The following is a 144179-nucleotide window of genomic DNA, read 5'->3' on the forward strand; positions in this document are numbered from 1 at the left end:
CACTTTAGTGGCGCGCCATCATCCGCCTTTGTTATTATTCATTGTGGAGGTAACAGTTTAGGCCATGTTACCAGAATTTCACTGCAATTTGCGATGTTGCAATGAAGGAGGCACTTGGGAAAGTCATGGACGTGTTTCCAAATGCCTGAGTAATTTTTTCTCGCATTTCCCAGAGACAGATGTGGCTGCCCTCTTCTTCATTTGGTCCGCAAATGGAGAAAGCCAGGCACAATGTCAACAAGGCTGTTTGCCCCTTTTTGAGAGATGTTGCCATGTCCTGGCGATCAGCTTTTTTTGTGAAATATCCAAAATGCTTTGCAGTCCTTTCTGAATTTTTGCAGTAGGTGTTGCCCACTTCAAACCTTCCAAAAACAAAAAAAAACAACACAAAAAGGCTCTTTTCAGAGCCACCACTTTCACCCACAAAAGAGTGCAATGTTTTTGATGGCGTCACCACCTACATTTTTTAGAAGTCCCCAGACTACCGCACTGTCTGTGGACTTTGCGGACTGCGCAGGTGTCTGCACCTTATTTTTTGGTATTTCTATTTTTGAACTGCGAAAGGTGGCTCTGAAAAGAGAAAATATTTGGTGTTTTTGTTGTTTTATCGTTTCTTTGGTGTTTTTGTACACAACACACAAGGAAGGAAAGGGAGGGTAGGGAAGGCACACCAACCACAGGGGCTAAGGGGCAGGTGGAGAGAGGAAGATGTTGGGTGGGCTTCATGGAGGTAAGAGGCAGTGCCCCTCATGCCCCTGGACTGTAGCCTACAAAGTGCTCCGGAATTGCTCTTTCCTGCAGAGTACCGCATCACAGAACATACACAGTACAGTGACCCTCAAAAGGCAAGGGTCAACTGCATCATATATGGTCTGTGAGGCCTGGTGAAGGATCTGTTGCCCCAGAGGAGTATCTCTTGTGGTGACAGGAGCAGATGCAGAGGATGTGTTAGAACTCAACCTACTACAGCCTTCAAAGGGGACAACCCTCTGAACTGCTGCCTTATGGTTTGACCTAAGATGTCGCCACATGGAAGTGGTCCCGTAGCTGTACAGCCCAGGCTTGCCGTGACTGCACTAAATGTAGCAAACCTAGGCTGAACGAGCCTTGCGTATGCCCCTAAATGTGGTAAAGAGCCTCCACACCCAACACTCATGTTGGCAGCTGATAGTGGAGACTTCTACTACCGCATTCTCTTCCTCTTCTTGATCCCCCTCTACATCACAGCACCTGTTCCCCTCTCCAGGCCCTCCAAAAGGCGGTGGTGGTGTGATGGTTTGGATTAGCACAGCAGAAAAGAAATTCCAGCAAACCAGCAATCTGGAGCAGTGCTCTGTCCTGGGTATCTAAAAACAGACTGAGGAGCAGCAGTGGGGTGTGGTCTTTTATAGGGGTGCAGTGGAGCATCCCGTGAACATTTGCACACTCTGCAGACACTTAGAACTCGAAGCTGGGCTCAAAAAGTTGCAAAACGTCTCTAGATCGACAAGGTCATAGTCTAGGACCTCTGTAAGGGTGATGTTTCACCTTAAAACACCTTGGAGTTGTCCAAACAGCACTTTTTATGTATCATGTGGTCCAAACAGTGTCCGTGAATACAGACCGACTTTCAGCGTGGGTGCGGTCACATGGTGATGTTACGAACGTTCGCGAATGGGACCGCTATCCGTAGGACATCTATTGCACGGGATGCAATGTGCGCATGTGCCTAGGTTTCCGGAAGGACAGGGCAGGATCCCCAAACCAATTAAAAGTGTGACATGTGCAGCAGACAGATCAGGACAGGCACAGTCTTCAGAGGACACAGGTGATCAGGTACGCATGTGCCCAGGTGTCTGTAGGACAGGGGCAGGATCCCTAAACTAATTAAAAGTATGGCACAACTTTACAGACCTTGCGGACAGGCGCAGTGTTCGGAGGGCACAGGGGAACAAATGTGCATGCGCCCATGTGTCCGTAGGACAGGGGCAAGGTTCCCCAAACTAATCAAACTATGTCACGTTTCTGCAGACGTCTGCAGACAGGGGCGGTGTTCGAAGGGCACAGGGGATTAGATGCTCATGTGTCCAGGTGTCCATAGGATAGGAGTGGGACTCCCAAACTAATTAAAAGTGTGACACAACTTTACACAACTTAACAGACTTTGCAGGCAGGCACAGTGTTCGGCGGTAACAGGGGATCGGATGCGCATGCGCCCAGGTGTTCGCAGGACAAGGTCTGGGCCCCTGAATCATTTTGATTATGAACAGCCCAGACAGGCACTTTCTTAGTGTCTGTAGGACACCTTCATTTTGAATACGGGCAACCCGGACAGTCGTGCTGTCCGTGGACTCCAAACTGGGCTTAAAAAAACAAACACACACAGCAACAGTAAACACATACAAATGTATTAACAGAGATCAAAAACATTCAATTAGGAAAGGGAAGGGGTTGCGGAATGGGAAACATAGACAGGGGAATTTGGGTTTTGCACAGGCTGGTCATCAGGAGAGGAAGGGATTGAGGTCTCATCATAGCGTCTTTGACTACATGGAATTTGTGGGGATGGTTGGCTGGGACAGAGGGAAGAGGTACAAGTACAAGTGGAACAGAATTACTTAATATTGTCCATTATGTGCGATTCTACAAATACTTTCCAGTCTGTAAAACTGTTGTTCCGCTGGCCCATTTCTGCACACAGGCTCATCAGTTCATTTTCCACATTTGCATGTTGGGTCTGTCTTTGCTCATCCCCTTAGCTGGTGCTTCCGCCCCATTGCCTTCATTGCAGTATATACTGTTAAAAAAGATGCATGTTTCAGTTACATGTGAAGCAATGCGCATTCATTTTCCTACTTCAAAATTGGAACTGTGTACCATTAAAGGTGTTATCATCACTCATTTCACCATGAGGGAAATTTTCCTCAAGCCACTCCAGGGTGCTTGCCATTTCTGTGTCATAAAAAATATGATTTTTACCAGTCATTTGCACTGAACAAACTCCACAGTTACAGGAAGAAATACAGAAATATAGTGTACTTGCCACTTTCTTGAATGGTTCTCTTCTTAGTACGTTGCACTTCCTTGTGACAGTTGCTTCTTACTGTGTATGCAAAGCATCACTGAGGTAATATTTTTGGATGCACAGGTTATTTTTCTGTTTGGTGCATTCCATTATGTTGCACAACCTATGCAATTGCAGTTCTGCTTTTCTAAGTACAAAGTTTGTAGACCAACTTAATTTTCCCTTGTAATACACTTATTTGTTGATCGTTAAACATCTTCAGTTTGTTTGCTGCACACTACAACAATGTAAGACAACCCCTGAGCTTTTGTGATGTCATCTCTGATGTCATGGGTGTTAGTCTTACCAGTGCGCGGTGGAAGCGCAAGTTATGGTTGCTTAGCTTACCACAACTGGCGATTTTCTGTTTTGTTTTCGATTTTACCTGTAGCCATAATAACCTTTTAACACACTTTTTCCACTGGTTGTGATAGGGTTGTATTAGAGCAAAGTAACCATAATGTCCCTTTAACAACGTTTTTTCACTGAATTTGATAGGTTTTTATGAGCGCAACTTAAGCATAATGTCACTTTTGGAACCACAAATCTTCCATAGAGAAGCAGGATGTTGTCAGGATTTCAGCAGGTGACCCGGGATTTTCAAAGAGCTACGTGCTCATGCTCCGGTCACTAATTACGCCCCCATGATGAATTGAGCAACTTAACCATAACTACACAGCCACTATCGCAGGCCATGTAGTATATATATATATATATATAGTCAGTGAAATGACATTTGTGATGTCATCTTTGATGTCCTGGGTGTTAGTCTTAGCAGTGCACGGTGGTGGCGCGAGTTATGGTTGCTTAGCTTACCATAACTGGCGAATTTCAAGGGTTTTTCGGTTTTACTTGGAACCATAACGTCCCTTTAACAAAGTTTTTTCACTGAATTTGAAAGGTTTTTAGCAGCGGAACTTAACCATAACGTCACTTTAACAACGTTTTTTCACTGAATTTCTTAGGTTTTTAGTAGTGCAACTTAACCATAACGTCCATTTAACAAAGTTTTTTCACTGAATTTCATAGGTTTTTAGTAGTGCAACTTAACAATAATGACTTTGACTTTATATACATATCATATGGAACTGACTGAATCTCTTCTACTGTACTTGATGTCCACAAACTCATTTAATGTTCGCGGACATGTTCGAAGAACAGTACCACTACCTAAAATCTCTGGGGGGGTATGATTGTTATATCATAACATAGGAACATTTAACAAATTCAAAAAGGAGCACACAAACACATTATATGTACTTATACATAAGAAATCTAACCCATATATACAACACACTAACCATTCATTTAAATGCACTATGTTATAAAATGGAATATACCACAAGAAGATAAATTGGCTTCCAACATAATTACCTCACAAACACGACAGAACTGAGAACAAGAGCAGACCCACTGAGTACATAGGACATATCTTACCTGAAATAGTAAGTGTACTTCATTTATTCATATATTTATGAACTTTCTGTATTAGATAAAAAAATATATTAGCTTTTTTTTTTCTCTCACAGAAATGTCTAGTACTCTGGAATAGCTAGAGGTGCATTTCCCACATGAAGAAATGTCACAAGATAGTGAAACTAATGGTAAACACTTTATAATATAAACCATTTAATTATTATTATTTTGTATACATTTAACATATCTATATATATATTATTTTTGTACAGAGCATACCAAAATAGAAAATACTTCAGAAAAACCTGTTATGGATAACACTTTTCACAGTATAGAAGAAAAAAATTGATTTATTATTGACTAATTTTAATAATTTGAAAACTTTTGTGGAAGATCATTTTACACCAAAAACCTCGTACCATTGCCCCACATGTACTTGTCCCTCCTCACCATATCCCAGTCAATTATCCCCAAACTCTCTCCATAACCCAAAACATTTTGATGAGACTTCCATCCCTTCTTCACCTAATAACAATCATGTTGAAACCCCTAATTCTCCTGTTTGTGTTTCTGTTTATGCCTCACCTTCTCTGTCATAAATTATTAATATATGTTAAATAAAGTTTCATTTTTATATTGTGTTGTAAATAGTTTCATTTTTTTTTTTTTAAAACAATGTAGGTGTCCGCGGACAGTGCAGGTGTTCTGAAATGTTTGTAAATAAATGAAAATGGAGGTGTCCTGAAGAACACTATACCTGTTCGTACTGTTCGCTAGCAAGATGAAACTATTCTAAGAACACACACGGTGTCCTGAAATGTTCGTAAAAAAAAATAATGAAAGTGTCCTAAAGAACACTCTATCTGTCCGTAGTGTTCGCTATCAAGTTTAAACTGTTCTAAGAACACAATTGGTGTCCTGAAATGTTTGTACGTAAACGAAAATGGAGGTGTCCTGAAGAACACTATACCTGTTCGTAGTGTTCGCTAGCAAGTTCAAACTGTTCTAAGAACACACACGGTGTCCTGAATTGTTCGTAATTAAACGAAAATGGAGATGTCTTAAAGAACACCATACCTGTCCGTACTGTTCGCTAGCAAGTTGAAACTGTTCTAAGAACACAATTGGTGTCCTGAAATGTTCGTACATAAACGAAATTGGACGTGTCCTGAAGAACACTATATCTGTCCTTACTGTTCTCTAGCAAGTTTAAACTGTTCTAAGAACACACGCAGTGTCCTGAAATGTTCGTTTCACGTGTGACGCAATTTTAATTAGTTCAGGACCCGAACAGTGTCCGTAGAACATCAACGTGCATGCGCTAGCCAATCTCCGTGCATTTGGTGTCCTGCGGACATGCGCTTCCTTCGCAGACCTGCTCGCGAACGGATCATATGACCGCTCCCACGCTGATCGCGTGTTCTGAATGCGGACACTGTTCGTGTCCCCGAACAAATTAAAAGTACATTTTCAATTAATCCATAATATTTTTCAATAAAATCTCACCATGGCACAAGTCCCAATAGTAATCCTGAGTTTCTACATACCTTTTGAAACTTTTTGAACTTTTTTTTGTGTTCCATCTGTCCGCGGACAGCGCGCATGTCTGCGACCGCGCACAAGCACCCCTATAAAAGACCACACCCTAGAGCTTATTCTCATTGTGTTTCTGGCTATTCTTCAGAACACAGCGATTTTTGCTGCCACCTGCAGATTACACCAACATCGAGATGGCATCCCTTGCTGCTGAAATGCCACCTGGTGCTGCACCAGCTTCAGCACCACCTCCCTCCACCACCACCTCCCCAAGGGCCTGAAGAGGGGAACAGGAGTGAGGATGCAGAGGAGGAGGAAGAGGATGATGAGAATGAGGTAGAGGAAATCCCTACTACCCGCACTAGGCGTGAGTCTTGGGTGTGGCGGTTATTTACCATTCATGGGAATGTTCCTAAGGCTTGTGTGAACCGTGTTACCTGCAATGAGTGCAAAATGATACTCAGTCGTGGGAAGCATGGTAAGTACAGCTTTGGGGCCACTACTATGAAGCGATACTTGAGGTCGTTTCACTCTGGGGCTATTCGCAGGGTTGTACCTTGCGAAGAACGTAGCAGGCTGATTTCCTCTACTTCATCCTCTGTTTCTGATCCTGTCACCACAAGGACCACCTCTATGGGACAGCGTCTTCCTCAAGCTGCCTCACAGGCCCTACAGAATGCTGATGACCCTTACCTTTCGAGAGTCACAGTTGTATGTATGTACTGTGACACAGTACTCTGCAGGGGGGAGCACTTCGTAGTGCTTTTGAGACTATCGTCTCAGAGCACGAGAAGATCTGCTCACTACCCAAATAAAACCCACTTTACATCTTCCTCTCTCAGCTCGCCCTTTCTTATCCCTGTGGTTGGTGTCCCCCCCTTTACCTTCCTTTCCCCTCCTCTCCTAGTGTGTCGTGTATAAAAAACCAAAAAAAATACAAAATATCAAAAATCAACAAACAAATAAGGCTCTTTTCAGAGCCGCCTTTCACAGTTAAAAAATAGAAGTGAAAATAAATGAAGCAGGGCCCTTTGTATTTTTTAGTAGTCCGCGGACAGTTTGTGAACATTTAAAAAATTGGGTTGCTACCCTATCACAAACATTGCAATTTTCTCTGGGAGGAAGTGGTGGCTCTGAAAAGAGCCTTTGGGAGGTGTTTGTAAGTCAAAAATTATAAATGCTTAACACCTACTGCAAAATGGTTGTTGTAATTCCAAAAAAGGTCGCAATGCATTTTGTACATTTCTCGTAAAATCTGATTGCCACCATAAGTAAGATGGACTCCATCTCTGCGAAAAATGTATGTACTACGAAAAATAATATTTTCATTGTGAAAAGAGGACATGCCAAAATCTCTTAGAAAGGCACAAACAGCCTTATTAACATTGCGCCTTGCTTTTTCCATTTGTGGACCAAATGAAGAAGAACAAAGCCACATTTGTCTCTGCGCAATCCGTGAAAATATCACTTGAGAATTAGGAAACATGTCCATAACCTTCCCAAGTCCTTCTTTCATAGCAAATTGCAAACAAATTCCAGTCACATGTCCTAAACTGTCCCTCCACAATGAATTACAATTATGTCTGGATGTTGCTCTGTCTCCAAAGTAGCACAGAGATGTAGCAAGTCCAACCACTTCATTCCACGTACTCCATGCCAGTGTACTTCCACATGTGGGAATACAAGATCTAAAGCTACTCCACAGATTTCTGCATGCACCTTCAACCAATATATCCATGAATCTCCCAAAATCCATACAATCTTTTTCCTAAAACACACAGACATAGCTATCTGTTGTTCTCTCAGCAAAAACAGTAAATAAGAAACTCTCTTCTGGTACAACACACCCACTAAGCTTTCCTGACCAATCCCTTTCAGTACTCATTCTCATTTGCATGACCTCTGAACCCAAGAATCCCCGGATGTAACTCCCGATGTCCGCGAACTACCTCCATGTCCGCGGACATATCGTAACATGAACAGCCCTTCTACCATTTCCACTTCACTCTCTCTGCCATTCCCTCATTGGATATAGCTAAGAAGTCACATGACCATGCACCAATCACATTCAAGACCTCTACATCTAACTGCATCATCATAGATCAGCATAGATAGTGTCATATCATTGGCAAGCACCATCTACCAGAAATACTGTACAAGTCTCCAAGATTTCTACTTGCAGCTCCATGCATATCCATATGCATGAACACAAACTTCAGGTATGCATATTTTCTGTACAGTAGATGAACACATTTTCAAACAGACTTTTAGTTTGTGTAATCTGTAAAATGAATTTACTGTATTTTTTTCAATTTCCTAAAATCAACTATCACTTATAAACCTTTATACTATTTACTTTCTTTATACACACACACTCAAATCATGTTAAACTAACATTTTTTAAATGAAATATATAGACTACATATATTCAAACACAATTGCATGCAAGCACAAACTATGTTTAAATCTTAAAAAAATACTTATACAATTTCATATTTTTTTGTTTTTATTTATTTATTTACTTAATTACTTTAATTTAGACATGACATTGAGGCGCTATTACCTAGAACAGCTTAGTTACAGAAATAGTGATATTCACTGGTATATTATAAATTTCACAAGACATAGTAAAGATATTTTTTTTGCTACAGTTAGTCATTCAATACAATTTGTTCATTACAAACATATCATATGTACTGAACTGATGCAATGTATCTTATTTAAATAAATTAGTTTAATGGTTTTAAAGAAGGCACTGAGGATTTCAATTAAAAAAATCAATATCTAAATTAAAAACAGCGCTATATACAAACAAAGTTACTAATTTGAAGCTTTTACAATTGCAGTTAAGACCAGTCTCCTGAAAAGAAGCAGCCGAATTCGAAGAACAAAGAAGAACTAAGAAGTTACCTGTTCATTTGAGAAAAAAAGTAAGTAGAATATCACCATAATATTTGTATTATTACTCAAACATACTGTAAAGTTAATACAAGCTATTTCTGTGCCTAAAAATAGAGATTGTGTACCATTTTGTCCAAAAATCTCCATGTCTTAAACAGCGCTTTATAGCCAGAATGGCCCACAAATTCCTATTTTTGGACACACAAATTACCCAACTGAACCGCTACAATTTTCATATTATAGAACAAACAAATGTTTTAATTGTATACATTAGATTTACTATTTGTACTTTTCCACACCACTAGCTTACTTTTTTTGTCATGTGAACTCCAGTTTAGTAACACATAAATTCAAGAATACCTATCCCCACCAGTTGTAGTTCCCAATGCACAATCACACACCATTACATACATCTTTATCATCTTACTCAAACACTCATGCACACAGCACACATACATTGCAGAACACCCCAACCCATACCTTCTTTATTTTTTTCAACAGACCCTAAAGAATGCCTACCAAAAGTCAAGTCTGTAGAAAGCAACGCAAAAGTAGAGCAAATGAAAATAAAAGAGTCCAACATAAGCATCCATCTCTAGCAGAATTTGTAAAAAAAAGTTGAAACAAAACTGCTAATACGGTCATTTAGTGAAACACAAGAAGTTTCAAGTACAAAAATGTTGCCTCCTCTATCAAAATGTAAAACAAACCAAAAAACAATTAACAGAAAATCAGCTATCACTACAGACAAAACTACTTCTTTAAATTTTAATATAGTGCAAAGTAAGCATACCAAGAAAAGTATTTTAGCCAAAATACTGTCACAAAGTCCTTCAAAATGTTATAAAAACAGGAGAGAAATCAGGTTCAATGCTTAAAACCTATGGTAGGAAATTAATCTTAGAAGCATTGATGGACAGTGCAATTCTTCTCAAAAGAAAGTTATTTATTTTACTGTTAAACAAAATGAAACCACTAACAAAACTAATAACTAAATTACAAAAAAGACTTCTCAATAAGCGAAATGTCAACAGAAAGAACTTCTTAAGTATCTGCGGAGGTGAATGGAATCACACTACGAGCACAGTACCATATTTTAATGAAGAAGCATACAAACAAAAGCAAACAAATACAATTGCCATACATAGCAGTGGTCGAGGTTATGAAAAAGTTAATAATACCATAATGGAACAAAAAGTACTCCTTACAAAAATATGCCCAGAAAACTTAGAATTACCCCTCCATTCAACTGAATCAGAACGTCTAGTGTACAAATGGCCATGCACGTCAATGTGTAACATTCCCAAACAATGTTTCAAATCTTTACGCCAATTCCTCAATAAATATGTAAAAAGCAAAGACAAAATCAAAATTAAATTACTGCAAAATATTGATACCTGTCCAGTGAGCAAGTACACAGGACTACAAGGACATTCATTGGCCTGCATTACAGGACCTACTTGTAAAACCACTTTCCATGATATCAAAAGGATATCAACACATCATTCAACTATAAGAAATCTAGTCTATAAACTGTACTATGCTAAAAGTCCTTCTTTAGCACTAGCATTCTACATGGTACAGCGAAAGACCTACTTGAAGAAATTCACTATATCCAGAAAAAATATTTTGGACTTGAAAGCCATTTACAGAATGAAATAGCTTTAAACCAATTAAGCAACAATTCTACACATGGCAACCTTTTGCTAAACACATACAAAAAAGAAAGACTAAAATTTAAAAGTGCATCAGCTGAAGTACCAAACCATGTATGTGTATGTTGTTGTAGAACTTTTTTATAAAAGTAACACAAAAACTGTAGACCTATCATACAAAATAGAAGACAATGAAGATTCTAAATGGTTTGAATTAGCTCTCTACCTTGTAGCAGAAAACAAATACGAAATAACTGAGCCCTTAACACTTTGCAGTTACTGCACTACAAAACTTGACAACAACCAAACTCCTTCACGTGCTATCACAAATAATTTGGAATTATATCCAGTACCAAAACCCCTACAACAACTTAATTTATACGAGAGCATCATAATTCAAACAGTACACCCATGTCAAGCAATAATACGCCTTCAACCAAAAACAGCTAAATTACCTCCTTCTGAATTGGTAAAAGGCATTTGTGGAAAAGTAGTTTATATACCATTAGATCTAAAAGAAAGTGTGCATTCTCTCGGAGTGCAACGTCCAATGCAGCAATCTTTAATTATCTTAGTAAATGGGGTACCTACAAAAGACAAAAAAATATGGCAACAGATGGTAGATTTACATAAAGTTAGACAAGCCTTCCAATATCTTAAAGAGAATAATGAATATTACAATTAAATTAATATTGAAGAAAACTTAAAAGATACAACTGAAATAATTCAAGAAACACAAGGAGCTGGTCAATTTGAGCTACTAGATCCTGCTACAATATCAAATTAGACCATTATACAAGTCATCCTTTGCACTCTAATGACACCGTAGAAGATGTAGTGGAAACGTACCAAATGCGTCAAACAAAAGGATCGCCAATCAGTATATGGGAAAAAGTATAGAAGCACGTGCTTTTCCTCTACTCTTTCCTACTGGAAAAGGAGTAAGGTATGATGATAAACCTATGCAAATATCAGCTTCAGAATACTGCTCATTACGGATGTATTCTGAAGATCCCAGATGTAGACAAAATGTGGAATACATATTCCACCTACTCTTTGAAAGTGAACTAGCAACTTTATGTTACGGAGTTGCGCACATATTAAAATCAGGATCACATTTTCAAAATATGACAGCTACACAATTATTAGAGAAAGTGCAACAAAAGGATGAGGTTTTACAATCAAATATTACAAATCTATTAGCAAATATGCGTGGTACTAAAGTGTACTGGTTTCGACGTCATGGAGATGTACGTTGTATGATCAGAAACCTTGGCCCACCCACTTGGTTTGGTACATTAAGTTGTGCAGAATATGCATGGGAAGATTTACATGATTTCCTACGCATATCAAATAAAAACAAAACAAACATAGATATTCTAACACCTGGAGAACTTTGTTCTTTGGATCCTGTTAATGTTTCAAGATATTTTCACCATCGCTTCATTGCTATGCTACATTTTATTTGTAATAAAACTGTTCCTCCCCTTGGAGAAGTGCAACACTTCTTTTGGAGAAAAGAATACCAAGCCAGAGGAGCACCACATATCCACATGCTTTTATGGATTAAAGATGCTCCTAAATTTGGTCAAGACAGTGATGCCACTGTTTTACAGTTTATTGAAAAATATGTCACTTGTGAAATTCCATCAGAAGCCACAAATAGTGATCTTCGTGCACAAATTTTACAATTTCAAAGACACAAATGTGGAAAATATTGTCGTCGCAAATACAAAAAAAAGGCAAATACTACACCAAATGCCGATTTGGTTTCCCTAGACCAGTTACAAATACAGGTCAAGTAAACAACCTCATTTCTTCAGTTAGACATACTGTTAAAGGAAAGTCACCTAAAAATACATATTACACAAAAAGAAAAGAAGAAGAAAAATATATCAATGATTATAATGCAATCATTGCCCACTTATGGAATGCAAACATTGATGTGCAGTACATTGCAGACAATTCTACTGCAGTTGCACGATATGTCACAGCATACTTAACTAAAGCAGAAAAGACAGAGCTCCAAGACCTCTGGGATGACCTTTCATCAGATTAAACAGTATCTCAGAAATTATACAGCTTGGGCATAAAAATGCTCACCCATAGAGAATGTGGATCTTATGAAGCAGCTGATCGTTTAACTGGTACTTCATTGTATGGTAAATCTGAAAATATAGTATGGCTAAGTCTTGGTCCAGCTAAATCTAGAAAAAGAGTTCTAAAATCATATGAAGATATAGAAACAATAGCCAAACATGATCCCAACAGCCAAGACATTTTAAAAAGCAATGTATTGGACACATACTACCCAAACAGAAGTAATACTTTGGAAAACATGTGTCTATACCAAATAGCCCAAAACTACACATACAAAAATAATATGAAACCCGATGAAAAAAAAGGTAAATACAGAGTGACAGACTGTGAAGGCAGCTTAGTTAAACTCACTAAACCAAATTTAATTAATCATATCAAATTGTCATTGAAGACTCCTCAACATAAAGAAGTATATTACATGTCCCTTCTACAACTCTTCAAACCATGGAGAAAAGAAGAACAATTACTAGATAACTATGACTCATATGAGGATGCTTTCAAAGCAAATGAAAGCACTATAACTGATGTAAACTTTACACTGTACAAAACAATGTTGCTCAATGAACAGCAACATGAATAAGAACTCCAAGCCCTACTAGATACGGATACTCCTGACAGTAGTCAACCTTCTGTAACAGGAAGCCAAGAACCACTGGGAGAACCACTAATAACACATGAGGCAGAATTAGCTATGATAGAAGTAGAAAACACCATGTGTCAGTAAGAAGATAAGGAAGACTTAACTATACTACAATCAAAACTAAACAATGAGCACAGTAGCATTTTTCAAGAAGTAACAAAAAAAATTGCACATGGTGTAAAACATGAAAATAAAGAATGTTCCTGCCATAATTATAAACCTGTACTACTGTACCTCAGTGGTGAAGCTGGTTCTGGCAAAACATTCCTAATCAAAATCATTAGTAAGTTCCTTCAACAATTGACAAACAACAAACTGTCAGCTGTTGTCACTGCCCCCACAGGTTTAGCTGCCTACAACATAGGTGGTGTTACATTACACCGATTACTACTATTACCAGTAGAACACCAGAACAAATTAGACTATTACAAACTTTCTGCAGAAGCTGCAATGGAATTATGCAGAGTATTGAAACAAATGAAAATGCTACTAATAGATGAAGTGATCATGGTCTCCAACCTGATGTTAGCTTTGATTCACCTCAGATTACAAGAAGTACTCAAAACAGACTATGAAGAGCTCTTTGCAGGAAAACACATTATTGTTTTTGGAGATCTGCTTCAATTAACACCAGTAAAAGGTGAACCTATTTTTAAAACATTAGGGCACAAACTCTGCCGTAAAATTGTTGGCAGCATTGGAAATGTCAACCTTTGGCAACATTTCCAATACAGAGAATTAACAGAAAACATGCGCCAATCTGCAGATCTAACTTATGCCAACATTTTAAAAAGTTTGAGAGTTGGTATACTTTCTAAAGAAGCAGAAGCAACATTGAAAACCCGGCACATTAATGCACTTTATGGCGATAATGCATGTGCTACAGATGTTATGGAACAATTAGCCCACAAAAATGTCAATTGTATGGCCTTAATGCCAACTCTTGCAAGCTGTTTAAAATTCAATGAAATCATGCTAAGTAAAGAAATGCAACCAATAATGGAAATTAGCGCCACAGACAAACTAGATGTACATGGTATGACACTACCCATGTGTGACCAAGCCACAACAAGACTAAATAATTTAGAAAAATCAATCTCAAACACAGCAGGCTTATAAAAGATGATAAAATTATACTTAAATTGCAGAGTAATGCTTAAACGTAACCTTGACGTGGACCAAGGACTAGTTAATGGAGCACTGGGTACAGTTGTTGGCTTTCAAACATACCCACGTGACAACAAAATTCAGTTTGTCAATATACTCTTTGACAAACTTTCAGAAGTAAAACGGATAGGACGCTCAAAAGCTAGATTCCTTCTCTTCAAAGATATGTATGTACGCAGAGAACAATTTTCTCTAACTCTTGCATACGCAGTCACGATTCGTAAATCACAAGGTCTTACCCTAGACAAAGCAATGATAGATATTGGTAACACAGTCTTTAAAGAAGGCATGAGCTACGTAGCACTATCACGCTTACGTACACTTGACGGTCTATTTCTAATCAACTTTGATGCAAGTAAAGTAAACGCTGATATTCCTTGCATTTTAGAATATAATAGACTTCGCTCACTATACACTCCCCATCTAAACACATATTCTGTTCCACAAAAACTAAAACGTTGTAAAAGAAAACTAAATCAAACAGAAATGCAACAGGATGTCACTGCAAATCCTCCAAAGAGAGTGAAAGAAACTAATACTTCATCAAGTACCACAAACAAAAAAGAATCAATTAGAGAAAGTAAACCAGGTACTTCTTTAAAGAAGGAAGAGAAACTCCAAAAAGCAGTTAGATACAGAACTACCTGGAACATTTAAATTCTCAAATATAGTTGGTGTAAATTGCTATGCAAACGTAGCAATGAATATTCTATTTCAATTACCACCAATTGTTGACAACATTTACTTACACAGTACAGACCATTTGTGTTTGCAAATGTTAGTACTTCACAGAAATGCAGCAAACAATCCTGACAACACATATAGTGTTTTTGGAATAAGACGACAATTGAACTACTGTGCTGGAATGGTGAAATTCACTATAAACTTACAGGAAGATCCACAAGAATTTCTAATGTACTTACTATTAGTACTGGAAAACAAAAACATACCTATAAATGAAATCTTCCAGATTTCATACATGTGGAAACATACATGCACTCTGTGCAACAATGTGACACAAGAAGAAATTCCCAATTAACGCTTCATATATATATCAATACCAAATTGTGAATCCATTCCATTTCAGCAACTTGTACAAAATGCAAACCATGATAGATTATGCTCTACCTGCAATTCAGATAATCGCTCCACGTTAGTTATAGAAACACATAGTAAATACGTAATACTAATGCTTCTACGTTACAACGCAGATGGTACCAAAAACAACTGCAAGCTGACTGGATTCACACATAGTCAAATATCACTTGGTAAGAAAACCTTCACAACAATAGGTATAATCTACCACGTAGGAGCCACAACCAATTCAGAGCACTATATGGCATATATAAAAAAGAAATGTGTATGGTTTGAATGTAATGATAGTACCATTACTCTAAAGCAGAGATTACCAGCAAATCTTAAAAACGCTTATTTGATGTTCTTAAAACCAAAATTTGATAAATAAACTGTATTTAAACCTTTAAGTAAATTTGTGTTAAAAAAATATAAACTGTTAGAATACTCCAAAAGCTATCTAACTGCTCAAAGATTCTACAACAACTAATCAGATAAATGAATACCTCTAAAGTAGACCAAAAAATACACAGTTAGAATACGCCAATTGGTATCTAACTGTCCCAAAATGATAAATTTGTGTTAAAATAATATAAACTGTTAGAATACTCCAAAAGCTATCTAACAGCTCAAAGATTCTACAACAACTAATCAGATAAATGAATACCACTAAATTAGGCCAAAGAATACACAGTTAGAATACGCCAATTGGTATCTAACTGTCCCAAAATTTAACAATATCCAAATAGATAAATCAAAACCACTAAAATATATTAAGAAAATAGACAATTAGAATACGCCAATTGGTATCTAACTGCTCCAAAATTTTATAATATCAAAACAAATGAAGAATCTGTTACTGCTCCAAAAAATATACAACAAAGCAAAGTATAAAGCAATAGCCAGAAACAACAAGTGAACACTGAAAACAAACAAACAAATAAACTGTAGCATAACAGAAAAAGTTTTTTTTTTAATCCAACATGGATTTTCTTTTCTCCCACAGACCCAATGATTTTAGCAATAAATACAGAAACTGAGCAAATTGCACAGTACTCTGATTTGTACTCTACTAAAAATGAGGGTCGAAAAAAAATAAAAGTATATTGCTTATACAATGTAATAAGTCATTACAAAATACTAATACTAACATGCTATTTTCTTTTATCACATAAATGAAGAAGAAAAACATGGACTCCCATTACTAGACCAAACAGTAAGTATACAATAATAAGGACAACCATAGCAGCATATCACATCCATAGTATCTAATACCTTTGTTCCTTATACATTTGTTTTTCACCCAAAGTTATAAGCAAATATGAATGTGATATGCTGTGGTGGTTGGTGCCAGGGCATACAATCTTGGGTGCATGGCCAAATGGCCATGCACCCAAGACTCTATGCCCTGGCAACAACCACCGCAGCATATCACATCCATAGAGTCAAACATTTCAACTATAATCTATGGGAAACTTTTAATGTCTGCGAACAATGTGAGTGTTCTTAGAACACTTTGAACTTGCCAGCGAACAATACGGACACCGTTTTCAGGACACCCCCTACGAACATTTCAGAACAAAGCGATAGTTCTTACAACACTTTCAACTTAACAACGAACAATACGGACAGCGTCCTAAGAACACCCAATACGAACATTCCAGGACACCGGGAGTGTTCTTAGAAGCGTCTTCAGAACACCACCATCTTGTTTATTTGCGAACATTTCAGGACACCGCGAGTGTTCTTAGGACACATTCAACTTGACAAAGAACAATACGGACAGCGTCCTCAGGACACCCCCTACGAACATTCCCCGGACACCAGGAGTGTTCTTAGAAGCGTCTTCAGAACACCCCCATCTTGTTTATTTGCGAACATTTCAGGACACCGCGAGTGTTCTTAGGACACATTCAACTTGACAAAGAACAATACGGACAGCGTCCTCAGGACACCCCCTACGAACACTCCCCAGACACCGCGAGTGTTCTTATAGCGTCTTCAGAACACCCCCATTTTGTTTATTTGCGCACATTTCAGGACACCGCGAGTGTTCTTAGGACACATTCAACTTGACAGAGAACAATACGGACAGCGTCCTCAGGACACCCCCTACGAACACTCCCCGGACACCGCGAGTGTTCTTAGAAGCCTCTTCAGAACACCACCATCTTGTTTATTTGCGAACATTTCAGTACACCGCGAGTGTTCTTAGGACACATTCAACTTGGCAGAGAACAATACGGACAGCGTCCTCAGGACACCCCCTACGAACACTCCCCGGACACTGCGAGTGTTCTTAGAAGCGTCTTCAGAACACCCCCATTTTGTTTATTTGCGAACATTTCAGGACACCGCGAGTGTTCTTAGGACACATTCAACTTGACAGAGAACAATACGGACAGCGTCCTCAGGACACCCCTAGGAACACTCCCCGGACACCGCGAGTGTTCTTAGAAGCGTCTTCAGAACACCCCCATTTTGTTTATTTGCGAACATTTCAGGACACCGCGAGTGTTCTTAGAACACATTCAACTTGACAGATAACAATATGGACAGCGTCCTCAGAACAACCTCTACAAACATTTCAGGACACCGGGAGTGTTCTCAAAAACGTCTTCAGAACACCCCCATTTTGTTTATTTGCGAACATTTCAGGACACCGCGCGTGTTCTTAGAACACATTCAACTTGACAGAGAAAAATACGGACAGCGTCCTCAGGACACCACCTACGAACACTCCCCGGACACCGCGAGTGTTCTTAGAACAGTTTCACTTTGCTTGCGAACAAAACGGACACATATTGACTCCTTAGAACACCCCCTAGTCAGTTTATTTAGAACATTTCAGAATACCTGTGATGGCCGCAAACAAATCGAACACAAAAAGAATGTCTAACACATAAAAGACACAACTTTCATCCTATCTCATACACTCCCACCCTCCCCAAACACTCCTACACACCAACACACTCTACAAAATACACATTTTGAACAAAGTTTCACCGCGCTGTCCGGGGACGTCCGCGAATCCAAGATGGCGGGCGCTACCGAAAAATCTGACGCGCTTCACGCTCCACGCCGTCCAATCAGCGAACACTTTGTATGTCCGCGAACATCACGCAAGACGATTGGCCAATCAGGACACTTTCCGCGGAGCGAACATGGAAGTGTATCCGCAAACCGAACACAGATATCACTAATTTTTTTTTACCTACTTTTTGGTCATTTTTAAAAAAACTACTGGACAGATTTACACCAAATTTACAAAAGCACGCTTTTGGGACCAGGCCGCCAGTCCTGCCGCAAATTTGGTGTAAATCCATCCAGCGGTTCGGGCTGTAGCCGTGCGCAAAGTTTTTTCCCATTCAGTCTATGGGAAAAAAAAAGTTTTGGGACCCCCCCTATAACTTTTCCCCCCCTGGACGAATCCTCACCAAACTTCAAACTTTGCAAAAAAATTCAGAGTGACCCAACTACTTTTTTCTGCAAAGTTTGGTGAGGATCCGTCCAGGGAGAGCGAAGGTATAAGCCGCCCAAAAAGTGCTCTTCCTATGGAAACAGCAACTTAACCATAACTACATGGCCACTACCTTGGCCATGTAAAATATATATATATATATATATATATATATATATATATATATATATATATATATATATATATATATATATATATATATATATCTCTACATATATACATATATATATATATATATATATATATATATATATATATATATATATATATATATAAAAGTTCTCTTCCTATGGAAACAGCAACTTAACCATAACTACGTGGCCACTACCGTGGCCATGTAATATATATATTATAGTGCAGCACCGCACTAAAGTTAAGGTGAGTATTGAGATACAGAGGAAACCTGACAAATACATTGCTAATAACTTTTGACTCATATAATGGATTTAGCTTTATAATCAAAATTATTGTCACAGTCCCCCCCAGACTGGAATGTTTGAAAATGATTTCTTAGAAAATTAAAATGTTATTAGTAAAGCAAAAAAAAAATCCCCAAACATTTTCCCATAGAGAAAAAGTTATCAGCCCGATTCATGGAATTAATGTGCGCTGAAAATTCCAGTGCAAGCGTGCGAAACCGTGCGAAACCGTGCGAAACCATGCGAATCGCAGTGCAAGTGCGAAAATCGCAGTGCAAGTGCAAAAATCGCAGCAAAACCCGCGCTCATCGATTCATGGAAGTCCGTGCGCAAGTAAAATCTGATATGTGTGCTGAAAATCTGAGTGGCGCACTTCGGCGCACAGGTCATCTAATGGCGTGGGCTACGGCCACAGCGAAAGCGCAAATAGCGCAGCGCACATAACAAAAGTAGGCATAACACTGGGTGTGACACGCGGAATGGGGAACAACGCGTGAAAATGTGGGCGTCACGGTTGAAGTACAGGAGGCAAGTGCGCGGAACGCCCACACGCTCGCCTACAACACGTATTCATGGAATCGAATAGGGCAAAGCAACGCACGGACGATGACGCGCACAGGCCTAAACACGTCCGCCACACGAAGGCAGGTGGTAGCGTCCTTGCGCATGAAAAAAATGTGCGCCAAAATGTGCGCTAACAAAAAGCACGTATATACAGGTCTGATGATTTTCCCATACTGTGGCCCTCTAGGACAAATGACGTGCAAAGGGGTACGTGACAAACACGGACACCCGCTGTGTCAAAAATAGCATGTCCGTATTTTTCAGTGGTGTGCGGGAAGTTTCACACGCGATTGGCCTTGGGCGAGCGGGGTGCGTGTAAATCTGGGGTTTGCAGGAATTTTCACACGCGATAGGCCCTTTGCGAGTGGGGTGCATGAATTCCTGGGGTTCGCGTGAAGTTGCACACGCGATTGGCCTGGGTATGTGTAAATCTGGGGTTCGCGGGAAGTCTCACACGCGATAGGCCCTGTGCGAGTGGGGTGCGTGTATTCCTGGGGTTTGCGTGAAGTTTCACATGTGATTGGCCTGGGTACGTGTATTTCTGGGGTGTGCGATTTCAGCAGGGTACGTGTATTTCTGGGGTTTGCGGGAAGTTTCACACGCGATTCCAGCAGGGTACGTGTATTTCTGGGGTTCGCAGGAAGTTTCACACGCGATAGGCCCTGTGGAGTGGGCTACGTGTATTTCAGGGTGCGCAGGAAGTTTCACACGCAATTTCAGCAGGGTACGTGTATTTCTGGGGTTCGCGGGAAGTTTCACAAGGGATTCCAGCAGGGTACGTGTATTTCTGGGGTTTGCGGGAAGTTTCACACGTGAAAGGCCCTGTGCGAGTGGGGTACGTGTATTTCGGGGTGCGCGGGAAATTTCAAACGCAACAGGCCCTGTGCGATTGGGGTACGTGTATATCTGGGGTGCAGGGGAGTCCTGCAGTTGAATTGGCAGTGTGGGTCCTCCCAGGTGTTCCCTCTACACCCTCCACGGCCCCTGCAGCCAGCCCACACCACAGGGGACTACCCTGCACCCCTGGTCATATCCCACAGGCAGCCCATCCACCATGGGCATGGCTCCCAGGCAAGCCACATGTCAGCTTGCACTACTGATCACCAACGCATGACCCCTCCACCCCCAGCCCCCAGCATTGAGGGGCACCTGCCAGCAGGCCCCCACTCATGTCCCCTTGCACCCCCACCCCCCAGCAGTGCAGGACACCTGCTAGCTGGCCCCCACTCATGTCCCCTTGCACCCCCACCCCCCAGCAGCCAGGGGCACCTGCCAGCAGGCCCCCACTCATGTCCCACTGATGTCCCCTTGCACCCCCACCCCCCAGCAGTGCAGGGCACCTGCCAGCAGGCCCGCACTCATGTCCCCTTGCACCCTCACCCCCCAGCACTGAGGGGTACCTGCCAGCAGGCCCCCACTCATGTCCCCTTGCATTCCCACCCCCCAGCACTGAGGGGCACCTGCCAGCAGGCCCCCACTCATGTCCCCTTGCACCCCCACCCCCCAGCAGTGCAGGGCACCTGCCAGCAGGCCCCCACTCATGTCCCACTCATGTCCTCTTGCACCCCCACCCCCCAGCAGTGCAGGGGACCTGCCAGCAGGCCCCCACTCATATCCCACTCATGTCCCCCAGGACCCCCACCCCCCAGCAGTGCAGGTCACCTGCCAGCAGCCCCCCATTCATGTCCCCCAGCACCCCCACCCCCCAGCAGTGCAGGGCACCTGCCAGCAGGCCCCCACTCATGTCCCCCAGCACCCCCACCCCCCAGCAGTCAGGGGCACCTGCCAGCAGGCCCCCACTCATGTCCCCAGCACCCCCAGCCCCCAGCAGTGCAGGGCACCTGTCAGCAGGCCCCCGGTCATGTCCCCCAGCACCCCCACCCCCCAGCAATGCAGGGCACCTGCCAGCAGGACCCCACTCATGTCCCACTCATGTCCCCTTGCACCCCCACCCCCCAGCAGGGCAGGGCACCTGCCAGCAGGCGCCCACTCATGTCCCCCAGCACCCCCACCCCCCAGCAGTGCAGGGAATCTGCCAGCAGGCCCCCACTCATGTCCCACTCATGTCCCCTTGCACCCCCACCCCTGAGCAGTGCAGGGCACCTGCCAGCAGGCCCCCACTCATGTCTCAGTCTTGTCCCCTTGCACCCCCACCCCCCAGCAGTGCAGGGCACCTGCCAGCAGGCCCCCACTCATGTCCCCTGCACCCCCACACCCCAGCACTGAGGGGCACCTGCCAGCAGGCCCCCAATCATATACCCTTGCACCCCTACCCCCCAGCACTGAGGGGCACCTGCCAGCAGGCCCCCACTCATGTCCCCTTGCACCCCCACCCCCAGCAGTGCAGGGCACCTGCCAGCAGGCCCCCACTCATATCCCCCAGCACCCCCACCCCCCAGCAGTCAGGGGCACCTGCCAGCAGGACCCCACTCATGTTCCACTCATGTCCCCTTGCACCCCCACCCCCCAGCAATCAGGGGCACCTGCCAGCAGGCCCTCACTGATGTCCGCCAGCACCCCCACCCCCCAGCACTGAGAGGTACCTGCCAGCAGGCCCCCACTCATGTCCCACTCATGTCCCCTTGCACCCCCACCCCCCAGCAGTCAGGGGCACCTGCCAGCAGGCACCCACTCATGTCACCCAGCACCCCCACCCTCCAACACTGAGGGGCACCTGCCAGCAGGCCCCCACTAATGTCCCACTCATGTCACCCAGCACCCCGACCCCCCAGGCACTGAGGGGCACCTGCCAGCATGCCCCCACTCATGTCCCCTTGCACCCCCACCCCCCGGCACTGAGGGGCACCTGCCAGCAGGCTCCCACTCATGTCCCCTTGCACCCGCACCCCCCAGCAGTCAGGGGCACCTGCGAGCAGGCCCCCACTCATGTCCCAATCATGTCCCCGTGCACCTCCACCCCCCAGCAGTGCAGGCCACCTGCCAGCAGGCCCCCACTCATGTCACCCAGCACCCCCACCCCCCAGCACTGAGGGGCACCTGCCAGCAGGACCCCACTCATGTCCCACTCATGTCCCCTTGCACCCCCACCCCCCAGCAGGGCAGGGCACCTGCCAGCAGGCGCCCACTCATGTCCCCCAGCACCCCCACTCCCCAGCAGTGCAGGGAACCTGCCAGCAGGCCCCCACTCATGTCCCACTCATGTCCCCTTGCACCCCCACCCCTCAGCAGTGCAGGGCACCTGCCAGCAGGCCCCCACTCATGTCTCAGTCATGTCCCCTTGCACCCCCACCCCCCAGCAGTGCAGGGCACCTGCCAGCAGGCCCCCACTCATGTCCCCTGCACCCCCACACCCCAGCACTGAGGGGCACCTGCCAGCAGGCCCCCACTCATATACCCTTGCACCTCCACCCCCCAGCACTGAGGGGCACCTGCCAGCAGGTTCCCACTCATGTCCCCTTGCACCCGCACCCCCCAGCAGTCAGGGGCACCTGCGAGCAGGCCCCCACTCATGTCCCAATCATGTCCCCGTGCACCTCCACCCCCCAGCAGTGCAGGGCACCTGCCAGCAGGCCCCCACTCATGTCACCCAGCACCCCCACCCCCCAGCACTGAGGGGCACCTGCCAGCAGGCCCCCTCTCATGTCCCACTCATGTCCCCTTGCACCCCGACCCCCCAGCAGTGCAGGGCACCTGCCAGCAGGCCCCCACTCATGTCCCCTTGCACCCCCACCACCCAGCACTGAGGGGCACCTGCCAGCAGGCCCCCACTCATGTCCCCTTGCACCCCCACCCCCAGCAGTCAGGGGCACCTGCCAGCAGGCCCCCACTCATGTCCCACTCATGTCCCCTTGCACCCCCACCCCCCAGCAGTGCAGGCCACCTGCCATCAGGCCCCCATTCATGTCCCACTCATGTCCCCCAGCACCCCCAGCACTGAGGGGCAGCTGCCAGCAGGCCCCCACTCATGTCCCCTTGCACCACCACCGCCCAGCAATGAGTGGCACGTGCCAGCAGGCCCCCACTCATGTCCCCTTGCACCCCCAACCCCCAGCAGTGCAGGGCACCTGCCAGCAGGCCCCCACTCATGTCTTAGTCATGTCCCCTTGCACCACCACCCCCCAGCAGTGCAGGGCACCTTCCAGCAGGCCCCCACTCATGTCCCCTGCACCCCCACACCCCAGCACTGAGGGGCACCTGCCAGCAGGCCCCCACTCATGTCCCCCAGCACCCCCACCCCCAGCAGTCAGGGGCACCTGCCAGCAGGCCCCCACTCATGTCCCCAGCACCCCCAGCCCCCAGCAGTGCAGGGCACCTGTCATCAGGCCCCCGGTCATGTCCCCCAGCACCCTCACCCCCCAGCAATGCAGGGCACCTGCCAGCAGGACCCCACTCATGTCCCACTCATGTCCCCTTGCACCCCCACCCCCCAGCAGGGCAGGGCACCTGCCAGCAGGCGCCCACTCATGTCCCCCAGCACCCCCACCCCCCAGCAGTGCAGGGAACCTGCCAGCAGGCCCCCACTCATGTCTCAGTCATGTCCCCTTGCACCCCCACCCCCCAGCAGTGCAGGGCACCTGCCAGCAGGCCCCCACTCATGTCTCAGTCATGTCCCCTTGCACCCCCACACCCCAGCACTGAGGGGCACCTGCCAGCAGGCCCCCACTCATGTACCCTTGCACCCCCACCCCCCAGCACTGAGGGGCACCTGCCAGCAGGCCCCCACTCATGTCCCCTTGCACCCCCACCCCCCAGCAGTGCAGGGCACCTGCCAGCAGGCCCCCACTCATATCCCCCAGCACCCCCACCCCCCAGCAGTCAGGGGCACCTGCCAGCAGGACCCCACTCATGTTCCACTCATGGCCCCTTGCACCCCCACCCCCCAGCAGTCAGGGGCACCTGCCAGCAGGCCCTCACTGATGTCCGCCAGCACCCCCACCCCCCAGCACTGAGAGGCACCTGCCAGTAGGCCCCCACTCATGTCCCACTCATGTCCCCTTGCACCCCCACCCCCCAGCAGTCAGGGGCACCTGCCAGCAGGCCCCCACTCATGTCACCCAGCACCCCCACCCCCCAGCACTGAGGGGCACCTGCCAGCAGGCCCCCACTCATGTCCCACTCATGTCACCCAGCACCCCCACCCCCCAGGCACTGAGGGGCACCTGCCAGCAGGCCCCCACTCATGTCCCCTTGCACCCCCACCCCCCGGCACTGAGGGGCACCTGCCAGCAGGCTCCCACTCATGTCCCCTTGCACCCGCACCCCCCAGCAGTCAGGGGCACCTGCGAGCAGGCCCCCACTCATGTCCCAATCATGTCCCCGTGCACCTCCACCCCCCAGCAGTTCAGGCCACCTGCCAGCAGGCCCCCACTCATGTCACCCAGCACCCCCACGCCCCAGCACTGAGGGGCACCTGCCAGCAGGGCCCCTCTCATGTCCCCTTGCACCCCGACCCCCCAGCAGTGCAGGGCACCTGCCAGCAAGCCCCCACTCATGTCCCCTTGCACCCCCACCACCCAGCACTGAGGGGCACCTGCCAGCAGGCCCCCACTCATGTCCCCTTGCACCCCCACCCCCCAGCAGTCAGGGGCTCCTGCCAGCAGGCCCCCACTCATGTCCCACTCATGTCCCCTTGCACCCCCACCCCCCAGCAGTGCAGGCCACCTGCCAGCAGGCCCCCACTCATGTCCCACTCATGTCCCTCAGCACCCCCAGCACTGAGGGGCAGCTGCCAGCAGGCCCCCACTCATGTCCCCTTGCACCACCACCGCCCAGCAATGAGGGGCACCTGCCAGCAGACCCCCACTCATGTCCCCTTGCACCCCCAACCCCCAGCAGTGCAGGGCACCTGCCAGCAGGCCCCCACTCATGTCTCAGTCATGTCCCCTTGCACCCCCACCCCCCAGCAGTGCAGGGCACCTTCCAGCAGGCCCCCACTCATGTCCCCTGCACCCCCACACCACAGCACTGAGGGGCACCTGCCAGCAGGCCCCCACTCATGTACCCTGGCACCCCCACCCCCCAGCACTGAGGGGGACCTGCCAGCAGGCCCCCACTCATGTCCCCTTGCACCCCCACCCCCCAGCAGTGCAGGGCACCTGCCAGCAGGCCCCCACTCATATCCCCCAGCACCCCAACCCCCCAGCAGTCAGGGGCACCTGCCAGCAGGACTCCACTCATGTTCCACTCATGTCCCCTTGCACCCCCACCCCCCAGCAGTCAGGGGCACCTGTCAGCAGGCCCTCACTGATGTCCGCCAGCACCCCCACCCCCCAGCACTGAGAGGCACCTGCCAGCAGGCCCCCACTCATGTCCCACTCATGTCCCCTTGCACCCCCACCCTCCAGCAGTCAGGGGCACCTGCCAGCAGGCCCCCACTCATGTCACCCAGCACCCCCACCCCCCAGCACTGAGGAGCACCTGCCAGCAGGCCCCCACTCATGTCCCACTCATGTCACCCAGAACCCTCACCCCCCAGTCACTGAGGGGCACCTGCCAGCAGGTCCCCACTCATGTCCACTTACACCTCCACCCCCCAGCAGTGCAGGGCACCTGCCAGAAGGCCCCCACTCATGTCCCCTTGCACCACACCCCCCGGCACTGAGGGGCACCTGCCAGCAGGCTCGCACTCATGTCCCCTTGCACCCGCACCCCCCAGCAGTCAGGGGCACCTGCGAGCAGGCCCCCACTCATGTCCCAATCATGTCCCTGTGCACCCCCACCCCCCAGCAGTGCAGGCCACCTGCCAGCAGGCCCCCACTCATGTCACCCAGCACCCCCACCCCCCAGCACTGAGGGGCACCTGCCAGCAGGCCCCCTCTCATGTCCCACTCATGTCCCCTTGCACCCCGACCCCCCAGCAGTGCAGGGCACCTGCCAGCAGGCCCCCACTCATGTCCCCTTGCACCCCCACCAACCAGCACTGAGGGGCACCTGCCAGCAGGCCCCCACTCATGTCCCCTTGCACCCCCACCCCCCAGCAGTCAGGGGCACCTGCCAGCAGGCCCCCACTCATGTCCCACTCATGTCCCCTTGCACCCCCACCCCCCAGCAGTGCAGGCCACCTGCCAGCAGGCCCCCACTCATGTCCCACTCATGTCCCCCAGCACCCCCAGCACTGAGGGGCAGCTGCCAGCAGGCCCCCACTCATGTCCCCTTGCACCACCACCGCCCAGCAATGAGGGGCACCTGCCAGCAGGCCCCCACTCATGTCCCCTTGCACCCCCAACCCCCAGCAGTGCAGGGCACCTGCCAGCAGGTCCCCACTCATGTCCCACTCAAGTCCCCTTGCACCCCCACCCCCCAGCAGTCAGGGGCACCTGCCAGCAGGCCCCACTCATGTCCCCCACATCCCCACCCCCCAGCACTGAGGGGCACCTGCCAGCAGGTCCCACTCATGTCCCACTCATGTCCCCTTGCACCCCCACCCCCCAGCAGTGCAGGGCACCTGCCAGCAGGCCCCCACTCATGTCCCCTTGCACCCCCACCCCCCAGCACTGAGGGCCACCTGCCAGCAGGCCCCCACTCATGTCCCCTTACATTGCCGCCCCCCAGCACTGAGGGGCACTTGCCAGCAGGCCCCCACTCATGTCCCCTTGCACCCCCACCCCCCAGCAGTGCAGGGCACCTGCCAGCAGGCCCCCATTCATGTCCCATTCATGTCCTCTTGCACCCCCACCCCCCAGCAGTGCAGGGGACCTGCCAGCAGGCCCTCACTCATGTCCCACTCATGTCCCCCAGGACCCCCACCCCCCAGCAGTGCAGGGCACCTGCCAGCAGGCCCCTATTCATGTCCCCCAGCACCCCCACCCCCCAGCAGTGCAGGGCACCTGCCAGCAGGCCCCCACTCATGTCCCCCAGCACTCCCACCCCCAGCAGTCAGGGGCACCTGCCAGCAGGCCCCCACTCATGTCCCCAGCGCCCCCAGCCCCCAGCAGTGCAGGGCACCTGCCAGCAGGCCCCCGGTCATGTCCCCCAGCACCCCCACCCCCCAGCAATGCAGGGCACCTGCCAGCAGGACCCCACTCATGTCCCACTCATGTCCCCTTGCACACCCACCCCCCAGCAGTGCAGGGCACCTGCCAGCAGGCGCCCACTCATGTCCCCCAGCACCCCCACCCCCCAGCAGTGCAGGGAACCTGCCAGCAGGCCCCCACTCATGTCCTACTCATGTCCCCTTGCACCCCCACCCCCCAGCAGTGCAGGGCACCTGCCAGCAGGCCCCCACTCATGTCTCAGTCATGTCCCCTTGCACCCCCACCCCTCAGCAGTGCAGGGCACCTGCCAGCAGGCCCCCACTCATGTCCCCTGTACCCCTACACCCCAGCACTGAGGGGCACCTGCCAGCAGGCCCCCACTCATGTACCCTTGCACCCCCACCCCCCAGCACTGAGGGGCACCTGCCAGCAGGCCCCCACTCATGTCCCCTTGCACCCCCACCCCCCAGCATTGCAGGGCACCTGCCAGCAGGCCCCCACTCATATACCCCAGCTCCCCCACCCCCCAGCAATCAGGGGCACCTGCCAGCAGGACCCCACTCATGTTCCACTCATGTCCCCTTGCACCCCCACCCCCCAGCAGTCAGGGGCACCTGCCAGCAGGCCCTCACTGATGTCCGCCAGCACCCCCACCCCCCAGCACTGAGAGGCACCTGCCAGCAGGCCCCCACTCATGTCCCACTCATGTCCCCTTGCACCCCCACCCCCCAGCAGTCAGGGGCACCTGCCAGCAGGCCCCCACTCATGTCACCCAGCACCCCCACCCCCCAGCACTGAGGGACACCTGCCAGCAGGCCCCCACTCATGTCCCACTCATGTCACCAAGCACCCCCACCCCCCAGGCACTGAGGGGCACCTGCTAGCAGGCCCCCACTCATGTCCACTTGCACCCCCATCCCCCAGCAGTGCAGGGCACCTGCCAGCAGGCCCTCACTCATGTCCCCTTGCACCCCCACCCCCCGGCACTGAGGGGCACCTGCCAGCAGGCTCCCACTCATGTCCCCTTGCACCCGCACCCCCCAGCAGTCAGGGGCACCTGCGAGCAGGCCCCCACTCATGTCCCAATCATGTCCCTGTGCACCCCCACCCCCCAGCAGTGCAGGCCACCTGCCAGCAGGCCCCCACTCATGTCACCCAGCACCCCCACCCCCCAGCACTGAGGGGCACCTGCCAGCAGGCCCCCTCTCATGTCCCACTCATGTCCCCTTGCACCCCGACCCCCCAGCAGTGCAGGGCACCTGCCAGCAGGCCCCCACTCATGTCCCCTTGCACCCCCACCACCCAGCACTGAGGGGCACCTGCCAGCAGGCCCCCACTCATGTCCCCTTGCACCCCCACCCCCCAGCAGTCAGGGGCACCTGCCAGCAGGCCCCCACTCATGTCCCACTCATGTCCCCTTGCACCCCCACCCCCCAGCAGTGCAGGCCACCTGCCAGCAGGCCCCCACTCATGTCTCAGTCATGTCCCCTTGCACCCCCACCCCCCAGCAGTGCAGGGCACCTGCCAGCAGGCCCCCACTCATGTCTCAGTCATGTCCCCTTGCACCCCCACCCCCCAGCAGTGCAGGGCACCTGCCAGCAGGCCCCCACTCATGTCCCCTGCACCCCCACACCCCAGCACTGAGGGTCACCTGCCAGCAGGCCCCCACTCATGTACCCTTGCACCCCCACCCCCCAGCAGTGCAGGGCACCTGCCAGCAGGCCCCCACTCATGTCTCAGTCATGTCCCCTTGCACCCCCACCCCCCAGCAGTGCAGGGCACCTGCCAGCAGGCCCCCACTCATGTCCCCTGCACCCCTACACCCCAGCACTGAGGGTCACCTGCCAGCAGGCCCCCACTCATGTACCCTTGCACCCCCACCCCCCAGCACTGAGGGGCACCTGCCAGCAGACCCCCACTCATGTCCCCTTGCACCCCCACCCCCCAGCAGTGCAGGGCACCTGCCAGCAGGCCCCCACTCATATCCCCCAGCACCCCCACCCCCCAGCAGTCAGGGGCACCTGCCAGCAGGACTCCACTCATGTTCCACTCATGTCCCCTTGCACCCCCACCCCCCAGCAGTCAGGGGCACCTGTCAGCAGGCCCTCACTGATGTCCGCCCGCACCCCCACCCCCCAGCACTGAGAGGCACCTGCCAGCAGGCCCCCACTCATGTCCCACTCATGTCCCCTTGCACCCCCACCCCCCAGCAGTCAGGGGCACCTGCCAGCAAGCCCCCACTCATGTCACCCAGCACCCCCACCGCCCAGCACTGAGGAGCACCTGCCAGCAGGCCCCCACTCATGTCCCACTCATGTCACCCAGCACCCCAACCCAACCAGGCACTGAGGGGCACCTGCCAGCAGGCCCCCACTCATGTCCCACTCATGTCCACTTGCACCTGCCAGCAGGCCCCCACTCATGTCCCCTTGCACCCCCACCCCCCGGCACTGAGGGGCACCTGCCAGCAGGCTCCCATTCATGTCCCCTTGCACCTGCACCCCCCAGCAGTCAGGGGCACCTGCGAGCAGGCCCCCATTCACGTCCCAATCATGTCCCCGTGCACCCCTACCCCCCAGCAGTGCAGGCCACCTGCCAGCAGGCCCCCACTCATGTCACCCAGCACCCCCACCCCCCAGCACTGAGGGGCAGCTGCCAGCAGGCCCCCTCTCATGTCCCACTCATGTCCCCTTGCACCTCGACCCCCCAGCAGTGCAGGGCACCTGCCAGCAGGCCCCCACTCATGTCCCCTTGCACCCCCACCACCCAGCACTGAGGGGCACCTGCCAGCAGGCCCCCACTCATGTCCCCTTGCACCCCCAACCCCCAGCAGTCAGGGGCACCTGCCAGCAGGCCCCCACTCATGTCCCACTCATGTCCCCTTGCACCCCCACCCCCCAGCAGTGCAGGCCACCTGCCAGCAGGCCCCCATTCATGTCCCACTAATGTCCCCCAGCACCCCCAGCACTGAGGGGCAGCTGCCAGCAGGCCCCCACTCATGTCCCCTTGCACTACCACCGCCCAGCAATGAGGGGCACCTGCCAGCAGGCCCCCACTCATGTCCCCTGCACCCCCAACCCCCAGCAGTGCAGGGCCCCTGCCAGCAGGTCCCCACTCATGTCCCACTCATGTCCCCTTGCACGCCCATCCCCCAGCAGTCAGGGGCACCTGCCAGCAGGCCCCACTCATGTCCCCCACATCCCCACCCCCCAGCACTGAGGGGCACCTGCCAGCAGGTCCCACTCATGTCCCACTCATGTCCCCTTGCACCCCCACCCCCCAGCAGTGCAGGGCACCTGCCAGCAGGCTCCCACTCATGTCCCGTTGCACCCCCACACCCCAGCACTGAGGGGCACCTGCCAGCAAGCCCCCACTCATGTCCCCTTGCACCCCCACCCCCCAGCAGTCAGGTGCACCTGCCAGCAGGCCCCCACTCATGTCCCACTCATGTCCCCTTGCACCCCCACCCCCCAGCAGTGCAGGGCACCTGCCAGCAGGTCCCCACTCATGTCCCCCAGCACAACCCTCCCCCCAGCACTGAGGGGCACCTGCCAGCAGGCCCCCACTCATGTCCCCTTGCACCCCCACCCCCCAGCACTGAGGGGCACCTGCCAGCAGGCCCCCACCCATGTCCCCTTGCACCCCCACCCCCCAGCAGTGCAGGGTACCTGCCAGCAGGCCCCCACTCATGTCCCACTCATGTCCCCCAGCACCCCCACCCCCGAGCAGTTAGGGGCACCTGCCAGCAGGCCCCCACTCATGTCCCAACCATGTCCCCTTGCACCCCCACCCCCCAGCAGTCACGGGCACCTGTCAGCAGGCCCTCACTCATGTCCCCCAGCACCCACACCCCACTGCAGGGCAGGGCACCTTCCAGCAGGCCCCCACTCATGTCCCACTCATGTACCCTTGCACCCACACCCCACTGCAGGGCAGGGCACCTTCCAGCAGGCCCCCACTCATGTCCCACTCATGTACCCTTGCACCCCCACCCCACAGCAGTGCAGGGCACCTGCCAGCAGGCCCCCGCTCATTTCCCCTTGCACCCCCACACCCCAGCACTGAGGGGCACCTGCCAGCAGCCGCCACTCATGTACCCTTGCACCCCCACCCCCCAGCACTGAGGGTCACCTGCCAGCAGGCCCCCACTCATGTCCCCTTGAACCACCACCCCCAGCAGTAAAGGGCACCTGCCAGCAGCCCCCCACTCATGTCCCCCAGCACCCCCACCCCCCAGCAGTCAGGGGCACCTGCCAGCAGGCCCCCACCCATGTCCCACTCATGTCCCCTTGCACCCCCACCCCCCAGCAGTCAGGGGCACCTGCCAGCAGGTCCCCACTGATGTCCCCCAGTACCCCCACCCTCCAGCACTGGGAGGCACCTGCCAGCAGGCGCCCACTTATGTCCCACTCATGTCCCCTTGCACCCCCACCCCCCAGCACTGAGCGGCACCTGTCAGCAGGCCCCCACTCATGTCTCACTCATGTCCCCTTGCACCCTACCCCCCAGCAGTGCAGGGTACCTGCCAGCAGACCCCCACTCATGTCCCCTTGCACCCCCACCCCCCAGCACTGAGGGGCACCTGCCAGCAGGCCCCCACTCATGTCCCCTTGCACCCCCACCCCCAGCAGTCAGGGGCACCTGCCAGCAGGCCCCCACTCATGTCCCACTCATGTCCCCTTGCACCTCCACCCTCCAGCAGTGCAGGGCACCTGCCAGCAGGCCCCCACTCATGTCCCACTCATGTCCCCCAGCATCCCCACACTGAGGGGCACCTGCCAGCAGGCCCCCACTCATGTCTCCTTGAACCCCCACCCCCAGCACTGAGGAGCACCTGCCAGGAGGCCCCCACTCATGTCCCCCTGCACCCCCACCCCCAGCAGTGCAGGGTACCTGCCAGCAGGTGCCCGCTCATGTCCCACTCGTGTCTCCCAGCACCCCTCCTCCCAGCAGTGAGGAGCACCTGCCAGCAGGCCCCCACTCATGTCCCCTTGCACCCCTCCCCCCCAGCACTGAGGGGCACCTGCCAGTAGGCCCCCACTCATGTCCCCTTGCACCCCCACCCCCCAGCAGTGCAGGGCACCTGCCAGCAGGCCCCCACTCATGTCCAACTCATGTCCCCCAGCACCCCCAACCCCCAGCACTCAGGGGCACCTGACAGCAGGCCCCCACTCATGTCCCCCAGGACCCCCACCCCCCAGCACTGAGGGGCACCTGCCAGCAGGCCCCCACTCATGTCCCACTCATGTCCCCTTGCACCCCCACCCCCCAGCAGTCAAGGGCACCTGCCAGCAGGCCCCACTCATGTCCCCCAGCACCCCCACCCACCAGCACTGAGGGGCACCTGCCAGCAGGCCCCCACTCATGTCGCACTCATGTCCCCTTGCACCTCCACCCCCCAGCAGTGCAGGGCACCTGCCAGCCGGCCCCCACTCATGTCCCGTTGCAACCCCACACCCCAGCACTGAGGGGAACCTGCCAGCAGGCCCCCACTCATGTCCCCTTGCACCCCCACCCCCCAGCAGTCAGGTGCACCTGCCAGCAGGCCCCCACTCATGTCCCACTCATGTCCCCTTGCACCCCCACCCCCCAGCACTGAGGGACACCTGCCAGCAGGCCCCCACTCATGTCCCCTTGCATCCCCACCCACCAGCACTGAGGGGCACCTACCAGCAGGCCCCCACTCATGTCCCCTTGCACCCCACCCCCCAGCAGTGCAGGGCACCTGCCAGCAGGCCCCCACTCATGCCCCACTCATGTCCCCAAGCAGCACCACCCCCCAGCAGTGCAGGGCACCTGCCAGCAGGCCCCCACTCATGTCCCCCAGCACCCCAGCACTGAGGGGCACCTGCCAGCAGGCCCCCACTCATGTCTCCTTGCACCCCCACCCCCCAGCACTGAGGGGCACCTGCCAGGAGGCCCCCACTCATGTCCCCTTGCACCCCCACCCCCCAGCAGTGCAGGGTACCTGCCAGCTGGTCCCCGCTCATGTCCCACTCATGTCCCCCAGCACCCCCTCCCCCCAGCAGTGAGGGGCACCTGCCAGCAGGCCCCCACTCATGTCCCCTTGCACCCCCACCCCCTAGCACTGAGGGGGCACCTGCCAGCAGGCCCCCAATCATTGTCCCCTTGCACCCGCACCCCCCAGCAGTGCAGGGTACCTGCCAGCAGGCCCCCACTCATGTCCCACTCATGTCCCCCAGCACCCCCACCCCCCAGCAGTTAGGGGCACCTGCCAGCAGGCCCCCACTCATGTCCCAACCATGTCCCCCAGCACCCCCAATCCCCAGCAGTCAGGGGCACCTGACAGCAGGCCCCCACTCATGTCCCCCAGAATCCCCACCCCCCAGCACTGAGGGGCACCTGCCAGCAGGCCCCCACTCATGTCCCACTCATGTCCCCTTGCACCCCCACCCCCCAGCAGTCAAGGGCACCTGTCAGCAGGCCCCACTCATGTCCCCCAGCACCCCCACCCCCCAGCACTGAGGGGCACCTGCCAGCAGGCCCCCACTCATGTCCCACTCATTGTCCCCTTGCACCCCCACCCCCCAGCAGTGCAGGACATCTGCCAGCAGGCCCCCACTCATGTCTCCTTGCACCCCCACCCCCCAGCACTGAGGGGCACCTGCCAGGAGGCCCCCACTCATGTCCCCTTGCACCCCCACCCCCCAGCAGTGCAGGGTACCTGCCAGCTGGTCCCCGCTCATGTCCCACTCATGTCCCCCAGCACCCCCTCCCCCCAGCAGTGAGGGGCACCTGCCAGCAGGCCCCCACTCATGTCCCCTTGCACCCCCACCCCCTAGCACTGAGGGGGCACCTGCCAGCAGGCCCCCAATCATTGTCCCCTTGCACCCGCACCCCCCAGCAGTGCAGGGTACCTGCCAGCAGGCCCCCACTCATGTCCCACTCATGTCCCCCAGCACCCCCACCCCCCAGCAGTTAGGGGCACCTGCCAGCAGGCCCCCACTCATGTCCCAACCATGTCCCCCAGCACCCCCAATCCCCAGCAGTCAGGGGCACCTGACAGCAGGCCCCCACTCATGTCCCCCAGAATCCCCACCCCCCAGCACTGAGGGGCACCTGCCAGCAGGCCCCCACTCATGTCCCACTCATGTCCCCTTGCACCCCCACCCCCCAGCAGTCAAGGGCACCTGCCAGCAGGCCCCACTCATGTCCCCCAGCACCCCCACCCCCCAGCACTGAGGGGCACCTGCCAGCAGGCCCCCACTCAGGTCCCACTCATTGTCCCCTTGCACCCCCACCCCCCAGCAGTGCAGGACATCTGCCAGCAGGCCCCCACTCATGTCCTGTTGCACCCCCACACCCCTGCACTGAGGGGCACCTGCCAGCTGGCCCCCACTCATGTCCCCTTGCACCCGCACCCCCCAGCAGTCAGGTGCACCTGCCAGCAGGCCCCCACTCATGTCCCACTCATGTCCCCTTGCACCCCCACCCCCCAGCACTGCAGGGCACCTGCCAGCAGGAGCCCACTCATGTCCCACTCATGTCCCCTTGCACCCCCATCCCCCCAGCACTGACGGGCACCTGCCAGCAGGCCCCCACTCATGTCCCCTTGCACCCCCACCCCCCAGCAGTGCAGGGCACCTGCCAGCAAGCCCCCACTCATGTCCCGTTGCAACCCCACACCCCAGCACTGAGGGGCTCCGGCCAGCAGGCCCCCACTCATGTCCCCTTGCACCCCCACCCCCCAGCACTGAGCGGCACCTGCCAGCAGGCCCCCACTCATGTCTCCTTGCACCCCCACCCCCCAGCAGTGCAGGGCACCTGCCAGCAGGCCCCCACTCATGTCCCCCTCATGTCCCCCAGCACCCCCACCCCCCAGCACTGAGGGGCACTTGCCAGCAGGCCCCCACTCATGTCCCCTTGCACCCCCACCCACCAGCAGTGCAGGGCACCTGCCAGCAGGCCCCCACTCATGCCCCACTCATGTCCCCCAGCAGCCCCACCCCCCAGCAGTCAGAGGCACCTGCCAGCAGACCCCCACTCATGTCCCATTTATGTCCCCTTGCACCCCCATGCCCAGCAGTGAAATGGCGATCTCATGACACTAACCAAAAGTCAACTATGTACATCAACACATGTTCACCACACGAAGGCAGGCGGTAGCATCCCTGCGCATTAAAAAAATGTGCGCTAACAAAAAGCATGTATATACAGCTCTGATGAATGTCCCATACTGTGGCCCTCTAGGACAAATGACATGCAAAGGGGTATGCGACAAACACGGACACCCGCTGTGTCAAAAATAGCGTGTATTTCCGGGGTGCGCGGGAAGTTTCACACGCGATTGGGCCTGGGCAAGCGGGGTACGTGTATTTCAGGGGCTCGCGGGAAGTTTTACACATGATTGGGCCTGGACGAGCGGGGTACGTGTATTTCAGGGGCTCGCAGTAAGCTTTACACGTGAGTGGGCCTGGGCGAGCGGGGTACGTGTATTTCAGGGGCTCGTGGGAGGTTTTACATGCGATTGGGCCTGGGCGAGCGGGATACGTGTATTACTGGGGTGGGCAGGGAAGTACAGGAGGCAAATGTGCGGAACGCCCACACGCATGTGCCAAAAAAGACGCGGTAATCCGGAAACATGTATGTCAGCAGGAAGCAGGCGTATGTGGACCCGCGCAGCATAAAAGTGCGTGCAAACAACAAGCAAGCTCAGATGCAAGGATAAACATACCGTTCCTAGCAGCAGTGGTTGTGGGATACCGCAGGAGGAGGAGGAGGATAGTCAGGCCCAGAATTTTCACACCCAGAACCAGCCTTTTTGGGATGCCCGATGACCAGGTGTATGGGAGGTACAGGTTTCCACCTCACATAATACTCGACCTGGTCAGTGAGTGGGAGGATGACCTCACATCACCCACCCTATGCTCCCAAGCACTCAGCCCCCTGGAGAAGGTCCTCAATGTACTGCACTTTTTGGCCACCAGATCATTTCAGCGGACAAGTGCCACAGTCACACTGCCAACACCAGGTCTTGGCCATCATGACTGCACGCCCCTTCAGTCCGCAGGCACATATACCTGCCCAGAACACCTGCAGAAAGGCAGGCTGCCGTCCAGGATTTCTATGGGGTGGCACAATTCCCCAAAGTCCTAGATGCCATTGATTGCACCCATGTGGCTCTACGTCCCCCCAGGGCATCAGAGCACATCAATAGAAACCGCAAGCACTGGCATTCCATCAACGTGCAGGAAGTATGTGATGCCAAGGGAATCATCACCTCAGTATATGCCAACTATCCAGGGTCCACCCACGACAGCTTCATTTACAGAATGTCAACCCTAAACCGGGACCTAGAAGATGGGCGGCATGGCGATACATGGCTGCTTGGTGAGTATAAATGTCACAGCACATGCATGCATGCCAGATACTGAGTAATGTCACAACCCTACTGATGATACCCATCACCACCTCCCCAGGGGACAGTGCCTACCCTCTGAGCACCCACATGATGACGCCAATTCGGAACCCCACCATGCCACCCGAGGTAAGATACAACACAGCCCATATTGCAACCCGGGACAAGTGGAGCGCACATTCGGAGTGATCAAGTCACGCTTTCGCTCCCTTGACCGTTCTGTCGGGCAGCTGTTATACGCTCCCCCAGTAGTGTGCAGGATCATAGTGGCAGCATGTGTCCTGCACAACGTTGCAACACGCCGGGGCCTTCCGGTGGACATGGTGGTGCCCCACTTCCCCAACCACATGCACGCCCACTGCGCATGGGAGGGGAAAGGGCACGGGGTGAGGCAGCCCAAACGCAGCTGGTGGCTAATTACTTCTTTTAGAATCACACCCCTGAAGAGTGCACACAGCCCTGCCACATACCAGCTGACAATCGATGATGACATAAGGGGCAGTCAACTGTCACAACCATATCAGAGATTGGTCACCTGGAAGTGTCACAATGTGTGCATCCCTACCTACAGAAACACCACCAATGCTGTGTCATCAAAAGACACATATGCTGCTAAATGCATTACCCCCTTGCAAAATACAACATGAGAACAGTGCCATGTCACCCAACCCATCCCCAGCACCACCACCCAACACACCATGGCATGTCATGCTACCTGAGAGCAAACAAAGCAATCCCGAAAACCTGACACAAGTGTCACAAAGTACAGTGTCCCTAATGGAAACTGGCCACAATCAATATGCTCCCAGTAATGTTGAACTAACAACACACATGACCAAATACTTACCAACAATAAAATGCAGCTACACAAGCTCAAACATAACTAAAACATGACAGTACTAAGTAGTCTTACAACCTGAATATGCCTGAATATGCCTCCACATCGCCCCCTTCCAAATGTAGTCTTGCGGGCTTCAAAACTTGTCTGTGTACTGTATACAACATGAACTCCATCTCCAAAGTAGACGGAATTGTGAAGACATGAGCAATGAACCTGCAAATTTAGAGGGAGACATGGAAGCAGAAGCAGTGTACAATACAACAACAATATACACAAGGAATGTCTACACAGTATTGACTGCAGACTGCCCACATAGCTCATGGGAGCCCAACATCACTGTGTACATCACTGTCACTTGGTCACACACTTTGCAAGCCCATGGAAACGGGAAGCAGGAGGGGTGTGTGTCTCACGAACCCAAGCATTGAACCCAAACTCACAAACTTAGGACAAGCCTGCATGTGCCCAGCCGGAATACAGTGGATGCCCACGGGAGCCACACAAGGCAACACACTGTCAAAAAAAAGCAACAAAAGAAAAAAATAATAAAAAAAAAATAAAAAATGGCCATGTAGGGGCCGGGGGGAGTGGGAAAACACCTCCATGGGCTCATGGGCTGCACGACTATGCCAATGTGGGAGAACTGCTGCTGTCGCTCTGAACACCCTCTGCTGCTGCCACAGGAGGTGGTGGTGCTATGGGAGGCAGCCCACGCAAAGCCCTGGTATGGTCCTCCATGGCAGCATGCATGCGGGTGTGGAAGGTCTCCTTCTGGAGGATTATAGTGCGGAGATCCCCATGCAGCACCTGACGTGATGCCCGGATCTCCTCCCGAGTTGCCTGCATCTCAGCTGAGAGCGAACGTGTGAGCCACTCCAGCTGCTGTTCTGTCCTCAAGTTAGAGGAAGTCTCAAGGCCAACAAGAGTCTCCCTGAGGTGATGGAGTTCTACCCTCAGGACTTCCCTGTGGCCCTGGGACTCTATTGATATCGATTGGCATACAGTCTCTAGTGCCACCTGTCTGTCCCTGTTGGATGCCAACATGTCCTCCCTGTGTGGCATATGGAGTCTGTTGCCTGCTGTAGTTGCTCCATCTGCCTTACGTTGACCAGGTGTGGTCTTGGACACTGCAGTCACCACCATTTCGTGGCTATGTGCCAACACATAGCTCACAAGTGCATCAAGTTCCGAATCATTGAAGCAAGGCTTCCTTGAGTTACCGGAGTGTGTAACCGTGCCTGTGGTCTCAGCCTGTCGTGCCAGAGCACCCTTCTTCCTCTTTTTAGAAGGTGGAGTGGAGCCAGAGTGGCTAACACCACTCTGGTCAGTAAGGGCAGAATCACCGGTGGACTGGGTTGTTGGAGTGTGCAAATGCACATTGAACATAGGACTTGTTGCAGGCATTGTCTGAAGTGTGATGTTGGCAGGGGGAACATCAGTATGATGGACCAGGACTGACACTGTCCTGGCTGGAAGAGTCAGAGCTGGGGCAGATGGAGCTGCAGCTGCCCCTGCAGCCTCACCACCCTGCATACTTGGGACAGCAGATGACATTGCTGCCCCAGATCCACGTCGCCTGGTGACAACTTGCACCGCCACACGTGGCTTAGACTTGCTGACCTCGAAGTCAGCCAGGGAGTCATCCTGTGCCAGGTCAGGTGCCACAATGGGCTGGCCCAACAAGGGCTGAGCTGGGATGGTCTCAGCACGTTTCCCTCAACCATGGAGGGACATGGGTGTCCCTGATTGGTCCTCCACACATGGTTGTATAGGGGCACCCTGCAAATCCCAACCACGTCCCCTACCGCGCCCACCACGTCCACCTTTTGAAGGTCGGCCACCTTTGCCTCCCTTACCGCTTGGTCGCCTCCCAACCATGGCACTGATGTTGTTGTGCGTATGGTAGGAGCAGTAAATTATTGTCCTGGGCAATTGGGTGTCAAAGGGGTAGGGTACTAGATGGAATTTGTACCCTAGTGCTCTAACAAGGCTGTCTGTGACCCCTGGGGGAAGATGACGGGTCACTCAATGCACAGGCAGCCCAAAAACAAAAATAAACGTGCACGCAACCCCTCGTAGACCACGTAGACCACGTAGACCACGTGCATGGAAAAATGATCCTGCACTACGCTGTGGCACCCAGAAACACAAAAATAAGTGTAAGCATGATTCACGCAGCCTACAATGACCTTGAAGGCAGCGGATGCTAAGGGGCGCCGGGGCCACCTGTCGGAAGACCAAATGAGGGTCCTGGAATGGGTATGCCCAGCTCTCCACGTCCAGGTCCTTGAGAGGACTGGACGTGGAGAGCTGGAGTCGAGCAGTAAGTGTGCATGCATACTGATTGGAAGCTGTGCGTGTGGTGGTGTGCCAGTAGTGTGCAGGTTGCACATGTGGTTTTGTAGGGTGTTAGGGAGAATTCTCTGTTTAGGCTGAATTTCCTAACCTAGTGAGTCCCCCAGCAGCTTTGCTGGATTTCTGGAGTTTGTTTTTTTCCATCCTGCCAAGAGTGAGACTCTTTTTCTCCCACTCTTGGACATGAATGTGTGTAATTCCGTTGAATGTCAATGTGTTTTATGGGCTATGGGGTCTTTTACTCCATAGGGTCTCATATGTTTTTCTATGTGTGTTACACCGCACCCTTCGTGTCGTAACACTGGGGCGTCCTAGCGGACCTCCATCATAGACTCCATACCCGGGGACTGACTACTGTCTCCCCGGGCATGTAAAGTCACCATTGGCTTTACTAGACCTAAATTTACTAACAGAACTAGTACAAACCATCCTATTGTGGACGTACTAGTAGGGGTAATTCGATTACTTCTGGGTCTGTTATTCGAGGGGGCACTGTCCCGTCCCCCCTCGTCGAGTTTTGGCTGGTGGCAGTGGAAACTACTTGTTATGGTCGACCCCGAACATAACCCTGTGGGATTCTTCCCATTGTTGGAGATTGATACTTTTCCTCGTTAATCTCTAACATACCACCGGTTTACTTATCTTAAATAAGTCTATCGGATGGTATTTTCTGCCAGAACTCGGTTTTTAAAATGGCGTCTGTGTTCGTCTCTGTGACTCCTAAACCAAAGGTTGAGCCTTTGTTCCACTTTTGGTGGGCTTCTGTACAAAGACCCTCCAAAGTGGTGCCATTCTGTCTGGGTTACCACAGGGGTGTGGGAGGGGGTTTAGGCACCCTGGACCGAGTTGCCTTGCCAACTCCGGTCGCACTCTGGTGTGATTGGCCCAAATGGTGAGCCTCCACGCTCACCACTTAGCGTATTGTGATTGACAGCTAGGCTGAATGAATGGGGGTTTTCTGCATTAAAGCAGGGCTTTTGGGACTGGATCTTAAGAAGTCGCCACAGGACCTAAGAATCCGACGAGGGTAAAGCTGAGCCGACCTGCAATGACGACACCTCCGGTGGAGCCCTGCAGAACCGACTCACCACTTCCCAACGACAGAGGAGATCTCCCTGCTGGAGAGTCTCTTCCCCTGACTGGTGGGAACAACCAGTCCCCTTTGCTTTTTCTTCGCTCCAGGACGCAGTGGTCGAATTGCCCGTGCAGAGCACCTCGGCAACCGGATAGCCACTACCCATGTACCGTGACCAAAAGGTGGTGCCTTGTGACGGAGCACTCTGCGGCTGGTCTCTTCCCTGGTGGTGCACCGGACTTCACTTTTCTTCGACAACAAGATCATCTCTACTCTTGGCAAAGACCCGACGTGCATCTACCACCAGGAACAACTGCCCCCACCGGAGCTGTCTCTCCACAAACAAGGTACTGTGTCCGCCTGGCTTCCCTTTCTGCTGGATCGAGTGACGTGTCTTAATCCTTGCCTTTCCATTGGGTCGCCTCCAAGCTTTCTTTAACGTGTTGTTCTGAACTGGTCCAATCTTTCCATAACAATTTTGCGATTAAGACTCGAAGCGCATTTCCACTGAGACACTTCTTGGGACATATCGCCTTGCCTCTCTCCGAGTGGGCCTGGCCTCTGAACTTTGTGATCTGCAGTAGACTTTGCCTTGCTTGCCTTGCATTTGTCCGAGAAGTATTGGTAGCGAGTTGACTTCATAACCTGCCTTTTTTTCTCTCCCGTCCTAACGAATACTAGAATACCATCTCGGTTAAAGCATACACCTCTGTCTGCAAATAAGTGATGCCGGTGAACATAGACTTGTTAAACTATTGTTAGGGGGATTGATCTTTTTCTGCGTATAGTAATTGTGATTGAAGTTGTTTGCCGTATTAGTGCCAGAGTGTTTTCCATAGATGTGTTGTTATACATAAATACCTTTATATCTTTACACCGAAGCCTTGTTGCGTGTTTGCTTGTCTTACTGTGTAGAATTGCCCTATGTTGTATACTCCACATACTGCCTAACTCTTCTTGAGGGAAGTCTGGCTGCTCAGCCACAGCTACCAAGTGAATCTGTGTGGTACAGACTGCTACCAAGTGGGTATACTGCCAAACACCTGTAGTCCTAAATCTTTTGCAGTGGTCCCAGAGAGAACTGCACAGGTTTCCGCCTAACACTGGTGTACAGCGGTGGGATTTGTATCGAGTATACAGTTTAGAGTGCTTTTCGACAATTTAGGATAACTAACCACAAAGCTTAGCACTAAAAAGCAACTTTCAAAAACATGTCTACTATGGAAGCTTAAGTCAAGAATCCTTGTCAGGTGAAAATACTGAGAGTTTACAAGCTCTCTGTAGGCAAGAGAATCTTTCTGTAAGGGGCAAGAAGTTAGAACTAATAGAGAGATTGCTGGCGAACCAAAGTCTGGGTACTGGTTCAGAGGAACCAACTTCTCCAGCAAATGTAGATAACAGTGATGGTGTTGATCTAAATAATTCTGATGATAGTGATGAAGAGGCTGAAGAGGAAGGAGAGGCTAACGAAACTGTCTCCCCTGCTCCTCTACCTGCCTTACCAGCTGTACCCACGGGGCCCATACCAGGTCCCACATGTAACCCTGCTTATTTTGAACTTGAAAAAATGAAGCTCTAATTAGAATACAAACGGTTCTTGGCTCAATCTGAAAGAAACCAAGAGCTCGAGTTCAGTCGGATGAATGCCCAGGCTGAGCAGAAGCAAACTGAGTTAAGGCTCAGGGAAATAGAACTTAATCACGAGTTAGAGATGAAAAAGTTGTCTGTGGAAAATGCTTCACTCTCCTCTTCTTCCTCTAGGAGCTCCAGTCCCAAAAGACCCCGGATGCCGAAGGAATTAGTGGGTATGTATGAACCGAAATTGGATGTGTTGGATTGGTTAAAGCTGTTTGAGTACAATCATGGGCTCCAGGACATCACCGGGAATGATTTACTTCCCTGGTTGTTCTCTATGCTCCCCCTTGTTGCGACTGATGTGGTAATGGAGTTGGGTGAGGCGGATAAGACGGATTACGAAAGTGTGAAACTAGCTTTGAAAGCTAGATTCGGGAAGACCCCTTCCCACTATCTTAAGAGGTTTAGAACCCTCAAAAAGCATGATAGTACCCCTTGGGCTACCTGGGTGAGTGAAGGGTTGAAAAACTTAGAGGGATGGATTAAGGGTTACAAAGTGAACACTTATGAGGGTATGAAGAATCTTTTTATGTTGGAGTCTATTTATGATGCCTGTTCTCCTGAGCTCAGACAGCACTTGGCTGATTCGAAGGAATTGGATTTCCGGAGGCTAGCTAAGGCTGCTGACTTATGGGTTGCCAACAGGGCTACTCATAAGGATTCTGGGGCAACTCAGAAAAGGGATGAGGGAAAACAGCCTAAAAAAGACTCAAAAGAGAATTTCGAATAACTCAAATTCCAAAGAGGTCCCCAAACAAAACCAGAAGGGTAAGCCACAAGGAAAACCGCAGCAGAATAGTGTGTCTTCTGGTGCCAAACCGGAAGGAGGCCAGAACAAGCCACCATTCCAGAAAGCATTCGGTAAATGCTTTGTTTGTGGCTCGACTGACCACGTGAAAGGAGATCCCAGATGTAAGGGTAAACCTTCAGGGGTCCAGCTTGTCTCCTTAGCCTTCGCTCCAGAGGACGAAGTCCAAATGGCAAGTGGAAACTTTCTATTGCTAGCTGATGAACCTATTGGAGTCTCAGCCAGCGTTTCTTTAGTATCTCTGGGATTGTGGGAACAACAGAATTTAGATGTCTATAATTCTATCCCGATAATACTAAAGAGTATTATAAGGACAGTGTCCAGGTGAATGTCAGGAGACTCCTTCCATTAGGGACACTGGGGCCAGCATAACTGTGGTGGGTAAATCGTTTTTTCAGGCTGAGTATGTTGCTAAGGCACCCAAACGCCTCACCAAGTTAGCTGGAGGGCCTGTGCAGATGCTTACCCAATTACCAGTTCTCATCCAGTGTAACGACATGACTGTGAAGATACCTGTCAGCATACAGAGTGAGGTACGAGGATGCGTTCTGTTGGGTAACGATTTGAAAACTCTCTGAGTTGTATCACACACCCCAGACCTCCTAGTAAACGGTTACAGGAGCTAACCAGACCCGCAAGAGAGAGGACCATGCGCGGTACTCTCCAGGAGATGATGAAGGAAGAAATCACTCCTGCTCCACTGGAATTGTCAGTAGCTTTCTCGAAGAAATCAGAAGCGAAAGGGAAACCTAAAACTTCTACCCCGAAACCAGCAGCCAGCATTTCAGTGCAGCCAACAAGGACTTCCCCGCGGTTGTACAAAGTTACACCCGTAACTCCACCTCCAGCCGAGGCTGAGAGGGAGGTACAACCCTGTGTGGTAGAATTAGACTCTGAAGAAGAGCTAATGGAAGGCCAGGAACTAATTGGAGATCTGGATCCTGTTGACCATCCTGAGCTGCAGTCTTTACTGGCAGAAGGTGGACCCAGCAGGGCAGACTTCAGTAAGGGACAGAGAGAATGTCCAACTCTGGAATGTCTTCGCCACCAGGCAGAAGCTCAGGCTGAAGGGCAAGAGCCTGGGAAATACAGGTTGCACGGGGAAGATGGCCTCTTCTACAGTGAACCGACCGAGTCTGCACCTGGAGACTACAAGCAGCTTGTAGTACCCCAAGAGAACAGACCACAGTTCTTGCAGTCAGCCCACGAGATTCTTTTGGCTGGTCACTTGAGTTTCAAGAAGACTAAGGAAAGGCTATCTCTCTACTTCTATTGGCCAAAGATGGGGGCCGAAGTAGAAAAACACTGCAGGAGCTGCCACACCTGCCAGACCTCTGGTAAGGTTGGTTCCAAGAATGTGGCACCTTTAGTGCCTCTCCCAGTTGTGGGAGTCCCGTTTGAGAGAGTAGGAATTGACATTGTTGCTCCCCTTGATCCTCCAACCTCCTCAGGCAACAGGTTTATACTTGTTGTAGTAGACCATGCTACTAGGTATCCTGAGGCAATTCCTATGAGGACTATTACAGCTCCGGCTGTGGCTAAGGCCCTCCTTGGTATTTTTACTAGGGTCGGGTTTCCTAAGGAAGTAATCTCTGACAGGGGGTCAAACTTTATGTCCCAATACATGAAAGCCATGTGGAAAACCTGTGGAGTTACTTACAAGTTCTCAACAGCTTACCACCCACAAACCAATGGGTTGGTAGAATGGTTCAACCGAACCATGAAGAGCATGATAGGTGCTTTAGAGGAACCCCTTAAGCATAAGTGGGACCTTCTACTGCCATGCCTTCTCTTTGCTTATAGAGAAGTCCCTCAGGAGGGAGTAGGTTATTTTCCCTTCGAACTTCTCTATGGTCGTCCCATCAGAGGTCCATTGGTCCTGATTAAGGAGGGGTTGGAGGGTGCTCCTTCCCCCAAGCCAGTCAGAGTGACTGTCTACGTGATAGGTCTCCGGAGGAGAATGTCACACATGATGACAGAAGCAAGCGATAACTTGAAAGCTGGACAAGCATTGGTCAAGCACTGGCACGATCAAAAGGCTAACATGGTTGAGTTCGCTCAAGACCAGCTCCTTCTCGTTATGATCCCAACAAGGCAGAGGGCCTTGCAAGTCAAATGGATGGGACCCTTCAGAGTTGTGGGTAAACTCGGAGAGGTTAACTATCTGGTGGACTTGGGCAATCCCAAGGAGGCTCCGACAGTCTTCCACACCAACCGACTCGAAGCGTATGTCTCACGACCTGATGTAGGAGCGTTGCTTCTAGCATCATCCGAGGAAGAAGAAGAGCATGAAGCTCTTCCGGATCTCCTCAGAGGCTTACCTTTGGACGAAAAAGTTGAAGGAGTAAATCTCTCTTCAAATCTGACACCCGAGCAACAAGAAGAGTGCAAATCTATGTTGAATCAGTTTGCCTCTCTGTTCTCGCTTCCACCAGGCTTGACCACTTGGGGCCAGCATGACATCCTCACTGGTGACTGTCTGCCAGTCAAAAGCAGAGGATACCGAATGTCAGAACACGTACGAACCCACATCAAAGGTGAGGTCAGCAAGATGCTTGATCTCGGGGTAATAGAGCCCTCTACAAGTCCATGGTCTAGCCCAGTTGTGTTAGTACCAAAGGCCGGATCTAAAGAGCTTAGATTCTGCGTGGATTATAGAGCTCTTAATGCAGTCACAAAGACTGATGCCCACCAATTGCCAAGATCAGATGAATTGGTGGACAAACTTGGCGCAGCCAAGTTCCTCAGCACATTTGACTTGACGTCAGGGTATTGGCAAATAGCCCTGACAGACCATGCCAAGGAGAAAACTGCATTTTCGACCCCCGTTGGCTAATACCAATTTAAGGTAATGCCTTTCGGATTGAAGAATGCACCTGCTACGTTTCAACGGATGGTAAACCAGGTTCTGAATGGGATGGAGGACTTCTGCATGGCATACTTGGATGACATCGCAGTGTTCAGCAATTCCTGGGGAGAAAATGTAACCCACCTGAGAGATGTTTTGCAGGCTCTTGGACGAGCCAATCTGACCATAAAGGCGAGTAAATGCCAAATTGGACAGAGTAAGGTAGTCTATCCTGGACATGAGGTAGTAGGTGGAGAAATAAGGCCTTTGCTCAGTAAGATTGAAGCTGTGCAAAATTGGACAACACCTACTACTCAAACCCAAGTGAGAGCCTTCCTAGGCCTCACTGGGTATTACAGGAATTTCATCAAGAACTATGGGACCATAGCCTCTCCACTGAATGTCATCTCCTCGCCCAAATTTCCTAAAAAGCTTAGGTGGAACGAGGAGTGCAATCAGGCTTTTGAAAACCTGAAAAAGGCTCTTTGCCAAGTCCCAGTACTCAGAGCTCCTGATTACCGCCAACACTTCATTGTGCAGACAGATGCTTCAAATGTAGGAATGGGTGCCGTACTCAGTCAACTGGATGGGAAAGGTAGGGAGCACCCCGTTTGCTTCATCAGCCGCAAGCTGAAGGATCCTGAAACAAGGTGGGCAACAATCGAAAGAGAGTGCTTTGCTATCGTGTGGGCTCTGAAGAAGTTTAGGCCGTACTTGTATGGTTCTACTTTTGTCATTCAGACTGACCACCAACCCTTGAGATGGTTAATGCAAATGAAAGGAGAAAACCCAAAACTATTGAGATGGTCGATCTGCCTGCAAGGGTTTGATTTCACCATTGAGCACAATTCAGGGTGTCACCACCAAAATGCTGATGGTCTCTCTAGGATGTATGTCATCGACTAGAGGTATGAGATTCATCCAGGAGTGGATTAAATCCTCCTGTCCCTTAGTCTGGGGGGGCGAGTGTTAGGGAGAATTCTCTGTTTAGGCTGAATTTCCTAACCTAGTGAGTCCCCCAGCAGCTTTTCTGGATTTCTGGAGTTTGTTTTATTCCATCCTGCCAAGAGTGATACTCTTTTCCTCCCACTCTTGGACATGTATTTGTGTAATTCCTTTGAATGTTAATGTGTTCTATGGGCTATGGGGTCTTTTACTCCATAGGGTCTCATATGTTTTTCTATGTGTGTTGCACCGCACCCTACGTGCCGTAACACTGGGGCATCCTAGCGGACCTCCGTCATAGACTCCATACCCGGGGACTGACTACTGTCTCCCTGGGCATGTAAAGTCACCATTGGCTTTACTAGACCTAAATTTACTAACAGAACTAGTACAAACCATCCTATTGTAGACGTACTAGTAGGGGTAATTCGATTACTCCTGGGTCTGTTATTCGAGGAGGCACTGTCCCGTCCCCCCTCGTCGAGTTTTGGCTGGTGGCAGTGGAAACTACTTGTTATGTTCGACCCCGAACATAACCCTATGGGATTCTTCCCATTGTTAGAGATTGATACTGTTTCTCGTTAATCTCTAACATACCACCGGTCTACTTATCTTAAATAAGTCTATCGGATGGTATTTTCTGCCAGAACTCGGTTTTTTAAAATGGCGTCTGTGTTCGTCTCTGTGACTCCTAAACCAAAGGTTGAGCCCTTTGTCCAACTTTTGGCAGGCTTCGGTACAGATACCCTCCAAAGTGGTGCCATTCTGTCTGGGTTACCACAGGGATGTGGGAGGGGGTTTAGGCACCATGGACCGAGTTGCCTTGCCAACTCCGGTCGCACTCTGGTGTGATTGGCCCAAGTGGTGAGCCTCCCCACTCACCACTTAGCGTGTGTTGATTGACAGCTAGGCTGAATGAATGGGGGTTTTCTGCATAAAAGCAGGGCTTTTGGGACTCAGAAGTCGCCACAGGACCTAAGAATCCAACGAGGGTAAAGCTGAGCCGACCTGCAACGACGACACCTCCGGTGGAGCCCTGCTGAACCAACTCACCACTTCCCGACGACAGAGGAGATCTCCCTACCAGAGAGTTTCTTCCCCTGACTGGTGGGAACAACCAGTCACCTTTGCTTTTTCTTCGCCTCAGGACGCAGTGGTCGAATTACCTGTGCAGAGCACCTCGGCAACCAGATAGCCACTACCCCTGTACCGCGACCAAAAGGTGGTGCCTTGTGACGGAGCACTCCGCGGCTGGTCTCTTCCCTGGTGGTGCACCGGACTTCACTTTTCTTCAACGACGAGATCATCTCTACTCTTGGCAAAGACCCGACGTGCATCCACCACCAGGAACAACTGCCCCCGCCGGAGCTGTCTCTCCACAATCAAGGTACCGTGTCCGCCTGGCTTCCCTTGTTGCCGGATAGAGTGAGGTGTCTTAATCTTCGCCTCTCCATAGGGTCGCCTCCAAGCTTTCTCTAGCGTATTGTTCTGAACTGGTTCAATCTTCCAATAACAATTTGCTACACAGACTCGAACGCATTTCCACAAAGAGACTTTTTGGGACATATCGCCTTGCCTCTCACCGAGTGGGCCTGGCCTCTGAACTTTATGATCTATCGTGGTTCTTGTCTTCTTGCCTTGCATTTTTCCCGTGAAGTATTGAACTGTGTTGATTTCGTAACCTACTTATTTTTCTCTCCCATAATAGAGTGCCATCCCGGTGGCAGCATACACCTCTGTCTGCACATAAGTGATCCTGGTAAAACCTAGGCTTGTCGAGCTATTGTTAGGGGGATTGATCTTTTGCTTCGTAGAGTAATTGTAATTGAATTAATTGCCGTGATAGTGTCAGAGTGTTTTCTATAGATGTTCCGTTATAAATAAATACCTTTATATCTTTACACTGAAGCCTTGTACTTGTTTGCTTGTCTTACTGTGAAGAATTGCCCTATATTGTATACTCCACATACTGCTCAACTCTTCTTGAGGGAAGTCTGACTGCTCAGCCACAGCTACCAAGTGAATCTGTGTGGTACAGACTGCTACCAAGTGGGTTTACGGCAAAACACCTGTAGTCCTAAATCTTTTGCAGTGGTCCCAGAGGGAACTGCACAGGTTTCCGCCTAACAGGGGGTGCTGGGGGACATGTGTGGGACATGAGTGGGGGCCTACTGGCAGGTGCCCCGCACTGCTGTGGGGTGGGGGTGCAAGGGGACATGAGTGGGGGCCTGCTGGCAGGTGCCCCTGACTGCTGGGGCGTGGGGGTGCTGGAGGACATGTGTGGAACATGTGTGGGGGCCTGCTGACAGGTGCCCCACACTGCTGGGGGGTGGGGTGCAAGGGGACATGAGTCGGGGCATGCTGGCAGGTGCCCCTGACTGCTGGGGGGTGGGGGTGCTGGGGGACATGTGTGGGGGCCTGCTGGCAGGTGCCCCGCACTGCCGAGGGGTGGGGGTGCAAGGGGACATGAGTGGGACATGTGTGGGAGCCTGCTGGCAGGTGCCCCTGACTGCTGTGAGGTGGGGGTGCTGGAGGACATGTGTGGGGGCCTGCTGGCAGGTGCCCCGCACTGCTGGGGGGTGGGGGTGCAATGGGACATGAGTGGGGGCCTGCTGGCAGGTGCCCCTGACTGCTGGGGGGTGGGGGTGCAGGGGGACATGTGTGGGACATGAGTGGGGGCCTGCTGGCAGGTGCCCTGCACTGCTGGGGGGTGGGGGTGCTGGGAGACATGAGTTGGTGATCATATTGCAACGTGACATGTGGCTTGGTTGGGGGGCATGCCCATGGTGCATGGGCTGCCTGCGGGACATGACCAGGGGTGCAGGGTAGTCCCCTGTGGTGTGGGCTGCCTGCAGGGGCCGTGGAGGGGGTAGAGGGGACACCTGGGAGGACCCACACTGCCAATTCACATGTAGGTCTTCCGCACACCCCTGAAATACACGTACCCAGGCCAATCGCGTGTGAAACTTCCCGCGTACCCCTGAAATACACATACCCAGGTCAATCGCGTGTGAAACTTCCCACGCACCCCTGAAATACACGTACCCAGGCCAATCCCGTGTGAAACTTCCCGCATACCCCTGAAATACACGTATCCATGCCAATCGCATGTGAAACTTCCCGCGCACCCCTTAAATACACGTACACAGGCCAAAAGCGTGTGAAACTTCCCCCGCACCCCTGAAATACACGTACCCAGGCCAATCGCGTGTGAAACTTCCCACGCACCCCTAAAATACACGTATCCAGCCCAATCGCATGTGAAACTTCCAGCGCACCCCTGAAATACATGTAACCAGCCCAATCGTGTGTGAAACTTCCCGCACACCCCTGAAATACACGTACCCAGGCCAATTGCGTGTGAAACTTCCCGCGCACCCCAGAAATACACGTACCCAGGCCAATCGCGTGTGAAACTTCCCGCGCACCCCTGAAATACACGTACCCAGGCCAATCGCGTGTGAAACTTCCCGTGCACCCCTGAAATACATGTACCCAGGCCAATCGCGTATGAAACTTCCCGCGCACCCCTGAAATACACATAACTAGCCCAATCGCATGTGAAACTTCCTGCGCACCCCTGAAATACACGTACCCAGGCCAATCGCGTGTGAAACTTACAGCGCACCCCCATAATACACGTACCCCACTCGCACAGGCCCTTTTGCGTGTGAAACTTCCCGTGAACCCCGTAATACACATACCCTGCTGAAATCGCTTGTGAAACTTCACACGCACCCCAGTAATACACGTTCCCCGCTTGGCGTTTGCTGTTTGGCAGCCCTGTAAACTGGTCCAGGGTCAGCGCAGCCCTTTGCGCTGAATTGGGAATTTTGATGGCTTTTCCTTGCGCGAGAGCGTTCTTGGGGGCGTATCTGGCGCTGCTGCAGGGTCGCAACACCACTCTGTGCCACGGCTGGTTTTGGAGGCTAAAATCCATGAATACACTGTGCGCGGAAATCGATTTTAGCGCACGCACACACTGTGCGCCAGCCGCGTGCGCCACTTTTGTGCGAAATTCTATGAATTACCCTGTAAATCTTTGCTGGAGGGTTCTGGGGTTTTGGGGCTATTGCATCTAGAATCATTTTTAATGTTTGATGGAGGAGAGGATGCCCCTTCACCCAAAATGATAGCTATGTCTCCCATGGTGCTTTTCAGGAGAGAGCCTTTTCAGAAATGAAAAATCTCCCATGTTTTTCGATGAAAGAGATAACTGCGTTTGTAATGGAAATATCTGTGGTTAGCTATAAACGAAAACTGAAAAAAATGCCATTTGGATGGGCACAAAGCGTGAAAAGACATTAGGCTACAGCTAGGGTGGAGGAAGGGGACGCCATGTGAAATTGTGGAGACTAGGACACAGGAAATATTGAGATTGCCACAAAGGAATTTTCAACAACCATTGTTATGACCGTGCCTATAACCACAGCTATCTGCAACTATAACCAGGGTTAGCCGTAAAGTAAAGTTGGAAAATGTCATTTGGAGGGGTAAAAAGCATAATAACCACAGCTTTAATCACGTTTATAACCAAAGCTATATGCTAATAATTTTAAATATGCAAAATGTAAGTGCGTCACACCAAACATTACGTATGTATTAAGAAGCAGTGCTGGGTCATTTTAAGAAGGTAGGGAATGTGCGTTGGGGCGTGGGGAGGGTACTTGGGTGTATTGAGGGATATTTGAGTGGCTGAAATACTGAAATGTGCACATTTGAGATTGTCATCAAATTCCTGCAGTTATAAAAAGGTGAATTTTGGTGCATTTTTGTGCATTTTCATAACCACGCTTATTGCAAAATAATTCCAAAAACGGACACATGCTGTATAAAATGGATCATATATCCATTTATTGATCAATGTATACAGTCTGTGCATTCCTTTTTCTATTTTTATTAAGTAAAAAGGGAAAAAATGTTTTTGGGTGTTTTAGGTTTTTCATTTTTTGTGTTGTTTTGTAATAAAAAACCTGAAAATTGCCACTTAAAAACAAAAAGAGGAGCCTAGCAGTAGCAGTAGACTTGGTGGTCCATAATTGCCCTCTCATATAGGGTGGCACCTCCCCCAGGAATCCTGTTTTGGCATACGAGGCATAGGATGATGCACCGCTCAGGTTTACCATTGGTCAAATGACAGCAGGTTGGATCGTAAAGTGTTATGACGGTTGTTTCACCGCTGGTTGAAGGTACTGAAGCTAAGCCCCCACTGGATATCACTGGAGGTAATGTGACCAGAGCTCATGGTTCTTCATGTGAGGAGGTGGGTGCAGCACAGGTTACACATCATGCTGCTTGAGGTCCATGGGCCTTGTCCTTCTGCTTGTAGTGGGCCTGCCATTAGAGCTTCTCCACCTTATGTTTTGTCTCACAATTGCAATGTAGCTGCGGGTATCCCTGCCCAGAGAGCTGTGGTTATCTCACATGAGACTGTGTAGGCATGGTTATAACAGCTGTTATGCAAACATCCAATCGCCATCGTATGATTTCAGCATGCATCGGTAACCGAGCCTATAAAAGCCCATTTATTGCTGGGTTTATGGGCTGTGGAATCCAGAAAAGTAAAACACATAAAAACTGGAAACTCTTTTTTAATGATTTAAATGAGTTAACTATGTTTTATTGTGATGTAATATGGAGTTGTTTATTTGGGAAACGTTATATTAGGTAATTGGAGTAGTCATGGTTATACTCTGCTCTCAGTAGTCACAGTTATTTTGCCAGCCAGTGGCTGTTGTGTAATTTGGGCACGCCTTAGTAACTGTGGCAATAACAGGGCAATTGAAGCCAATGATTACATCGCATTCTAATAGGGATGCACCTTTCATAGCTGCGGTTATGTGGAAACGGAAAAATAAATATGGATAAAAACGAGAAAAAAATTATTTTAAACAATGTCAATGAGTTGAAGATGTTTGATTGTGGTGTGTCCTGGTGTTATTTTGAGAATTTTTTTTTTACTTTGCTTTTTTGTTGGCAGAATAACCATGGTAAAACCACACCTATCATAGCCATGGTTATAAATTCACCAACAGGAAGTTGTGCATTTTGGTGGGTTGATAGAAGGTACATTTTGCAAGATGTTATGGCATTGGAAGGTGGTATTTATTTTACATTGTCTCGAGTGAGAGCTGTGTTATTAGTGTATGTGAAGTTGAAGGGTGCATATATACAGTTATTGGTGGATGTTTTTGAAATATTTCTTAGAGGTGCCAAAATTGAGAACATTTCAGAAGCAGAAAGTGACTACTCATTTGGTGGGTTGTCAGGTGATTAATCTGATTGTTCAGAAGATTGTGGAGGATTATATCATTTTGAGAATGGAACTAACAGTGATGAGGAAGATATAGGTGAGCATTTATGAAAAGCATTGGCTAATTAAATGTTTCTGGTTTTACAACATCACTTTAGACAGAGTATTTGAAAAAAGAGATATGTGTTCCAGCTGTGGGTAAAATTTTTTGACTAGGAGCACAGAATATGTTCTTTTTGGGAAAATAAAATGAATAGACCATCTAAAGTGAAGAGCACAGAGACACGTTGCAAGTTTTTGAATTATTTGAAGAAATGTAGTAGTTGGATTGGTGAAGTAGAGGGGTTCTTGCAATAAAATATAATATTGTGTGTATACTTTTGATGCAAAAACACAACAGCACTTTTAAGAGCCACCTATAGAAGGTATTTAATCATATTGAACACGTAGTGTGTGTTGTGTTTATTTTTTTTATAGCAGCAGGATAATTGCGGTTATTCAGTAGTAGTTAAAAACAAATCTGTATATATTAATATAGAAGGAAAACACTTAAGTTGACAGTCAGCTAAGGTGACTAAACATATGCAACACAACCCTTGAAATTCAGCACATTGGGAAACTCAGGACTGGCTTAACTGGGCACATTCCTGTTGATCTCCCCCATAATGCCAAATCCCCAATAATGCCATTTTGTATGGCATTTTGTATACCTTCTCTTATAATATATGTGCTCTTGGGTTTTTCAATGGGAACGCGCTGAGTTAAGCTGCCATGAGTTTCACAATGCACTGAATTTCAAGGGTTTTCTTGCATTAAGTTTAGTCTTCAAATAACGTTTTTTTTCTTGAATTTCAAGGGTTTTGTTATGCCATCATTTTTTGGGCACCAATGACTGTGGCTGGTGGCCATGGCCTTGAGTCATGCCCACTGTATATTTCGCAGTGCCAATTTCCATGGTCTTGGGCCATGACGACTGTATATATTACAGCGCAGATGTCCATGGCCTTTGGCCGTGCATACTGTATATTTTTCGGCATCACTCGCAATGGCCTTTGGCCACCGCCCTATTGTTAAGTTGGGTCAGAGTTCCATGGGAAATCCCAAAAATGAATTGCTAACAAACTTTGACTTGTGCGACGGATTTGGTTGAAAGTTTGCAAACAATTTTGTATGACAATCCCCCCTATCTCCCTCACCCACACCCAAAGGTTTGGGAAAGATCTGTTAAAAAATTAAAATGTTACAGAGGCACAAAACCTTTGTTTTTTGTCGAACTGCACTCCCATCACGGAGATTGGTTTCATCAAAACACGGCAAAAATTGCTGAAAAAACAAATGTGGAGTGCTCAGAACAAAAACTGCTAAACAAAGCTTTCAAAGGTAGAAAAAGCTTTATTTTAACAATGCAGTTTTAAAAACAGCTTCCCAAATACTTCCATGCCAGAGAGGCTGACTGACGTGTTTCGCCACACTCCTGTGGCTTGCTCACAGTAACTCCTCCCTGTGTTGGGAGTCTATTTACACACATGCATACGATTAGCAAACAATAAAAAGTGAAAAGTGAAAAGGCAACTTAGGCTTAGAGTTTTTACAAATTCTGTCGGCCATTTTTAAGAGGACTAATGGGTCTTGTAAAGTATATGCACATTATATTAAATGCTTGCCCCAAACTTGTTTAATGTGTACAACTATCATTATGTTGCTCTAAGATGTATTAAGAGCAACGTTTCATAAAGCTTCATCATTTATTTTCAAATCATCTTTGTATTATTCATTTACAGCTTACCACCTACAAACCAATGGGTTGGTAGAACGGTTCAACCGAACCATGAAGAGCATGATAGGTGCTTTAGAGGAACCCCTTAGCGTAAGTGGGACCTTCTACTGCCATGCCTTCTCTTTGCTTATAGAGAAGTCCGTCAGGAGGGAGTAGGTTATTCTCCCTTCGAACTTCTCTATGGTCATCCCATCAGAGGTCCATTGGGCCTGATTAAGGAGGGGTTGGAGAGTGCTCCTTCCCCCAAGCCAGTCAGAGTGACTGACTATGTGATAGGTCTCCGGAGGAGAATGTCACACATGATGACAGAAGCAAGCGATAACTTGAAAGCTGGACAAGCATTGATCAAGCACTGGCACGATCAAAAGGCTAACATGGTTGAGTTTGCTCAAGACCAGCTCGTTCTCGTTATGATCCCAACAAGGCAGAGGGCCTTGCAAGACAAATGGATGGGACCCTTCAGAGTTGTGGGTAAACTCAGAGAGGTTAACTATCTGGTGGACTTGGGCAATCCCAAGGAGGCTCCGACAGTCTTCCACACCAACCGACTCGAAGCGTATGTCTCACGACCTGATGTAGGAGCGTTGCTTTTAGCATGATCCGAGGAAGAAGAAGAGCGTGAAGCTCTTCCGGATCTCCTCAGAGGCTTACCTTTGGACGAAAAAGTTGAAGGAGTAAATCTCTCTTCAAATCTGACACCCGAGCAACAAGAAGAGTGCAAATCTATGTTGAATCAGTTTGCCTCACTGTTCTTGCTTCCACCAGGCTTGACCCCTTGGGGCCAGCATGACATACTCACTCGTGACTGTCTTCCAGTCAAAAGCAGAGGATACTGAATGTCAGAACACGTACGAACCCACATCAAAGGTGAGGTAAGCAAGATGCTTGATCTCGGGGTAATAGAGCCCTCTACAAGTCCATGGTCTAGCCCAGTTGTGTTAGTACCAAAGGCTGGATCTAAAGAGCTTAGATTCTGCGTGGATTATAAAGCTCTTAATGCAGTCACAAAGACTGATGCCCACCCTTTGCCAAGAACAGATGAGTTGGTGGACAAACTTGGCGCAGCCAAGTTCCTCAGCACATTTGACTTGACGTCAGGCTATTGGCAAATAGCCCTGACAGACCATGCCAAGGAGAAAACTGCATTTTCGACCCCCGTTGGCTTATACCAATTTAAGGTAATGCCTTTCGGATTGAAGAATGCACCTGCTACGTTTCAACGGATGGTAAACCAGGTTCTGAATGGGATGGAGGACTTCTGCATGGCATAATTGGATGACATCGCAGTGTTCAGCAATTCCTGGGAAGAAAATGTAACCCACCTGAGAGATGTTTTGCAGGCTCTTGGACGAGCCAATCTGACCATAAAGGCGAGTAAATGCCAAATTGGACAGAGTAAGGTAGTCTATCTTGGACATGAGGTAGGAGGTGGAGAAATAAGGCCTTTGCTCAGTAAGATTGAAGCTGCGCAAAATTGGACAACACCTACTACTCAAACCCAAGTGAGAGCCTTCCTAGGCCTCACTGGGTATTACAGGAATTTCATCAAGAACTATGGGACCATAGCCTCTCCACTGAATGTCATCTCCTCGCCCAAATTTCCTAAAAAGCTTAGGTGGAACGAGGAGTGCAATCAGGCTTTTGAAAACCTGAAAAAGGCTCTTTGCCAAGCCCCAGTACTCAGAGCTCCTGATTACCGCCAACACTTCATTGTGCAGACAGATGCTTCAAATGTACGAATAGGTGCTGTACTCAGTCAACTGGATGGGAAAGGTAGGGAGCACCCCGTTTGCTTCATCAGCCGCAAGCTGAAGGATCCTGAAACAAGGTGGGCAACAATCGAAGGAGAGTGCTTTGCTATCGTGTGGGCTCTGAAGAAGTTTAGGCCATACTTGTATGGTTCTACTTTTGTCATTCAGACTGACCACCAACCCTTGAGATGGTTAATGCAAATGAAAGGAGAAAACCCGAAACTATTGAGATGGTCGATCTGCCTGCAAGGGTTTGATTTCACCATTGAGCACAGTTCAGGGTGTCACCACCAAAATGCTGATGGTCTCTCTAGGATGTATGTCATCGACTAGAGGTATGAGATTCATCCAGGAGTGGATTAAATCCTCCTGTCCTTTAGTCTGGGGGGGCGAGTGTTAGGGAGAATTCTCTGTTTAGGCTGAATTTCCTAACCTAGTGAGTCCCCCAGCAGCTTTGCTGGATTTCTGGAGTTTGTTTTTTTCCATCCTGCCAAGAGTGATACTCTTTTCCTCCCACTCTTGGACATGTATTTGTGTAATTCCTTTGAATGTTAATGTGTTCTATGGGCTATGGGGTCTTTTACTCCATAGGGTCTCATATGTTTTTCTATGTGTCTTGCACCGCACCCTACGTGCCGTAACACTGGGGCGTCCTAGCGGACCTCCATCATGGACTCCATACCCGGGGACTGACTACTGTCTGCCCGGGCATGTAAAGTCACCATTGGCTTTACTAGACCTAAATTTACTAACAGAACTAGTACAAACCATCCTATTGTAGACGTACTAGTAGGGGTAATTTGATTACTCCTGGGTCTGTTATTCGAGGGGGCACTGTCCCGTCCCCCCTCGTCGAGTTTTGGCTGGTGGCAGTGGAAACTACTTGTTATGTTCGACCCCGAACATAACCCTATGGGATTCTTCCCATTGTTAGAGATTGATACTGTTTCTCGTTAATCTCTAACATACCACCGGTCTACTTATCTTAAATAAGTCTATCGGATGGTATTTTCTGCCAGAACTCGTTTTTTTAAAATGGCGTCTGTGTTCGTCTCTGTGACTCCTAAACCAAAGGTTGAGCCCTTTGTTCCACTTTTGGCGGGCTTCTGTACAGAGACCCTCCAAAGTGGTGCCATTCTGTCTGGGTTACCACAGGGATGTGGGAGGGGGTTTAGGCACCCTGGACCGAGTTGCCTTGCCAACTCCGGTCGCACTCTGGTGTGATTGGCCCAAGTGGTGAGGCTCCCCGCTCACCACTTAGCGTGTGTTGATTGACAGCTAGGCTGAATGAATGGGGGTTTTCTGCATAAAAGCAGGGCTTTTGGGACTGGATCTTCAGAAGTCGCCACAGGACCTTATAATCCGACGAGGGTAAAGCTGACCCGACCTGCAATGACGACACCTCCGGTGGAGCCCAGCTGAACCAACTCACCACTTCCCGACGACAGAAGAGATCTCCCTACCGGAGAGTCTCTTCCCCTGACTGGTGGGAACAACCAGTCACCTTTGCTTTTTCTTCGCCTCAGGACGCAGTGGTCGAATTGCCTGTGGAGAGCACCTCGGCAACCAGATAGCCACTACCCCTGTACCGCGACCAAAAGGTGGTGCCTTGTGACGGAGCACTCCGCGGCTGGTCTCTTCCCTGGTGGTGCACCGGACTTCACTTTTCTTCAACGACGAGATCATCTCTACTCTTGGCAAAGACCCGACGTGCATCCACCACCAGGAACAACTGCCCCCGCCAGAGCTGTCTCTACACAATCAAGGTACCGTGTCCGCCTGGCTTCCCTTGTTGCCGGATAGAGTGAGGTGTCTTAATCCTCGCCTCTCCATAGGGTCACCTCCAAGCTTTCTCTAGCGTATTGTTCTGAACTGGTTCAATCTTCCAATAACAATTTGCTACACAGACTCGAACGCATTTGCACAAAGAGACCTTTTGGGACATATCACCTTGCCTCTCACCGAGTGGGCCTGGCCTCTGAACTTTATGATCTATCGTGGTTCTTGTCTTCTTGCCTTGCATTTTTCCCGTGAAGTATTGAACTGTGTTGATTTCGTAACCTACTTATTTTTCTCTCCCATAATAGAGTGCCATCCAGGTGGAAGCATACACTTCTGTCTGCACATAAGTGATGCTGGTAAAACCTAGGCTTGTCGAGCTATTGTTAGGGGGATTGATCTTTTGCTTCGTAGAGTAATTGTAATTGAATTAATTGCCGTGATAGTGTCAGAGTGTTTTCTATAGATGTTCCGTTATAAATAAATACCTTTATATCTTTACACTGAAGCCTTGTACGTGTTTGCTTGTCTTACTGTGAAGAATTGCCCTATATTGTATACTCCACATACTGCTCAACTCTTCTTGAGGGAAGTCTGACTGCTCAGCCACAGCTATCAAGTGAATCTGTGTGGTACAGACTGCTACCAAGTGGGTTTACTGCCAAACACCTGTAGTCCTAAATCTTTTGCAGTGGTCCCAGAGGGAACTGCACAGGTTTCCGCCTAACAGGGGGTGCTGGGGGACATGTGTGGGACATGAGTTGGGGCCTACTGGCAGGTTCCCCGCACTGCTGTGGGGTGGGGGTGCAAGGGGACATGAGTGGGGGCCTGCTGGCAGGTGCCCCTGACTGCTGGGGCATGGGGGTGCTGGAGGACATGTGTGGAACATGTGTGGGGGCCTGCTGGCAGGTGCCCCACACTGCTGGGGGGTGGGGGTGCAAGGGGACATGAGTGGGGGCCTGCTGGTAGGTGCCCCTGACTGCTGGGGGGTGGGGGTGCTGGGGGACATGTGTGGGGGCCTGCTGGCAGGTGCCCCGCACTGCTGAGGGGTGGGGGTGCAAGGGGACATGAGTGGGACATATGTGGGGGCCTGCTGGCAGGTGCCCCTGACTGCTGTGAGGTGGGGGTGCAATGGGACATGAGTGGGGGCCTGCTGGCAGGTGCCCCTGACTGCTGGGGGGTGGGGGTGCAGAGGGACATATGTGGGACATGAGTGGGGGCCTGCTGGCAGGTGCCCTGCACTGCTGGGGGATGGGGGTGCTGGGAGACATGAGTTGGTGATCATATTGCAACGTGACATGTGGCTTGGCTGGGGGGCATGCCCATGGTGGATGGGCTGCCTGCGGGACATGACCAGGGGTGCAGGGTAGTCCCCTGTGGTGTGGGCTGCCTGCAGGGGCCGTGGAGGGGGTAGAGGGGACACCTGGGAGGACCCACACTGCCAATTCACATGTAGGACTCTCTGCACACCCCTGAAATACACGTACCCAGGCCAATCCCGTGTGAAACTTCCCGCGTACCCCTGAAATACACGTACCCAGGCCAATCGCGTGTGAAACTTCCCGCGCACCCCTGAAATACACGTACCCAGGCCAATCCCGTGTGAAACTTCCCGCGTACCCCTGAAATATACGTATCCATGCCAATCGCATGTGAAACTTCCCGCGCACCCCTGAAATACACGTACACAGGCCAAAAGCGTGTGAAACTTCCCGCGCAACCCTGAAATCACGTATCCAGCCCAATCGCATGTGAAACTTCCCGCGCACCCCTGAAATACATGTAACCAGCCCAATCGTGTGTGAAACTTCCCGCGCACCCCTGAAATACACGTACCCAGGCCAATCGCGTGTGAAACTTCCCGCGCACCCCTGAAATAGACGTACCCAGGCCAATCACGTGTGAAACTTCCCGTGCACCCCTGAAATACACGTACCCAGGCCAATCGCGTATGAAACTTCCCGCGCACCCCTGAAATACACATAACCAGCCCAATCGCATGTGAAACTTCCTGCGCACCCCTGAAATACACGTACCGAGGCCAATCGCGTGTGAAACTTACAGCGCACCCCCATAATACACGTACCCCACTCGCACAGGCCCTTTCGCGTGTGAAACTTCCCGTGAACCCCGTAATACACATACCCTGCTGAAATCGCGTGTGAAACTTCCCGTGAACCCCAGTAATGCACCTACCCCACTCGCACAGGCCCTTTCGCGTGTGAAACTTCACACGCACCCCAGTAATACACGTTCCCCGCTTGGCGTTTGCTGTTTGGCAGCCCTGTAAACTGGTCCAGGGTCAGCGCAGCCCTTTGCGCTGAATTGGGAATTTTGATGGCTTTTCCTTGCGCGAGGGCGTTCTTGGGGACGTATCTGGCGCTGCTGCAGGGTTGCTACGCCACTCTGCGCCACGGCTGGTTTTGGAGGCTAAAATCCATGAATACGCTGTGCGCGGAAATCGATTTTAGCGCACGCGCACACTGTGCGCCAGCCGCGTGCGCCACTTTTGTGCGAAATTCTATGAATTACCCTGTAAATCTTTGTTGGAGGGTTCTGGGGTTCTGGGGTTATTGCATCTAGAATTATTTTTAATGTTTGATGGAGGAGAGGATGCCCCTTCACCCAAAATGATAGCTATGTCTCTCATGGTGCTTTTCAGGAGAGAGCCTTTTCAGAAATTAAAAATCGCCCATGTTTTTCGATGAAAGAGATAACTGCGTTTGTAATGGAAATATCTGTGGTTAGCTATAAACGAAAACTGAAAAAAATGCCATTTGGATGGGCACAAAGCGTGAAAAGACATTAGGCTACAGCTAGGGAGGAGGAAGGGGACGCCATGTGAAATTGTGGAGACTGGGACACAGGAAATATTGAGATTGCCACAAAGGAATTTTCAACAACCATTGCTATGACCGTGCCTATAACCACAGCTATCTGCAACTATAACCAGGGTTAGCCGTAAAGTAAAGTTGGAAAATGTCATTTGGAGGGGTAAAAAGCATAATAACCACAGCTTTAATCACGTTTATAACCAAAGCTATATGCTAATAATTTTAAATATGCAAAATGTAAGTGCGTCACACCAAACATTACGTATGTATTAAGAAGCAGTGCTGGGTCATCTTAAGAAGGTAGGGAATGTGCGTTGGGGCGTGGGGAGGGTACTTGGGTGTATTGAGGGATATTTGAGTGGCTGAAATACTGAAATGTGCACATTGGAGATTGTCATCAAATTCCTGCAGTTATAAAAAAGGTGAATTTTGGTGCATTTTTGTGCATTTTCATAACCACGCTTATTGCAAAATAATTCCAAAAACTGACACATGCTGTATAAAATGGATCATATATCCATTTATTGATCAATGTATACAGTCTGTGCATTCTTTTTTCTATTTTTATTAAGTAAAAAGGGAAAATATGTTTTTGGGTGTTTTAGGTTTTTCATTTTTTGTTTTGTTTTGTAATAAAAAACCTGAAAATTGCCACTTAAAAACAAAAAGAGGAGCCTAGCAGTAGCAGTAGACTTGGTGGTCCATAATTGCCCTCTCATATAGGGTGGCACCTCCCCCAGGAATCCTGTTTTGGCATACGAGGCACAGGATGATGCACCGCTCAGGTTTACCATTGGTCAAAAGACAGCAGGTTGGATCGTAAAGTGTTATGACGGTTGTTTCACCGCTGGTTGAAGGTACTGAAGCTAATCCCCCACTGGATATCACTGGAGGTAATGTGACCAGAGCTCATGGTTCTTCATGTGAGGAGGTGGGTGCAGCACAGGTTACACATCATGCTGCTTGAGGTCCATGGGCCTTTCCCTTCTGCTTGTAGTGGGCCTGCCATTAGATCTTCTCCACCTTATGTTTTGTCTCACAATTGCAATGTAGCTGCGGGTATCCCTGCCCAGAGAGCTGTGGTTATCTCACGTGAGACTGTGTAGGCATGGTTATAACAGCTGTTATGCAAACATCCAATCGCCATCGTGTGATTTCAGCATGCATCGGTAACCGAGCCTATAAAAGCCCATTTATTGCTGGGTTTATGGGCTGTGGAATCCAGAAAAGTAAAACACATAAAAACTGGAAACTCTTTTTTAATGATTTAAATGAGTTAACTATGTTTTATTGTGATGTAATCTGGAGTTGTTTATTTGGGAAACGTTATATTAGGTAATTGGAGTAGTCATGGTTATACTCTGCTCTCAGTAGTCACAGTTATTTTGCCAGCCAGTGGCTGTTGTGTAATTTGGGCACGCCTTAGTAACTGTGGCAATAACAGGGCAATTGAAGCCATGATTACATCGCAGTCTAATAGGGATGCACCTTTCATAGCTGCGGTTATGTGGAAACGGAAAAATAAATATGGATAAAAACGAGAAAAACAATCTTTTAAACAATGTCAATGAGTTGAAGATGTTTGATTGTGGTGTGTCCTGGTGTTATTTTGAGAATTTTTTTTATACTTTGCTTTTTTGTTGGCAGAATAACCATGGTAAAACCACACCTATCATAGCCATGGTTATAAATTCACCAACAGGAAGTTGTGTATTTTGGTGGGTTGATAGAAGGTACATTTTGCAAGATGTTATGGTATTGGAAGGTGGTATTTATTTTACATTGTCTCGAGTGAGAGCTGTGTTATTAGTGTATGTGAAGTTGAAGGGTGCATATATACAGTTATTGGTGGATGTTTTTGAAATATTTCTTATAGGTGCCAAAATTGGGAACCTTTCAGAAGCAGAAAGTGACTACTCATTTAGTGGGTTGTCAGGTGATTAATCTGATTGTTCAGAAGATTGTGGAGGATTATATCATTTTGAGAATGGAACTAACAGTGATGAGGAAGATATAGGTGAGCATTTATGAAAAGCATTGGCTAATTAAATGTTTTACAACATAACTTTAGACAGAGTATTTGAAAAAAGAGATATGTGTTCCAGCTGTGGGTACATTTTTTTGACTAGGAGCACAGCATATGTTCTTTTTGGGAAAATAAAATGAATAGACCATCTAAAGTGAAGAGCACAGAGACACGTTGCAAGTTTTTGAATTATTTGAAGAAATGTAGTAGTTGGATTGGTGAAGTAGAGGGGTTCTTGCAATAAAATATAATATTGTGTGTATACTTTTGATGCAAAAACACAACAGCACTTTTAAGAGCCACCTATAGAAGGTATTTAATCATATTGAACACGTAGTGTGTGTTGTGTTTATTTTTTTTATAGCAGCAGGATAATTGCGGTTATTCAGTAGTAGTTAAAAACAAATCTGTATATATTAATATAGAAGGAAAACACTTAAGTTGACAGTCAGCTAAGGTGACTAAACATATGCAACACAACCCTTGAAATTCAGCACATTGGGAAACTCAGGACTGGCTTAACTGGGCACATTCCTGTTGATCTCCCCCATAATGCCAAATCCCCAATAATGCCATTTTGTATGGCATTTTGTATACCTTCTCTTATAATATATGTGCTCTTGGGTTTTTCAATGGGAACGCGCTGAGTTAAGCTGCCATGAGTTTCACAATGCACTGAATTTCAAGGGTTTTCTTGCATTAAGTTTAGTCTTCAAATAACGTTTTTTTTCTTGAATTTCAAGGGTTTTGTTATGCCATCATTTTTTGGGCACCAATGACTGTGGCCGTTGGCCATGGCCTTGAGTCATGCCCACTGTATATTTCGCAGTGCCAATTTCCATGGTCTTGGGCCATGACGACTGTATATATTACAGCGCAGATGTCCATGGCCTTTGGCCGTGCATACTGTATATTTTTCGGCATCACTCGCAATGGCCTTTGGCCACCGCCCTATTGTTAAGTTGGGTCAGAGTTCCATGGGAAATCCCAAAAATGAATTGCTAACAAACTTTGACTTGTGCGACGGATTTGGTTGAAAGTTTGCAAACAATTTTGTATGACAATCCCCCCTATCTCCCTCACCCACACCCAAAGGTTTGGGAAAGATCTGTTAAAAAATTAAAATGTTACAGAGGCACAAAACCTTTGTTTTTTGTCGAACTGCACTCCCATCACGGAGATTGGTTTCATCAAAACACGGCAAAAATTGCTGAAAAAACAAATGTGGAGTGCTCAGAACAAAAACTGCTAAACAAAGCTTTCAAAGGTAGAAAAAGCTTTATTTTAACAATGCAGTTTTAAAAACAGCTTCCCAAATACTTCCATGCCAGAGAGGCTGACTGACGTGTTTCGCCACACTCCTGTGGCTTGCTCACAGTAACTCCTCCCTGTGTTGGGAGTCTATTTACACACATGCATACGATTAGCAAACAATAAAAAGTGAAAAGTGAAAAGGCAACTTAGGCTTAGAGTTTTTACAAATTCTGTCGGCCATTTTTAAGAGGACTAATGGGTCTTGTAAAGTATATGCACATTATATTAAATGCTTGCCCCAAACTTGTTTAATGTGTACCACTATCATTATGTTGCTCTAAGATGTATTAAGAGCAACGTTTCATAAAGCTTCATCATTTATTTTCAAATCATCTTTGTATTATTCATTTACAGCTTACCACCTACAAACCAATGGGTTGGTAGAACGGTTCTACCGAACCATGAAGAGCATGATAGGTGCTTTAGAGGAACCCCTTAGCGTAAGTGGGACCTTCTACTGCCATGCCTTCTCTTTGCTTATAGAGAAGTCCGTCAGGAGGGAGTAGGTTATTCTCCCTTCGAACTTCTCTATGGTCATCCCATCAGAGGTCCATTGGGCCTGATTAAGGAGGGGTTGGAGAGTGCTCCTTCCCCCAAGCCAGTCAGAGTGACTGACTATGTGATAGGTCTCCGGAGGAGAATGTCACACATGATGACAGAAGCAAGCGATAACTTGAAAGCTGGACAAGCATTGATCAAGCACTGGCACGATCAAAAGGCTAACATGGTTGAGTTTGCTCAAGACCAGCTCGTTCTCGTTATGATCCCAACAAGGCAGAGGGCCTTGCAAGACAAATGGATGGGACCCTTCAGAGTTGTGGGTAAACTCAGAGAGGTTAACTATCTGGTGGACTTGGGCAATCCCAAGGAGGCTCCGACAGTCTTCCACACCAACCGACTCGAAGCGTATGTCTCACGACCTGATGTAGGAGCGTTGCTTTTAGCATGATCCGAGGAAGAAGAAGAGCGTGAAGCTCTTCCGGATCTCCTCAGAGGCTTACCTTTGGACGAAAAAGTTGAAGGAGTAAATCTCTCTTCAAATCTGACACCCGAGCAACAAGAAGAGTGCAAATCTATGTTGAATCAGTTTGCCTCACTGTTCTTGCTTCCACCAGGCTTGACCCCTTGGGGCCAGCATGACATACTCACTCGTGACTGTCTTCCAGTCAAAAGCAGAGGATACTGAATGTCAGAACACGTACGAACCCACATCAAAGGTGAGGTAAGCAAGATGCTTGATCTCGGGGTAATAGAGCCCTCTACAAGTCCATGGTCTAGCCCAGTTGTGTTAGTACCAAAGGCTGGATCTAAAGAGCTTAGATTCTGCGTGGATTATAAAGCTCTTAATGCAGTCACAAAGACTGATGCCCACCCTTTGCCAAGAACAGATGAGTTGGTGGACAAACTTGGCGCAGCCAAGTTCCTCAGCACATTTGACTTGACGTCAGGCTATTGGCAAATAGCCCTGACAGACCATGCCAAGGAGAAAACTGCATTTTCGACCCCCGTTGGCTTATACCAATTTAAGGTAATGCCTTTCGGATTGAAGAATGCACCTGCTACGTTTCAACGGATGGTAAACCAGGTTCTGAATGGGATGGAGGACTTCTGCATGGCATAATTGGATGACATCGCAGTGTTCAGCAATTCCTGGGAAGAAAATGTAACCCACCTGAGAGATGTTTTGCAGGCTCTTGGACGAGCCAATCTGACCATAAAGGCGAGTAAATGCCAAATTGGACAGAGTAAGGTAGTCTATCTTGGACATGAGGTAGGAGGTGGAGAAATAAGGCCTTTGCTCAGTAAGATTGAAGCTGCGCAAAATTGGACAACACCTACTACTCAAACCCAAGTGAGAGCCTTCCTAGGCCTCACTGGGTATTACAGGAATTTCATCAAGAACTATGGGACCATAGCCTCTCCACTGAATGTCATCTCCTCGCCCAAATTTCCTAAAAAGCTTAGGTGGAACGAGGAGTGCAATCAGGCTTTTGAAAACCTGAAAAAGGCTCTTTGCCAAGCCCCAGTACTCAGAGCTCCTGATTACCGCCAACACTTCATTGTGCAGACAGATGCTTCAAATGTACGAATAGGTGCTGTACTCAGTCAACTGGATGGGAAAGGTAGGGAGCACCCCGTTTGCTTCATCAGCCGCAAGCTGAAGGATCCTGAAACAAGGTGGGCAACAATCGAAGGAGAGTGCTTTGCTATCGTGTGGGCTCTGAAGAAGTTTAGGCCATACTTGTATGGTTCTACTTTTGTCATTCAGACTGACCACCAACCCTTGAGATGGTTAATGCAAATGAAAGGAGAAAACCCGAAACTATTGAGATGGTCGATCTGCCTGCAAGGGTTTGATTTCACCATTGAGCACAGTTCAGGGTGTCACCACCAAAATGCTGATGGTCTCTCTAGGATGTATGTCATCGACTAGAGGTATGAGATTCATCCAGGAGTGGATTAAATCCTCCTGTCCTTTAGTCTGGGGGGGCGAGTGTTAGGGAGAATTCTCTGTTTAGGCTGAATTTCCTAACCTAGTGAGTCCCCCAGCAGCTTTGCTGGATTTCTGGAGTTTGTTTTTTTCCATCCTGCCAAGAGTGATACTCTTTTCCTCCCACTCTTGGACATGTATTTGTGTAATTCCTTTGAATGTTAATGTGTTCTATGGGCTATGGGGTCTTTTACTCCATAGGGTCTCATATGTTTTTCTATGTGTCTTGCACCGCACCCTACGTGCCGTAACACTGGGGCGTCCTAGCGGACCTCCATCATGGACTCCATACCCGGGGACTGACTACTGTCTGCCCGGGCATGTAAAGTCACCATTGGCTTTACTAGACCTAAATTTACTAACAGAACTAGTACAAACCATCCTATTGTAGACGTACTAGTAGGGGTAATTTGATTACTCCTGGGTCTGTTATTCGAGGGGGCACTGTCCCGTCCCCCCTCGTCGAGTTTTGGCTGGTGGCAGTGGAAACTACTTGTTATGTTCGACCCCGAACATAACCCTATGGGATTCTTCCCATTGTTAGAGATTGATACTGTTTCTCGTTAATCTCTAACATACCACCGGTCTACTTATCTTAAATAAGTCTATCGGATGGTATTTTCTGCCAGAACTCGTTTTTTTAAAATGGCGTCTGTGTTCGTCTCTGTGACTCCTAAACCAAAGGTTGAGCCCTTTGTTCCACTTTTGGCGGGCTTCTGTACAGAGACCCTCCAAAGTGGTGCCATTCTGTCTGGGTTACCACAGGGATGTGGGAGGGGGTTTAGGCACCCTGGACCGAGTTGCCTTGCCAACTCCGGTCGCACTCTGGTGTGATTGGCCCAAGTGGTGAGGCTCCCCGCTCACCACTTAGCGTGTGTTGATTGACAGCTAGGCTGAATGAATGGGGGTTTTCTGCATAAAAGCAGGGCTTTTGGGACTGGATCTTCAGAAGTCGCCACAGGACCTTATAATCCGACGAGGGTAAAGCTGACCCGACCTGCAATGACGACACCTCCGGTGGAGCCCAGCTGAACCAACTCACCACTTCCCGACGACAGAAGAGATCTCCCTACCGGAGAGTCTCTTCCCCTGACTGGTGGGAACAACCAGTCACCTTTGCTTTTTCTTCGCCTCAGGACGCAGTGGTCGAATTGCCTGTGGAGAGCACCTCGGCAACCAGATAGCCACTACCCCTGTACCGCGACCAAAAGGTGGTGCCTTGTGACGGAGCACTCCGCGGCTGGTCTCTTCCCTGGTGGTGCACCGGACTTCACTTTTCTTCAACGACGAGATCATCTCTACTCTTGGCAAAGACCCGACGTGCATCCACCACCAGGAACAACTGCCCCCGCCAGAGCTGTCTCTACACAATCAAGGTACCGTGTCCGCCTGGCTTCCCTTGTTGCCGGATAGAGTGAGGTGTCTTAATCCTCGCCTCTCCATAGGGTCACCTCCAAGCTTTCTCTAGCGTATTGTTCTGAACTGGTTCAATCTTCCAATAACAATTTGCTACACAGACTCGAACGCATTTCCACAAAGAGACCTTTTGGGACATATCACCTTGCCTCTCACCGAGTGGGCCTGGCCTCTGAACTTTATGATCTATCGTGGTTCTTGTCTTCTTGCCTTGCATTTTTCCCGTGAAGTATTGAACTGTGTTGATTTCGTAACCTACTTATTTTTCTCTCCCATAATAGAGTGCCATCCAGGTGGAAGCATACACCTCTGTCTGCACATAAGTGATGCTGGTAAAACCTAGGCTTGTCGAGCTATTGTTAGGGGGATTGATCTTTTGCTTCGTAGAGTAATTGTAATTGAATTAATTGCCGTGATAGTGTCAGAGTGTTTTCTATAGATGTTCCGTTATAAATAAATACCTTTATATCTTTACACTGAAGCCTTGTACGTGTTTGCTTGTCTTACTGTGAAGAATTGCCCTATATTGTATACTCCACATACTGCTCAACTCTTCTTGAGGGAAGTCTGACTGCTCAGCCACAGCTACCAAGTGAATCTGTGTGGTACAGACTGCTACCAAGTGGGTTTACTGCCAAACACCTGTAGTCCTAAATCTTTTGCAGTGGTCCCAGAGGGAACTGCACAGGTTTCCGCCTAACAGGGGGTGCTGGGGGACATGTGTGGGACATGAGTTGGGGCCTACTGGCAGGTTCCCCGCACTGCTGTGGGGTGGGGGTGCAAGGGGACATGAGTGGGGGCCTGCTGGCAGGTGCCCCTGACTGCTGGGGCATGGGGGTGCTGGAGGACATGTGTGGAACATGTGTGGGGGCCTGCTGGCAGGTGCCCCACACTGCTGGGGGGTGGGGGTGCAAGGGGACATGAGTGGGGGCCTGCTGGTAGGTGCCCCTGACTGCTGGGGGGTGGGGGTGCTGGGGGACATGTGTGGGGGCCTGCTGGCAGGTGCCCCGCACTGCTGAGGGGTGGGGGTGCAAGGGGACATGAGTGGGACATGTGTGGGGGCCTGCTGGCAGGTGCCCCTGACTGCTGTGAGGTGGGGGTGCAATGGGACATGAGTGGGGGCCTGCTGGCAGGTGCCCCTGACTGCTGGGGGGTGGGGGTGCAGAGGGACATATGTGGGACATGAGTGGGGGCCTGCTGGCAGGTGCCCTGCACTGCTGGGGGATGGGGGTGCTGGGAGACATGAGTTGGTGATCATATTGCAACGTGACATGTGGCTTGGCTGGGGGGCATGCCCATGGTGGATGGGCTGCCTGCGGGACATGACCAGGGGTGCAGGGTAGTCCCCTGTGGTGTGGGCTGCCTGCAGGGGCCGTGGAGGGGGTAGAGGGGACACCTGGGAGGACCCACACTGCCAATTCACATGTAGGACTTCCGCACACCCCTGAAATACACGTACCCAGGCCAATCCCCTGTGAAACTTCCCGCGTACCCCTGAAATACACGTACCCAGGCCAATCGCGTGTGAAACTTCCCGCGCACCCCTGAAATACACGTACCCAGGCCAATCCCGTGTGAAACTTCCCGCGTACCCCTGAAATATACGTATCCATGCCAATCGCATGTGAAACTTCCCGCGCACCCCTGAAATACACGTACACAGGCCAAAAGCGTGTGAAACTTCCCGCGCAACCCTGAAATCACGTATCCAGCCCAATCGCATGTGAAACTTCCCGCGCACCCCTGAAATACATGTAACCAGCTCAATCGTGTGTGAAACTTCCCGCGCACCCCTGAAATACACGTACCCAGGCCAATCGCGTGTGAAACTTCCCGCGCACCCCTGAAATAGACGTACCCAGGCCAATCACGTGTGAAACTTCCCGTGCACCCCTGAAATACACGTACCCAGGCCAATCGCGTATGAAACTTCCCGCGCACCCCTGAAATACACATAACCAGCCCAATCGCATGTGAAACTTCCTGCGCACCCCTGAAATACACGTACCGAGGCCAATCGCGTGTGAAACTTACAGCGCACCCCCATAATACACGTACCCCACTCGCACAGGCCCTTTCGCGTGTGAAACTTCCCGTGAACCCCGTAATACACATACCCTGCTGAAATCGCGTGTGAAACTTCCCGTGAACCCCAGTAATGCACCTACCCCACTCGCACAGGCCCTTTCGCGTGTGAAACTTCACACGCACCCCAGTAATACACGTTCCCCGCTTGGCGTTTGCTGTTTGGCAGCCCTGTAAACTGGTCCAGGGTCAGCGCAGCCCTTTGCGCTGAATTGGGAATTTTGATGGCTTTTCCTTGCGCGAGGGCGTTCTTGGGGACGTATCTGGCGCTGCTGCAGGGTTGCTACGCCACTCTGCGCCACGGCTGGTTTTGGAGGCTAAAATCCATGAATACGCTGTGCGCGGAAATCGATTTTAGCGCACGCGCACACTGTGCGCCAGCCGCGTGCGCCACTTTTGTGCGAAATTCTATGAATTACCCTGTAAATCTTTGTTGGAGGGTTCTGGGGTTCTGGGGTTATTGCATCTAGAATTATTTTTAATGTTTGATGGAGGAGAGGATGCCCCTTCACCCAAAATGATAGCTATGTCTCTCATGGTGCTTTTCAGGAGAGAGCCTTTTCAGAAATTAAAAATCGCCCATGTTTTTCGATGAAAGAGATAACTGCGTTTGTAATGGAAATATCTGTGGTTAGCTATAAACGAAAACTGAAAAAAATGCCATTTGGATGGGCACAAAGCGTGAAAAGACATTAGGCTACAGCTAGGGAGGAGGAAGGGGACGCCATGTGAAATTGTGGAGACTGGGACACAGGAAATATTGAGATTGCCACAAAGGAATTTTCAACAACCATTGCTATGACCGTGCCTATAACCACAGCTATCTGCAACTATAACCAGGGTTAGCCGTAAAGTAAAGTTGGAAAATGTCATTTGGAGGGGTAAAAAGCATAATAACCACAGCTTTAATCACGTTTATAACCAAAGCTATATGCTAATAATTTTAAATATGCAAAATGTAAGTGCGTCACACCAAACATTACGTATGTATTAAGAAGCAGTGCTGGGTCATCTTAAGAAGGTAGGGAATGTGCGTTGGGGCGTGGGGAGGGTACTTGGGTGTATTGAGGGATATTTGAGTGGCTGAAATACTGAAATGTGCACATTGGAGATTGTCATCAAATTCCTGCAGTTATAAAAAAGGTGAATTTTGGTGCATTTTTGTGCATTTTCATAACCACGCTTATTGCAAAATAATTCCAAAAACGGACACATGCTGTATAAAATGGATCATATATCCATTTATTGATCAATGTATACAGTCTGTGCATTCCTTTTTCTATTTTTATTAAGTAAAAAGGGAAAAAATGTTTTTGGGTGTTTTAGGTTTTTCATTTTTTGTGTTGTTTTGTAATAAAAAACCTGAAAATTGCCACTTAAAAACAAAAAGAGGAGCCTAGCAGTAGCAGTAGACTTGGTGGTCCATAATTGCCCTCTCATATAGGGTGGCACCTCCCCCAGGAATCCTGTTTTGGCATACGAGGCATAGGATGATGCACCGCTCAGGTTTACCATTGGTCAAATGACAGCAGGTTGGATCGTAAAGTGTTATGACAGTTGTTTCACCGCTGGTTGAAGGTACTGAAGCTAAGCCCCCACTGGATATCACTGGAGGTAATGTGACCAGAGCTCATGGTTCTTCATGTGAGGAGGTGGGTGCAGCACAGGTTACACATCATGCTGCTTGAGGTCCATGGGCCTTGTCCTTCTGCTTGTAGTGGGCCTGCCATTAGAGCTTCTCCACCTTATGTTTTGTCTCACAATTGCAATGTAGCTGCGGGTATCCCTGCCCAGAGAGCTGTGGTTATCTCACATGAGACTGTGTAGGCATGGTTATAACAGCTGTTATGCAAACATCCAATCGCCATCGTATGATTTCAGCATGCATCGGTAACCGAGCCTATAAAAGCCCATTTATTGCTGGGTTTATGGGCTGTGGAATCCAGAAAAGTAAAACACATAAAAACTGGAAACTCTTTTTTAATGATTTAAATTAGTTAACTATGTTTTATTGTGATGTAATCTGGAGTTGTTTATTTGGGAAACGTTATATTAGGTAATTGGAGTAGTCATGGTTATACTCTGCTCTCAGTAGTCACAGTTATTTTGCCAGCCAGTGGCTGTTGTGTAATTTGGGCACGCCTTAGTAACTGTGGCAATAACAGGGCAATTGAAACCAATGATTACATCGCATTCTAATAGGGATGCACCTTTCATAGCTGCGGTTATGCGGAAACGGAAAAATAAATATGGATAAAAACGAGAAAAACAATCTTTTAAACAATGTCAATGAGTTGAAGATGTTTGATTGTGGTGTGTCCTGGTGTTATTTTGAGAATTTTTTTTATACTTTGCTTTTTTGTTGGCAGAATAACCATGGTAAAACCACACCTATCATAGCCATGGTTATAAATTCACCAACAGGAAGTTGTGCATTTTGGTGGGTTGATAGAAGGTACATTTTGCAAGATGTTATGGCATTGGAAGGTGGTATTTATTTTACATTGTCTCGAGTGAGAGCTGTGTTATTAGTGTATGTGAAGTTGAAGGGTGCATATATACAGTTATTGGTGAATGTTTTTGAAATATTTCTTAGAGGTGCCAAAATTGAGAACATTTCAGAAGCAGAAAGTGACTACTCATTTGGTGGGTTGTCAGGTGATTAATCTGATTGTTCAGAAGATTGTGGAGGATTATATCATTTTGAGAATGGAACTAACAGTGATGAGGAAGATATAGGTGAGCATTTATGAAAAGCATTGGCTAATTAAATGTTTCTGGTTTTACAACATCACTTTAGACAGAGTATTTGAAAAAAGATATATGTGTTCCAGCTGTGGGTACATTTTTTTGACTAGGAGCACAGAATATGTTCTTTTTGGGAAAATAAAATGAATAGACCATCTAAAGTGAAGAGCACAGAGACACGTTGCAAGTTTTTGAATTATTTGAAGAAATGTAGTAGTTGGATTGGTGAAGTAGGGGGGTTCTTGCAATAAAATGTAATATTGTGTGTATACTTTTGATGCAAAAACACAACAGCACTTTTAAGAGCTACCTATAGAAGGTATTTAATCATATTGGACACGTAGTGTGTGTTGTGTTTATTTTTTTTATAGCAGCAGGATAATTGTGGTTATTCAGTAGTAGTTAAAAACACATCTTTATATATTAATATAGAAGGAAAACACTTAAGTTGACAGTCAGCTAAGGTGACTAAACATATGCAACACAACCCTTGAAATTCAGCACATTGGGAAACTCAGGACTGGCTTAACTGGGCACATTCCTGTTGATCTCCACCATAATGCCAAATCCCCAATAATGCCATTTTGTATGGCATTTTGTATACCTTCTCTTATAATATATGTGCTCTTGGGTTTTTCAATGGGAACGCGCTGAGTTAAGCTGCCATGAGTTTCACAATGCAGTGAATTTCAAGGGTTTTCTTGCATTAATTTTAGTCTTCAAATAACGTTTTTTTCTTGAATTTCAAGAGTTTTGTTATGCCATCATTTTTTGGGCACCAATGACTGTGGCCGGTGGCCATGGCCTTGAGTCATGCCCACTGTATATTTCGCAGTGCCAATTTCCATGGTCTTGGGTCATGACGACTGTATATATTACAGCGCAGATGTCCATGGCCTTTGGCCGTGCATACTGTATATTTTTCAGCATCACTCGCAATGGCATTTGGCCACCACCCTATTGTTAAGTTGGGTCAGAGTTCCATGGGAAATCCCAAAAATGAATTGCTAACAAACTTTGGGCCTCATTACAACCTTGGTGCTAAGTGCACCAACTTTACCACCATGGTGTAAACTCCGTTTACACCATGGTGGATGGCGGATTTACCGCCCCATTCCAAGGTGAGTGGGGCGGTAAATCCCCATTTCCCATTTTCCCTTCCCCATTCCCATTTTTGCCCCATAGGGCATAATGGGAGTGGGGAAGGCGCTAATTACGCCGCCGTAAATTACGGCGGCGTAATTAGCACCATGGCAGGTTAGCGCCATGGATTTTAACGCCTGCTGAAAGCAGGCGTTAAAATCAGAATCAGGCGTTAAGGGTTAACGGTGGCGTTAACCCTTAACGCCTGAGTTGTAATGAGGCCCATTGACTCCTGCGACGGATTTGGTTGAAAGTTTGCAAACAATTTTGTATGACAATCCCCCCTAACTCCCTCACCCACACCCAAAGGTTTGGGAAAGATCTGTTAAAAAATTAAAATGTTACAGAGGCACAAAACCTTTGTTTTTTGTCGAGCTGCACTCCCATCACGGAGATTGATTTCACCAAAACACGGCAAAAATTGCTGAAAAAACAAATGTGGAGTGCTCAGAACAAAAACTGCTAAACAAAGCTTTCAAAGGTAGAAAAAGCTTTATTTTAACAATGCAGTTTTAAAAACAGCTTCCCAAATACTTCCATGCCAGAGAGGCTGACTGACGTGTTTCGCAACACTCCTGTGGCTTGCTCACAGTAACTCCTCCCTGTGTTGGGAGTCTATTTACACACATGCATACGATTAGCAAACAATAAAAAGTGAAAAGTGAAAAGGCGACTTAGGCTTAGAGTTTTTACAAATTCTGTCGGCCATTTTTAAGAGGACTAATGGGTCTTGTAAAGTATATGCACATTATATTAAATGCTTGCCCCAAACTTGTTTAATGTGTACCACTATCATTATGTTGCTCTAAGATGTATTAAGAGCAACGTTTCATAAAGCTTCATCATTTATTTTCAAATCATCTTTGTATTATTCATTTACGCACCTGAATTGGTAGAACAACATCCATATGCTTGAGCTAGCTTAGTGCTTTGCAATTGGACATTTTAACATCAACAGCAGGTCAGAATGGTACTAAATAATTCCAAAGTGGGACTGACATATAAAAGTCAATTATATATATATAACCTGCTAAAGTGCTAATACATAGTGCAAGTCTAGGCCACGTTCTCATAGAGTGATGTCAATATGCCTTTCTTTTTTTCAGAGATTACATTGAAACTTTGGTCGTTTTATCTTGTATCAAGGTATAAGATACATACAATAAAATTTTGGTACCAGTGTATCATGTAAGAGTTAGCAATTATTTCATCTCTTTATGTATATATCTGTGTATCCTCATCATGTAATAAAGTGCAAGTGCATCATATAGCCAAGATAAAACCACAAATTCTACAATATATACACAATCTATAGTAAAGTGCTAGTACAATCTAAAGTGCTAGTACAATCTAAAAAACATATCATTACCATGATGGTACCCACTCTTCATATGTGGTCTAGGTTTTGACATAAATGAGAAATTGACACAGTGCTCATATCCTACATGGTTATGAAGTCCTTTGGAGTATCTTAATACATTCACACATAACATTTGGAGTTCTTCTTCTATCTCTTAATTTATAGACCGCATTATATTAGATTACATATTCGCCATAAGTCGCTAAAAGATCTTCATCCCAGTGTGTGTAAAATAACAATCAAAAATAGCCAAGGGCTGCCAGCAGTACATATTAAACAAAGAATAAGTGGAAAGAGAAGGGAAGGCAAGGGATAACAAAAATAGAATAGGCTTGAGGAAGAAAACGTAGAACGGAAAGACAAGGAAAGAAGAGGAAAGAAGAAAGAGAAGAGGGAAGGGACATTATCAAGACCATTTAGACCCCAGAAATGTGTACAATTCTTTGTCAATATTGTGACCCATTGGGTATTTACTTTCAAAATCAATTATATATTTTGTTTCTTCTTGTCGTAAGATATATTATCACTGTCGCCTCCTCTTGGGCCAGTTATAACTTTGTAAACACCAAATAATATAAGGTTCATAGGGTCACCATTGTGAAACTCTGAAACATGTTTAGCGACGGGATATGACAAGTCCTTATTAACAATAGCCCTTATGTGTTGCAGAATACGCACTTTTAGTTTACATTTTGTGCTGCCCACATATCATTTAAGGCATGGGCACATCAGGACATAAACAACCAACTCAGACTCGCACAAAATTTTCCCCTTAATCTGTATCGATGTCTTGAGGATGGGATGGATATAACTGCTACAATTAAAAGCATATTTACACATTTTGCATTTACTGTATTTAAAAAAAAACATCCAATCCCCCATAGAGCCAATTTCTGCCTTTGTGTGTATTATTTGAAGCCATACAACTTTGCACTACTAAGTCTTTGATGGACACGCTCTTACAAAAAGTTATATCTGGACGTTCTGGCAATAAATTGCCTAAATCTTTGTCCACTTTTAGAACTTTCCAATATTTTTTGATAATGTTCTTTATATTGGGTGCATGGCTTCCAAAGGTTAAAATCAGTCTGGTGGTATTTTCTTCTACTGTGATGTTCGCATCTGATTTTGACATTGTCAGCAGGTCTTGTCTGTTCACATCACAGACTTTAAGATAAGATCTCTCAATGACTTTCTTCGGGTACCGTTGTTGTAAGAAGTTATGGGCTGTAGTTTGGCATGCTAGGTCGAAATCTTTAATGTCACTACAATTTTGCCTAATGTGAATAAACTCGCCATATGGGATGCTCCACAGGAGACCTTTTGGGTGAGCACTGTTTGCATGTAGGGGGATATTAGCCCCCGTAATTTTCCTGTGAAGTTCACATCCAATCTTTTGTCCCACAATTTTGACGTTTACATCTAGAAATACAATCGAGTTTGTGCTATGTTGTTCTGTGAATCATAAATTTAAGTTATCAATGTTGAGAAATTTCACAAATTTACACCAAGATTGTGCTGTACCATTCCAGATGGCAAATAAGTTGTCTATGTAGCATAGCCATAATACTATTTTTTCTTTTCCCAGCTGCCCATCATAAGATTAGCATAAGTTGGCGCAAATGTGGTACCCATTGCGGTGCCTTGGATTTGACGAAAAAGCTCACCATTAAAGAGAAAAACATTATTTTCTAAACAGAGTCTCACCATCTGAAGGATCATGATCGAATGTTCAAGGTAATTCAAGGATCGAGTCTTTAGGAAGGTTTCACAAGCCTGTATCCCATCCTCGTGTTGAATTGATGTGTAGAGTGACACCACGTCCATGGTAGCCAATAAATACGTCGGTTCCCATGGCAGGTCATCAATTTTACATAAAAAGTATGTAGTGTCTCTTATATAGGACGCTAATGTGGAGACGAAAGTGAAAAGTATTTCGTCCACAAATCTGGACATGTTTTCAAGTAATGAACCACATAGTGTAACAATGGGTCTCCCTGGTGGTTTAGTGGGATTCTTGTGGACTTTTGGGAGGAAGTATATTGTGGGAATAACATATATATATATATATTTGTAAAAGGTATATATATATATATATATATATATATATATATATATATATATATATATATATATATATATATATATATGTAAAAGGTAGTCCTTAAAAGGACTGTTTTGGGGTACATGGATTACAGTTTTTCAACAAAGTTGAATTGCTGATTTAATGTTCTCAAGGAAGAGCGCATTTCCTTAATCAGTTATATGTACTCCATTATGTTTATAAAGATTAGATATATAAACCTGGATGTTGTGCAGATATGTTTGGGATTTCTGATAAAAGCAGAAACGACTTTATTCATATTTATCAGAGATTTCTCAATTTTTGAATAGTATTTGGCGGTCCACTTCCTTTTTCCCTGCTGAGTTATGTTGGGAAAAAATGATGGTGATGTGAGGAAGAAGTTCCATGAGTTTTTCAAAACCTTGTTTTATAATCAAATACAGAGACATGTGTCTTACATTCCCCAAATCATTGCCCCTGCAATGAATGAATATGACAGCTGGCTGCTCTCTGCTTCTCATACTCAACAACTTAGGTAAAATCCGGCACCATCGAGTTCCTCGCAATTCAAACTATTTTATCCGAAAATCTGATAAATTCAGGTCATGTGAATGTGGAATTGAAATTTGATGGAATTCGTAATGCTTCCTTTCTGTTGGTGCTAGTTTATTATCATTAGTAAATGTTATGATATGAAAAGATGACATGGTGTTATTATATGCTTTTAGCTTTTACAAGATAAGGTGCAGATTACTCCAAGTGTATATAACAGTAATGCATTACAGCAGCCTAATCAAGGTGTCTAGGGGTGTGCAAGTATTTCCTGAGAAATGTTTTGGTGTATAATTTCTAACATCTTCAGCAGGGATAGTGAATGGTGAGGGTTTAAAGCTGCAGGTTCCACTGTGTTTAAGTTGTGGGTAACCCTGCTAAAACATTTCAGCACACACACTAGATCATTTGTGTGGCACAGAAGAAGGAAGCAGTGTAAAGGGAAGTATGGTTTTAATTTTCATCTTTGCCATATAAATGCATGATAGTGAGGTGTGGCATAATTGGAATGCGTTGAAGCATTACTCATGGATTTTCTAGAGTGAATATTTGATTTGGGCACCTAATATGTTAATAGTGAGTATGTCTAAAGTTGTTGTTGCCACACTTTTGAATTTGGGTTGTGGCTGTGGGGTTTAAATCAGCAGCTTACAATTCTGTGTATTTAGTGTATGTGCATGTGCACTATAAGTGTCATTAAGAGTTTGTCGGTATGCCATGAGTTAAACCAGCGGGATACCAGCAAATGGAATTAGCTTCTCCGCCGCTTGATATCCCGTTATTACTGGGATATTACAGGTTGCGGGAATGCCAGTAATTGCACATTGCATGGAGTCAGTGCTTAATTTGTAAATAAAATAAGTGCCATGGCCCAAACAATATTGGCTCACAACTATCAAGTGCTAGATAGGCCCACCACCAGCCCATCACACTGGTGCTGCTCCATGCCAGATATTTGGTGCTGAAGAAACTGCTGGCACCGGCTAGTAGTGGGATGGATGGCAAAGGAGCACTCATGGGTTGAGGAAGTATAAGGCTTTCAAATTGAAAAACACTTGTCATGGTAGGTTTAGTGGTTCCAGCAACCCCAGAGTGCATCGGAATACACTTCTAGACCATACTGTTATGCTGTACTACTATTTCTTTCAATTTTTCAGAACATACCTTTAGTTCAAAGGCACAAGAAATGTGTCCTTGATGCTTTGTCTTTCTCCTGAGCCATTCAGGCCGGATATTCAAGTACTGCCCGTTTCCCAAGTCACATCTAGGCAAATACACACACACAGTGTCCGTGACTATGCAGGTGGTTAACATGCTCAGGTTGTAACCACATTTCCTGTTATCAATGGTAGAGCCTTCTATATGCATGATGGAACCTTTCCAACCCAGATAGCTCAGCAAACAAAAGTTACCTTGCAAATCTATCCAAGTTAAAGAGAGCAACACAAAACATCAATGTGTTTATATCCATCATGTCTACTATCTTGTTATGCAAAGGCACTATTCAATTGTTTTCATCATCATGAATAACAACATGCTTGAAGTTTGTGACAAAGAATCTGGATAGCTATCTTTGTTTATCACACAACTTCTTTTATTACATTTCTTAAATCACTGAAAGTACTGTGGACTTAACTACATTTTTCAGGTTGCAATTATCTTGCATTTTCGGACTTATAGTTTATCATACAGAATGTGAAAATTAAAGCCATAATGATAGTCTTTTGGCTTAACATGTTGCTATAAGGATGCACATGCTGTCATATGGCTTTATTATTCAATTTGTGTTTTTTGTAAGTAAACTCTGTAAAACAGTATTACTGTAGACCTTGAAATCCAACTATTTGAGCCAAAGTTTGTGATCCTGGTCACCACCCTTTATATCCTTCATGCCCTCCCGGCCATCTGTCTGACCATCCCACTCCCTCCTTTTTGGTTGCAGCCAGAGTACCACTAGCTCCTTTTTTCCACTTGCACCCCTGGGTTAGGCACAATGAGATTGAATGAGTTGCCTGGGATGATGGGATCAGACACATTTATTTTACTCACCTTGAGCCGACAACCGGGGAGCAGGACAGACTAAAGAGGATGAGGAATTACCCTTAGCATTTAGTTTACCATTTCAATTATATTGATAAACAATTTCGTAGAACAAATTTCAAAATGTTTATTCTATACAATTCTTAAAAAGTAAATACATTTTCAAACATCAATTTACATAGCAAAATCAATGCAAAATATTTAAAAAAAAGACATTACAGCTCACAGAAATACATTTCTACCATTCATTCATTCATTCTCATTCAAGCGACACACATTTTCCACACTTCATAAAAATGTGACCCTCAATATAATTGAAATGGTGAACTAAATGCTAAGGGTCATTCCTCATTCTCTGGTCCATGGTGTGTGTTCTATATATGATGTATTGCCTGAGGGATCAGGGTTTATAATCAGGCACCCGCTTTTGTTTTTGACAGACTAAAGTGGAGCCGGAAAAGAGGACGACTGTCCCATTCTGACTGCTACAAGGACTGAAAAAAAGGCTCTGTTGCCCCCTGGCCGCCCACCTCTGCTGATTCCTGTGCCACTCCCTGCACATGCGCACCAGCCAGAGTGTGTCTAAGACTCACTGAGTTTGCACACCTCTGCCTGTCTAGCACACACACACAGTCACGCACTGCACACCATGTTAAACAAACGGGTGACCCTGTGACACCTGGAGTCCACTCACAAGAACAAAAAAAAGAAATAAGGTTGTGCACCACTCAGAGCATGATTGCTTAACGGGGGCTGTAAGTAAGTATTACTGTTCCTGTTGTGTAGTATAAGATGGGTCGGGTCCTCGAGGCCAGTTCACTAACTTGTAAAGGAGCAAGTGAATGCATTTTCTATAACTCCTGCCCCCTCACCAACATCATACTGGAACAGCAGGAGAAGGGCCCTATGTGAGACTCCATGTGCTATGACTGTACTTCATTGAGTGTACGAGAGAACATATGCACTCAGAAAACCGTATCAAATGGACCCTTTCACTAAAAGCATGGAAGGACACCATATGGAAGGATGTCAGCACACACAATTGGACATCATGGAGAGCTGAGTGAACCCTGATGTGGATAGAGTGATGTCATAGAGAAGATATACAAACCAATGCTGATACAATATGAAAATACTTATGAGTGATGATGTAACTGAAGTGATATACGAAATGATAAAATAATCATGAATGCAAAAGAAGACAAAGTAACTTGCTGACCAATACGTTTAAATATGCAGTAACATAAGGTAGAAAAGATGTATAGAAGCTTGCTATACAGGAATATATAACATGGCAAAGACGACCATAGTTGGAAAATGGAAGCCGACTTGTGTAAATATTCAATTCTACCTTCAGAAGCCGATCAGGGTTGCAGAGTCAAGAGATGCTGGAAGAACAGCTTTGTGTGCAAAACAAAGAGGAGTCAATGATGGCTTGGGATCAAGGATGCTATTTTTAAAGGAATAGCTGCAACGTACGATGGAAGGTAGATGGATAACACATGGATGAGACATATTTCTCTTAGATTAAAGAAGAAGAAAACATCTGCAAGAGCCTAAAGTGTATAAAGTCTATCGAAAGTAGAGTGAGCAAGTGTCTAGAGGTCAAAAGGAGCAATAACACCCAGTCTAATTATTCAAATATCAGTAAAAAAGAGTGTGAAATTGACAAATTCGTGGTCTCTTCAAGTGTGATTCTGAAGTAAAAAACAGGGCTATTCAATAAGTCTCCGATAAAGATGGCGATGTGCTTTCACTCCCTTGAATGTTCTAGAATGGAGAGCCAGCTACAAGGTCAACTACAGACATGAAACTTTGTCTCAAGGCTGTTCTGAAGAGAGATGATGGACTAATTGGGAGAGTAATCTGATGTGATTCTAGCACCTGGGTTTCTGTTTCCTTATGTGCTGCTAGCCCAGCCGAAAGTCAAAGGTTGGGTGAGAATGCCAAGCAATCAGTGGGTCTATGGGGATGGTAGGGCATAGACAAATGTTGCATAGACAAATCGGCTGATATTTTGTTCGCTATAAGCAGTATTATACATATTTAGAGGTAGTTTGAGGGTTGTCTTACAGATAAGAGACAGCCAATGAAGTACTAACCCATATACTTTCTATAAACAGAGATGTTCTCCAAACCACTCCCTCCCGCTAATAAGTGTTATGGTTTTCCATGAAGGATGGTGTCATAGATGACAAGTTTGAGTGTGATTGTGCAAGCATTCGTCTAATGTTTGCCAGTTGACCCGGCTTTATTAAACTGAGAATAAAGTAGTGCTTTGCCAGATTCCTTGAGTCTGTCCAGTTATTTGGTCTGAGATCTTTGTTGGTATTTCCATCTCGCACAAGAGTTGCTTCAAGGTGCTAATGCACAAACTTGTCACAAGTTAGTCAACTGGCCTGAAGGACCCGACCTACCCCAGCATCCATGGGCCTGCCCGGGCCTTGACATCAACAAGCATTGCTGCATATTGCCGGCCTGGCCTGTCAGCAATGAGCATTTCATTCTTGGGCTGCTGGGCCCATGCAGTGCAGGTGTGTGCAGTGCATTAGCACTATAGAAGCGGAAGGTGGAGTGCCCAGTGGTGATCTCCTTCTCCTCCTAAACCCTCCCAAAGAAAATGCAAACAAGGCGGCCTGGAAGCTACACAGCACACCAAGGCCTCTGCAGGTGGCCTGCTACCGAGAACTTAATGGCATGCCAGCTGCAGATGCCTTGTTGCACTGTACAGCCACCGGACTGCCTCGTTTTTGCCATTTTTTGAAGAATAAGATCCAAATATATGCTCTGCAGTGGTCAGCAGAACAGTTAGATCTCCCCCAAAAACCTCCAATAATGAAGCGGCCTTGCGGCCAAACAGTGCACCAAGGCCTCTGCAGCCGGCCTGTTGTTATAGAGCTTAATAGCAGGACAACTGCTGCATAGGCCTTTGGTGCATTGCAATGAGCAGCCGCCTCGTTGTTGGCATTTTATGGTTGAAGAAGATCTGACTGTCTGCTGCCCAGCAGAGCACTGGGAGCAGTGACAGTCAGATCGCACAACAACAAAAGAATTCCAACAATCAGGCACAACTGATGCCGAGCGTGTCTCTGCAGCTGCAGTCAGACTCAAGAGTAGAGGTGCCAAAAAAACAGTGTGGGTGTTGGCCCCTGGCAAACACTGGCACAAATTAAGCACTGCATGGAGTCCCATAGGTGCTGGAAATTATGGCATTTTATTGTCGGTGTGTGTCTGATTTACCTCCAGCTCTTGACTAGAGGTAAGTCAGTGATCTCCACCAGTAAACTTGCAGTTTCCCAGTGCAGGAAATGTGCTGGTGGTATGACCACCACTTTTACCTGCATGTTTCCAACTCCAGGAAACATATAATGACCCCCAATGTCTTTGTTTTCATGCTCCCTGTAATGCTGATGTGAAGCTAGTTTTATTTTTATTCTGGACTCTGCATGCTTACATGGTAAATAGCACACACAATAGAAATGTAAGCAATACAGACATCATTACATATTGGGAAACACACATTTCCAATTTTGAACAATTTTTAGTATGTGTGCATCATAAGAAATGTTCCTACATGAAATTATACCCTGGCTAATATACAATCTGTCTGGGAAGGTTTAATTTTAAACATGCACATTCCTTGTTATGATTTCATGGCACTACATGAGAAATGCATTTGCCATGGCTAGTGATAATTGAAAACTGATGCAATTTGAAATACTTCATTTCTGTTGGTGCTAGATGACTATACTAGCACACGTTATGATATGAAAAGAGCAAGTGATGTTAGTAGGTGCGTTTAGCTTCTATAAGATAAGTTGGCAGTGAATCGAAGTGTATGTTCTAGGAATTGTGATGCATCCTCCAGAGTCATCACTGAAATCAAGCCTCAGATATCCTCCCATGTGGCTAGGAGAAGACAGTTGCTACCTGATCATAACCATGAGGGTGGTACTATGAGGGAGGATCACATGGGAGGAGATGGTTGTCAGGGGGAAGTGGTGACTCTTTTGGGAGGGACACAATATTAATCTGCTTGTGAGGATGAGAATCCTGTAATTCTCTGATATCTAATGACTTGCTGTCATTGTAAAAGTCCCTCTCATGAAGAAACCCAATTAAATGTATGTGAAGAGTCATCTAGGATGAATCAGTTATATACTTTGGGATTCCTGAATTAGATGTAATATCCTTTAGTAGCCATTATTCTGTATTGGTTAGAAAATGTGTTTCTAGTTTTTGGGAGACAAAGCACCTGAGTGTGACATTTAAATCCAAAAGTGTATCACAGCTGTGCAGAGGTGGTGGAGGAAGTAGAAGCAGAGGGACTTCACTCTAACAGGCTGTGGCTTGGGTTGCGTGTGCAGCAGGTGTGCAGAGAGGGAGGGAAGCACATACAGTGGCATGCACAAAGTGACCGGGAGGTCAGGAGAGCAGTGGTCACTGAAGGTGGAGCTAGACAGGCTCCTAGAGAGAGAGAGAGAGAGAGAGAGAGAGAGAGAGAGAGAGAGAGAGAGAGAGAGAGAGAGAGAGAGAGAGAGAGAGAGAGAGAGAGAGAGAACGAGACAGAAAGAAAGAGAGAGAGGGAGAGAGAGAGAGAGAGAGAGAGAGAGAGAGAGAGAGAGAGAGAGAGAGAGAGAGAGACGCATGTGGTGAGAGAACCAAGGAGGCTCCCGAGAAGCCAGAATGCCAGAAGGAAGAACCGCTGGACCGCAGAGCATCTGGATAGGATGCCAAAGCTGGCAACAGTAACGGGTGAGCCTCAGAAGAGGCACAGGGTCCTGAGGCACTTTGTGGCATTCATGGCTCCTCTAATTGAGTTACGGGAAGGCTGAGAGCAAAGTAGCATAAAGAGGGGGTGGCAAAGAGAGTTTGCTGAATGCATAATCAACCCCTTAATTGGCAAGGTGTGAAAGTGCAAGAAGGGTGCAATTCTCCATTCATGAGGTTATATACAAGAAGTAAGAAGGCATAAAAGGGCACACATCTCCGTTTATGAGATGTCAACTTGGGAAAAACTGTAACCCACCTTGCCAACAGTACAGACATTATAACCAAGAGGTAAAAGGGCAACAAGGGTGCAATTCTGCTTTCCATAGACACCAGTTTGTGGAATGTGTAATCTTTATTGCCACTAAAGAACAGATCAACTGTAGCAGTAGGAGTTTTCTTTGTGGCAGAAGAGTGAACCAGGAAAGGACCATTTATAGTTAGTGTGGGCAGGCGAGTAGTCCAGGAAAGAAACAGATTAATGAAATACATTTGGTTGTGGTAACTTATGTGAAAAGACATTGATAACTATCTCACATTTTCAAAGTGCTGCATCCTTAAAAGTAGTTTGTGTGCTATCCTGACAAAAGCATTGCATTGGAAGAATACTTGTTATAAGTTCTGATGTACTTTAAAATCTGAGTGCAACATTTTTTTGTGAAGGAAAACCATGGAAAATACATTTGCTTTACCATGTGAAAAGACGCAGTGGATGGAAAATACATTATATTATGAACTGAACAAATCCTTGTTGAGTCAGACCTTGTCTACAATTATTCCTGAATTGATCCAGGGGAAGGGAGCCCAACCCCGGTCACAGGGAGTACTTTCTAAAAAACTATAAGTTGGAACTTTTGTACAATTGTGTTGAACTGAAGACTGTAATATTTCATATGTATTTTGTGTTGTATGTATTAAGGTGAGGGCCAGATACTTTTGAACATTATGTTGTTTTCCTTTAGTTTTAATTTGCTGGGTAGGAACATTCTCTTTAGGAAATAGAAAGATAGGCTCTTATCTCACCCTTTTTATTTGAATAAAATGGCAAACAGAGAGGTAACTAACCCTTTCTGTCAGTCTCACATTTCTGACCCCTCACAGAATGTATTACAGCATGTAATGAAGGTGTACAGTGTTGTGCAAGTATATTCTGTGAGATATTCTGGTGTAAAATTTCTAACAGCTTCAGTTGGTATAGTGATTGGTGAGAGAATATGCATGTTGTAGTTTAGACATATAGAAAGCTGAAGGTTGCAGTGTCTTAAGGTTGTGGGTAACAATGCTAATACATTTCAGCACACATGTAGGATGGTTTGTGTTGTACAGAAGGGAGCAGTGTAAATGGAAGTAGTATTTTAACTGTTCTCTTTCATAGAAATGCTTGATAGTGAGGTCTGGCATACACAGAATGAATTGAAGCGTTGCTCATGGATTATCTAAAGAGAATATTAGATTTCAAGACTTGATATGTTAAAAGTCAGTATTTCTTAAGGTCTTGTAGCCACCTGTTTGATTTTGCAATCTGGGGGTTAAATCTGCAGGTCAAAAGTCAGTGTATGTGAATGTGCACTGTGGGGTCGTTTTCACATTTGAATTCTATAGTATAAACTGAGTAAATGCTAGATCATATGTTGATGTGATAGCTAGGTTATTTTTGGTGGCAGTCATAATTTCGAAAAAAAATGTCGACAGACAAAAATGTCGACAAAAAAATGTCGAAAAAAAAAATGTCGACTTTCGTTTTTTTAATTATATATTTATTTTAGGGGTTCGGGAGTTAAAAAAAAGGGAAAAATTAAAAAAAAATTTAAAAAGGGGGGTTGGGGGGAACCCCCCCATTTAAAAAAAAATGCATTGAAAAAAAAAGTCGACATTTTTTTTTTCGACATTTTTTTTTCGAAATTTTGACTGTCGACATTTTTGTTGTCGACATTATGACTATAAACCTATTGTAAAAAACTGCTTGGTATGCTTATATGTTAAACAGCACTAACAATAAAATGGCAACTTTAGGGACAAAGTGCATATTGGGAAATATGTATTTGTAATTTGAAACAGCTGGTAGTGTGTGCGCATGGTGAGCAATGTTCCTATATGACATTATACCCTGCACAACATGGAAGCCTACTTAGGGAAGGTTTAATTATATATGTGCACATTCCCTTTTATACTTGTATGGCATGCAGCATGTAGAATGGATTGGTATGGGGGTGCATCCTTAATCCTTTTACAGCTATAGGGATCTGCAGCATTTTTAAATGCAGTATACAGTAAAAACACAATTGGCAAAGATGATAGTTTTAGAAAACGTAGAAATATGAGAAATGTGCTAGTCACTGCTATTGTATGCTTGGATTCTTGGACCAATCAGCAGGTTCTAACATTAATGGTGACTTTATATGACTATAGCAGTGCCTTAAAATGCATTTTGTTTTCATAATCAAAAGCTACGTCTGGTAGTACTCCTATTGCTTGCCTACTAATAATGGTAGGTTAGTATCATTAGCACATTTGATCTTATGAAAGACCAATGGTCTGATTTACAGAAGAGTTTTATAATGTTGCAAACCCATTGAAAAACGCTCTGTGAATCAGGCCCTACACACTGTTACCACGTCCTCAGGCCTTCATAATATAAGGTGATGGTCACTCTAAGGCTAGGCAATAGGCATGGATTGAAACAATCCAATAAACGTATTGTTCTACTGAAAGACGCATTTAGTCGGAAAACTTTACATGAAGATGTATTTACAACAGGTGGTTATAGTTAGTGGGTGTGAATGGGTATAGAGGTTAGTATGAAGCATGAAGTAGTGCGTATGTAAACAAATAATACACCTTAGCTATGTATCTCTTTTTATATGATATCATCATCATAAGTGTGGTGCAGGAGATTATCGGTATCCTACAGTTGGTGTGAACTAAGTATTTCATTGTATTAAAACTGAAAAATAGATATCATGTATAAAGTGTACTTTTTATGTTTGACCAATAGTATTTTGGGCTAACTATATCTAACAGCTAGCACCTCCTACACTTTATCCAATTAGTAGTACTATAATACTTTGATTGTGTTGGTTAATTATAGTTTTTGACTGCATATATTATACTGGTTGTATATTGGATGTCCTGTATGTATGTGCATGTCACCTTAAAGTTTAAGTATTATGATATTTTTTTTACTTCTGGAGTACAGATTAAGAATGCCTTTGAAGATATGCGCTTTAAACAACAGAAGGAAGGAACAATATTTGAAGGGAAGTAACGTTTCTATATCTGAAAATGTTCAGGATGATGTTTCATGTTCGGTGCAAATCAGTAATGAGACTAATTTAGTAACGTAGGCTAAAGAGCAGGTAGGGGAACATTTACAATTTCAGAGAGAAGCCATGTCAACTACTGAACCCAATGTAAGCAGTCAGATTTCATGCAAAACTGTTGATAGAAAAATTGTATCAACCTCATTGCAGCACATGCAGAAATGAGAGATAGTTAAAAAAAAGAAGAAAAAAAAGTACTGCTTTACTTGTATGAGACAGGATTAAGAATGTGCATAACAAAGTTTTCACTCTCAAGTGTTCTCAAATATTTTGAGAATTGTGAAATTAGATTGTATATATGTGTTGAAGCATTTTTTTACAGAAACAGAATTTATAGGGATTAATTTCAAGGCTTTTAGTGTGAAAACGAAATTGTTTTTTTCAGTGTTGAACAATTTAAACAAGTTAACTAAGGTCACAAAGGAATTCTATGAAAATGTGCAATCCATTTGTGTACTTACACAATATAACCTTGGTGATGCGCTTGGAGGAGATTGGATATAAACTGTTCATACAGAAATATTTTTCAGTGGCGAGAGTTACATTAAAAAATGCAGTGTGACTCTTGTTATTGTAGAGACGGCACAGGATATGATGTGAAAGGTAACATGATTTCTGAAAGAGAAGAAATCCAAAAATCAAGAACAAGTGAAGAAGATACATTAGGACAGTGTTCAGTAGAAGTAAGAAAAGAACATTTTGTATGGAAATGTCATTCTATTGAGAAGTATTCTGATAGAGTGTTAAACATTTTTTTTACAATTATTAAACAAAAACGTTAATGTACAAACAAAAATCGAGATGCTGCAGCAAATTGATGTATTGCGTGGAACAGCAATTTTTGAGTCTTCTTCGAGTGCAAAAGCAGACTTTGTTTGTTTGTCCTGGTGACGCACATTCTATAGAAGGCAGTACCAAAATTGTACATAAAAAAGAAAGTAAAACAACTGTGTAAAATAACTGTGATGTTTGGAATGATCTTTATCCGTATTTGTTTGTAGAACTGTAATGAAATGCAAGCAATGCACCAATTGTATGCAAATACTGTTTCAGTGTGTTGCAAAGAATTAAGGTTCCTACAAGAATCATATTGAACAACATGGTGGTGCCTGAAATTCCTGTTTTGCTTTAAAATTTGAACATGTTTGAGATGATTGCATTGTAAACTGTTAATCCTTTCCAGGTTATTGTTAGACTACAAGCAAAGACATCACAACCCCCTAAAAAGTCATAAGTGCAAGGCATGAAAGGCAAAGTTGTATATTTGTCTTGCAATTTGCAAGAAAACGTGAACACTCTGGGAGTGAAATGAGGCATTAATTATTCTTTGTTTGTTTTAGTGAATGGTGTTGCTACAAAGCACAAACAAATTTGACAACAACTTATAGATATCACAAAGGTAAAGGAAGCTTTAAAATTTCTAGTCAATCACCATAAACTGTTTAAAGGCAATGGGCCTCATTATGAGTCCGGCGGTAGCCGTGCCGGAAAAAATGGCACACCTGCCTCCGGAGTCATTTTTTTCCAGCGCCTGGCAATGGGGACTTACAGGGGCATTACGGCCCTCGTGGTCCCAGTAGTTCCTCATTGCTGGGCTCCAAAATATTCTTCTCCCTATTCCCATGCCAGTCCCATTGGACTCAATGGGAATGGGGGGGGGGATGCACCAGCACCATTTATGAATGGTGCCGGTGCATCTGTCAAGGTCTGTGAGCGGTAGTCGTTCCGCCTGCCAGATCAGACGTGGCGAGTTGAAAGGCACCCGCTTGCAGAACTCGTAGTTTGCTGGTCCGGAAACAACGGTACCAGGAGGCTTACCGATACTGTTGTTTCCTGACCAGCTTCCTCGTAATCAGGCCCAAACTGAATCTACACAACTTCTCTATACCTGATGTTGAATTAACAAACAAGAACAGTGAAGGTAATTTCATTGTCTTAGTGTTGCAGAGGTTAACAGTTTGTATGAGTAAGTACACTATTCATCCTCTAAACTCACAAGAAGTGATGAGTGATAGTCTTGCATTATATGAAATGAACCACACAGAAATGGCACTGGTCAGTGTCTGGGAAAAAACAATTTAGAAGCTTGTTGTTTCCCTTTGCTTTTACACACTGGAAAAGGTGGCAGATTGGATGATCAGAAAGTGCCCATTTCTTCTTCAGAATACCGTTGTAGACGTATGAATTCTGGAGATTCCAGATAGTGCACCAATATATATATCTATATTTTAGTTACTGTATGAATGTGAATTTTCAACACTGTTCTATTCTTTTGGTTATACATATCAAATAGAAACTAGATTTCAAAATGTTTCTGCAAATGAGATGGAGCAACAGGTAAAACGAAAGACTGAAGTCCTAGAAGCGAACATTACCAATAGTCTTGCCACTATGAGAGGAACTAAAGAATATTAGAATAAAAGACATTCTGAGGTTAGATGCATGTTCTAAAACTTGGGTCCTCCTACTTAGTTTGTGACTTTAAGTTGTGTCCAGTATAGCTGGGATGACCTTGCAGATTGCATTCAAGAAAATGATCCAATCAAAGTAGGTATAGTACACATAACACCAGCAGAGATTGTGTGCCCCAGATCCTGTTATTGTATCTAGATTATTTCAACACTGATTCTTAGCAATGTTACATTTTATATCTAATAAAGAAAATGGTCTATTAGGCACTGTGGAGCATTACTTTTAGAGAAAATATTGCCAAGCATGTGGAGCCCCACATATACTTATACTTTTGTGGGTTAAAGATGCTCCACAGTTTGATAAATATGGTGATAGCTGTGCAATGCAATATATTGAAAAATATGTTACTTGTTCTATCCTTGCTCAGTATGCCAATGCTTATCTACAGAACAAAGAGGATAGGTTAAAAATGCACATATGTGGAAAGTGTTATAATAAGTGCAGATTTGGATTTCCTAGGACTGTTTCCCCAGTTGGTCGTGCAAATAGTGTTTTTACATCTATTTGACAGCATTTAAATGTTTACAATCCTGTCATTGCTCACATTTGGAATGCTAATACTGCTGTACATTACATTGCTGATAACACAACCATTGTTGCTTGCAATGCAGCTGAGGTGTGGGCTGGTTTTCCTGAAGACCAAAGTTTCAGGGCCTCATTACACAGTAGGCGGTAAGGGTTTACCGGTACCGGTAAGGGCACCAGTACCGGTAAACCCTTACCGACTTACTACGAGGTCCCTTTGCGGGACCCGACCTTAACGGCTGGTTTTGCGGTACCATAATGAGCGCCTTCCCCATTCCCATTATGCCCTATGGGGGCAAAAATGGGAATGGGGAAGTGCCTTGGTGAATGGGGAATTACCGCCCCCGCTCACCTTGGAGTAGGACGGTAATTCCACCATCCACCAAGGTGGACCCGGTAAAATACCGGTGGCAACCATGGCGCTTATAGCGCCATGATTACCGCCTACTGTGTAATGAGGCCCTTAGTGAGAAACTTCAAACCTTTGGTATCACAATGCTCTCACAGAGAGAGCAGAGAGTGTCAAAGCTAAGACAATTACTATTATTAAACAATTATTAAAACAATGGCCACTACAGACAAATGCATCTCACTTGACGCCCACCCTTATCTATCTTAAAGGATCACCCTCATCTCATCTTCCAGACCCACAAGATCTCATCTCACCAACCAGATCGTTGTCCCACCTTCAAAGGAGACAAAGCAGGAGGCTCCAGTTTTCAACACTTAACACCCAAAAACTGAATGCCCTCCCCACGGCACCCAGAAATGAAAAGTCCTACACAAGCTTCCGCAAATGCTTGAAAATGAAATTGTTAAACTAACTATGCCGCATCTGCCTCTCTGTAACCTGCATCACCTGCTCAGTTTTTTACTTCACTGTCCCATTGTAACATCATTGGAAATATATACTCTCCTACTGTTTGTCATTTTTTGTCTGCACTGTACTTATTCCTATGCAAATCTGTACCAAGCAAGTATTCTGTAACAGCACCACAAGGCCCCAGGGCCGATGTGTGCTTTATACATTCAAATAAATAAATAAGTAAAATAAAGATGCAAATAGTTTCCCTCTGTATAGACGTAGGATCATTTCCTTTTGCTAAGTCTTGGTCCTGCAATAAGCAGAAAACAGGTAGTGAAGCCTATGACTGAAATCAAACACTTAGCTAAAGGCGTATGTGCTAGTACAGACATATCGAAACTAATTTAATTGATACCTATTATCCAAATAGGTCTTCACATTTGGAAACCATTGCTTCTATGAAGTAGCAGAGCATTACTGACACCGGAATTGTGGAAACAAATAATGATAGAGGATGGTTTAAAGTACATGGATGTACTCGTTGTCTGGTGAGACATGAAAAGCTAAGTCACATGAAACTGTTGCCAAATTGCAGAGAAAAGGGGTTATATTATGTTTGCATTTTGCAGTTGTTCTTTCCATGACTTGCAGAGAGTGATCTGCTTGGAAGTTTTGAAACCTTCAAACAGTATTTTGTGTTTTAAATAAAGTATTCATCACGTACATGAAAGTGAACAGTACTTAGATATACTACAGAAAGAAATATGTCAAGAAGAACTTTTAGCAGCTGAATTGGCAAAGGGGACTCTAGAGGATAGTCAGGAATTTGCTGACAGGAGTGAAAATGTGTTTGGAGATTTATTTATTGAAACAACTGTTGAGCTCTCCATGGAACAAGTGGAGAGTACAATGAAACACATGCAACTTTCACATACAAATGTGGAGATATTAACAAATAAGCTTAATGAAGAGCAAAAGGACATTATGAGAAAAAAAGATAGGTTTTTGCATGGTCTTAAACAAAATGAGTATGAATGTTCCTGCTTCCACTACAACCCTTTATTGATGTATGTTACTGAACAGGCTAGCACATCTTTTCTAATTCATGCATTGAGAGGAATGATACAGTAAGTGACTGATTGCTCTGTGTCATGTATTATGACTGCTTTAACAGGCTTAGCAGCATTCAGAATCGGTGGTGTTACTTTACATTGGTTGTTGATGCTGCCACTGGAACATGACAACACACTAGAATACTGTAAACTTGCTTTAAATTGGAGCATAAGAAGTAGGGAGAAAGTTAGTATGGTGTCTAAGTTGATGCTAGTTTTCATTCACTTGCAAATGCAAGAAGTCTTGAGGACTCACTATGATGTTTTGTTTGGAGGCAAACATGTCTTTGCTTGAGGAGATGTGTTACAGTTAAATCCTGTGAAAGGTGAACCAGTCTTCAAGATTCTTGAATCAAAGGACAGTCAACAAAAACTATATGTAGCATTGGTAATGAGAGTCTTATGGCATTATTTTGAATATAAGGAGCTTACCATTAATATGAAGCAGTCCATAGATTTAGAGTTAGATTTAGGCTATGCAGAAAGGCTAAGAAAAATATGGATAGGTTTGCTTGAGGATGATATGAAAAGGTAGACTGATTTCTAACTGTCAGGGGTTTTGACCCATGTTCGACTTATTATGCTGCAACATTTGGGGCTGTGGGCTCAGAAAATCCAAGATGGCCGAAAAAGCCCACATTGCTCCAGAATCCAGGAAAACCGTGCAGTTTTTGCGCACACCAAAATGGTCGTATAATCTGCCACCCACCAGTGCGAGCGTGGTGGGCCAGAAGCACCATGAGTGAAACGTGGTGCCAAAGGAAAAACAGCAGTGCCTGTTAGCTCAAAAAGCGCTTTGAAATCACATTTGTTTCTCTGAAATGCAAGGTAAACATGTCTATTTTAAAAATTGCAAGATATTCAAAAATCTCACTGAACACCAGCTGACATTTGGCAGAATGAAGTCTTGTGTGCATACAAAATCGGGAAAGATGAAGAGCCCAAAACAAGGTTTATAATAAAAATGGATGAACTGTGGATGTCAACAGCTTAAGTGAAATTGGATTTAAAACCACTAAAATCTAAATGTTTAAAATTAATGAGTGACCTACTGTTGAGTGTCACATAGTTTGCAACTGTTAAATGGCATACGTTTGAGCTTAGAATCAGGGTTCTAGCTGTATGGGTAAAAATTGTAAGTTTGTTTTGAATGAAGAAAAGCTGGGAACAAAAGTGACATTTGGCTGAAGCCTGGCTTGAAGAGAGTGAATTCTACCCGGCAACTACCCCCGACAGGAGTTGAAACTTGCTCAGCCACTCTTCCCAGGCCTGGCTGCATTCTGCTGCCCCCACCAAAAGGAGATGACACCTCCCGGATTGAATCAGGGGAGGAGCACCTAGGACTGGAGGGAAACAGAACAATGAGCCTTCCTTGGCTCAGGCAAATGTTAAATTAGGGAGATCGTAAATGGCTTTCTCTTGTGAGAAACAGGAAGGGGCAGTGCCTCTGTGAGCAACTTGAGTTGGAGGAAGTGGACAAACCAGAAATTCCACCATGTGCTTTGGGAAACCACACCCCTCTGGGCCAGAGCATAATTTTAAAAAGATGGATAATTCATAGTACAGAACATCATTTTAAGAGGTGTTAGGACTCTGTACCATGGTCTGAGGCAAAACCCCATGAATTATGGAGATTGCAGACATGGGGTTCACGCTAGAAAAATGAAAATTTACTGGAATATGTGTAGAAAGGCGGTGTACATCTGTGTAATTTTTGGTAAAAATCCAATATTGGTAAACCAACTAAAAACGTAAATAAGTTGCTATTTTTGAACCCTGGCTCTTAGAAACATCAGAGTTGGAACAGAGACCTACCCGAAGTAATATATGATATGTACATGTAATGTCAACCACTTGTGTATTTGGGAAATATGTTTAGTTATGAAAATTATTTTCTAAGGTAAAAGCAAAGGGGAGTGTTCTTTCTTTGGAGCCATAAACATGACACCTGATGACATAGGATGACTCACTGCTCCCTTCTCAAATCAGGTCAAAGAGAAATCCTTGACCTATCAAATCATGAGTGGGTTGGGCATAGAAAATTAGCATCCACACCCATTTTCAAAATACATAAAAAGAGCCACTGGAAGCCGGACAGGGACATTCATTTTCCAACCTTCAACTGAATTCCTGCGCAGCACGCTGATGGAGAACTCCCAAATCCAGAACTCCAGAGATCCAGACTAACACTAACTCCAGAACAAAAACTACAAAGAGCTGAACTCTTCAGCAGGCCTCAAAATATTTTGCAAACTATTCAACCGCCGGGCTGTGCGGTTTGCTGCTTGCTAAGAGTCCTGTGTATCCAGAACAGAACCAGTACCCAGAAAGCAGTGCGGTATCCAGAATCCACTTGATCCAGACCAGCAGAACCAGAGACCCAGACCAGAACGCTGTGAACAGAACCGGTGCCTGATTGATCCGCCGAGCAGAGAGAACCGCAGCTAAACTTGTTGACCAGATCCGTGACAAGGCCATTCCTTTCAAATTTATAGTGTGAGTACCCAGCTAGAACTGTGCAGAACCCATCTCTTAGTTTAAAATAATCTGATTCAAAACATTTGAACCTGTTTAGAACTGCATCAAAAGAAATTGTGTGTTCCTCCTGTTGATTCAAACCTTTCAAAGCGCATCTGTCATTCCGAAACTGTAATTTCATTTCTGAAAAACCACCTTTACAGAATCGTCTGTATCTTTGGAACCGTGCATCCTAGGAACGAAATGTAACTTGTATTGTAAAGCTAAGTTTCCCAGCTCTAAACCGACTTGCTACTCCTTATAGCGCCTCCGTAATTGTGCTCGACGCACTCAAAAAAAAGTGCCACGATTTGACATTTTGCTTCATTTCAACCACGTGTAGAAAGATCTGTCCTTTGCTTCCATTACTGAAACTGTTTTCAACCTCATAATCCCTCATTAATCATTGTTAGTGTGGACCTGAACTGATTAAAAGTATCTCTCACTCACCCTGAACATCTAGAGGGAATTAAAATCAATTTTAGCATATTTTACCCCCTTGCAAATCACCTGAAAGTCTTTCACCTGTGTTTCAAAATCATCCCTGGTGCTATAAGCTTGCTAGGGGGGGAACTGAATTTGTATTGTACTGTGATTGTATTCCTGAAGACTGTGTGTGTGACTTCCATCTCCTTACATTGCATAGGGGGGGAGTGAATTGTTGAGAAAAAGTGATCATATTATCTTTTGCTGAAATCATATCAAGTTTATTTCTGTACTGCCTTTTATTCATCTTTGCATCTCCTTGAAACCATGAAGCATTCTCAGCTACCTTATCCTCTATACTACTCCTAAGTAATTAAACCAGTGTGCTAGCATAACATCATCCATTGTTAATCACTGTCATATGTCTAAGTGTGATATCAAATATTAATTTATTATAAAAGTGTGATATATATCTATTGCTTAATTTTTCAAATAAACCTTTTTAATTTTCAAAACAAACCTACTTCTTGGCTCAGTGGGGTCAGGGGGATTCTAAGAGAGGGGCGTTATACAAGGGTTCATCATCCAGATTATAACTTGTCATAAAAAATATATAAATAAGGGCTTCCCTTGAGCAATCCCAGACAAGGCACTGACTTAGTGGGAATGCTTGATTGGAGTCATTAACAGATTTGGGGGCTCGAGCCGGGGATTCTGGATTAGATCTATCACTTGTGCAGATTAATACGGTGTGCTAACTGACAGGATATATACATTCTGTTGGATCACCACGTCGTGTTACAAGGTAAAAACACCCCTCAAAGGAACGCTCTAAGGAAACGGTCTGTTTTGCAAAATAAAATACAAACTTCTGTAAGTCAGGAAGGAAATCAAATTCCAGAATGACGACCTTGGTAGATATCAAAATAGCCAGAGAACACCTCTTACATAATCTATTTGTGAGAGGTGAGTGGGCTCATCAGGACCAGGTGGTCGGGTTGCAGGCAATCGCACCCCAGATCACTGAAACAGGGTCAGATATATGGATAGATCAGGGTCCCTTACATGTGGCCCTGAGTGAACTATATATGGCCCCTAAGGACAAGGATGAGCACAACAAGATTGCCATAGTAGCGGCATATTTATATTTATATATGGGAGCCATACAGGACAAATGTGCTGAAGGCCACGATCTGGCAAATAGGCAACTGGTGGCATTAGAGAAGGCCCAATCTGACCTGGTCTCTTCTGAGCAGAGGCTGCAGAGGAGCCAGGAGTCAGAAAATGATAGTAGGCAGTATATTATTAAAATAAAGGAGGATATGGATATCCTGCAACAGGAAAAGTCTGACCAGGATAACAGATTTCTGGCCTTGCAGAAGGAGTACCAAGAAGGTTTGGATGCCCTACTGCAGAGCCAGAAAAAGCTGGAGCAACAACTAGACTTTAACAGGGCATGCACAGAGCAGGTAGCCACCCTGCAAATCCGACTAGACAGAGAGAAAGAGGGAAGCAATCAATTGATTTTGAAAGACCTGGATACCCAGGCAGAGTTTGATCAAGAACGCCAGAAAGCTGGTGCCTTTCAAAGGCAAAGGGATGATCTGGCTGCACAGATGCAGGCTCTTAGTCAGGAAAGGGACACCTTAGGCCAGGAAGTCTGCCAATTAAAAGAAAAAAATGAAGAAAATAACCTGGCACTCCAGGGGCTGGGTGACCTCCAAAAAGAGCACCAGGACTTGCTAGAGCACACCAGGAGGGTGGAAGATGCTCTGGCAAGAAAGGAACAGGCCAGTAGGGATGGGACTCAGGAGGTAGCCCTCCTGCAGCAAATACTGGCCCAGTATTCCAGGACCAACCAGGAGGCACAGAGAAAGAATGAGGCTCTCTGTCAGCACAATGATAGGCTCCAGCAACAGGTAGCCATGCAGGAGAGACTGATAGAGTCTAGTAAGGCCTTAACTGAGGAACTGAAAGCGCAGGCTCTTGCATTGCAACAGGGAGCAGGGGCTGACAGAGATGAAGTTCGCTGGGAAAGGGCAACACCTGAGCATAACCTCAGGAGCCCTAGTACCAGAGGCCTTCATCTCTCCCAGTCCTTGGACTCTGCTGCCCCATGTACCCTGGTGCACATGAGCACAGGGCCACAGGAAGGGCAGATTACTATCCAGCCAAAAGTATGGGGTTCATAGGCCAGTACCTCCCAGGAATGGATGGGCGGGCATCCGGGTATGGACACCAAAGCACAGTGCAATTTAGTGGGGAACCCCAGGAAAGTAGGCCCACTACGGGCATCCTAAAATCCTCTGCCCAGTTAGGTCAGTGGGGGGGTACCCATCAAATCCTGGCAGCAAGGAGGGATCTGAAGACTCCTCTGAGCGTCACAGGACACAGGAGACCAGGTCCCATATTCTGCCAGCCATTCCCAGGCTCGCAGAATCCGGGAAAACCTGGAAGATCAGAAGGGCACCTCTGGGAGCAGTGCTTCTGAGTCAGAGGATGAGTGGTCCAGGGTTACCCGAACCAAAAGGGCCAATAAGGCAAAAAGGGCCTTGCTTAAGGACCCCTTAAAGCAGATCAAGGCAATAAGGAGTGTCATTACCCCTTACCACAAGAACGCCAAGTATTCTGTTTGGGAAAACTTGGAGCTTTATGAGCAAATGATGGAAACTTTCCATTTGAAGGACAGCAGTAGCTGCATTCTGTATGTCAAATGGACATTCTCCCCTGAATACTCAGTTTCTTTGCGGGGCTGGAGGACCAAAATCATTCAAGATGGTCCACCTACAGGGCGGCCATCTTGAAACATTTTTCTGTTCACAGAAATCCCAAAGAGGCTCGCAAGGCAGCCTAGAATTTGCAATGTGGGGAGGATCAGGCCCCAAAAGAATTTGTGCAGGAGTTAAAGCGTGCTTTTGCGCAGACTACAAAAAGGGTACGCATGGACAGTAAAGAATTTGTTAATACGTTTTTCCATGCCTTACCCAAATACATAATGTCCCAGCTCGTGAGAGATTTTCACGAGAAAAGATCTTTAGACTGGGTCATTGAACAAGCCACCCGCATCTATGAGGTGCAGAAACTGGTGGAAAATAAGAATCAGCCCAAAAACCCTAAAAACCAACAGCACCCCTGCTGCTGCCAAGGTGACAGAGGTAAAGGTTGCCCCCGTTTTAGATTTGGAGATGGGGGGACCTAAAAATCTGCCGGCATTGAATAATTCTAAGCCCAGAAGGCCCTCGGGCCAGTCACGGACAGGGAGTCAAGGAGGTAGTCCCACAAATGGGGTCCCTCGCTCCCCTGACTATGTAAGTCCCCGCTATAAGGGAAACAGTTCAATCCTGGGTTATGTGTGGACTCCTCCGGCCAAAGGGGGGGATCCAACCAAGCACCCAACCCAGGGAACTTCCCCCAGGAGGGCAGAAATTCACCAAATCCTGGGCAGAACTTGTTCCCCAGGTATCCACCCAACTTTCAGCCCCAAAATCATCCATCCTTCTTTCCCCAATTCCCTGAGCCCAGATAACCGAATCTGGGAGAGGGGAGGCCAAGGGTGTAGGGGTACCCAAATCTTCCCAACCCGGGGTACTACCAGAGAAGGGATAGCTACCCTTCTCAGGATCAGCCCAGGGGAGAAAATAGAACCCCGTATCAGCCTGAGCGGGTTTCACAGTTAGAGGACCAGGTCCAAAATATGGCACGGGATCTGGGTCACATACTGAGGGCTCAACAGAACCCTCAGATGAGCATGCCGCCGCAGAATGCCCCAAACTCTGGGCCTGGTGCACCAGAATGATGACGGGGGCAGCACCCCGATAACCCACTGGTTCCTAGGGAGGAGGCACAAGGGGAAGGGGGGGTATAAAGCCTTGGAGGAAGCTTCATTCCCCACTTGTAAACAGCCCCTGGAAACCCAGGAACCCCAAACAAAATCTCCTACCCCTGAAAGTCTGCCACCCAAGGAGCAGAGAGGAGGTCGGAGAAACAAAGGACCCAAACAGACCCATTTTGTGGAGGACGTACAGGTCTTCCAATTTGAGGGATAGGGATCCTCAGAGGATTATGGGAAAAGGATATTTTCCTTCAGAGATGGGGGAACTCCTCCCAAAGAAAAATGGGTCCCATGGGATTCCAACCTAGACTGGGTAGATCTGTTGGATTGAGCTGTCGCCGCCCATCATTCTATCCCAGAACCAACAAGACCGAAAACCCCTGGTTCAAACCCATCCTGGTGACTGCCTCCAAAAAGGGGGGGCGGCCCAGAACCGGAACCAGGGAAACCCAAAACCGCATCAATAGACTGGGTAGATGTGGGGATTGAGATGTCGCCGCCCATCATCCTATCCCAGAACCAACAGCATCAAGATCCCCGGGTTCAAACCCATTCTGGTGACTGCCTCCAAAAAGGGGGGGTGGCCCAGGACCGGAACCAGGGGAACCAGGGGAACTCGAATATCCTCTTTCTAGTTGCCAACTTTTTCTTGCAGATTCCCATGACTCTCCACAGAATTCTGCCCAAATCTCTTCTCTCGCAATGTCCAAAACCAGAAACTTAAGCCCACCAGTTGTCCAAAAATGTGCATTATCTGTGCCCCCTTGAGGAGAAGGAGGGAAGATACTGTGCCCCGGTACAAGTACAGGGGCAGCGTACAATTTTGGCACTGGTGGACACTGGATCCCAAGCTACTCTTTTGTCCAAAAGGGCCTTTGATGAACTAAATTCTGGAAGGGGGGAGAAATATCAGATTCCTCTCACCTCTCTTCCTGGACAAATGCAGAACTTTGACGGGAAGGAAATTCCCATCGAGGGGACTGCAGATTTCGACATTAAAATTGGGCGACACAAGATGAAACACCCGGTCATAGCAGTGACTCCAGAGGGCACCCCTTGTTTACTAGGGATTGACCTCCTGAGAAGGTTGTCACCGCTAATAGATTGCGTAAACAAGGTCCTCTGGACTCAGACTAGCCGACCAGTAAAATTAAAACAGAGTGTCAAACATATTAGTTTAAGCGGTACATGCCACATGGTTGAACAAAAATCTGACCAAGTAGATTTTCACTTCCAGAAAAACCAAATTCCAGATGTGACAGTAATAGCAGTAGGACAACAGACTGGTGATGAGGGGTCCTCTCTATTTCTGAAAATCAACCTTCCTTCCAGTTTAAGGTGGTATTCCACACTGGAAGGAAACACTCTGAAATTCTTTACCAATCCACAATCAGACATTCCCACTCCTATAGTGCAGAAAGATGAGAAATCAGCTCAGAGCCTGGCTGATATTCAGCAAATTGGAGAGCAGTTGTTCATCCCTGTTCAGTTAAATGATGGGAAGGACTCTGTTCTCGCCCGAGTGTGTGTGAACAACGGTAAGAGCTTCATCAGCGAAGCCATGTTCCGCCAACTCCCAAAAGATCCAGCCATTCTCACATTCAAACTGATAGACAAATGGGAAATGGACCTGGAAGCACCCAATTCCAAACATCTCCTGCCAAGCAGGTGTATGCTCAAAATCTCCATTGGCAACAAGAGCATAGTCTATAATTGTTGGGTCGTGCGAGACATCACTGCCGCCTTTTACTTAGGCAGTGACATTCTCAATCGCTTTGCCATTAGTTTGGACCTAATAAACTTCAAAGCTTGGTCCCGATTAGCGGATAATCCCATGGGCTTTGATGATCCAGAAAAAGCATTTAGGTCAGCTCAATTGCTACCTTATGCCGTTGAAATTCAGGTTAAAGAGGAAGTCACCATCCCAGAAAGGACCCGACAATTCTCCCTGGAAGTGAATGTTAACAGAGGACAAAAATTGAAAAACCCTGATGCTTATATTCATCTAAATGCTTCTCTCCAACAGCAAGGGTTGAGGGTAAACCCAACACCATTAGTCAACATAGAACATGACACCATTCCAATAGAGGTGGATAACAGCGACTTACAGAGTATTACTCTAGCCGCAGGCACCATTATTGGAATTGCGGTTGATGACTGACATTTCTCCATTGATTTAGGAAATTAACTGTTAGGACCAATCCCCAAGGACTGTTTTGACAGTGACAGTGATGACAATACAACACCAGACAGGATCTTTACCCGGCATGGGGGGAACTTCCTGGTGCACACTTCGTGCCCTTATGGTAATGAAGATGTGACTTGTGACTTCAGAGGGGATGAGGCTGCCTTTCCCACCTGAAGCCTCCGGTCCAAATCAGCACTCTGACCAGGGACTTCTCCACCCAGCTGGAGGAGGCCGCTGAGATAGCAAAGCCAGAAGTCTTTCCAGGCTTCAGGCAGATGGTGGAAGAGAGAGTCAACCTAGCTGATGCCTGTGTGACTCTGGAATAGAAGCAAAAGTTGAAACAAGTTTTCTTGGATTTCCAAGATCTCTTTGTGGTAGACTCATATGACTGTGGTCGCACCGACATCCACACAACAACAATTCCCACGGACCCTGGCATGACTCCAGTGTTTGTGAAGCAATATTGCTTGCCTCTCGCATCAATTGAGTCCCTTACTGAAATAATTAAGAACCTTGAGTCCCGGGGAATAATCCGTCCAGTACACAGCACCTTCAATAATCCGGTGCTGGCAATATTGAAGCCAAACGGCCAGTGGAAACTCTGCGCAGACCTTAGGGAGCTCAACAAACGGGTCCATACTTCCCAATGGCCTCTGCCCTACATTGACCAAGGGCTGGCCCAGATTCAGGGGTCACAGGTATTCACTGCAATAGACATGACCAATGGATACTGGACCATGCCTGTCAGTAGGGAGGACCAATACAAACTGGCTTTTACCTTTGACCCCTGATTCATCTTTTGAAGGGGGGGGTCAAGTGGGAATGGGGTCCAGAACAATCTGAGGCATTAAGACAACTCAAAAGGAGCCTCTCACAAGCGCCCTGCCTAGCTTACCCTGTCAGAAAGAAGGAGTTTTTCCTGGAGACAGGGTTCTCTAATACGTGCTTGACGGCAGTATTATACCAAAAGCATGACAAGGTCAATAAAGTAATCTCTTATGTGAGCAAAACTTTATCCTCTGTGGAGGAAAAATTCAATGATTGTGAGAAGGCACTCCTGGCAAAGGTGTGGACATTGAAGAATTACCGCCCGTTCATCCAGGGGGAACACATCATAGTGGAGACTCCACACCAGCCTTTGCAATATCTCCAAAGTGACAGAATCCGAGCCGGAAATGTGAGTAATTCCCGGATTACTTCCTGGATTCTGTCAATGCAAAGCTTTCCTGTGGATGTCAGATATGGCCAAAACAAGAAGAGTCCCCTCGCGCAAAGTCTGGCCGACTTGCATGATTGTGCCGGAGAAAACTGTCTCGAGGATGAAAGTCTAAAACTCAAGGACAACATGGAGGCATACCTTAATTCCCCACACAAAGTCTTTGAAGAAGACAAGTGTGAGGGAATGCCCACTGTCTATGTGGATGGATGCTCTTACCATGTTGACAACAATGGGGAGAAAGAACTGGTGGCCGACGTAGGGAATGCATGGGCAAATGAGTCCCCAGAACCCTCCGCTGGGTACAAAATTGGTCCCCGAAGTAGTCAGGTGGCAGAATTGATGGCTGTGCATCAGGCCATCCTCACTGCTGTCCAACATCAACTCCACGAACTGGTCATAATCACAGATTCAGATTATGTACGGGACAGGTTCGTGGAGCACCTGGTTAATTGGAAAACCAGAGGCATGTTATGTGCTAATAACAAACCCCTGAAACATGGGAAGTTAATTCAAAACATTGATGATCTGGTCACCTCGAATGGTGTGACCATCTACTGGAAGAAGATCAAGGGTCATTCCAAAGTAGAGGGACCAGACAAAACTGGAAATGACTTAGCTGATCAGCTGGCCAAAACCGGGGCCATCCAAGGGGATCTAATAGAAATAGAGTCCCTGTTGGGGGAACTCCAGGTCACTGCTATCACTAGGTCCCAGACAAATGCTCACAATGATCATTCAACTGCACAATGGAGTAAGGAGACCCCAAATGCTGATTTGATTACGGCTCAAAAAGGGGATCCCATAATTGGTAAGTTTTACCAACACATTGAGGACCCTGAGAACTTTCCCCTGACGGATACCGATTACATTGGGAAAGAGGACCTTAGAGTGTTGATGAAATGTCCAAAAATGTTCCGAATCCAAGTCGGTTTGTTGGTAAGGAAATCCCAAGCTGGCCATGATCAGTGGGTGGTCCCTACCTCATTCCGAAGCCAGATGTTAAGTCACGCCCATGATGCGGCCACCACCGGTCATAGGGGGTTTCATACAACACTTGAGATCTTAAGTGAGGTTGCATACTGGCCACACCTGGGGCAGGACCTCAACCAATACTTGAAGGGGTGTCTTGTGTGTGCACAATTTGAGTCAACATCCCTCAAACACTGTGCACCTCTCCAGAAGAGGGGGATGACACTGCCATGGTCAGATTTACAAGTCAACTTTATAGGCCCTGTGATTCGTTCCGTTAGGGGGAATAAGTACATGTTGACGGTGACATGCTTGTTTACCAAGTGGGTGGAATGTCTCCCGGCCCCAAACTGCAAGGCAGAAACAGCAGCTGTCCTGATGATTAACCACATCTTTTCCCGTTTTGGTCTACCTCAAAGGATTGAGTCAGACAGAGGTAGCCATTTCACCAGCGAGGTAATGACAAAGATGTGGGAGATACTGGGGGTCAAAAGGAAGCTACCTATTGCTTACCGGCCAGCTTCTTCTGGGGCAGTAGAACGTTACAACCGGACCATTGTGAGCATAATAAAAACGTTTGTGGCAGATTCTGGGCCAAGTTGCGATATTCGACTACCTCTGGTCCTAATGGCCACCAGATCTACCCCTTCATCTGCAACCAAAATGTCACCATTTGAGCTGATGACTGGACGCAAGATGGTGCTTCCCCAGCATTTGCTCTACAGGACCCAAGAGCAGACATTGATAAATGCCTCCACAACTCATGAGTATGTGGAGAATTTAAGGAAATACCTTCAACATGCTTTTGCCTATGCTTTGTGGAATCTAGAAAGATCAGCTGATAGCATGAAAACCCATTACAATTTGAAGACCACCCGGAAAGAATACAATGTGGGAGACCGGGTCTATCTATACAATTTCCAAAGAAACCAGGCCAAACAGCGAAAATGTTTGCCTACATGGAAGGGACCGTTTGAAATTGTAGATAAGATCTCCCCAGTTGCCTACAAGATCCGCTTCTCCAAAGGTAGTTTGGCTTAAGGGGAAGACAAGTGGGTCCATATAAATCAGTAAAAGTGTTGCCATCCCAGGCACACTCTGCAGCAACTGGAGGAGTCCTCTGCAATACCAGAGGGGGCCGCTCCAGAGTAATTCAGTTCCAACCCTAAAGTATCCCACATATAGTCTCTAAAATATTATGATTCTTGAATGCAAATTGTCTCCTGATTAAAAAAAATGTGTATGTTCTTGTCTCCTGATAAAAAAAATGTATACTTTCATGTCTTTGGATTTATAAGATGAATATGCCGCCCCACTATATCAATAGTGGGCGAGAAATGTCTACGAATAGGTATTACCGCTTTGCTTTGTCATCCTAGGAGAGATGAAACCATGGAGACTGACCAAGGAAGACGACCTGGGGACCAGGAGCAAAGATCCGAGGGGCCCGGGGTACCGCCAAATACTCCCATCATGACCGGCGTGGAGAACCGATGCTGAACTTTGTCATCTGCGGAATCGGAAGAAGATGATGCGGACATCCCAGTGCGTGGATCAAAACATCCTTTGCACCCGACTCCCCCTCGACTTAAAATCAAAGCGCAGTCGGGCGGGGAGGCTTGTCAGGGGTTTTGACCCATGTTCAAGTTGTTATGCTGCAACATTTGGGGCTGTGGGCTCAGAAATTCCAAGATGGCCGAAAAAGCCCACATTGCACCAGAATCCAGGAAAACCATGCAGTTTCTGTGCACACCAAAATGGTTGCATAACTTGCCACCCACCAGTGCGAGTGTGGTGGGCCAGAAGCACCATGAGTGAAACGTGGTGCCAAAGGAAAAAACAGCAGTGCCTGTTAGCTCAAAAAGCACTTTGAAATCACCTTTGTTTCTCTGAAATGCAAGCTAAAAATGCCTATTTTAACCATTGCAAGATATTCATAAATCTCACTGAAACAGTGCAGACATTTGGCAGAATGAAGTCTTGTGTGCATACAAAATCTGGAAAGATGAAGAGCCCAAAACAATGTTTATAACAAAACTGGCTGAGCTGTGGATGTCAGCAGCTTAACTGAAATTGGATTTAAAACCACTAAAATCTAAATGTTTAAAATAAATGAGTGACCTACTATTGAGTGTCACATAGTTTGCAAGTGTTAAATGTCATAGTTTTGAACTTAGAATCAGCGTTCTAGCTGCTTGTGTAAAAATTGTACGTTTGTTTTGAATGAAGAAAAACTGGGAACAAAAGTGACATTTGGCTGAAGCCTGGCTTGAAGAGAGTGAATTCTGCCTGGCAACTACCCCCGACAGGAGTTGAAACTTGCTCAGCCACTCTTCCCAGGCCTGGCTGAATTCTGCTGCCCCCACCAAAAGGAAATGACACCTCCCTGATTGAATCAGGGGAGGAGCACCTAGGACTGGAGCGAAACAGAACAATGAGCCTTCCTTGGCTCAGGCAAATGTTAAATTATGGGGGGTCGTAAATGGCTTCCTCTTGAGAGAAACGGGGAGGGCAGTGCCTCTGTGAGCAACTTGAGTTGAAGGAAGTGGACAAACCAGAAATTCCACCATGTGCTCTGGGAAACCACACCCCTCTGGGCCAGAGCATAATTTTAAAAAGATAAATAATTGATAGTACAGACTTGTCAAAATTATATAATTAATATCATTATTCTTGTGATTTGTCTGTGCACATTTTAAGAGGTGTTAGGACTCTGTACAATGTTCTGAGGCAAATCCCCATGAATTATAGAGATTGCATAAACGGGGTTCACTCTAGAAAAATGAAAATTTACTGGAATATGTGTAAAAATCCAATATTAGTAAATTATAAAATAAGTTGCCATTTTTGAACCCTGGCTCTTAGAAACATCAGAGTTGGAACAGAGACCTACCCGAAGTAATATATGATATGTACATGTAATGTCAACCACTTGTGTATTTGGGAAATATGTTTAGTTATGAAAATGATTTTCTAAGGTAAAAGCAAAGGGGAGTGTTCTTTCTTTGGAGCCATAAACATGACACCTGATGACATAGGATGACTCACTGCTCCCTTCTCAAATCAGGTCAAAGAGAAATCCTTGACCTATCAAATCATGAGTGGGTTGGGCATAGAAAGTTAGCATCCAGACCCATTTTCAAAAGACATAAAAAGAGCCACTGGAAGCCGGACAGGGACATTTATTTTCCAACCTTCAACTGAATTCCTGCACAGCATGCTGACAGAGAACTCCAGGATCCAGAACTCCAGAGATCCAGACTAACTCCAGAACAAAAACTCCAAAGAGCTGAACTCTTCAGCAGGCCTCAAAATCTTTTGCAAACTATTCTACCGCCGGCCTGTGCGGTTTGCTGCTTGCTAAGAGTCCTGTGTATCCAGAACAGAACCAGTACCCAAAAAGCAGTGCAGTATCCAGAATCCACTTGATCCAGACCAGCAGAACCAGAGACCCAGACCAGACCGCTGTGAAGAGAACCGGTGACTGATTGACCCGCCGAGCAGAGAAAACCGCAGCTAAACTTGTTGACCAGATCCGTGATGAGGCCATTTCTTTCAAATTTATAGTATGAGTACCCAGTTAGAACTGTGCAGAACCCATCTCTTAGCTTAAAATAATCTGATTCAAAACATTTGAACCTATTTAGAACTGCATCAAAAGAAATTGTGTGTTCCTCCTGTTGATTCAAACCTTTCAACTGATTTAAAGTATCTCTCACTCACCCCTAGAGGGAATTAAAATCAATTTTAGCATATTTCACTCCCTTGCAAATCACCTGAAAGTCTTTCGCCTGTGTTTCAAAATCATCCCTGGTGCTATAAGCTTGCTAGGGGGGGAATTGAATTCGTATTGTACTGTGATTGTATTCCTGAAGACTGTGTGTGTTACTTCCATCTCCTTACATTGCACAGGGGGGGAGTGAATTGTCAGAGAAAAAGTGATCATATTATCTTTTGCTGAAATCATATCAAGTTTATTTCTGTACTGCCTTTTATTCATCTTTGCATCTCCTTGAAACCATGAAGCATTCTCAGCTACCTTATCCTCTATACTACTCCTAAGTAATTAAACCAGTGTGCTAGCATAACATCATCCATTGTTAATCACTGTCATATGTCTAAGTGTGATCTCAAATATTAATTTATTATAAAAGTGTGATATATATCTATTGTTTAATTTTTAAAATAAACCTTTTTCATTTGCAAAACAAACCTACTTCTTGGCTCAGTGGGGTCAGGGGGATTCTAAGAGAGGGGCGTTATACAAGGGTTCATCATCCAGATTATAACTTGTCATAAAAATGTATAAATAAGGGCTTCCCTTGAGCAATCCCAGACAAGGCACTGACTTAGTGGGAATGCTTGATTGGAGTGATTAACAGATTAGGAATTGATGTCATATTGAATCTGCAAGAAAATAACATTCCTTGTCTTGCTTTTATGTCTACACTTGCAGAGAGTGACAAGTTCAACTCTATAATGATGCGCTGTGAGAAGGAACCAATTATAGAGATGAAATCATGCAATGTTCTAGATGGGCACCTTATGCTACTGGAATAGTTTAAAAAAAGCAAAAGCATGATTAAGCCAATTAGAAATTAATTTAAAAATCAGCAGATCTACTTTAAAGATTTGCATTAATGCACACCTTATGTTACAGTAGAGCTTCAATGTTGAAAATAGTCTGGTGAATGCAACAATGGGGAGAGTGGCAGCATTTGTCTCTTTTCCACACAGCACAAATACACAATATTTGTTGGCAACTTTTGATCGTGTAGAGGAACCTCACTTGTTTTGTCATGCTTCTGAACACTTCTTGATTTTTAAAGATCTGTTTGTGAAAAGAGCACAAGTTCCATTGTCTTCTGCATATGCAATGACTGCACATCAACCACAAGGATTGACTTTAGAAGCTGAACTGATAGACACAGTTTTTAAAGAAGGGGTGTCACATGTAGCACTGTCACAAGTAGCAAATAAAGAAGCTGAAACGGTGTTTGCGGTTCCTGGCCTAAATATGTTTACTTTAAATCAATGCAAGCCTTAGCTGAAAGAACACAGACCTAGATTGTAGATGATTTATATTTATGATGTCCCTCTCTGGAAATCAATGATGTCTTAAGTTTTGCTGCAACAATCCTCATGATGTGAGTTGCTGTGTGTCATGAAAATGAGTCTTGCATGGACTAATGTGATCTTCTAAAAGGGGACTCAGATTACACTAACAGATTCATGTTGGTGATGACAAATTAATCTGTTGGTCGGAGCAGGACAGATACTGTTTCTGTGGTGCCACTACATCATAGAGATTTTCAAATTCCACATGATGTGTGGTAAGTCATGTAAAGTCACTCTATGTTATCTCTTTAGACTGTGACTGCTCTTTTCTAATACAAAAGATAAGGCTGAACCTACAGAGATCACAGCATCAATGCCCACATTAATGCACACTGCATATGATTTCACTCATCTATGCCATGAATGGGCTTGAAAGTAACACATTATTTTTGTGCTCTAAATGGTAACATATGAAGGGGAATTGGAAATATCTTTTTGCCTTAACAAGTAAAGTCTGTCAGTACAGTTTGATTTTAATGCGGAATGTAGGGCTCTGGCTTGCAGACCAACAATTTTATAATGAAACAAGCACACACATGGAAGTCGTCGGCATCACAAGTAGAACACAAACTGACCTCTACTTCATCTACAAGTGGTCATTAACAGGGATAGAATGGTTACATTTTAACTGCATTTTTTCTCACATCTGAGGTCAGAGGATCACCTGACTTCTCATAGGCAAAGTGCGCGCAGGTGTGCCTTGAATGCTGTCCGAGCTCAAGAGCACTGGATCACATTCAGGGAGGCGATGAATTTTACTTCAAAGTTTTACCCAAAGTGTTTTTTGAAACAATGTTTTTAACACACATAAACACTTCTTGGGGTCCACTTTTTTAGCATGAAGACTGATTATTATTCTGGTACCATTTAATGGGTGACCTGCCTGATGTAATATACTAAGAATGACAATGTGTATGCCCCGCACATGTGGAACCTACTTTCCGCAGTCAATTGGTGTAAGTGCCGTGAACTACATCCCCACATAGGTAATTTGGCTTCCCCTCTTTCAAAATTATAAGAAATCATTTCTTTTTTTTTTTAAATGCCTTATAATACTATCAGCACAGCACCAATGACGAAGGAAGAAGGCACATACAAGTGTATTATGTACAAGTCAATTATTGAGATGCTCCTACAATATGGTAACGAGGCCTGTGCACTATGTCAAAAAGAATACCAAACTGTATGTAAGAACTTTCGCCATACTGCACAATGGTAACAGACAGAATGACACTGCCCCCTCAGTAACCCTTCCGTCTAAAATAACATTATCTCATGAAGAGCCAATATCTTTTAAATGGGATCTACACATTTCAAAATGGCCGCCATAAAAGAGGGCCACCGACAGCAACAACGGACCACTTGAAAGGGTCCTCGTTGCTGGGCAACCATTGCTAACACAGAGCAACAACTCCGGCGCCCCAAGGCCAGATGCAAGCAGAAGCCGCTCAAGATACACGGTGAGTGGCGCCCCTGCTATTACTAATAATCATGCGCTTTCAATGAGAACGAAGCGCTTTCAATTCGCAACCCCGTGCCCGATCGTAAGCTGCGGCATGCCATTCCGGCTGCCGCGCACACGATCGCGATCACCACATGGCTTACCAGGCTAATTCCCAATAACCAACTAGTCATGGGACGGGCAGTCGGGCGCACAGCAGCGCTCAAACTGCCGGCGATCCGCCACAGGGCCGCTATTGTTAACCAAAAAGACTGCGCTAGACCGAATATGATGTTAAAACCCAGATTCTCCTCGGAACGCGCACGCATCCTAGTTAAATTATTCCGAGCGGCATGTGAACACAATACAACGGGGCTCCAAGTGGGCATGTCTTGACATATCCCCCCCCTCTCTTGGTGTCTCACAGGATTTTAGAGACACACTACCACAGCAGCACACATCAGAAACCTGGCTGACAGCTTGCACACGCCAGAGCTGCAATAAGGTAATAACCAGCAGCCAATGCCAAAAAATAGTCTTGAACGGCCAAAAAAGACTGTTCGGATACTCCTAATATTAATCAATTTAAATTGTTCCATAAATAACCGGAAACCACCCTTGAATAAGACAAAGTAAATGATTTATAGTGACCTCAAGATTTAAAACCCATTTTGGTTTTCTCTCTCTCAGGTGGATGGGATGATGGCCTCCCCGACCCTCCCCAACCCTTGATCTCACAGAGACAAGCATACAAATCACGGTCCTGAAGAAGATGATAACTAGTAATCATCAAAACCGGTCGACCACTTTTTACTCAAGGATATCCCAGAAACCTATAAGGGATACCCTGTAAACTAGACCATACATCATTGTGCTGTGGAGGACGTTCCTTGTTTTTAACTCGGGGACCGCACACTTCCTACGAAGGTCAATAAAAGAAAAAATAGTTCCTCTCTGAAATGTGGCCCCAAGTTCTTCTGAAATAAAAAATCGCTAACCCCTAAATGGGCAGCAGATCCATCCACCCAATGCCTAAGGAAAGAAGCTCACATATACTATGAGGAGTCTTTTGTGAAAATTGCTCTTTGAGGTTAACCATTAAATGGTACCAGAATAATAATAAGTCTCCACGCTGAAAAAGTGGACCCCAAGAAGTGTTTACTAGCTCAAGAGCAGACAGCAAGAATTCTGTCACTTGGGAACGTGACCAAGTAGAGCCTTCCAACTGTCACCGTCATAAAGGAATTGAGACTGGTGCTGAAGATATTGACATTCTTCCAAAACTACTGGCTTTCATTAGTTTTGGCTTAAAATATCTGTGGTTGCCCGTCCGCACCAGACAAACCTAGTGAAATTTTACTTGTGGGCCTAAATGAAGAGGACCCAAAGCCGGTCAGACACCGAATCAGTCACAGATTTGATGTGGAGTCTTTTAGCCCACATGGAATCAGCAGGTAAATAGATGAAAATAGATGAAAAATAGATGAAAAAATATGATACTGTACATCAGTTTGTAGTTAATCACCCAACACACACAACCATGGTGGACATATAGAAATTTCAAGAAGGTGAAAATGGTCTCTTACATCTCAAACTGTACATCATGAGCTCAGTGCCAAAGACATATTTGATTGTGGGACAGGAAAGTTTCTATGCCACAAATGACCATTATTTTCTGAATGACATTGGTAAAAATGCAGTATTTTCCTGGTTGAAGATGGACAAATGTTGTTTACTACAGTCCAGAGGAGGTGAAGGAAGTAGCTAGCGGGTACCTTTTGGCTAATGGAATCGCTGTTTCACATGACCACAAGTACGTTTATGTGGCTGATGTCATTGATCAGTCAATCCACATTTTGGAAAAACATGGCAGCTGGTCTTTATCTCCAGGGAAGGTGTTGAAAGTGAATACATTTTTGGATAATATATGCATCGATTCATCAACAGCTAATTTTTAGTCAGGATGTCACATGGAAGCACTGAAGTTCTTTACTTATGACCCTGAAAGTGAGTGTCCCCCAAAAAGTTAGTTAACCCCTTTCACTGAGAGGCAATAATGGAAACACCCCAGAGGGGATTAGACCAAGACCAAGTGTGAGTGAGATATAGAAGGTTTTTATCTAAATCGATATAGGGCATGCAAAGGACTCTGCAAACTCTGAGAGCGCTCTGTCTGACAATAGCAAAGGCAGTCATATTTATTACAAAAACACGTCATATGCGAGATAAGCTATAGGGGGCACATAGTCGTGGGGATTGGATGGCAATGACTAGCTACTATGTATAATGAAGGTGCGGTGCTTCATGATTGGCGGAGATCCACGTGGTAGCATCACGGAGTGCTTGGGTCATATAAATCCTACAGCATGTCAATTTCGTGGGGTGGGAACCAAGAAAAACAGTATATAATATGAGGCTTCCTTAATACATCACCATAAAAGTTGCCTTAGCAAAGGACCCAGTCTCATGAGTCCAGGTGTCTTATCAAGGGGCACGGGTTAGGCTACCTTCATTATTCTATTCTGTTAGATGTAGTGAGTGATAGTTTTACGGTATGTTAGCACAGGGGTGAATAACTGTCTCCATGGCCCGTTAGGCTTAGGGTGAGCTGAAATACTATTGGGGGCACATAGCTGACACCTCAAAGGCAGCGGGATTCGGGACTGGGTGGCTCATAATTCCTCTTGGCCTGGTCATGGCGGTATACAGTGATTTTATGAGGGCATCTGGTGTCAGGGGTATGGAGGGAAGTAAATACTTGGTGCGGGCCCAGGAGGAATGCGGGGAGGTGCAGCTGTAACGCTTCCAACAACAGAAAACTAGGGACCTTCAAGCCCTGCCGAGCCTTGGTGGGAGGAGGGGAGTTGGCTGTGCAGCTCTCTAGAATGAGGGCGAGGTGGCCTTGTAACTTTTCGCGGGTCCCTGTTTACTGAATAGCATGAACACTATTATTGAGACAGGCTGCTTAGATTTGGGGCATTCTGTAAATTGCATATCTCTACAACTCGCGTGTGCTCATGTTTACTGGATCAATGGAGAGAAAGTTATCATTTGCACCATACAACGTTTGTCATTCTTTTGCTTGGAGCCCATGAGGAAAATTTAACATAAAATGTCAGGTAGGATCAGGTTGGTGGGTGCACCGATCTCAGTGACAAATTATAACATTATGCTTTTGATCAAATAACAAGTTCAACTAACATTCCAATCAACATCAGATGTGGTTCACTTCTTCAACTGGTTCACATATGTCACAATCATATCATACACAGGCTTTTTATACATTGCTTTTTTAACTGTTTTACGATAGCAGCACTCATGGGTCAGTAAAGGGTAGATTTGTGTGCACATATGTTTGATATCTTTACACAGAGATGTCTTGGGGTGGGCAAGAGTCATACCACTTTAATGTGGTAATTGGCAATGCCGGTTTTAAATCTTTTTCACAAATGGCTTAGCAGCATAGATATGACTGGGAGGCACTGGGATTTGACATGTAGGTTGAACGTTTCACCCGGGGGAACATGGTTGGGGAGTCATGAACACTATATATCATGAACGTGGGGATCTGTGGGGGTTTAGGTATCTTTCATAGGGACAACTTTATTCTTTTCCAGACCCCAACTAACAGTCAGGTCACCACCAGGGCAATGATGTACTGCGGAAGGTAAATGATACAGTGTTTGTGCTGTTACTTGTTTGCATCTAGTTGCTTGTGAGAATGGGCCTTCAGCGGAGCTGCCATGGGGTGGAGGCTGGGGGGAAGTGCAGGCTCGCTGTGCACGATCAGCTGGAGGTGAGCTGCAGCTTCTGCAGGCAGCCTGTTCTACAGAGGCCTGGGTTTAGTACTCTTAAAATGGAGTCTAAATGCATTACAAAATGGAGTCTATGTTATCTTAGAAGGTGAGCCGTGCAGCCTCACGTGTCGATCCGCAGCCATCCTGCATCCCAAGCTCAGGAGCATAGATGGCTGCCAACGAGTCATAAGTCTCACGTAGGAGAGGAATGTGGGGCAGAGGGGTCCTAAAGACCTGTGTTCCCATACAAAGCCCTCCAGAGTCTGAGGTATTTTATGTGCAGACATTCTTTCAGAGAATACTGTTGTCAGCAGAGTGTATGTCAACAATGGTTCTGTGCTCCAGAGATCTTCAGTTGCTTGTGTACATGATGGGGGGCTGCATGTGGGCACTGTGTCCAATGATGCTGTCTACTGTGATCTGGATTAGTGGACATCTATGGCCTGAACTTATCCTCAGCTGTGAGCTAGTCTAGTGTTCTGCTGGTTTATGACTACACCTCTGACATGATCTGGTTGTAGACAAATTCTGTCACCTTAATGAGACTGCTGCTGTGACCTAGTCAGGCCTGTGCTGGCACCCAGATAACACTTAGGGGGTAATTCATAGAATCCGGTGCACAAGTGGCGCACGCGGCTGGTGCAAAAATCCATTTCCGCGCACAGCGTATTCATGGATTTTAACATCCATAACCAGCCGTGGCGCAGGGTGGCGACCCTGCAGCAGTGCCAGTTACACCCCCAACCCCGCCCTGTCCGCCGTGAACAGTGCACAAATCCCGCACATGGCCACAGGCCAGTGGACCAGTATACAGCCCCCCAACCATGAAAACGTCTGTAAAACTCCCTGCGCACCCCTCCGAATACACGTACCCTGCTCGCACCAGGGTGCGCGTGAAGAATCACACGCGATAGGCATTGTGAGAGCGGGGTACGTGTATTCGGAGGGGTGCGCGTGGAGAATCACATGCGAAAGGGCTTGAATGAGTGGGGTAAGTGTATTTCGGGGGTGTGCGTGGAGAATCACACGCAATAGGCCTTGTGCGAGTGGGGTATGTGTATTTTGGGGGTGAGCATGAAGAATCACATGCGATAGGACTTGTGCGAGCGGGTACGTGTATTTCGGGGGTGCACGTGGAGAATAACACGCGATAGGCCTTGTGCGAGTGGGGTATGTGTATTTTGGGGGTGAGCATGAAGAATCACATGTGATAGGACTTGTGCGAGCGGGGTACGTGTATTTTGGGGGTGCGCATGGAGAATCACACGTGATAGGCCTTGTGCGAGTGGGTTTGTGTATTTTGGGGGTGCGCATGGAGAATCACACGTGATTGGCCTTGTGCGAGCAGGGTACGTGTATTCTGAGGGGTTTGTGGGGAGAATCACATGCGATAGGCCCTGTGCAAGCGGTGTACATGTATTTTTGGGGTGCGCATGGAGAATCACACGCGATAGGCCCTGTGCGAGCGGGTACATGTATTTCGGGGGTGCACGTGGAGAATCTCACGCGATAGGCCTTGTGCGAGCGGGGTACGTATATTTTGGGGGTGCGCATGTAGAATCACATGCGATAGGCCTTGTGCGAGCGGGTACATGTATTTCGGGTGTGCGCGTGGAGAATCACACGTGATAGGCCTTGTGGGAGTGGGGTACGTGTATTCTGAGAGGTGTGCAGGGAGAATCACACGCCACAGGCCTTGTGCGAGCGGAGTAAGTGTAGTTCAGGGGTGCACATGGAGAATCACACGCAATAGGCCTTTTGCGAATGGGTACGTGTATTTTTGGGTTGCGTTTGCAGAATCACACGCGATAGGCCCTGTGCGAGCGGGGTACGTGTATTTCAGGGGTGTGTGTGGAGAATCACATGCGATAGGCCCTTTGCGAGCGGGTACGTGTATTTCAGGGGGTGCGCATGGAGAATCACACGCGATAGGCCTTGTGTGAGCGGGTACGTGTATTTCGGGTGTGCGCGTGGAGAATCACACGCAATAGGCCTTGTGCGAGCGGGGTACGTGTATTCTGAGGGGTGAGCGGGGACTTCAACACGTGATTTGACAGTGTGGGTCCTCCCAGATGTGTCCTGTACCCCTTCCCCGGCCCCTGCAGCCAGCCCACACCACAGGGTACTACCCTGCACCCCTGGTCATGTCCCGTAGGCAGCCCATCCACCCTGGCCAAGCCCCCTAGCCAGCCCACATGCCACGATGCACCAGTGAGCACCGACTCATGTCCCCCTGCACCCTCACCCCTCCAGCATTGACGGGCACCTACCAGCAGGCCCCGACTCATGTCCCCCTGTCCCCCACTCCCCCAGCATTGATAGGCACCTGCCAGCAGGCCCCGACTCATGTCCCCCTGCCCCCTTAGCCCCCCAGCATTGACAGGCACCTGCCAGCAGGCCCTGACTCATGTCTCCCTGTAGCATTGACAGGCACCTGCCAGCAGGCACCGACTCATGTCCCCCTGCACCCCCACCCCCCCAGCATTGACAGGTACCTGCCAGCAGGCCCCAACTCATGTCCTCCCACCCCCCCACCCCCCCAGCATTGATGGGCACCTGCCAGCTGGCCCCGACTCATGTCCCCCTGCACCCCACCCCCCCAGAATTGACAGGTACCTGCCAGCAGGCCCCGACTCATGCCCCCCTGTTGCATTGACGGGCACCTGCCAGCAGGCCCCGACTCATGTTCCCCTGTCCCCCCTCTCCCCCAGGATTGACAGGCACCTGCCAGCCGGCCCCCGACTCATGTCCCCCTGTCCCCCCACCCCCCCAGGATTGACAGGCACCTGCCAGCAGGCCCTGACTCATGTCCCCCTCCCCCCCCACCCCCCAAGCATTGACAGGCACCTGCCAGCAAGCCCCGACTCATGTCCCCCTGTAGCATTGACAGGCACCTGCCAGCAGTCCCTGACTCATGTCCCCCTGTCCCCCACACCCCCAGCATTGACAGGCACCTGCCAGCAGGCCCCGACTCATGTCCCCCTGCACCCCCACCCCCCCAGCATTGACAGGCACCTGCCAGCAGGACCCCGACTCATGTCCCCCCACTCCCACACACCCCCAGCATTGACGGGCACCTGCCGGCTGGCCCCGACTCATGTCCCCCTGTACCCCACCCCCCCAGCATTGACAGGCTCCTGCCAGCAGGCCCCGACTCATGTCCCCACCGAACATGTCATAAAGATGCACATTCATGGGGCTCATGTCCACCAAAATCCCACTGCACGCCACCCCAGTCTTGAGACACAATCAAGTTTCCCATCCAACCCACACTGAAAGGCCTATTTCATGACACAAACCAAAAGTCAACTATGCACATCAACACATGTCCGTCACACACACACACTGGGTGCCAGTGATTGTGTAAACCCACATTGTGACATGCAGTAAACCAATAAGCGAATACCACACATGGAAGTGATAAATCAAAATGTAAATGGAATCAAAGCATGAAAATAATTTTAAAGAAGAAAAAAAATGCATGTCCAAAAATGAAAACAAAAATGAAGTCACAATCCAAAGTAATCCAAAATAAAGTTAGTCCAAACTCTCCGTCCACCAAAGCAAATCCAAAGGAAACGTAAATTTAAAAATCCATTGATCCATGGTGATTTAAAATAATATTTTCTCAGAAATCCACAGTTCAACTATGTACAACGATTGAAGCCAGGGTCCATGAGCCCACCAAATGAAATGAAACATATAAAAAAAAACTACCTATATACAAAAACGTGGGGCATTGTCCAAGCATCCCAAAAGAAAAAAAAAGGGAAAGGAAACCTAACACTAACTAACTATATACAATGGCGGCGGGCAAGTCCTACGGCTCACTCTGTGATGTTGTGGGCCAGGGCATCATCAAACTCCATGTCAATCTCCTGGAGGCGGGCCTTTGCCCTGGCCCCGAGGTCTCGCAGGAATGCAGTCATGGCCTGTTCCAACTCCCTGCGAGTTGCCTCGAGGCACTCAGCCCACCTCAATGCCCGGAGCATGGAGAACTCTGTCCTGACCATGGTGAGCCGCGCCTCTTCCACCCTCCGCCGCTCCGCATCTATCCGCTGGCCCAACCGCAGCCACACGGAAGACACTCCCATTCCAGGGTCCTCCTGCCCTCTGGCCGATGCCTGCCCCTCTGATGTTGATGGCCCCGAGCCATCATCGCTCCCACCTTGAGCCTGCTGCTGCTGCTGTCCATGTGCCCTGTCCGATGACGCCTGCACATCCTCCATCTGCTGATCTCAAGTTGTTGGGGTGTCCACCCCTGCTGGACCACCGACTCCCGACTGTGGCAGGGATGGGATCTCCACCAAGCTGGCTGTGTTGGTCAGGCCAGGTCCACAGAGGGCCCTGGTGGAATCTGGGCCGCAATACGGCAGGGAGAACGACTGGTGCATAGTCTCCACAGAGGAGGAGAGGTCCGCCAGTGTGCGCGACACATGTAGGAACCCTCAGACCATGGCCCCTCCCAACTGTGCCATGTTGCCACGCAGCTCTTCGTGATGCGTGCGTGGTCCCCCCAGGAAGCACACATATCATCATGAATGACACGCATGCACAGTGCGACACCAATCAGGACGGAGCCCATACGGTCATGGGACTCTTTGTCCGCAGGTAGTAGAGAGCCAGATGACGTGGGCCTCCCCCCTACCTGCGGACGGGCCTGGGATGGGGCATCCCTGATGGTGCATGGTGGTGCAGTCACAGAGTCAAGGACAGCGACATGCACAGGCCCCTCCGCGGTGACCTGTGCTGCCTCCTGACCCTGGAATGCACCACTTGTACCAGTGGTACTACCCCACCAGGCCCCATGTGCGGCTCAGTAGCGGGCTCCTCCTCCTCTGTGGAGACCACCAACCTGGATGTCTCTGCACCGTCTTCTGCCATTGCAAGCCCCTGTGGGGGATCACCCGGCCCTTCAGCTACAACCCTAGTGGCAGATGCGGCACCAGTCCCCTCGCTCCCAGATGATGGTAATTCCTGGGAGGGTGGCAGGGCCTTGCATCGCCGCCCGGTGGAGGCATCCCCGCCGCTTTGCTCCACAGCGCCGTCTCCGCCCTCTTCTTCATTCGACGCTGCGTAGAGGGAGACATAGAGCACTGTCAAACGTCACTTCCATCCTGTCCCTCCACAACACATAGGTCAATGCAGGCAACACACATGCAGAAACAGGAACGGCGCATGCAATCAACATCAGCATCCATGTACAAGGACCTCTAGTGACATAAATGTTGCCTTAAAACTCACATGCATCATGGCTCATACTGATCCCATGCACACACATCACCAGAGGGTCATGCATCATGGCTCGTACACCACAGACACAGTGGAAACAAGGGTGACTAGAATGCATAAGTGGATCTACACATCGTCACGGACATGTGTCATGCATCCATGGAGTTTCAAAGTCACACACACGCTCTCAGACCCACAGATATGTACCCCATACATGTACATGAGAGCAGCACCCATCTCTCATCCTCCATCCATGTCCAAGAACAGGGACAGGCATGCATTCATGTGTGCATTCCGCATGCTGCTCCCCATGTTGCATTGGAACACATGCACCATCCATGTGGTTCACGCATTACTGGTCTGACATGCATTACCATGATGTCCCTGCACACACACATCCATACATGGCCTATGTTACACATACAGGCAAGTAGCTGACTACCAGCACACTGCAACATGCCCTGTTTCACACAGCAATGCATGGCCACTTACCGCTCGACTCCAGGCGGGTCTTCCTCTGAAGGATCTGGGCCTGGAGCGCTGGATTTATGCGTTCCAGGACCCTCATCTGGATGTTGGTCAGGCTGACCCAGCACCCCTCTGCATCCTCTGCCTTCATGAGGCACCGGGCCTTGTTGAGGGTCCTAGACCTGAAGTCCCCCCAGACGTGCTTGATGTCGCGGGTTGCAACCACCTGCGCGTTGATAGCAACCACTACATCCTCCCAGATCCTCTCCTGTCCTTCCTTGTCAGCGCACAATGGTGTGAAGAGGGCATCATAATGCCCCAGAACTTGCTCCACCAAGACACCAACTTCCTTCTCACTGAAGCTGATGGCCCTCTGCCTCTCTGGCTGGGGCTCACCAGTAGTCTCGGATGGTGTTTGCCCCGACATGGTGACCCCCGAGGCAGGTGTGGGTGGGCAACCGGGTCCAGGGGCTGGGCTGTGAAACAATGGTATCCCAGTCGGGAGTCTTCTGTTCCAGCAGGGGTGGACACAGCAACTGGACCCCTGCAGATAGCTGACATGCAGTCACCAAATAGCAGGGTACGCGGGCAGCAGGCAGGCAGCAGTAGATGGCAGGTGGGAGCGTGCTCGGGGCTCTGGGGGACAGGAAAATGGCCTTTTGGACAGGAGCGTGGTCTTCCATGTGTTGTCGCCTGGCCAGCTTGATACGGAGTGATTTGGCATGTGAAAAAAGTACACGTCAGTGTGTAATTCGAGGAAAGGCCCTTAGCGCATAAGTGCGTTTGGGACGTAATGCACACGGGTGTTTCCCTCAACACAGGTGCATAGTGGATCAGCACATGAAAAATCCACACTTGTGAATGCGTGTAATTCAGGGAAAGGGCCTAAGCGCGTAAGTGACGTGACGTGCACGGGCGTTTCCCTCACTTAAAGGTGAGTGGGGCCAGCAGTTCACTGTACGTGCCTTTCATGGAGACCGACATGTGTGTTGCTACTTCGTGGTGTTTCGCGCGCCATCACAACTTCACAGCGGATCAAGGACGTATCTCTTCTTTTGACGGGGTTATTGGCTATGCATGTTTTTCATCGACACGCTAGTTTGACGGTGAGTCGCGCACGCTATTTTTCCCAATGTGGGTGTCCCTGTGTATCACGTACCCGTTTTCGAGGTCATAGTAGCCTGCGTGTCCCACGCGTATGCGTTTTTCATGTTCCTTGGTGCCACCACGTACTGCGGGAGGTTAATTCGATGCACGTAGGCTGCAGGAGTTGCGTGCACGGTTTTACTGCAGTTTCGGGGTGCCTGAGCGTTGCGTGATCCGTCACTTAATCACAGGGGTCACATACAGCCTTGCGGGTGCAGGGCAGCTGTTAACATTTTGCATCCCACCCCCTTCACCCCAATTGCCCAGGACAATTGTCGTGTACACCTCCCATTGGCACTTCTTCATCTGTGCCGGCACTACTACATCTGTGCCAAGGTTGGGAGGCCACCAAGGGTGAGGGGCGCCTCAGCTGGGCGTACTCCTCGTGGTGGGTGTGGTCATGGACATGGCCGGGGTGACCAGGGAGTAGGGGGACTCCAGGGTGTACAGGGTGGTCGCAGAGGGGGAAGAGGCAGGGGTGCGCCACTTCGGCATGATGTTGTGCCATGTGTTGGTGCAGTCATGCCACCACCCCCTGTGGTTCCGGGAGATGTAGCTTCTGCATCTGGCACTGGCGCCCATGTGACCCGGCAGTCCATTTCATCGAATGTCACGGCCCCAAGGGTAGTGGTAGCTGCAGGTGCAGCTGTGGACACCACCACACAGGCTCAGGGTCTGCCAGCGCAGGCTGCTTTGGCACTTGAAGAGTCCATGGAAGATTTCCAACAGGGCAGGAGGAACACCGTAGGTGCACGCAGGGTTGCACTGACTGAGACACATGTCCCTAGGCCAGTAAAGTCATCTACCTGCCCCGATCAGCCGTGTCTTGGCAAGTGCAGGGGCAGATGCAGCCAACAACACCCCGGTTGTGAGTCTACCAACCAGGACAGTCACGGTCAATGACCCTGCCAGAGCGGATGTTGCTGCGGAGGGTCCATTCGAGGGCACCCAGCAGCCACTGATGCAAGTCAGGCCTTTGGTCGTCCTTCCACCTGCCACTCCCTTGGCTCAATCCACTGCTGCCACTGGCCATACTGATCAGGGCAGCATTTGCCAGCCAGGGTCCGCGCCACTATCTAAGTGGAGGAAGGTTGCACCTGCAGCACAGGCTGGGACCCCACAAACAGCCACGACCTCCTGCACGTCAAGGAAGAAGCCTTTCTGTGCGCAGGAACTGGACTTCCTCGTGGACTATGTGTGGGACCACAACCGTGATATGCTAGTGGGTCCTAATTGTCAAACTACTGCTGCCCACCGTGATACCCACTGGAAGCAAGTTGCGGAACATGTGAGTGCATTCGGCCATGAGGTGTGCACGGCACAAGAGTGCAAAAAGCATTGGAATGACCTCAAACGCAGCCCTAAGACAAAGCATGCCTCAAATTACAACATGACTCTGGTGACTGGCAATGGGCCAGCACCTGAGGAGGAAGACCTCACTCCGCACGAGTCACTCTTTGCAGAGTTCATACCACCTGAATCTGTCGAAGGAGTGGGAGAGATGCCGGACTTTGATGCCCAGTCCAGTGAGTGTTGCTGCGTGTTTGTCGAGGCCATGTGTGTTTTATTTGTGTGATGTGTTGTGCATGACTGCCACTACATGTCATGTGTACATGGTTCAGATGTGCAAGTAATGCAATGCTTCACTGATGCATGGCTGCTCTGTAGGATGGTGGACATGTGGAGCAGACGGGGACTGTCCTCATCACCACACTTGCACCCTACTCACATGCTGGTCACTGGATGCACCTCCGGTCCATGTTCCAGCTCACTGGCCCTTCTGCATGTAGCCTAGGGTGTCCTTCCTCTCAGCACTGGGACTATGTCATAACATGACTGACGTGCATGTGTCCTCTGCCTGCATGTGGGTACTCCACGTAGGCATGCTCCATTGCCCCTCCAGCCCCCCCTGACCCCAATATCACCTTTCCACTGGTCTGCATCATTTTGCCGTAATGCAATGGCCTGTTCATGCATCCTGTGTACATGCTATCTTCCACCAGCCAACATGCCAGACACATGCATTGGGGTACATCCTTTATACTTGATGCAGGGTGTGTCACTTGGACTGTGCAGATGTCAGATGCTCCGCAGGGACATGACTGTGCATTCCATGCATGCCCCTATGTGTACTTGACTGGATGATCATTGTAGTACGTGTCAAGGGTGACCTACATTTCATGGCATTTCAACAGCCTTCCCATGGCCACTGTGGCTCAGTCCTGCATCCCACACATTTAGGGTGTGACGGTCTGTGTGGGTCACAGACCTCAGCCTGTTTCAGGCCCACTGACTCTGTCCAACTGGTGTAGTGTCTTCTGCACACGTGGGTGTACTACTGAGGGCTCATCATGTGGCCTGCTTACTGTCCCATCATCGTCTGCTGTGTTGTCAGTTGACTCAGATGTTGCAATTGATGCTAGTAAACACTATCTGCCGATACACAGGTCTCTGGTCATCATTTTGATACCATGCAAGGCATCCCTGCATTTCCACTTAGGGGAGATGTGCTTTGCTTGTAGCCATGCAACCCATTGCATGCACATGCATGTGATGCCTGAACTTGACCTTGCACTGCCTTCACGTTTTCTAATACACATCATGAAGTACTTGTACATGTAGATAGTGAGCAACATACAAATGTTCTGCACTGCATCGAGCCACTTCTGAACGGTATAACACCCTTCTACATGTCTAAGCACAGTAGCAATGTGAAGTTGAACCGGCATGCATGGCTGGTTCTCTTTTGTGTGTGACATGCCTGCTTCTTGTGTTGGCTGTCTGTGTGATGTCTATGTGTGTGTGTGTTGTGTGCTTCTAACATCTGTATTGAACTTTTTTTCTCTCTAGTTTTCAGATGATGACGCAATGGAGCCGGAGGATGGTGTTGTCATGCCAGGCACAGGGTTGTTACTACAGCAACCCGTCACAAGTGGGGGTCGTGGGGTGGTAGACCATGAGAACCCATATGTGCTACAGTCCATCTTGTCTTTGGCTGGCAATGAGTCCAGCCCAGATGACCACTCTGACGTCCATGTTGAGTTGGATGTGCATCAGGTCCATACGTCAGGGGTGAGTGATTCTGATGTGGACACTCCTCTGTCCGCGACACCTGCACTGAGGGGTTGGACAGTGGTGGGACCTCTGCCTTTGGTGGATCGAGACGCAGGGCCACCCTCCACACCAGTCGCTGATGGGCCTGGGTCATCACGTCGACGGGGGCATGTAGTCGTGCAGCCGCGGGCGGTGCCACCCCAACGAGGATGCCCGGTCCTTGGGTCCCACAGGTGTCAAGCCCAGCAGCGCGGTGGCCGTGCGCCACCAAGGTATACTGAATAGGAGCAAGACATGTCTGCCAATTCAGAATGCCAGGGGGCAATAATGAAACCATTTCTGTGAGCATGGAGCGTGTGGCCCAATCTGTGCTCCCCCTGCCAGGCAGGTGCTTCTGCAGCAGCGGGCAGCACAGTCCACGGCCCGCTCTCTCAGGCTGGGCATGGCAGGCTCAGACAGAGCAAGCTGGGCTGAAATGTTGTCTTTGCATCAAGCAATTGCTGCTCATGCAGAGGCACACATGGAGTTCCTGAGGGCTGAGTATGAGTCCCCCAGATCCACTCTGGGTGTCCTCTTGATGTCCCAGAGGGCGCGGTCAGAGGAGAGGTTTGCGCAACTTGAGCGTACCATCTCGGCTGAGCTACATGCTTGCCGGGAGGTGCATCAGTTGTCCAGCCAGGCCTTGCAGGAAGAACTCCGTGTTACATGTGTTACCTTGCAAGAGGAAGCACGCGTATCACGGGAGGTTCTGCATGCAGACCTACGTGTCATCACCGCACAGAACCAGGTTCACCCATCTGGCAGACTTGACATGGGGCAAGCTGTGGCTAGGCGTGTTCAGGCTCCTGTGCCACGTCCTCCTTTTCAGGAAGAGCCAGACTCGGATGGCAAGGATCTCCCACGCAGGTTGGGCTGTGCAGGCATTAAGCCCATGGAGGTTTTTTTTTCCTCAACATCATCACATGTGGGTGTTGAGCTGCATCCTGTATCGCCCCCCTCATGGGTGCCTCCCCCCAGGTCGTATGTGGCCATTTTTGATTTTTCTTTTTAGTTTAGTTAGTTAACATTCAATTTGATAGTTTAATTAGGTAATGTAGGTTTTTTATAGTTAGTGTAATTAGTTAATATAGTTTAAAATTGCTTGTCTATTGTGCTGTCATGTGACAGTGTGGTGCTTTGTGGCTTTTGAAAGCATCCACTCTCTGTTCCAGCTGGGCCCTTCAAGCTTGTCTCGTGTATGTGTTTGCAGCTTGATATCCTCACTCACATAGGCCACTCCTGCTTCCCTTATCCATGGGCTCGCAAGGATGGTTCGGTGTTACAGTCTATTTCACAAGGGCTTTGGACTGTCATATCTGTGGCCTGTCTGCTGCTGTACTACTTGTGTTAACACCCCTACTGGGGATTGTAGGGGTCTTATCGACGGCATTTCAGCATTAGAAATGGGTGGTTTCAGGAATCAGGTGTCCATTAATTGCTATGCATTGTGTTGTATGTTTATTTTCTTTAATGTACATGTGCTTGATGCACTTCATGCTGTAGAGAGTGTCCACAACCCTTTGCCTGTCAAAATCACACTGATGGTGGGATGGAATCTGATGTACGTCTCTGACATGGTCCAGTCACAACCAGCATGAAGAGACACACACAGGTGACTTTCCTGCATTAATTTTGTGTTGTGTCCTCTTTCTGCAGGAGAATGAGCCTCCAGACCACCTTTGCCGGCAGACATGGGCCAGTGTACATCTGGCAGCTGGCCACGTTCGGTGGTGCAGACATGCGCATGTGTGCGCTAGCAGTGCCCCAGAGCTTGTGCTCATACATCCAACAGAAGCAGACGTGTTGCCAGGAACTCCTTGCAAGGTGAGCAGCACAAGGGGCACACACCACAGCCAACCTTCCCCTAGGCCTGTTGCACATGCATGCTAATTAGCGCCACTGACGGTGAGCTTGGACAGTTATTGGTGTTGAAGCACTCAGTACAGCTAAGATGAGTTGATGGACACATTGCAAGTTGCTTTCCAAGTTGTCAGGGGCACATGCAGGGGCTGTCGGACACATCCTCCAGTCCAGCATGCTCCATTGAAACAGATGTATAAGCCCATTAGCGTTCAAAGCCTGGAAAAATAGAGCTGCGCGCAGGAACACCCAGCGAGGGACAGACTGGTGTGCAGTGCATATCATTTGCATGTTCAAATTGACACATGCACGACCTCTTTTATTTGGGGGATGCCAGAACACTACTTGTACTGAAGTCGTACCTTGCTATATGCGTGTAGCTGCTTACCCAGGGACCATTGCATGATGTCTGAATCTTGACACATTGCTCTTCCATTTGCCACACGGCCACGTGCGCCTGACTTACTGCATTGACAGTGTATGAACCATCACGGGGGAGTCTTACATATGGGTACGAAGCAGCAGACAAGATGGTTTCTTTGGGGCACGTCTGGTGGTGTCTGTGTGTGTTATGGACATACACAGATTAGTAACTCTCACTATCTTTGCAGCATTGAACTGCTCCTGTTACCGGACCTGAGAGTGTGCAGGCAGGAGGCCAGCACTCACCCCAAAGTTAAGTCTCTCTTTGACTTCCATTTGAGTCATTTGGTACAATGTGCATGATGTATATGGTTTATCTGATTGAGCATTTGTTATTGTGAATAGTAGATTTTTGTCTTTTCCCTACTTTCCCTTGGCAATTCAACTCCCCTCCCCTGCCCCTCTTTCCGGTTATTCAGAATACCAATGCCTGTCCAGTCAACATATCCCTGACCCTCCTTCCCCACCGTGGTCTCAAAGGCCTGTGTAAGTTTGACCTTGCAGGCGCCCAGACCACGGAGGGGGTGGTTGGTTCGTGCCACTCCTGCGTGGACACCGGAGCAGTGACACTACCCATCAGTTGGTGCTGCATCATTGTATATTATGTAGCAAACATGGTACACATACTGTTGTAGCATTGTTTAAGTGTGCTAACTTGGTTGTTCCATCATTGTGCTTGTACATGTGCTTTGAAATTTACTGCTACTTCAAGTCATCTACTGGAGACTCTTCAAATGTTTTTTTGCTGCCTACAGGCTTTTTGGCTGGCTTGTGTGTTTGTCTCCTTTGAGTTCTCTTCGATTTGGTATTTTTGCCAGTCAGGGTGGCCTCTGAGGGTGATTATGTGGCCAGGTAGACTAGAAGAAGGCTACATACTCCAGACACAGTTGTTCAGTAGGTCATGGTGATATGTAAATGAGGGAGGGTGTTTGGATGTTGGACAGTTGTCATGGCCTGCAGTGTGATGGGCACCCTGACATTTTTAATGTGGTGTCCTATGTACATGATGTGTTCTGCTGGTGAATGTGTGTTCCTGTGTTGTGTTTACCTTTCATGTGTGAGGGGATTGGTGTGTTTTGACATGCTGGAGTGTGCACATGGGCAATGTTCACATGTAATGTGTAGAGGACACTGAGGGTCACAGTTACACACAGTCGCACTATGCTCCACCACATGTACATCCACCCTTCCATGTCCAAATGTGCACACAGTTTGCCTGCTGGGGACCACTGTGTCCCTGCAGCACATGATCTATGACCATTTGTGGATCCTGTACATGCGTCAATTGTTTATTTATTTTGTCCTTTTCATGTGATGCTCAAGATGTGTCTCTGACACAATGGCTGGTCACTATGCTGTGTGCTGAGCAGTGTGTTGGAGGAGATGCACACAGCAAACCTATTCAGTAGTAGGGATTTTGCCCTGGCCAACGTGCATGTGAACAGGCATTGATTGATATGTTCATGCTACTACTGTTGGAATGCATTTGGGTATGACTTGTTTTGTGTGGGAGATTGTTGGTCAGTCATTTCATCAGATTCCATGACAGGGTCATTGTGTGAAGGCAATTTCCATTTATCACATGTTACTTCGTATATTATTGGTAATGTGTTGGCCTTTTGCTATTGATTGCCATGTGATGGTGTGTCAAACACTGGTGATGTGGTTTAGGAGGGTTTGGATGACATACCAGGGATTGTGATGGCCTGTTTTGCAGGGGTGTGTGATGCACACCTTGCATGTGTTCCTTTTGGTCACACACGATTGTTCATGTTTTAGTAGCTAGGGATGCACACAGTGTAGCACTTCCATGGTAACATTCTCAGGGTGGTAAGGTTGTGACAGTTGACTGTCTCTTTGTCATCATCGATTGTCACCTGGTATGTGCCAGGCCTGTGTGCACTCCGCAGGGGTGGGAGTTTAGGTGAAAAATGTAGCCTCAAGCTGGGTCCGGGCTGCCTCGCCACCTGCCCTATCCCCTTCCATGGGCAGCGCCTGCGCCTGTTGTTGGGGATGTGGGGGCACCACCATGTGCACCGGTACGCCCTGCCGTGTTACAACATTGTGCAGGACACATGCTGTCACAATGATCCTGCACACTACTGGGGGTGCATATAGTAGCTGCCCACCAGAGCGGTCAAGGGAGCGGAAGTGTGACTTTAGCACTCCGAATGTGCGTTCCACTATGCCCCTGGTTGCAATATGGGCAGCGTTGTATCTTACCTGGGGTGGTGTGGTGGGGTTCCGGATTGGCGTCATCATGTGGTTGCTCAGAGGGTAGGCACTGTCCCCTGGAGAGGTGATAATGGTTGTGATTATTGGGGTTTGTGTATTTGTCTGTGTGTGACATGCATGCATGTGCACGGGCACATGTACTCACCTAGGAGCCATGTGTCACCATGCTACCCAGCTACCAGGGCCCGACTCAGGGTGGACATTCTATATATGAAACTGTCATGGGTGTAGCCTGGGTAGTTTGCATAGACAGAGGTGATGATTCCCTTTGCATCGCATACCACCTGCACGTTGATGGAATGCCAGTGCTTGCGGTTTCGATAGATGTGCTCAGTGGCCCTAGGTGGACGTAGGGCACATGGGTGCAATCTATGGCACTGAGCACTTTGGGAAGTGTGCCACCCTGTAAAAGTCCTGGACTACAGCCTGCCTTTCTGCGGGTGTTCTGGGCATGTATATGTGCCTGCGGACTGAAGGGCGCGCAGTCATGATTGCCAACACCTGGTGTAGGCAGCGTGACTGCGTGGCCTGTGAGACCCCCCCTACTATGGCCGTAGTCAGCTGAAATGACCCAGTGGCCAATAAATGCAGGACATTGAGCTCCTTCTCCAAGGGGCTCAATGCTTGGGAGCAAAGGGTGGGGGATGTAAGGTCATCTTCCCACTCCCTGACCAGGTATAGGATGATACAAGGTGGAAACCTATACCTGCCATAGACCTGGTCATCAGGCATCCCAAAAAGGCTAGTCCGGGGGGAAAAAATGCGGGCCCTGGCTATTCTCCTCCTCCTGCGGTGTCCCACGATCATTGCTGCAACAAATGGGGCATTCATCGTAGCTGTATATGTGTGTTTGTTGTTTGCGTGCACTTTTATACTCTGCGTGGGGCGCTTACGCCTGCCTTCCTGTGGCGGACGTGTTGACGCCTATGCGCGTCTTTTAGCGTGCACTTGTTTCCTGTATTCGAATCCATGAATACGAGTTGTGCGCGTGCGTGTGGGCGTTCCGTGTATTTCCCTGCAGTACTTCCCCAGTTACGCCTTCTTTTTCATGCGTTGTTCCCCATTCCGCGTGTTGCGCCCCGTGACCCGCCCCCTTTTTGGTGTGTGCGCTGACGTTGTGCCCTTTCCCTGTGCGCGTCACGCACAGCGTTCAGGTTGTTGCAATGACGTGTGCGCCTGTATGTGCCATGCACAGATTTTGTGCACAACCAGTGGAAAACACGCGCAGGCCCTTCCTTGAATCGCACACGTGCACGTGCGCTTGCTTTTTTACGCTTGCGCCACCTTGCGCCAGCTTGCGCTGAGATTTTCGGCACACGTTTGTTCTGTGAATCAGCCCCTTAAGCTTTTAGATCTAGGCCTTACCTCTGATGTGACTTTGTCTAGGCCTCTGCTTTGACCAGCACCAGACTTAAGCTGTCACCTGGAATGACCTCTGCTTTGACCAGATTTAATGTATAATAACTAGGGGTGTACCGAACTTCGGCTTCGAGTAAGTATTCGCCTGAACTTTGGCAGAAAAATACTTATTAGGCTTCGGCCGAATGTTTCTGGAATTTTTACTCGAAGCCGAAGCTAAAAAAGAAAAAAAAAGATTTTTTTTTGTTTAGTCCTCTTTCTATGATTAGCTATCTTCTCTCGGTGTGAGAGATGATAGCCAATCCTAGAAAGCAAAACCGTGGGAAAGCAACAGCAGCCAGTAAGCAGTTGGATTACTGGCTGCTGCAGGGACAAATACCCAGAAGCATTGGAACAGCACCGCGACAAGGAGAAGACGACCAGAAGAGGATCGAGGAAAGATGGTCATCGAGGCGGCATCTGGTAAGTGTCCACCTTTTAATACTGTGTACTTCCTCAGTTTTCCGTACAGCGTGGTTGTTTATCATGCCCTGTTCGGAGGAGGCCTTGCGGCTCCCCGACACAGGGAGCTTTCACAGATCCCGCTGCCTGCGAGCGCCATTCATCTCGAATGCCAATCACACGGATTAAAGGACACAGAACCGTAGGCTGGCACAGCATGTTCTCCCCTTATGTCATGCTTTAAAAAATATATATTTCAGTTTCTCTGTGCTTTGGCGGCTTCGCCTTGTGTAGGCTGCTTGTTTTCTTTTAATCAGTGAAACATGCTGGAGATGGGCGCAGACATCAGAACAAGGCCATCCTGGGTGTTTATCTGGCCTATGAATGTTGTGACATGTTGATTGCATTATTATTGGAGAATAAGCCCGGACTCTAGCGGTGGGCTTTGTATCTCAAGGCGAAATCTACCAGCCAATGACAAACAAATCTAGTCTATTTATTCTGCGGGGCACGAGGAAGCAGGAGCACAGCAGGCGGCTTGGTGGTGGAAACATTGAGCAGTGTGTGTGGAGGTAACGCTTCTGGCCGCACACACCCACACACACGTAACCACTCACAGGTTAGGGTGGCTGGATGATGGTGAATTACCTCAGTGAACATTTAAAGGCGAGTTTGAGGTATGGGGATGGAGAGAGATTTCACCCCACACCACAAACTCTTTTACTCAGGAGCACTTATCTCAGATGTAATCATAATCAAAGCACACACCACGGCCTACCCATTAGCTCCTGTACACACATACATGAACACACAATACGTGGGCGCGATAACACAGAAACAGTCCCTGAACAGAAACTTCTAAGAGTTAACCAACTATTCAGCTCACTATTCGACTTTGGATGAATATTTTGGATAACTATTCGGTATTCGGCCGAATAGTAAATGTACTATTCGGTACACCCCTAGTAATAACCCGGTTTTTAGGGTGAACCAAGTGTCTTGTACACTTAGGTAAGATTTTATTTTATATTCTTGTATTTTCCTTTTTGATTTGATAAAGTATAGGCTGGTGCATGCTTCAGTGTTCAAGAGGTGATGCCCTAACATCTTAATTACGTATAGTAGAAATTGTGAGCACATCAAAGATACTGCACTGAGCCTACTGTTGTTATTAGAATTCCCCTGGAAAGGAGCGACCATTCCCCCAGAATCTTTTGAAGCTGGAGATCCTCAAAGTACAGGCCTCTGTAGAGCAAAACATTCTGTTGGGCTTGTAGATCTCCAGCTTCTCTTTTAAATAGTGTGGTGTGGACCCAAAATACATGTATGTCCCAGTGTCAGTAGCTCAAAAATAATTCTGACTGCCACTGGGAGCCAGCAAAGTTCTCTATGGGCTTCTGTCACAGGGTCTCTCCGTGACATATTATGGACTATACAGACTGCTTCATTCTGCAGTTTCTGTGGTCTATAAATGCATTCCTTACTAGCTCTCCCTAGTAAAGCATTGCAGAAATCAATTTGCAGTAATATCATAGCACGTGCCAACTTGGCACAATTTTCCTTCGTGATCAGAGGACCGACCAATCTCAGGAACCTCAGGTACTAATTGGAATTTCTAGCAATGTAATCCACATTGCCATCAGCATTGAGCGTGGCCTCCATGACAGTACCAAGGGTTTTCACCTTCCCAACCACCGGGACAAGGCCTCCATCAATGTGGAAGCTTGAAAATTCTTGTCCAAAGTTCCCTCGGGACTGTTTAGACCCATAAATCATTAGGTCAGTTTTACTGGCATTAAGGCATATCCAGTTACTGGACATCCAATTTTGAATGGCTAAAAATATTTTGTTTAGCTTTTCCTGATCAACCACAAAGCTCCATCATAAGCTAGAAGTCATCCGTGTCATTTGTGATGAAGACGCCTAAACTGTCTAGTTCGACACATAGTTGCTGGCTATAGAGGTTAAAAAAGTGTGGGGGATAGGCAAGCCCACCCGGTGGACACCACATGTTATACATTCGGCATCTGATGAGGCATATCCCCAATGGACCCTTGACCTGTGCCCCTCCAAAAAAAAATTACCTTGTTGATGTCACAGCTTCCCTAGAGAAGCCCTCCATCTTGGCCAAACTGTCCAACAGCTTTTCATGATCCAGTAGATTGAAGGCTGCTAATAAATCAAGCAAAATCAGCAGCCCCGATCCACTCCTCTCCAAAGCCGTTAACATCTGAGTATAAAGTTTATGCTGCTATTACAGTTAGGAGTGATCTTGGTATGTAGTAGCTCACATCTTTCGCAAACTCCCTTTACTTCATATATCCCCAGGGTTTTTTTGAAAACAATGGCAACTCCTCCCCCCAGACCTTTGTTATGATTTTTCCCAAAAAATACATAGCCCTGTGGAGTTACTTGATCTATAACCGGGCCATGTGCGTCTTTAAACCAGGTCTCCGTAACACATTATGTTCACATTGTTTTCCATAATATAATCGTGGACATCAATCAAATGTTTACTCAAATACCTTTTATTAAGAACTTAAGAGAGCTTGCCATGCAATGAGCCGGTCCTGTACATGCAGCAGCTGACCCTGTTGACTTTAATAAGCATGGCTCTATGTTATCCATGACAGAAATGTCCCTTTCACTTTCCATAGAACCCATAGGGTCCATGGAGAGATAATTGGGGAAAATATTCCAGAAAGATGATATGGGTCCTACCTTACCTTTAAAGAGACAAAATGGAGGACTCAGGGATATTTTTCTGTCAAAATAGGACATACCAGGAGTAACCTTACCTCAATACCACTCATCTACAGAGTGTTTCTTCTGAGCAGGCACAGCGGCTGTGGAAGGAGAAACCAAAACGCTCTGGGATACAAATGTTTCCCAACGTGGACCAGCGTAGAACAGCTGGTCCCTGACGAGCCAGCACTGACATGCCTGACTAGAACAAGCAGTGTCTTAGAAACTACAAGACCGCTGGGACTTGTAGTTTTGTTAGAATGATAGCGTAGTAGTTAAACTGGACAAGATTGTCGAAGATCACCTGGTATCACCGGGTGCGACTTTGCTGATGTGAGTGATAAGGCCATCCTGTACTGTACTGGCTAGGGGATTAAAGGCTCTAATGACCTAGTATGTTACTGTTCCCCATGTATTCTTGACTGTGATCCTGCAAGCCCACTGTGCTTTAATATGGACCCAGTAAGTGGGGCATGTCTCAAAAGATAATTTTATAAGATTTAAATCTAATGTCTTGCAATTCACTGTAACCTGTCTCTAACTCTCACTAGAGGCTAGATGCCTTTGGGTTAAGTGTGATGCTATAAATTCGAAAATAAATACATACAATAAAATAAAATGAGGGCATATTTCTTCAAGCTACGGTAGCCATTATTTGTTTGTAATTGTACTCATTTTTATTGGAAACAGTGAACAACAATAACAGCAGTTGGCCCAGTCCTTTACGATGGCAAATTACAATGGTATATAATGATTAGTGAATAGCATATGAGCCAAAAGATGGAGTGGGAATATGTTCAGTTGATGTTGATTTTAGGAATTCGGTGGAATAATCCCACAGTATTTATCTGGTGCACCATTCCTAGAATTGAGATGCTTTCTGAGAGCAGTCATGCAGGCCTATACAGTGACTAAAGTCACAGTGTGGCTGGAGCCAAGACAAATGACACAACCAACTATAATGAAAACCTAATGGGTTTATTTGGGGTTATTTTCAAAGGAGTGGGCCAAAGCAAAAGGACAATGGGTACAACTCAAAGCAATAGTTGTAAGGATGGTTTCTCTCTGCTGGGGGTTGGTATCTCTGACCCTTGGAGCATGCACAAAGTGTCCTTGCCGATTGCCTAAGCATTGTTGGGCCTTTCCGGCATTGCCATGTTCAGTGCTTTATTTTCCATCCTTGTTGCAGGCTTTCGTAAATTCCCAAGCCCTAGAGTCCAGCTGGTAGCAAGGCCAACAGACAGGTCAGATGCCCTTTTAGCACCATCATTATAATAGCAGTCACAGTAACCTGTCCCTACTGTTCTCCTCTCTTGAACCTTCCACCTTCTTATACTGTTTCAAGGTAGTCACTGCCATGACCATTTTGAATAAACTGCTAGGGTGGCTGGGTTCCTCTTGCAGTCACCCTGATTATTCGCAGTGTACACTTGGGCCCCTCAGAAACTCACAACCACAAGAATGGAGGACTCAGTAATGGGGCAAAGTTACTGTTGTTTATTAGCATATAAACATAACAGGGATCACAACAGAAAAACAACATTCATCTAGAGCTCTCAACTTCTGCGCATGTTTCACTCGGTTTTATTCCGGTTTAACGTCACAAATCCAGGTTCCCTCCATTAAACTTAATAGACATTTACATTAGGCAAGTCATATTTGAGGAATGTATAGGTTAGTTTTGTGATTGGTTAGCCATGGTTAGCCATTGGTTAGCCATTGGTTAGCCATGTCCAGGCCACCTCTACTAGCTCCGGTTTACAATGATGTAGGGTCGCCGAAAGACCATTGGACCTTATAACAAATCATATCCCCACGCAAAAGGGGAATTTGGATTGGGCAGAGTGTGTCCTCCCAGCCCTGGGACCCTAGACAGTTCTCAGACTAAATGTACTGTTCAAGGTAAGGAGAAAGAACATGGAGGTGTGAAGTGTTCCCTCATGTTGCTATTCTATGATCATCCAAGCCTCTTAGAGAGCAGTCAGTTAACGAAAGGTGGGCAACACTTGTATCTTATTCTCTCTGGGTCTCTGGGAACAGTGTTCTCTGTCTGGGTCAAGTGTGTTGAGACCACAAAATAAAGCCCTTTCATCTGTAATTATGAAGATTGTAGCCTAAATTTCTGCAGGTGTCTCATTATATCGGTAGCTGAAATTGTCCTGCTTCCCCTTTGTCCCTGGCTGGGTGTCCTGTTTCTGCTCAACTCGAGCTGTGGCGATTATGTCAGCTTGACTGTGCAGTCAGAATCTGTCTCTCCTTTTTGTTCATTTCAGAGAACTACAACCTCCATAGTATTCCTCATGGCTTCTCCATGTTTATAGCAGTTAAGCATGTGAAAGCTAAATATATTAAGTCTATGCATCTTGTGGTTTCAGCTTTGGCAAAAGATATGAATATAGAGATATGTATGTGTGTTCGTCCCCTGCCTGCGTGGGTCATAAGCATGTGCTTTGTGCCTAAATGCAATAAACTAGTGCACAATTATATAGCTTCATGAATGGATGAATATGTACTCCATGTATAAACGTGACTATGTTGTGATGTCAGTGATGACGTCATTAGTTTCTGTTTTTCCCAGTCAGTTGACCTGATCAATTGATATCATTCCATGTCATCAATTGGATATGTCTGACTGGCTGTCTGAGAGAATGACGTTTTTGACACCTGCGATACATTGATTATTGCAGTGATGGGCCCAGGAGTGATGCACATATATTGGTTCTCTGTCTTTGTGTTGAGAGCTGTGCAGGGGGCATAAGTGTCAGATTTGGCCCCTCTTCTACATACCCGTTATTGACTTCAAAACCCCACCCAAGAATGATCTTGTATCTCCCATTAGTCACTATTCAATAGTACCACAGCAGATAGTCCAAGACAACAGTGTTTACCCATGTCTCCATGTGTGGAATTGCCATCTGGCATGGGTGCAAAAGTCCTGGCTTATTTATTTTTATTAAATAATCAAATGATGCAGGTAATTCCGTCCCTGAAAGGGTAACCTGCTGATCAGACTTCCCTTTCATAAACATGTGTGCAAAAAGCATAGTATATATGTTTTTCCTGCTGCAGCATATCATGATTTGCAGGTCCAACTCTACCAGAGGCACAGAGCACGTTCAGGGGCCACACCTGCTCATTTGACAGCTGCAGTGACAGCCAAGTCTCTGATGTTCAGGGGTTGGATTTAAGATATGCACCCCTGTACCAAAACTATGATGATCATAAGTAACCAATGATGGTGCCAGGATCATCTCTAAAATAAATCCTTGCCTGAGCTTAGGCATAGTGCATGGCACTAGTTATGATCATGACTGCCACATCACAATTCTTATTGCACATGTGTCAGCTCATGTGTGCCAGCTCTGCTGTGGAAGGTGATGTGTATTCTGGTCAGCCGGTTGGTGCCTGCCAAATGGCATGACAGGAACCTGGAGGGCCAGGCCTCCTCTTTGATTTCTTTGTTAAGGCATGTAACATCCTGCACCAGAGACAGACACACAACAGGCAGCTGTCCTGGACCTGGGCATCAAAGGTGCACACCCATTCAAAAGCAGTAGCCTTGAAACAGGCTGCTGTATCTCTAAAGGCCTTTTTTCTTAGTAAGAAGCAAAGGGGCGGGATTATGATAGGCGGGAGTTCTCTGGTCAATAGGAGGAGACTTCCACCATTTGGTTTCTCTTTCTCTCTCTCTCTGTCTTTCCTGTCCTCTCTATGTCCTCTGGTACAAAGCATTTTGAGTGTGACATCTTAAGGACAAAGTCCACTCCAGTCAAGAGCAGGGATTCGACCACTAAGTCATGGTAGCTTTAGTCCAATCACCTGGGGATTGTGTGTTTAAAAGAAGGGGTCTTCCACGCCTTCAACAGTTTCTCTCCAATCCTCTCATATTCTTTAAGGCAGCCAATTTGCTCTGATGAACTCACTGACTCCCTTTGGGAAATGTGAACTTTTGAAAGCCCTCAACCTGAGGGGAAGAAGGAGCCGTCCTAGGCAAAACGAAGCTATGTCCTCTACCCACTCCCAGGGCACATCGAGAGTTAACTCTTCTGTGATCCAGGACCTACTACTCTGCACCCGAAAACCATAGAACTGGGAGAGCAGAGCCTGATCAGAACTATCCTGTCCTTGAGCCCCCCTGAGTGGGCCTCACAGCACCTGTAGGGCCATACCAGTCAAAAGCTCCTGGTTTTACTGCACCAAACTGTCCACTCCGCATTCATCGCACCTTGAACGAAAGGGGAGGCACCAACTTCTATGATCCTCCACCACTTTGATCTTCAACTCGACGCTGCAGCATTGTGCGCTAGCTAAGCTCATCATCTGTTTGGCCCGAAGTGACTGCTCAACGCCGGAACCCAAACTGAATCACTGGTGAGTCACACACAAATTCTAAACGGGGATCACAACCACGGCTCGATCGCTCTAGCCCTTGAACCACCACCTCATCGACCTGCACATAGACACACCCAGTATTGCCAGTTCAACGACCATTGCCTGCTGACCCAAACTGCTGGATTGTCACTCATCGACCACTCCTTGTGGCTAAAGCCTGACTCGGCCTGGCCAACTGTGACGCCTTCCTGGCACTGCACCGGCCTGCAACCTTGAGAGCTACACTTCAGCTGCACAATCTTGACCACGTTCACCCTTACTTGATGCCTGCTTGCTGAATAAGCACAGGTGATGCAACATGCCCAAACTGAGCTTAATACACTTGCATCAATGCCCGACACCAGGTCTGATTCCTGAGTCCACTAAGAACTGAATCCTGGTACTGTTGAGCCTGAGCTGCTTCCATAGTCCACTTGGAATCTAGAGGCTAGTTAGCGCATGATCTCTCCTGTTTTCACCAGCAACATAACCTTTTTGTGACTAGTAACTTACCTACAACCTCTGGAACTGTCCTCAGAGTGCCACTATCTCTATTTAGTTGCATCTTCTATGTTCTTCCTTTGGGATTAGTTTTGATACAATGTTTTGCATGTTGTTCTGTTGCATGTGGGGTGTTGAGCCAAAGTATATATATTTTTATAGAACGCTGATTGGACATTTCCTTTATTTTGGACTGTAATTGTGCGTTGTTTTTATGACTACTATTTCACCTTCACAGCCGTCTTAGGCCCACATAACCACAAAAGGTGAAGCAGGTACTTGACTGTCCCTGTTTTACCTTTATGATTGTGTTGGGTTTTGGTTTTTAGAAGTGTGAGGGCTGAGTGGGACATTACACCCCAAATGCTCCTTGTACTTTTGTGGAGCAGAATCCAATTTGTCAAACTCAAGCTCCCTCACTATGGCTCACTACTTACATCTGTCATCTATTCTCATTCTTCTGGAAACCTCAGGAATATTATCAGACTGGACCAACCCTCCTGCCTTGGAACTCTCACACATCTTGATTATCATTGTTAGGCAGAATCACATGCAGTACCCTCTGGGAACACTACATGCAATTAGGACTACAAGTGTAAGAAAAATGTCACCTTTGGTACAAGCCTGTACTACACAGTAAAGTGGTAGCGAAGCCAGACTTATAACAAGAGTTTAAGTGAGCAGTAGAACAAGTTACACAAAGGACCAACTAATACAGTGATTCAAGTAAACACTTACTCAAGGTTTCTTGGTAAAAGAATATACATGTATTTACTCAGTCAGTTAGAAAACATTACACTAGCAAAAGCAGCTCAATATCACACACTAATAATCCAACCGGTAAGTAAATGAACACGTTTAGCTCCTGTGAAGTGGGAGCAAAATGGTACTTCAAATACTTATTAAAGGAATAAAAAGACAATGTTATAAGAATAGAAAGCCAAAATACATTCATAGGCAGGGCAAAGGGTTTCAGTTAAACACAACCAGCAATTATTCTCATAGGCCTGGGCCAAAGTCAATGGTTCATAGACTTTGTATAGGATAGCACAGTTCTGGTAGATAATGGCTAAGTCTTTGCCACAGAGTTTACATGAATTTGACTAGGTGAAAAGTTTGACGAATGTTTAGGGAAGGACAAGCCTTCAAAGTTGAGGAAAGTTTTACGCACTTTCTCAATGGCCGAAAATAGTTCTGGACCGCATTTGCACAGTACCTTGTTAATGAAGAAAGCTGAAGCTGAGGCAGTTGTTCCTGGCAGTTCGAGCAGATCTCCCTCTTCCTGACCTTCAGTCATGTAGACAAGAAGAAGGACATCAGGAGGTTCCTGCACTGCTCAGGGATGAGGCCAAAAGCTGTAGCAAGACGTTGGTTTAAGGTGTGAGTGCCTTAAAGTCCACAAGCTGGTTTCCTTCCCTCTGGCTATCTGGTTTTCAACAGAACTCTGATGAAAATTCGACCAGATGGGGACGGTGTCCAGGTGTCTTACGAGTTGGTTGTTTCCACCAAACTCAAGGGATCAAGTTAACTTTGAAGGGCTTCTCTGTTGATTCGAGATCCAGGCAATTTGGACCTGCATCAGGGCTTCACGATTGTCCAGGAGTTGCAGCAGTCCTCTTCCTTCAGCTCGTCTTCGGTTCTTTCGTTCCAGTGGTCGACTCTGCTTTACAAGTCCCAGAGACCTGCTTCTAAACAGTTTTCCCCCATTCATTCCAGTCTGGCTGTCACTCCCACAGCAGGCTGGTTGTCCTTGCCGGACAGTCAGCCAGCCATCACGCCAGAGTGCATTCAGGTCTCCTAGGAGACCTAGCACAGGGAGTTTCGGGTACCTCCCTCACATCCTGTCCATCGCAGACACTCAGGCACCAGAGGAGGGTTTCAGCACTGAAGCATGCCAAAGGCCAACGAACAAAGGTACCAAAGAGACCAAACCTGGTTTGTTCCACAGAGACAAACACAAGAAGGATTTTTCGTAAAAGAAATGCCAAAAAAAGATGACGGGAGTCTGTTTTTACAGCAAGGTCTGGGGAACCATATTGAAAAGCATGGCTGACCCGATTTTTAGCTACTGTTGTTAGCAGTCGGGAAAGATCATGGTAGTTGGTCTAATGCACTGCTTCCAGCCATTTAAAGTAGGAAAGGTTAACATGTTACTGTTACATGAGTGTTTTGACTCAGGGGAAGCTAAGCAACCCCTCCAGCACTCGATAGGAAGATAGTGTGTGCTGGGTCAGTAAATTTCAAGAGACAAGTAAAGCCAATTTAACGTTACATGCTCTGGGAGACGGTAGTCAGTCCCAGAGAAGGTATTTAAACCTTTGGGAAGTCTAAAAGACATCCCTGTGTCAGTTCACCGAAGGTGCTGTGTGACACACAGAAAAAAGATGATGCCTATGGAGTTGTTTTAAAACTCCGTAACCAAAGAACACAAAAGTAAAACGCACACAAAATGAAAAGTTCAAAAGCCCAAAATATAGCAAAAGAGCTGGAGGGCTCTAAGGTAGAGGGAATTTTGCACTTATGTGAGAATTCTCCCTAACAATCAGGGCTCCTTTCTCTCTTTGGGGCACTGAAGCTAGCTGATAACTTTTTTTTTCATTTTGTCTGAATCTTATAATCCTCAACACTTTCCACTTGGGGGAGGTTAGACAACGTTCTGTCTTTGTCTCCCAAATATACACACTGAACAATGTATCTCCTAGCAAACTCATCACTACAGTTGTCAATTTGCTGATGATACCCACATTGAATACGTCTTTCCTACACCACACTACATATGAAGAACCCTCTCATATAACTAAGTGATTATTTGTTATCTGTCTCTAGATTCCAATGTTTTCCTTAATGATCAACTCCTCTAAAAGTTTATGGGGCTGGCTTCTGGCCTTCAAGGTGACATCCCTCATCCACGTTCCTCTATCCTTTACTCCTTGACCCCATCACACCGTACGTCAAGTTTCACAACCTGGGTGTTCACTTTGAGAACAACCTCAAACTTCCGCACTTCACTTAACATCGTCAATATTTACTTATACCCTCTGAAATCTCACTAAGGCTTAACACAAATCTGGGAATAGCCTTCATACCGGGTGATTATAAGGCGAAATTGCTCCATATTCAAGTGTTTTCGAATATATCTCATGATATTATTATTATTATTATCATTATTCATATTTATTTATTTTAATAGCGCTGATCTAGCTCAGTGTCAACTGAGTGGTTTAAGGGTATAGACCAAAACATTGGTAGTAGAACTTTTACAAGCCATGAAGTAAACATTCGTAAACAATTATCAGAGTGCAATATATGAATAGGGGTCTGCCCAAGATAGTGTGAATCTAGGCTACTACAATGTGTTGCTGGAAGAGCCAGGTCTTAAGTTCTTTCCCAAATTGAAGGATACTTGAATTTGGATTGCCAATGGGATGGAGATCCAGAGGACTGGAGCATAGAATGAGAAGCACTATTTCCTAGTTTTCTCCTTGCGAGCCATTTGAGTCTGTGTTCCACCCATTATTTTAAGTTTGGTCAACAGGTAGACCAGTGTATTGGATACACACCCCCACACACTCTAAGATCTCAAGCACTCCTCAACCTAAACCCCCTGCCTTTGCAGTATTCTGTTCCCCTTGGCCTTCTTCTCTCCTCTTGCTCTCTTTCTCCATCAATCCCTACCCTTTGAAATGAATGACACTACACCAGTGGCCAGCTGGAGGACTTGACTTAATAGCCACATTGTATTACAGAATGGAGCTCGAGAGTCCTAAAGTGCTTTCCCCTCTCCCAACCCCAAATTATCTTCAAACACCGAAACCACTGCATTGCACATCTGTATGCTTCTAAAGTTACTGAATATGTGTCCAAAGTAGGTCTTTTGCTCCCCCACTTACTATTTGCATATCTGTCATTACTCCCTCACGATTTAACACTATCACGAAAAGAACCCTTAAACTACATACAGGACACCTATCCCGCTCATGTCAATATTCTACTCTTTTAAATCAATTCTAATGAGGCAATTAATTGCACAATTAGACAAAACCCACACAATCTAGAATAGGTTTTCAAAAACGTCTGTGAATCTCGTAGAACCTTTTTAGAAGGCAGTGGGCAATTAGTACCTATAGTAGATGCACTTGGTGTAATTAGGTTAAAATACAATCCAGTATGTATCACTGCAAGTAAACTAACTCCCACTATCATTCATAGATAGGTAGTATGAAATACAGGCAATCCCTCATAGGTTGATCCATGAAAAATATTGACACATTATGCCACATTGGACGTATGCAACTCAGAAAAGAGATACAGGACCAACCTAAAGTTTGGTGAAACTTAGTTTAC

General features: G+C 47.2%; 1 pseudogene; it reads left to right on the forward strand.

The window, feature by feature from the left end:
• The first annotated feature begins 56632 nt into the window (after positions 1 to 56632).
• LOC138467296 (serum paraoxonase/arylesterase 2 pseudogene) lies at positions 56633 to 114122 on the forward strand (annotated as a pseudogene).
• Positions 114123 to 144179: the final 30057 nt, after the last annotated feature.

The sequence above is a fragment of the Ambystoma mexicanum genome, chromosome 4q (genome assembly GCF_040938575.1).
Source record: "Ambystoma mexicanum isolate Mex_15411 chromosome 4q, UKY_AmexF1_1, whole genome shotgun sequence".
Lineage (NCBI taxonomy): Eukaryota > Metazoa > Chordata > Amphibia > Caudata > Ambystomatidae > Ambystoma > Ambystoma mexicanum.